The sequence below is a fragment of the Salminus brasiliensis genome, chromosome 16 (assembly GCF_030463535.1).
Source record: "Salminus brasiliensis chromosome 16, fSalBra1.hap2, whole genome shotgun sequence".
NCBI lineage: Eukaryota > Metazoa > Chordata > Actinopteri > Characiformes > Bryconidae > Salminus > Salminus brasiliensis.
This window is the reverse complement of record NC_132893.1, coordinates 6,411,065-6,532,960: the sequence shown is the minus strand read 5'-3', so window position 1 is coordinate 6,532,960 and position 121,896 is coordinate 6,411,065. Positions and strand designations below refer to the sequence as shown.

The window sequence follows — 121,896 nt, the reverse complement described above, 5'->3', positions numbered from 1 at the left end:
CTGTAAGGTTTTTCATTGGACAGTGACTATATATATATATATATAGTTATAATTGTTATAATATTATAATATATTGTTATAAAGTTGTAAATATTCGATAATCATATATTTAGTCATCAACAATCACCAATTGTCATAACACTTGCTGAGGTAAAAACAAATTACACAAGCAGCTTACACCTAAGCTTACAAGCCTTTATGTCAGATCTCACACATTATACATATATGTCGCTGCTGTCCAATGACACATACTGCATCTTTTGCTGCTCTACACTGTGCTCTAAATGCTCTCAATTACTTGAACTAAACTCTTATTTTACATTGACTTCCATTCAGAGTTAAGAACATTTTGGCCTTTTCCTGTAAACTCACCATTTTGGAGATACATGCTTTTCATTGGACAGTGATGATACAATGACTAACACTTGGTGGTGAAAAGTTCTCAAAATTGATAAAAGCAGTGTTTGTGCCTATGTAGGAGTACGTTGGCTCTCATGGAGGCTTACGTAGATGTCACACGGTCTTCACTAGTGCTACCACTGTGTTGCACCTAGATGTAATATACTTTCTATCAGCTTTTCTGCTTTCAGAATTGATCAGCATTTTGGAGCACTTCTGAGGCATTCAAATATTAATGTAATTTTTCAATACATTTCCAGTGCTCTCAAGCTTTCTGAGTCTATTTAGAACAACATTCAACATCTAAACTGATTTGTAACCACTAAAAATCATTTTACACTACATTCATCTGCAAAGAAATAGGATTTACTGTATTAAAAAAAAGCAAGATTCCCAACTTTTGTGATGTAAGCTATAAACTCAAAGAGGAGTGTTATGGTATTTATTGTATTTAGTAGAGGTAATGGTTGCATTACAATGGTTGCATCTTAGAAATAGTTACAGATTTGTGGTATAGAACAGTGTTTTCCAAAACTGGTCCTGGAACTGGTCAATTTTAGTGGTATTCAGCTCCAACATATCACCTTCAACTGAGGAAATTCTTGTGCATTAGCTGCAGGGGGTCCTTCAGGACCAGTGGTTAGCAACCACCTCCACAGAAGAACCTATTTTGCTATTTCGATTCCATAAAGAAGCAGGTTTGTAATGGAGCTGTGTGGGTATGAAGAACATTTCTTCAGCTCTCAAGAACCTTTGCACGATGGAGCGGTTCTTTCCCATTTAAAGGTTCTTCACACCTCTATCACAAAAGTGATTCTTCTATGCCTTGAATTACAACACTAACTTGGATCTCGCACTGCTTAGTAAACCATGTGTGTACGTGAGACAGCAGAACACCGACATATATATAATTATAGTTATGCAACCAGAGTCCCTACTAACCACTGTAAATACTAAACGCCTCATGACTAAACAAGAATAACTTGAATGTCTCCTTACCTGATTTATCCACCAGCTGGTTGACTCCGAAGCAGCACTATTCTGAAGAAAGCTCTGAGAAGCTCAACTACTCCAGTATTCCAGTGCTGAAGCCGGTGTGCTTTGGGTGACAACTCAGATCACAGTGCACCTGCATCACAAGGTAGCCACCACCGGCCCCAGTTTAGACTTCAGTCTGCCACCCACACTGAAAGAACCTGTTCTGCTGCTGCTTGCTCTCTCGCTCTCTCTCTCTCTCTCTCTCTCTCTCTCGCTCTCTCTCAGTAAAAGTGACATCAATATATATGCATGTGATTGTACCCTAAAAGGGGCCGAGCTACTATTCTTAAGCCTGAAAGGATAAAATCACATCACCTTTGCACTTCATTCCTTTGTGAGTGATCACATAGCATTACAAGTTGTGTGCCCTTGTCTGCGTTAAGACGCTATCAACAGAAGCAGCATTGTGTAGCTAAAGGACTGATGAAGTTCGAGATAACCTGTGCCAAACAAAACTCAAACCTTCATACCGAGCATTGACATCTAGCTAGATCTATCTGAGCCAGGGTTTAATGGTTACAGAGGTCTTGGTGGGGTGGGGTGACTATGACTATAAGTTCACCTAGCTATATCAACTATGACATAACCTCAATAGTGCAAACAACAGGTGTAGCAAACAGGTTACCAAAACACAACTGTCATAAATCTACAGTCAGTTAATAAGCTCTTATCTGTTGGACAGTAGGCCTGGCAAGGTGCGGCTGGTAAGTGCTAGATAGCCTGCTAACTAGGTACGTAAGACAAGGCAAGACAAGCATATTTACTATAAGTATTGGACACTTTAACTCATCCGTGCAGGAAACACACACAGTGACAGTGAGCACACATGCTCAGAGCCCAGTGGCAGCTTGCCCGAGCCCAAGTATTGAACCCACAACCCTGTCACCAAACCCCCGATGCTCTAACTGCTAACCCACCGCTGAGCTAGGGCCTTGCTCAAGGGCCCAACAGGTGGCAACTTGAACTTGAACCCGAGCCCGAGTATCGAAACCAGGGTTGGTGTTCTAACCACTGATACACCACTGAACCACCAAAAAAAAAAGGATAGAGCTTACATTAATGAGCTCTTACATGTAGGACAGTAGCATGTTATTAAGCCTACCAAAATGTGGCTAGCCAAAAAATTGTTGCCCAGAGAACACTAGCTGGCTAGCTAATGTAATGTTAAAGTCATACAAAAAATAATTTATTTGTATTAATTAATGTAATGTTCAATGATGTTTTTATCAATATTTATATTTAATAACACATTAACAGTCATCCATAGATTTTTGTCAGTGTAAGCAGTGTAGAACTCATGAAGTCAGTTCATGAAGAACCTGGCTGCAGTTTGAGCAGCATGGGAGAAGCATGTGGGCATGGACGTGAGGTTGTTTTGGGTGACTATTGACTTCTTGTGTTTGCTAGCAACATTAGCCATACAGGTCTAGTTTATGCCCAAATAAGCAAAAACTGGACACCAAACACTTTTTGGCAGATCAACTGCATTCCATTGATTTTTCACGTTTTTCTTTATAACTTAATTGTTAAGGTGTAAACACAATCACTTAGGTTGTGTTGATGTGAAATGCTGCATTGTAAAGACACTTACCAACTCAGATTACTGTACATTCAAAGGTGTCAAAAGTATTCACATTCATTACTGAGGTAGAAGTGGCGATACTGGGGTTTAAAAAGACTTCTTTAGGCCTGTAGTGCACTACCCCACCTCCCACAAAACCCATTTTTCTAAAAGCCATAATGATGATAATGTTCTATTAAAATGTTGATGTTGAAAAATGTTGGGCTGCACTAGGCTGCCTGTTTCAGCTGCACATTGAAAATGAAGCATTTTAGTAATATCAGAGATATTAAAGGAGCATCTCTGTGCACTACTGAGCTTTAACATGTAAAGGTGCACGTATTTGTCACTGTACAGTGTACACTGTACAGCAAAATGTGTCCTCCGCATTTAACCCATCTGGTAGTGAACACACACTCACACACACACACACATGTGTTAGGGGCAGTGAGTACACACACACACCCAGAGCGGTGGGCAGCCAACTCCAGCGCCCGGGGAGCAGAGAGGGTAAAGGGCCTTGCTCAAGAGCCCAACAGTGGCAGCTTGCCGAACCCACAACCCTGTTATCGATATCCCGGCGCTCTAACCGCTGAGCCACCCCATGTGTTTCATGGAGTGGAAAATATGAGGAGTGGTTGCCTGTAAGTATTGTAATTGTGCAAAAAGTCAAACTTCGCGGGTGATCAATAAGCTTTATTGGAATGTAAATGTACTCTCTGTCACGGACGTCTTCATACTAGACTACAGACGTCTGCTGTGTGCTGGAGTGTGACGTGACGTGTGCAGGTGCGATAGATCGCTTTCAAACCAATAGGGTGTCAGAATGGTGTATGCTTATACTTCTCATCCAACCACAATCAAATTCACACTTTCCAGATGGCGCAATTTATCTGGATAGGGTTTTTTGTTGTTGTTGTTGTTGTTGTTGTTGTTGTTGTTGGGTTTTTTTGTACATATGTAATGATGTAAAACAGTTGTAAACCAGATATGCTTTGTTTTCTTTGGGGGCTATTTTGCCTTATAGCCTCCTGCATGTCTAACCATGGATAGATTTTATATCGTAGGCCAAAGGCTGTCCTTAACTATCGTAAAACAATGTCTCAGGGGGTATATTCGTAGCCATCTGATGCTATAACTTTCTGTGATGCAGATTTTGAAGACCTTTTTAGACATTTCAGACTTCTGGTTTCATTCGCTACCACTGGCAACAGTTCTGGGTTGGTAAGTTTTACACCAAATCATTCGGAATGACTGTTGCAGGAAGGCTGCAGAGAAGTGGCTAAAAAGAAGGACTCGAGCCAAGATGTTGCAGGACTGTGGTAGCTCAATGTATGTCACATGAGCTGTGCACATTTGCCATAAAAACACATAAATAACTTGAGTAAAAATTGACTAAAGAAAATGTGCTAAAAAAAATCTAATTAAATTTGGGGAAAACTAAACAGACTGAATCTCAAGCCATCCAATGCAAAAGAGGGTCCACACACAGGCCAATACATATACCTCAATAAATGAACATTCCCACCGTCTACACCAAACATTTCTTGGCTGATCAACTGCATTCCATTGATTTTTCACATTTTTCTTCATAACTAAATTGTTGAGGTGTAAACACAGTCACTTTGTGATTGTCAGGTTGTGTTGATGTGAAATGCTGCATTGTAAAGACACTTACCAACTCAGATTGCTGTACATCCAAAGGTGTCAAAAGTATTCACATTCATTAATCAGGTAGAAGTGGAGATACTAGGGTTTAAAAAGACTTCTATAGAAGTTAAAGTATCAACTTAATCTCAACCTACTATTTGCACTTCAAGCCATCCAACGCAAAAGGGGGTCCACACACAGGCCAATACATATACCTCAATAAATTAACATTCCCACCATCTACACTAGGTATGCAACGGATATTAGATGAAAAAAAAAAGCATAACCTGATCCATTACCCTAAACTGTCACGTAAATGTATGGTTCAAGCCTACATGCTGGAATTCTAGGCTTTATAACTCAGTGTAACGTACAGACAGATACACAGATTATAACAAGCTGCAGTACTTCACATATCTAACCATGTTTTTATAGTCTTTACAATCAGATTTGCACAAATATCTAATTTCTGTTAAGATTTACATCTGAAATTCAGACATATTTAAGTAGAGTCTCCTGGAAATTGCACAGCATGTGTGACCACCTCTTATAGATTTTTAGGTGAATTATGTTACCTCAAACTAAACTACTTGGTTAAACCATGTAGCTACATTGTCCTTCTTGTTAATGTCCCTGTTTATCATTTGTAATGAATTCTACCTCTCAGCATTGTCTTAAAATAAAAACCTGTAGGTGGACAACATATGTAACTTTTATGGTGAAAACACTGAATGTTTTGAACACATGTTCTTCCAGCTGGATCCATTCTAGGAATTTTGGGAATGAAGCAATGAAGGCTATTGGATAGAGAAATTAACAGTGCTTTAATGATAAACACTTTGGATATTTTGTTTTTTATCACAAACACTACAATAATGAATTCTGAATCTTGAATAAGGAAGCTGGTCATACTCACAGGCCAGCATGGTCAGGCCAGTCAACCAGCTTTTTCATGCTGGTTATGCTGATCAGCCACCACAGTCATGATGGTTATCTAGCATATTCAGGCTGGCCATGCTGCTTGGTTAGCTTTTCTTACAATGCTTTGTCCACATATGAAGCATTTACTTATGCATTTTTTAAAAATAAACTGTATAATTTACTTGATCATACAATAAATAAGAGAAAGCTGCTGTTTACTTCCAGCTCGAATCAGGAGGCGTGTCGTCGTGGGCGGAGCGTGCTGCCGTGGGCGTGGCCTGCGAGTACCACACGTTTCCTGGTCCAGAGGAAGCGGAGGGGAGGTCGATTAGCTTCGGGCAGCTAACGGCAGCTTCTTTTTACAGGCAGGTATGTCTCAGCCTCATGCTGTACGGCTTTTGCACATTTTACACACAAGAGTGCACAGTCGGGACACTCACACCCCCGCTGCGTTATGCATTGGCCTCCTCTGCACGAACAGACGGAGTATGAACGTCAGCTAACGGTAGACTAGGCTAGGCTAGGCTAGGCTATGCTAGGCTAGGCTAGCAGCATTGTCCCAACAAAGGGAAGGATACCGTTGAAGCTAGTTAGCTACCTAGCTACCTAGCTAGCGAGCGCAGCTTCTGAGCTAAGCGGTGCAGCTCTGGTAGCTGTTTATTGGAGTTAAATGTTAGGCTGAGTTCTGAATATTATGGAAATGACTTGTGTGTGTTAAGTAGAGATTTACTGAGTGCCGTTATTTATTATCAGGGTCAATGTTGGCTAAATTGGCGCTAACTGACGCAGCTATCTACTTTAGCAATCAAGGAAGAGGAGTGATGGGGCTGTTGATAAGTAATCCAGCTGTATAACCCACCATGTAAAAAGCCAGTTAAAAGCTCTAGCTATCTCTCTCTCTCTCTCTCGCTTGCTATCTCTCTCTCTCTCTCATACTCAAACACACACTCGCACACACACTGACCGCAGGTCTAGGTAAACAGAGGTCTGATTCATTTAGCTAGGTAGCTCCAGGTACAGTGTCTCTACAGACCAGGGCCTGATTTATGACTGTCATCATACCTGGGAACCCCAGTTTGTGAGCTTGAAAGTGTCATTTACCTTCACCACCTACATAAAAGTGCAGAAAGTAGTGTCCCATTGATTGGCCAAGAAGCCAGCACTGACTTTCCATTGTCACTAGTGGTGGACATGATGTCCCTAACTGACTGAATCAATTTAGATTTGTGATTAAAAAAAAAAAAAAAATCAAATCTGTTTTGTATGTATAATATTTTTACGTTTATTTAAGTCTGAATGTGTAACCTGATCCCTGCTAAATTTCCTTAAAATCCCAGGAGAAGGTGATAAAACTGCTTAATATTAGAAGCAGCAAGATTTTGTTGGCCTAAAACTGGCCCCTCGGTTGTCCAGACTGACTTATGTTTGAATTATGTTACACAGGTAGGAGAATGTAGAGTTAGGAATCTTCTGCAAGGCTATCTTACGTTAAAAAAGGTGACGAAATGTATATGTTTGGCTTTTGAAAAAAGTATATCTTATAAAAACCATCTGCAAATACAAAGGGAATGTACAGACTTCTGCTGCAGTGTTTAAACAGAAATGTGTGGATTTTGTTTTATGGATAAAAAAATATAATGACTCACTGGTTATCCTGTTTGTTTAAGTTTTTCAGAGTCTGATGAGGTCTTGGAGAGGCCCTATGATGTGTTACTAGAGCTCAACATGTACTACAACTACTGCCGCTCTACCCAGACTTTAGTTTAATTAAGACGCTTTTAAGAGGACGGACTTCTAGAGAATTGGGATTGCTGCTCAACACCCTTTTGTGGAACCCTGTATCTCCTCGAAGGCAACAGGTCTGTTTGGTTTGCGTGAGGCCTGTTTAAGCTATGGCGGACGGGAGGATCTATGTGGGGAACCTTCCCATGGATGTGCAGGAGAGGGACATTGAGGATCTCTTCTTCAAATATGGAAAAATTCGGGATATCGAGCTGAAGAACAACAGAGGCACCATCCCCTTTGCCTTTGTTCGTTTTGAGGACCCACGGTGAGTTCCAGGGCTGATGTTTCATTTTCACCCTCACTGACTGACTGACGTCAGGAAACACATGGAGGAGACATTTCTCAAGTGTCCCTCAGTAGAAAGAAAGTTAGGAGCACTTTACTCTCTTCCCATAGGGATGCGGAGGATGCAGTCTATGGAAGGAATGGATATGGATTTGGAGACAGTAAGCTGCGTGTGGAATATCCTCGTTCCTCAGGATCCAAATTTAGTGGATCTGTTGGAGGAGGACCAAGGGGAAGATTTGGACCTCCGTCACGCCGCTCTGAGTTCCGGGTTATAGTGACTGGTAGGTCAAATTTGATGTGTAAAGCGAAACTGTATAGAAGATTTGAAGTGGGGGTGTTGCTGTTTGTCAGGGGTTTGTATTGATCAGGTGAATCTGGTCCTTGTCTTTGTAGGTCTTCCTCCTACGGGCAGCTGGCAGGATCTCAAAGATCACATGCGGGAGGCAGGAGACGTTTGCTTTGCTGATGTCCAAAGGGACGGCGAGGGAGTGGTGGAATTCCTTCGACGGGAAGATATGGAATATGCTCTACGTCGGCTGGATGGGACAGAGTTCAGATCCCATCAGGTAAAAAAACATTTGCATATTTGGGCAAAAATCTCTCTTTAACAAGATTGTAAAGAGGAATTGTACTGATTTCTGAAGGTTCTAGTCAAAGGTATTCAAGGAGAAACTGATGTTAAATGGTTCATTGGACAGAAATAAAAATATTCCTCCTTTTTAGTATCAGAACCAGTTTCACAATGTCTAAAACACAAATATACATGCCTTGTTAGGCAAAATAGTATAAAGTATACTATATGATAAAATAGAAGTATATATGTATGTATTTTTTTAATAAATAATATAGGGCTAAACCTCCACAAAACAAAGTACCTGGCAACGTATTCATAACATAACATAGCTTCTTACACTTCAGACCTCTGGCTCCAGTCACCACCACTGTGAATCCTTATGACTTGTCTCTAGTCTCTAGAACTGCAGATTTCACCATAAACACTATGTAACTTTGTTCAAATCTTAAGAATTGTGTTGAAATTTTGAGAAGATTTCCCTTCAGGATTTCAGACACTTGTTTTGGTTTTTTTGCTATTTGGTGTGTATATTTTTTTGAAATCCTTTCTTTGTTTGCTGTACAGGGGGAGACTGCCTACATCAGAGTTCTGGAGGAAAGGGGTACAAGCTGGGGTCGTTCACGTTCCAGATCCAGGTCTCGTGGGCGTTATTCACCTCCCTATCAGAGCAGGGGGTCCCCACCGCCTCGCTACCGCTCCCCTCCACGTCATATGTCTCGTCATAGCCCTCCCCCTCGACGAGCCCCAACCCAACACCACAGCCCGCCCCCACGCCACTATCGGTAAAGAGCCAAGAGATGCCAGAGCTGGTCAAGTCAACCCCTCCCCCCCTCAATCATTTTCCACCTTTTTAATTTTTTTGCTTTGTTTCTTAACTTTGTAATTTACATTCCGTCAAGAATTCCGACACCCCAAAGGCCTTCAAAGTGCAAAAATGGTCTCAACGAAATTTTTCCTCTTGCTGGATAACTGGCATTTGGTGGGAAGAGTGAACGATTGTGACGGAGCAGGTGTTCTGAGGCGTGACTCCGGATTCCTCTGTGAAAGTGTGAAAACTTCTACTTCGTGGCATTTAGAATAGTCCTCACGCTTTTGGCTTTTGTCCATCTTCAGTGGCTCTAGTGAAACACACCTGTTGGGACCGGGTTCACAGTAATTTGATCAGCCTTCAAAAATCTTTACACTTTTTTCTTTTTCTTTTAAATGAAAGGATGAACTTTTTAAAGTTACTTTGGTTTTGGTTTTTTTTGTGTGTGCGCCCCCCTCTCCTTTTGTATCATGTAATGGAAGTATGCATTTCTTTTCTCCTTTTTTTTTCATTTTTATTTTATTTTTTCAATTAAAGCATTGAATCATGAAGATGTTCTCCCAAAATTGGGTAATGTCATTATTGAACACCAGAACATCAACTGGAATTTCCTGGATTTTGTTCTGTTTATTTCTGTTTGTTTATTTTTCTTTTTACTTTGCTGACTGAGTTTTGTGAGAAAAAGGAAAACACTCCCCCAAAGTAAAACCTAGTACTATACAAAAACACATTTTGTAGCCAGATCGGTAGGCATGTTAATAGCTGCGTGTCATTCCAGTTATCCAATAATTACGACAAACACTCACTGCTAGAATGCATAACATCCTCCACAAGGTACCTAAAACCTGCATGCTCAAGTTACTAATTAGTTGAGTAATCCCGCCATCACTTTTTTTTTTTTTTCTTCTTCTTTTTTTTTTTCAAAGCATTTTTGTTGACCCAAGTTTAAAAATGTCAAAGTAGTACCAGGTTTCTACAATACACACATTACCCAGCCTCTACCCCCCCCCAGTCCCACAAGCAGGTCCTCATATCTAGTGCTTCCTGATGATGCCAGCGTCACCAGTGCAGCTCAGGAAGCTGGACAATCAGGTGGTAGAGAAAATCTAGGCAAGCGACAGGTGTCCTTTTTTTTCTTTGGGTTTGATTTTTTTTCTCAACTGCCAGGCTTCTCTTTGTTTGGCCCCATGAACTCCACACCATCAATAGGGATGTCCTTTTCTTTGATGGCTTTCTAGAAGAAGGATAATATGATTACTGGTCAGACAAGTGTGAATGTAAGAGGGAGTTACATTACTACATTAGGCCTTATCCAGAGGGTTATAGGACATGAAACATGATGGTAATTGTGGCATAGTAAATACTACACTGTATACTGATGTGGAGAGAAGCATTCACTATACAGAATATTCAGTACAGTATGGCGGATCGTCATGGGCACACAAAAACCTTGACCTTGTTTACACCTGGTCACTTCATGTGAATAGTGATAAGATTTTAGACACATGCATTTACACTTGGTAGTCTCCTGTTAGTCAGACACAAATCTAATAGCTGTAGGGGACAGAATATGCAAATTCGCTCATTTCATGAAAATCATGTTTGATGTTTCGGTTGTACTGGGAGCGGCTTTAGTTGTTGTTAATGTGTTTATACTGCTGTAATGTGGCTCAAGTGCATCTCGGACCATCTCCTGAAGTGGTTCGAGTGATCGGATTGGTATCTGGTGTAAATGAGCATTGGTTGTGTTCAAACTTGCATTTTTTTTGTGGCTTGGCCTTATCCAGACACAATCCTGACGCAAACCCAAGACGCATGAAGTGACCAGGTGTAAACGGAGTCCTGAGTCCAACAGAAGGGGAAAAAAAACCCAAACTTTCAATAGAGGTCAATGTAAACAGATTTTCTTCCAGGTCATTTTGAAGCATTTCTATTTGTTTGAACTGCAAGATTCAATTTATGTCACAAAATGAAACACATGAGAGATACCAAACAGAGATGCAAGACTTTTGTGTGACAGCAATGGTATACCAGTATCTTAAGCATTAACAGCAATCAAAATTGTTTAACTCTCATTGACTAAATGTCAATCTAACAAGAACAATTTAAATATCTCCAAATTCAACACAAAATACCACTTTGACTAATGACAACTGCAGTCTCAGAATTATTTAACCCCTTCAGGATAAGTGTCTTCAGTACTAAGTAGAGCTCTCTTTAGCTGTTATGACCTGCTGCAAACATGATGCATAGCCACACACCAGCTTCTGGCAGCGTTCCTAAAGGGAATCTTGGCCCATTCCTCATGGGCAGTGGCCTACACTTTACTAATATTCTTGGTTTTACATGCTGCAACTACCTTCTTCAAATCCCACCAACGATTTTCTATGGGGGTCAGGCGACTGTGGCGGCTATTCCAGAATCTTCAGAGACTTCTTCTGAAACCAAGCTTTGATGGACTTTGAATTATGCTTGGGGTCATTGTCCTGTTGCAAGGTCCAATGATGACCAAGCTTCAGTTTTCTCACAGAAGGCATTGTGTCTTCACCCCAGATTTCCTGATACTTGATTGAATCCCTCTTGCCCTGCACACACTGCAGGTTTCCAGTGCCAGAGGAAGCAAAGCAGCACCACAGCATCACCTTCATTGTTCCTCCTCCAGACATACGTCTGATCCATAGGCCCGAAAAGTTCCAGTTTGGTTTAATAGCTCCACAGAACAGAAATGAAGAATGAAGCATACGCTGGAAAGAACACCCTGCCTACTGTGGAGTATGACATTGGTTCAGTGATGCTCTGGGGCTGACTTGAAACGTATAACATATGAAGGGGAAGATGGATTTAATCAGGTATCAGGAAATCCTAGGATAAGCTAAAGCTTAGGCCTCTAAAAACTGCAGTGGTCATTAAAAGTGGCCTTTTTTTGTTGAAAACCTAATTTGCAATAGAGGTTGCATCTGTTTATTTATACCTTGTGCACTATATACTGGTACAGTACATAGTGGTCCCTTATGCAGTATGCATTATATACTGGTACAGTATATAGTGGTACCTTTTACCGTACAAGCTGGTACAGTATATAGCAGTAGCTTATGCAGTATATACTGGTACAGTATATAGCAGTGCCTTATGCAGTATGCACTATTAACAGGTACAGTATATAACAGAACCTTATGTAGTATATAGTGGTACAGTATATAGTAGTACCTTATGCAGTATGCAGCATATACTGGTACAGTTTATAGCAGTACCTTATGCAGTATAAACTGGTACAGTATATAGCAGTACCTTATGCAGTTTAAACTGGTACAGTATATAGTGACAACCTATGCAGTATATACTGGCACAGTACAGTGGTAATATGCAATATAAACTGGTAAGGTATATAGCAGTATACTGCAGTTGTCATTAAAAGTGGCCTTTTTTGTTGGAAACCTAATTTGAAATAGAGGTTGCATCTGTATATCTGTATGCATTATATACTGGTACAGTATATAGTGGTACCTTATGCAGTAGAAACGGCTATAGTATACATTGGTACCTTATGCAGTTTGCAGTATATACTGGTACAGAATATAGCAGTACCTTATTCAGTATGCAGTATACCTTATATATAGCGGTACCTTGTGCCATACAAGCTGGTAGAGTATATAGCAGTACCTTATGCAATATATACTGGTACGGTATATAGCGGTACCTTATGCAGTATATACTGGTACGGTATATAGCAGTGCCTTATCCAGTATGCACTATTAACAGGTACAATATATAGCAGAACCTTATTCAGTATATAGTGGTACAGTAGATAGTAGTACCTTATGCAGTATGCAGCATATACTGGTACAGCTTATAGTGGTACCTTATGCCATATATACTGGTACGGTATATAGCGGTGCCTTATGCAGTATATACTGGTACGGTATATAGCGGTGCCTTATGCAGTATATACTGGTACGGTATATAGCGGTACCTTATGCAGTATATACTGGTACGGTATATAGCGGTGCCTTATGCAGTATATACTGGTACAGTATAGTGGTACATTATATAGCGGTACCTTATGCAATATATACTGGTACGGTATATAGCAGTACCTTATGCAGTATATACTGGTACAGTATACAGTGGTATCTTATGCAGTATATACTGGTACAGTATAGTGGTACATTATATAGCGGAACCTTATGCAATATAAACAGGTACAGTATACAGTGATAACCTATGCAGTACATACTAGCACAGTATTGTGGTACAGTATAAAGCAGTACCATATGCAGTATATACTGGTACAATACAGTGGTACAGAATATAGTATAGTATAGTAGAGTATACACTTTCCATCACACCCATGCAAACACCTTGTATCTATGAGGGAAAGGAAATTCCTTTTACTTTCAGTGGAAGTTATTTTTTTTTATTCCAGGTCACTTTGGAGCATTTCTATTGGCCCATTCATCATGACATTTGACACAATGTAAAAAATACAACGGCCAGATGCACAATATGCATCTGTATGTCAACAACTGAGAGACAGCACAAATTGAGGTTGCGATATACTGGTACAATGTATACAGGTACCTTATACAGTATGCAGCGTATACTAGTACAGTATATACTGTCACTTTATGCAGTGTATACAGTATAAACAGTACATACTGCTACTACAGCACATATCTGCACCTAATGCAGTATGCAGCATATGCTGCTTCCGTATATACCGGTACCATAGGCACTAAAAGCAGATGGTTCAGCTGTCAGGAACATCTCATCAAATGGAAACGGTTTGGATCTCAGGGCAGAGACAGCGCGGGGCCTTCAAAACAACCAACTAAGGTGACGAACAGCCAAGATCTCCTCTCTGAGACGATGAACAGCCAGGGGGCTATGATCTGCCGGGCTGTGGAGACTCCAGCGCTCCACAAAAACACACGACATTCAGGTAAAACAGCTGTTAGTGTTCAGAGAGATGGGGGGGGGGGGGGTGTTACCTGAACACAGGACTGGTACTTCTTGAACATCTCGGTGCAGGGATCACCGCTCCTGTCTCCTTTCAGGAATTTCTCGGCGAACCAGCGGTTGAAGCACTGGTCGTACTCCCGCTTCAGCTCCGTGCAGCCTTCGCCCACGCTGTTCATACTTTCGGGAAGGGCTTCAGATAGCAGAGTCTACGGGGATCGTGTGCTGCGGCTGCGGCTCTGCCTGTGTTTATCAATCATCCCCGCTCGCTCAGATCTCCAGGATGTTCGCTTGACTTTGCTGAACCACGTGGTCAGAAACCAGCCCGGGCGCGTAAAAATGACGTAGTCGTTGCGGCTGCTGAAACGTCGCGCAGTATAAAAGGCTTATTTTTCTTTATTTATTTATTTATGTTGAATTTATGCAGGGGGATCTTTATGAGTAAAGAAAATAAAGATTTTTTTTTGGAGAGTTATAATATTTAAGCGTTTGCATTAATCTACAGCTTTAATGGCTGCATATCATTGTCAGTGCATTTATATAATAATTTTTATTTTTAATTATTTTTATGTTTCATCAAATTATGGTTAGTTTCTGCAGAGACGTATTGCTGGCAAACAATTTTTAAAAATAGATTTTTTATTACATTATGTTATTATTCTGAAATAAACATCTCATTACGAGAAAATCTCATTTTTGTGAGATATTATGTCATAAAAAGACATTATAATTACCTTGTATATATCTTTGACATATATCTTGTAATTCTAAAAATACACTATATGGACAAAAGTATTGGGACACACCTCTTGATCATTGAATTCAGGTGTTTCACTCAGTCCCATTGCCTCAGGTGTATAAAATCAAGCACCTAGCCATGCAGTCTGTCTTTCCACACATTAGGGAAGAAATGGGCGGTTCTTAAGAGCTCACTGAACTCCGACATGGTACTGAAATACGATGGCACCATTGGAACAAGGGTTTAGCGAATGCCAGGAGAATATTACCTGCTTGCTGCTTGCCATCAGCAGCCAGAGTCTGAGAGAGCACAATTGGCCTTGCTCTCTTTGTCTGGGTAGATGTCACCTCAGTATGATGCTGGTCAGCACAGGTGATTGCTAGCCTGGTATCCAGCTCTTTCCTCCATGCGTGCATCGGCGGCAGTTCGGAAGGAGGCGTTGGCTGGTTGCACATGTGTTGGAGGAGGCATATGTCAGTCCTCACCCTCCCAGTGTTGGGAGCATCACGTGATGGGGAAGAGTGATAACAAGTGGATTGGCTGTCTGAAATTGTGGAGGAAGATTGTGTAAAATTAAAAAATAAATAAATTAATTAATTAATTAATTAACTATTAAATAAATTCCATAATGCCCAGAGTGTATATCAAATAATATAATTATATATTCTACTGTAGGTATTGAAAATTTGTTTCAATTTCTCACAGCAATTGTTGTGACTGTATAAGCAACTGATTTTCAAACCAATAAAAGTAAAAGGCAAATAAAAGAAGCACGAAGCATTCACCACAGTTCACATTTATTCCATATTACAATACAGATTATCATTAGTGGCACGACGTTCTGACAATATACTATGTAGTTACACAGATTACAATAAAAATATAGAAGCATAGAATATAATCTTTTCACATAGGCTAGGTTATCTTTCTGTCATGTTTCGGTTTCTCATAAATAAATCGTCACTTCCAAATACAACACTTTTAACATTTCACAAATAATTTCAGTTTTCCATTTCATTTTTTTTCATACTGTGATCTATTTGTTTATGAAGTCTAATGTACACAGAGCAATTAAGAAATGGTAATACGCACAGATATCCATGGGTGAAGGTTAGTGTTGATAACACTGGCACTTGAAACACTTGGTTTGAGTTACAAGATTTTAGCAGATTCCTACAATCACATTGAATCCAGTGCTAAAAGTATGAGACAACCATACAAAATTTTGGTTGCTGGTAGTTCAGAGCATACACACACACACTCGTATTCACACCCACACACACACTCACACTCCTTGCGCAAATGTTATACAATCGTATGTAAAAGTCTGAGCGCCCCGATTACATGTGCAGATTACATGTGGTGCTGATTTCTGAAGTGAAAAGAAGTGAACACAGCAGAGGACATTAAAAATACAATTTTCTGCAGATGTTAATGCCCAGTTACCCATTTGATTAACCTAAACAATAGAGCAAAAATACATAGAAATTGTGGCAAGTGGAATTTGGACATCCTTCTGGATTAACTCTCTAGGCCTTAATTGACTCATTAGGACTTGTACGGAAGGACAAGGACTGTTATACACCAATTGATGATAATTCCAGAGCTCAACACATTCTCCTGCTCTTCGAACATTCAAACCTTTCCTTTTCTCTGACAATGAAGCTACCAGATTCTTACAAGGTAAGGGAACGCTACAAAAAAGCTATCTCCACCGTCCAAAATGTCATTAGGAAATGGCAGTTAAGGGGAGCTGTGGAAGTCAAGGCAAGATCTGGAAGACAAAGAAAACTCTTAGCTAGAGCTTCACATACGCTGGCAAAAAAGGCAAAGCAAATCCTCCTTATATGACAGTTAAAGACTGCAGCAAGGTTAACTGACAGTAGTGGTGGGGCACTGTTCTACTGTGCAGCGTTGCTCGCAACCTTTACCTACAACCTCCTCACAAAAGTAAACAGTAAAGGTGCGCAAAACCACGTCTAGATAAGCCAGAGCCATTTTGGAACCTGGTGCTATAGAGTGATAAAGTTGGTATGGTAATGGTACTCTCTGGCCACACTAAAGGCAGTGTGTGATGAAAATAACCCCTTGGCAGCTAGTGGATGGGTTTCCTACACTATGAAATATCAGCAAAGAAACTGAGGCTTAAAAGAAGATGGCTTCCCAGCTCTGAGGGACCACTACGACCGGGGAGTCACAAGTTCAAATCTGAAATCATGTTGCCATCAGCAGCCGGAGTCCAAGTGAGCACAATTGTGAGCACGAAACCTGTACTCTCTCTGGTTGGGTAGATGGCTCTCTCGCCCCTTATCACTCTTAAAGCGGTGTTGGCCGTCTGTTAGCTGGTGCACTGAAGCCGGGGCCTCGGCATGTAAGTCCTTACCCTTCTAGTGTCAGGAGCATTGCTAGTGCTTGGGGGGATTATGGATAATTACGCAAACGATTCTTACGGTCCTCTGATTTCAACATCTTAAAAAAGCTGGTACATCTTTATCATGCTGTGCAGTAACACTGCTCAAGAATAGGAGGAGTGAGTGAAAATTCCTAAAATGAGAAGAAAAGGACGGCAGCAATGGCTCAGCGTTTAGAGCACCTGGCTATTGGCTATTGATGACAGGGTTGTGGGTTCAATGTCCGAGATCGACAAGCTGCCACTGTTGTTCCCTTGAGCAAGGTCCTTCACCCTCCCTGCTCCCTGGGCGCCACAGCGACAATGTCACTGTGTGTATGTTTGATCACTGCACTGATGGGTTAAATGCCAAATTCCATCTGTGTTCATCACTAATGGTGAATATGGTTGTCTTAGCTGGTCATAAAAAGTGCTTGCCATCTACCAGAAAGGGGTTTCCTAAGAAATTACTTTGTTAACATTTGCAGAACATTGTTTTTTTTAACACCACTTTCTTTCTTTTCACATCATGAATGAATTGGAGGGACGCCGAAACATTTGCACACAACCGTGAATGCTATATGTATACGTCAGCTACATGAACGTATGAACAAGTCTCACATATAATGGCTTCAGTCGACCCACATTCTGATTCTGAGACCTTGTGGTGTTCATCACTCACTGAGCAGAAACAAACTCACGGCACTTGTCCCTAAACAAAGGAACTTAAGGCAAAAAAGACCGATAAAAAATAAACACATCTCCGAGATATATTATAGTTATATTATAGATATATTATAGATTGTTTTGTCTTGTTTTTTTTTGTTTTGTTTTTTTGAGTAAGGTCGTTTCGCTGAGTGAGGTACATAATTGTGTAGCAGCTAAACATGTCACTGAGTGACAAAAGTCACTGGGGGCAGAAAGCTTAAGTAATAAATTACAAAAAAAAATCTCTTCCTATCTCTTTCTATAATACAAGCTCGAGAATACCTGAAAAATAGAAGGATGTGCTAACACAGACTAAGATTTTCCGTGCAAATATCTTGATGCCATGACAGACAAGTAATACTCAACGAATCTGGGTGATGTCTGTTACCAGTGAGCACCCCTCTCAATGTTGTGGTCCATTTCTAATTCGCACAAATGGGAAAGAAAAAAAAATGACCATGACTTTAATATTTTGTGCTTTTCAAAGAATCTGTGTTGGTGGAGACACACCATTTGGTTATTTAGTGTTTCAGTCTACGGCCTTTCCAGTACAAAACTGGACTTTTGTTTCGCCTACCATATCAAACGTTACTACGAATTGTCATTTTACTGGGTGTTATTGCTCTCCAGCATTACATTAGAACTGTTTTGGGCCAACCCTCGCTTTTTTCCTGGCACAGAACTTGTTTCCAGCAAGAGGTCATAAGGAAAATGTACTTCAACAGCTGGGTTTAAATGTATGATATGCAGAAAAAGGGCACAAGCAGTCTTTTTTCATTAGACGGTGGAGAGCAGATGGAGAAAGATGCCAAATCACTTGTTCTCTATGAGGATCTGGACCTTGTGGACCAAGTCTCGGGCCATCACCAGCAGTTTTGGGACGTCGTGTCGCTCAGCCATTTCTGAAATAAAACATTCAAAACATGCTTTTCAAATCTGCCTTCAAAATGAGCAGAATGTGGTTCTAGTATAAATGTAAGACTACAGGTCATAGAACGTACATCAGAGACACCTTACCGTTGAAGAACTTGATAATGTCAGTGAAGTCCATGTTGTTCTCCAGGATGATGTCTCTGTACAGCTCAACCAGGGCAAGGGCAATGAAGAGCACAAAGTGCCCAGAGGAGATGGTGCGGGCAGCCCAGATGGTCTCCCACACGGAGAACACGTCATCATACACCATTTCTTTGGACAGGCACATAAACAACGTAATAGTAAGTACACCCTCAGTGCGAATATTGGAGGCCATTTACAGCTTTAGAAACAGGTAGATACAGGTAGGCAGTTCTCTAATTTCTGGTAACAATAAGCAATGTGTGGCATCAGCATAGCTGTAAAAATCAATTGATGTTGACAATTACATGGCTGAAACTTGTAAAAAAAAATGCAGAAAGAAAGAAAAACAGAGGCTCTTAAATTGAACCCTGTGGAACTCCACAAGAAATACTAAACATTTTTGATGAATTGTGATAAAACAAAAAACTGTCCATTTATTAAATATGATTTGAAGATTAGGATCTTGCAATCAGCTGTCCGCCAGTACGAATGTGGAATATGGCATTCACGTGTATTGTGACTAATAGTTTTGTACCGAAGAAGAGTTTTAAGTTTGCGACGGGGGTGGAAGAATCCCTTCTCTGTGTCCCTTCTCGGGGATGGTGTAGTGGTCCTTCTCTGTGGCAGACCTCACACTAGACTGGTTCATACCATGTGCCCTGCAGCGCCAGATCATCCGCACTGTTTGATGTTCATACCTCTTCATTTACTACTTAGTTTTAATTTTAATATATTTTTTTCACAAAACTAACCAAAAATTCTACAAAGGGATAAAACAAACATCTGGGAAGTATTTTTTTACAGTACCACCTTGCTTACAAGGACATTTTACAAGCAACAAGAAATGATACAGTATTACATAGTGCTTCACACACACCCCATGCATAGTTATTTAATGGGCTAGTTTCATTAATAGGGTAATTAGGATCTATATTTCTTAATATTTTGTAAAAGAATCCATCATTAAAGTCTTTCCATTGCATAAAGTTCACAGACAATTTTATCCATTGTTGATTTTTATTGTTGGAGGATCCTACTGCATCAATTTTCCAGTTATAATAGCTTTTTGACTTGTTGCCAAACATATCCTAAACAAGCATTTATCAGTCGTCCCTACTAACTGAAGACTGGCTTTATTTATAATAGATGGTGGGTATCAAAAGGAGAGTTTTGAACATGACTTTTAATAATTTGCATAGTTGTTGAACTCAACAAAATAATTCCACAGCAACTACTGCTGTAGTTTAATATCAGAATGCGTCACAAATTTCATGTTTTCTCCCCCCAAAAAAACGATGCCACCAGACTCTGCTACAGTGGTTTGAACGTCTTTCACCGCCCATGAAAACTCATGTGTGAAGACCGAAACAGAAGGATTTTGTGCACTAGCACTAAGCCTGAAGTGATTCACTACACCAGAGATGTCTCATCCAATCTCATTCACAAAGGGTCGGTATGGCTGCCGGGTTTCAGTCTAAACAAGCTGGAGCTCACAGAAGACTGAGACCAACTGATTAAACAAGTGGAAACAGGTGTGCTCTCGCCTGGTTGGAATGAAGACCTGCAGCCACACTGGCCATTTGCAGATAAGACTGGACACCCCTCAACTATATGGAACAATGCTGCCTTAGGCATTTTCTGATTTACAGAAAAAAAAGGCTGTTCCAAAGTCAACTCAAGCAGCTACTTGCATAAACAGACCACTGAACATTTCTTATCACTTACCTCTCTTAAAGTCTAGAAGGAACCACCGGTAACAGAAGTAAAAGTGGGTGTAGTCGCCATTCTGCTGCATCAGCTCAAAGAGTTCAGAATCAAGAATCTACAAAATATTAAAAAACATACAATTTTAGTAGCACACATAGGCAGTGGTGGCTCAGTGGTTAGAGCTCTAGCCTATTGATGACAGGGTTGTGGGTTTGATACCCACCTTGAACAAGGCCCTTCACCCTCTCTGCTCCCCGGGAACTGGAGTTGGCTGCCCACTGCTCTGGGTGTGTGTGTGCTCACTGCCTTTAGTTCACTAGTGTGTGTGTGTGTGTGTCACTACCACAGATGGGTCAAATGTGGAGGACAAATACGTGCACTTTTCCCTCTTTTTTTTACCTTTAATAATAAGCTTGCTGACGACATTTGTTTCGTGAAGTCGTACCTGAATGAGGGAACGCATGTTGGCAAAGTGGGTGTCCATTGCTCCTCCGTGTGGAAAATTCTGGTTCATTCTTTTCATGAGTTCTGTAAAGCAGCTAAACGCCATGGCCTCTAACAAAAAGAACAGGAATTGATTAGCAACATTGTGGGCCATAGCAGTTGTCCTTTTCAATAGTGTTTTAGCAAGCCCTAATCAACATGACCTCACTACTTTCTCTCATAGGAATCCCTGATGCTCTCTTATGGGACTTTTCAGTAATACTACAGTATCACTATTAATATATAATATTGCATAATTGGGGTGACCATATTTTGGTTTTCATAATGGCACATACAGGCATCCAATGTGGTTTGGCTTCAAGTAGGCCTAAGTTGTAGGACCATGGCAGTGTGTTTGTATAAGAGTAGGAGGGAGTTAAATATCTCTAAAATCATACAGCCATAATAGTAAACATTAATACATACACATTTACTTAATTTACCAAGACTAATAAATAGCCTAAATAGTCCATATAGTTAAATCATCTTTCATTTCAATGTACGTCTTCAAATCAAATAAGTAAAAAGGCAAAAACTGTTTTAGTGTCACCACCCTGTTACGTTACAAACATACATACAAGCATTAAATAAAAAGGAAAACTTATTTGTGTTTATTTACATCCGGACATGGTGGGAAGCAGTTTGACCAATGGTTGCATGTGTATGCAGGTACATGTAGAGCAATAGTGGCGGTGAGGAGGCGGGGCTTAAATATGCACGCTTAACGCTGTAAAAATCTGCACGCTGAATAGGCAAGCCTGCCACCGGGCAGTTATTTCCAGTCACACTAGACCAGGCTTCTATCTCTATGAATGTGGAGAGACCAAAATACTGGAAACTGAAGGTCAGATAACCGTTTCAAAAATACCCTTAAATTACTGATAAAATCTGACATAAACCTCATGAACAGTTTGTAGCGTTCGGCTCAAAATGGCACAAAAAGATTTTTCGGCTTGCTTTTGTTAGTGTGCTTGCACAGATCTTCACACTGACGCTCACGGCATAACCAATAAGCTGATGATCTCATTTTGTTGAAAAGCAGGACTTTATTTGTTAACAGACGCCATGTTGAGCCTTACAAGAACCTATTCATATTTCGCTGACGTCAAATCAATGCGAAATTCGGATGTTACACAATTTAGACCATTTTTTCACATCATAAAATAACAATACGGCTGAGAAAAGAGGACGTATGGTCACCCTAATTATACTATATGTAAAGAACATGATCTCTCAGAGGTCAAAACTTCCTCAGATATCATGTTATTGTCAGACTTGACATTTTTCCTAAAAAAAAAAAAAAGCAGACTAAGCTGTTTAAGAGCCAAAACCATAACATTTGATTTGCTATCTTCATACTAGGTTACGTTATGTTGACAACTACTTCGTCTTTTATACATGACTGCTGCTACAACATCATTCCTCTGGTAGCTTGCTAGTTAGCAAGCTAAAAACTACACATGCTAGCAACAACAACAAATAAGAAAAGGTAAAGCTTATAGCCAGATAAAGCAAATTCACCATTTATCTACTTACAATATGTTTTGACTTTACAAAAAGGCTTGCATGGCTAGCAAATTAGTTTATTGTGGTTAACTTAAAGAGCTAATGCATATTACTTGTGCTGCTAGTAGCCCCTTAAGTAATACAAGTTTGACAGAATTCATTTCTGTGGTAAGTTAAAGTTAGTGAGGGCACACATTACTCAAACACTGCCCAAGTACTTGGGTTTAAGAGTATACCTAGGTAGACAATGATGATTCCCTTGCTATTACTATGCAATTGAGGAGCTCAGTGTGAACTTACCATCGTCAAGAATAACAAGTAGGGGTGCGAGTAAGTCACACATTCCCTGCACATAGCCGATATCTAGATGCTGCCAAACATAGCTATGAGGAGAAACAAGGCAAAAAGGCAAACGAAACCTTTAGGGACCTTTGTGTTCAATGATATGATAGAAACACACAGCGGCTGTAAAACGCAGGGGTTTTCACATTCACCTGCACATGATGTTGCGCAGTTTCTCCAGATTTGAAGTGGTGAAATACCAGAAGTTTCTGTCACAGCGCTGGACGTCTTTGTCTATACGGTGCAGGTTGAGGGTGTACAGGTCTAACAGCTCTTGCTGTAGAGGAAAAGATACAACTGGGAATTAAGGAAAGACACATAAAGGTCCATGCTGAAAAACACAGCCTGGCCAGTTAGTTGACCAGCATAGGGTATGTTTGAGTTTGATGGTTTGGTTGGTCTTCAAGCATGATCAACCTGACTAAGTTAGACCAATAGTATGATCAAGTGGAAGAGCATGACCAAGCTGGTCCACCAGCATGACCAAGCATGACCAAAATGCAACCATAGTGCAATACAGCTGGTTAACCAGCTAGCTTACCAGCATAGGGTATGGTTTTGTCTGAATGACCAGCTTTTCAACCATCTTGACCATCAAAGATCACCTTAGACTGTCTGAAACCAGCTACCAATTTTCCAGTAGGGGTAGCATTAAGAGTGCTCCCTCAATGGTTGTTACCAGCTCAAAATGGTCACGGTTAAGTTAGATATGCCGTAGGCAATATTATACCCTGTGTGAGAAACACTGCTAACTTGCCGCTAACAAAATACTGAAAAATGTATAACGCTACATTAGCATTATCATCATGACATTCCCTGTTGACCTTTTTGATAGGGGCTGGAACTGCTCTGGACACTGAGTATGTCTGTAATCATATTCCAATTCTGCCCTCGAGTCCATTTACTCACCGAGTAAGTGGTTCCAATGGAAGAAACTGGAGACGCAACATCGTTTTTATGCTCTCCTCCCACTGCTAAAGAATCTGGTTTGGGGAACAAACTCTCCATCTCCGGCTCTTCCTCAGACAGGGCTGATTCGGTGCCCTCTGGGCTAGTGTTTAGTCCTGTCTCCATGCAGAGCTCCAGAGCGGGCATACCCACTGCAACCTTTTCTGGTGGGATTGACAGAGCCAAGGGAGGGCCCATCGCAACAGGAGCCTTGGTCAGGATGTCCTCTGCGGGCATATAAACCAAAGCGGCCGTTATTTCCTCCATTTCCAGAGCAGACGGAGAGTCATCAGACATATCTGGTGAGTGCTTTGATAAAGACATAATGGAAACACAGCTGTCAGGTGCAGCTTCGGTCATTTGTTTGATCAATGCCTTGCACCGGCTCTGATCAGAGTCCCATTTCATAACACTTTGTGGAGCTGGCTTCTCAGCGTCAGACAGATTGTTCATTAGCAACTCCATGTGTGGCATTTTAGAGCAAGGTTGAGCAGGCTGTGTTTCATTTTCAGAAAGCTCCACGCAACGTCTACTTGTCAACTCAGACGTCGTGAGGTTTTCAACCTCATCAAGGCTTTTTGTGTCTGTGGTCTTTCCATCATCCACAGAATACTGTTTAGTCAGTGGCCTATGGTGATCACATTTAGCAGGTGCCTGATTGTCACCCTCCGTTTCTAAATCTACGACAGTCTCAGCGTTTTCCTGTGCCCCAGTCATCACTTGCGAGTCCCTGATTCCCTCTAAGGCTTTTGCCATCTCTTCAGCAGAAGCCCCCGATGATTGAATTCCTTGCTCGTGTTTCTCGCTGTCGTCTGAAGGTTTTGTGTTCTCTGTTTCAAGGCTCTCAAGACACTCATTCTGCTGTCCTTCAGCTAATGTGCTTTCTACACTTTCAGAAACATTCCTCTCAGATGTTTCACTTAAATCCATCTTCTCTGTCTGAGACTTCAAGGACCCGTCTGTCCTGCTAAGTTCTTTGGCATCGGCATTCTCTACATTCTGATTTCCCTGAGCTTCGATCGTCTTGTCTTCTAAACTGAGGTCCCCTGTAATTGTCTTCACAGGATCTTCCTTTCCTGCTCCCAGAACCAATGAGCCTGGTTCCGTTGGCTCTTCTTTCATCTTGTTTTCGTGGCTAGAGCTGGTTGGAGGTTCTACTGTGATTTTAGAAGTAACCGCTGATGGCTCTGGTGCCAGGATTTTGGTTCCAGACTCTTGCGTGGAAGCATCCTCTGTGCTTGGAGAGCAGTCTGAGAGTCCAGATGTGACAGAGAAATTGCGAGAGGATGGATGTCCCGAGTCTGGAGAACTGGTGCAGTTTGGAAGGGTACCATTTGGGATTTTGGGCTGTGGCTTCTCATCTTTTGGCTTAGGTTCAGATTCAATTGGGTCAACCTCGTCGACAGACCCAAACACCTGCAGAAAGTCAAAGTGAGAAGTGAGAAATAGGCCAATGCCAGCTATCCTAGTGAGAACCTTGCAGTTTGTTTGTTGGTGCTCACCTGAGTGCTACTGTTTGAGTCACTTTGAGAACAGGCATGGCTTTGTTTCTCTGAGCTGCTGCTCTGGGAAGACTAGATAGAAAAATATTGACAAGCAGGCTTTATTATTTTATTAATTCAGACATTTATTCTGGTCCTGGGGATCTACCACCCTTAAGAGTTCTGGTCCATCACTCCTGCCTCTAATAATCAGGTGCCCCAGAAGGCCTTCATTACCTGGATAAGATTGGAGCTCAACTCTGCAGGGTGGTAAATCATCATGACCAGATTTGTAACTCCACTAAGCAGCGCTAGACTGAACAATCAACGGGTTTATGTTTAACTAACTAGCCAGCATCAGCCAGATGTCTCTGTCTTGTCCATGGCAGGGTCTCTTACATCAGTGCTGATAGTGGAGTCCTGCCGTAGATCTCGGTCCACACTGGCACCAGAGGCACACTTGGCAAGGGCAGCAGCGTGCTGCTCCTTCTCACGTTGCTTCACAATGGCCTCACAGCCCAGCCACTCGCTCATAGTTTGCTCATAACAGGCTCGGACCTGCTCATCCACCTGTACAGAATGTACCACGGTCAAAACACTGCAAGTTTTATCCCCTAAAAACACATGTCTCGTTCTTTCAGTCAAAACCGCCCCCCCCCATACCTCCTTTCTCTCACTGAGAGTCATAGTGAAGTGATAGTGGCCAAGCAGGAAAGGCCAAACCTCTTTGCGCAGGGTGGGGTCTACACCACCATAGTACACCAACCGGAGAAGGTCTGCTTCTTCATACGCCTTCCAGGGAGAGAGCAAATGAAAGGTTATCTGTTTAGAGGCTAACCCCACAACTATTCTGTCGTTCCAGGTTTGTCTGGCTCCACTTACAGAACTGTCCTTAAGAAACGCCTTCCACACTTCCGCAGAGAGTCCTCCTTTGGCATTATAGGGCATATCAGGCTCGATGATGGTGGGGTTGACAAGAGCCGACAGGTGTGTACGGACTGTGGACAGGTGACGGCAGTAGGCCAGCCCTTAATGGCAGAAACACCAACAAACAGAAGTAAGAAACACAAGCTTTTTGTACGTGACCTAGACTTTTAGGACTAAAAAAAGTTACATACAGCCATAGAAAGCACGAGAAATGATCTGGTACTTCATGGTCTCGCAGAGCAACTTCAGAGGCGCCCTGCAGAAGATGACAGATTTTCAGTATTTTTTTAGGGTATTTATGAGGGTATTTATCCATTTTGTTTGTAAAGTAAGAAAACAACTGATCATAAAAAATGTATCATTTTTAGGGCTGGCATAAATCATTTAAACTCTATTAAGTGTATTTAGTATTTCACAACCACATTAAATTTCCATTAGGCCATTAAAAAAAGATTATAGCAGTCATGCATCGTAAAGTCATGCCAGGCATCTACTACAACTCATCAGGGTGCACTGTAAATAATAATTTGTATACCAAGGAGGCACTGAGATTATTAAACATATCACTTTAGGCTAGGTCTGCTAGCATCACACAGAACACAATGTGATATCTTCACGGCCGATTTCAGTTCTTTTGCACCATCACCGCCATACTCTATTAATTAGGGGAGTAACATACACAAAAGTCATGGTTCGATTTACCACAGTGGTTTGATACAAGTATAGTACAACGGAGGGAAAAAAATAGAAAAAACATAGGGCTAACCCAGGTTTCTTTTCATTTAATTTGAACAGATAGTTGGGCAAGTTAGTTTGTCAGATCTAGTGCCAGACAGCCCCCCCAAGGCAGTTAATACAGCCTGTAGTGAGTTAATTAAGTAGTGAAGTGTAAACATTAGCATGTTTAATGCAATCAAAAATACTGATACATGGTCATTGTCCAATCCAACACAATTTCATGAGTTGAAATAAGATGTTAAAAGTTGGGGTTTCAGTGAAATACTTTTGTTCACTAATTGTTTCAGAAAAATTTAAGTGAAATCCAGCATCTTAGTCCATCTCTCTCTCTCTACACGTGACAGCGACAGAGACGAGAGAGAATGCAGGAGGTTTGTGGGGGAGGGGGCAAACAAGACTACAGTTACCATTGCGATACTCCCAAACCACTACAGTTCCCACAATACCATGTAAATCTAATGACTTACAGCTGAAGGTTTCTAAGTGACATGTGTGCTTGTGAAATTACTCTATGTACCGCAATAGCGCACCATGCGTATCGTGTATTCTCTGTGCGACTGCTTGCACCAAACCGTGACCCCTGTACCATGACAGTTCGATAAAAATGCAAGTGCCATTACATCCTAACTATTAATACACGTTTGGCGGCTACTGTACTTATTTTGAACTGCTGCAAAGTAAAAGTAACTTTCAGGTATTCGGGTACTTGTTTGGAAACACCAACCTGTGCCATGCTGCCTGGGCTAGCCCTGATCATTTGTTTATGTGCCGTACTTGCCTGTCATGATTGCACCCATTGGGAAGTCCGCCGTCAGATGAACCATTCTGAGAGCAGGAGGAACAGGAAGACTTTCTTGGAGTGGGCTGCCACATGCTCATGCTCTGGTCCATCAGCTCTGGGCCAACTGCATCATGACGAGAGCATCCTAAATATTACCACCTGGTTCATTGCCGTCAGCACCACCACCACCACCACCACCCCCATCATCACCATCACTACCACCATCATTCTAACCCAGATAGCAGACGATTCTGAGACGATTCTAAATATGGCCCAGTTAGGGTTATTTATGCCAACTATTGTGGGCCAAAACTGGCCTAGCTGTAGCAGCCACATTTAACCTTCGTCATGCCATTTGAACTCTGGCAACCTGCCCTGTGCAACGCTTAAACAGCACTTCTATTTTGGTCTAAAACTTGCCCACGTTTAGCCAGCTGTGGCAGAGTTCCAGCTTCCAGATTCAGAGAATGCTATTGCGGTCATTTCAATGCAGTATGTGGGGCTCAATGAAAGTGTCCATGTGGGTCATTGCTCGTGTGCTATCTGGGAAGTGTCGGCTCTAAAGAATGAAAAGGTCACTAAGGTGAAAATTCAACAGGGACAGACCAAAATCAGAGACTAGGTTCTCTCTCTCTCTCCCCCCAAAACAGAGCGAACCATGGATGGTGCACAAATGGAGATGCAGAGGTATGAGGGGATGATGCTGTGGCACCATCATAACCTAAAGAAACAGAAAGGATGTTCACATGACAGGGTAGAAGGTACAGACTAGATGGGGAAGAGGAGCATAGGTCACGGTGACAGACCACATGCGACACTAGTACAGGACCCAGTACAGCTTCACAGTACAGGACCCAACATACCAAACTCCTGACTGCCTGGATATATTATCCGAAACACATAATCCGTTGCCTCGTCGTCATCCTTGTCGGAAAAGGACTCACAGGAGCCGTGAGGGCTCCTTTTCCGTAATTTGGGGAAAACCTTTCCCTGTTCAAAACAAGAAAAATCATCATTTAACAAGTGGTTATGTCTCATGCTTATAAGCAGCACTCTGCTCTCCTAGACGGTGCACAACACAAAGCCAAGAGACGCACCTTTCCCCTTTGAGACCACAGGGGAGGATCAAGCTGGCCGTGTGGAAGGAGCCCTGTCTCTAGACAGGTGAGGAACTGCAGCAGGTGACCTCCTTTTGGAAAGCGGAACGGTGGCCTCTGGATCCCATCCTGGCTCACCAAGACCACAGTGCCACCACTGTCCACTGCAAATACAAGACATTCTGCGATGCATGAACAGTGACAGAAGCAGTGTCAGAATGCTGATGGATTCCATTAAATCAAATAAGGACCTGAAACAGCGGAAAGTAAATGGAATTTCCCAGGGATTTCTGGAACTTCTACCTTGTTGATGACAGTGCAAGTAGACAATTTCCTCTAGACGAATGGTCATCGCATAATCCCAGTACACACTAAGGAAAGAGTGGGTAAGTAATAGGCATACTTTGAACTAACAGCAGTCAACAATGATGCAATAATGGCATATCCTCTCATATCTGTTTTTTTGAACAAAAGTCAGAGCCCACTTTTTCTTTATTAAAATTTTAATTCTCAAGTTAAAAAGGAAAGATTGGGTATAATTAATTGAAAATGACTAAATATAATAACAAAGACTTCTGTATTTAGTGTGTCCAACCTTTACATTTATTACAGTCTCTATACTCTTTTGTACAAGAATATATATCTATAAAAATAATAATAATGTATATGTTATAAAATATATAAAAATACATGCTTAAAGACATGCTTATATACAAACACAAATAAAATAAAGAAATAAATAATAAATTTGTGGGGGTTATAACAATATATTCTGTTAATTGACACTAACATGTGTAAAGAGTGCAGCAATAAGACATATCAAGGTTTTTCCAGGAATTCGTTACTATCACTCGTTATACACCAGTTACACACCCAGTAGCTAGCATTAAACACAGTACATAGTACACACCCATAAACCAACAATTCTAAAACTAGCAGAGCTCAAAGCCCCACTGTGACTAAGGGAAGATTGCGATATTGATGTAAATCTTTCTGCTAACCCCCTAACTATATATATAATCTACTGAAGTTTAATAAATTACAGCATATCCCTAAATAATCCATTGTGTAAATGTTTGGGGGGCTGCAGTTTTTCTATCTACCCAGAATTCATGGTCTAGCTACAATTGTAGCAAAAGATAAAGGACATCATTTGTTGTTGTTGTAAAATTTTGTGTTACCACTCCTAATGAAGCAAAGGAGAACAGTTCTAAGTGTTCATCAGCAACGTTGGAACGCATCGCCAGATATTAAAAAGTTTAGGACAATCCCAGAACATGTGAATTAGAGTGGCTTGATTTTGCTCACGGAAGTTACATGTTGTATTCCATTGTTTTTTTTAGAAAACCTTCATTACACACCTTCAAAGTTCACACGTAAAAGCTGCAGAGTGCTCTGCTTCACAAACACATTCAATGATGTTGAGGTCTGGACACCCACTCGAGTGGCCAGTCCATTGTCCTGAGAACACCAACAGCTTTTTTGATTTATTTAAATTAAAGGCTTTCTTGCTTAGCTCCACATCCTTCTTGATCAGATCCACAGCATTAAGTTTTCTCACAGTGGAGGGATGGAAACAGCACCTGCAGATGTTCTAAGATCTGAAGCAAGAGCAGAGCTTCATTGCCTCCTCTGTCTCAAAGAAGAAAGCTTCTTAGGGACGGTTTTAGTGGTCTACTAGGTCTTGCATGGCTGTTAGGGGTCTCATTTGTATACTGTTTTCACTTATTGATCTTCCACTTTTACATTCCTTAGTGAAGGGACTTATTTTATATGAAATCTTTTCAAAAATACCCCCTGAAAAATATATAATAAGTTGTATTTACTGTCTGTTTGGAGTGTAAACGATAAGTAAAAGGGACTTTATTACAATATGTATTGGAATTTTAGTTGAGATGTTGGCCATCCTACCTCTTCTCATAGTCCAATTCCCCCATGTTGCCGTTCATCAACTGGTTTGGTGTCCATTTCAATGTCATAAGGTCAGCAGTCTGATGGAGAGAGAGGTACCCTGGGATAGCCTCCATGTCATCTGTCTACAGGAACAGAGAAGAACTACAGTAAGATTCACTTTTGTGAGTTCAGGCCTCCTAATCAAGGTTCAACAAGGTCATATAATAGCAGTCCTGCAGTCATATCAAAAGATCACATACTGGCTGGACCAGGACGTTGTTCTTGCCAAACAGCAACGTGGCTCTGGAGTTCTGATGGAGAGACTCCACATAGTCCCTGGCCCACAGAGAGGGCCTGTCGTCCATACTGCCGCTCGACTGTCTCTTCTGGATCTACAGAAACAAGCGGGCACGGATTGCAGTGAGCTGCTTATCTCAATTGAACACTTTCTGCACTTTGAATCCACATGCTAAAGCAGAGACCCGGTGATACTAACAAGAGCAGGGCGCTTGGTGGGGGAATCCTGCCGACAATGGCCACTGTGGATGCGGTGCCTCTGCACCAGCTCATCAGCTGAGGGATCCGTCCAAAAGTGGTTGGCTGTCTTTGCCTTAGTGTACTCCAGAGCGCAGGGGCCAACTGGAAAAGTCAAGGTGTGACAAATACGTGGTTAAAGGTGAAAGAAAAATAAATTGGGATTGAGTGGGGTACACTCACTAGGCTAAAAGCTAACCCTAGCCAACTGGCTTTGCCATCTCTTCAGTTAGCTAATTGCACAGTGCAGGATGGGATATCAACACTACCTGGTAAAACTTATCATTACATGTAACAGTGCTAAAAGCTAAGCTTTGCTATGCTGTGCTATGCTATGTGATGCTAAATTACGCTATGTGGCCTCACTGTAAACCAGCCAATCAAAGCAGAGCTCATTACATAATTAATTCTGTTTTAAATAAGGATAGCCAATCAGAACTCCCAATGTGGTACTGCCAGTCGACCCACCCATTCATAATTCCCCCTAGCCATAGCTATGCTCCTGCCACTAGGAGGGTAAGGCCTTAACACACATCTCCTTCAATAAATGCGAAGCCAACCACAGCCTCTTTTTTTTTTAAACTGCCGCCGATGCAGCACTGCTGGGCAGCCGACACATATTGTGCTCTCTCAGACTCTGGACGCAGATGGCAAAGCTGCAAAGGTCCCTTGCTTTTAACACATCTGTTAAATTTTAGTAAGCATACTAGTAATATGCAAATTACATATCTATTATTAGAATTTACTACACTATGTAATTACATGTGCTTAATGGATCATAATAGGCTTACCCAATAGAGATGCAAGGATTGGACCATCAACGGGATCCCTCAGCAAAGCTTCCCTCTCATAGAATTTACTGCAACAAAATATAAAAGTAATCAATGCAGCAGCAGTGCATTGATAATGTATCATTGTTGATAAGTATATAGGCTATAACAAAAACATCTCAACTCTAATGGACATATATCTGACTAATATCTGTCAATTTTAAGATTTGTCAGCTTTTTTTATAGATGTCTTATTGTATTTGAAGATAATCAGACTTTTTCAAAGGAACAATGCTTGAAACAAGCAATATTTGCCAACAGATTAAGAAAATTACAGTAGAAAAAAATAACTGTGATTTAGAAAAACAGAAAAATCAAATCTCAAAATCAAACCTTCCACATCTCCACTAGATTTAACTTGACTTTCACTTGCCAAGGTATCCTTGCAGAAGTAATTGTAGATGCTCTACCTGCTGTTCTCCACCAAATACAGAACTATCTTGTCCAGAACTTTCTCTGTCAGCGCTGTGCGGATCCACAGGTGCTTGATGGCCTGGGGCGAGAGGTTGGAAACCCGCGACTGCTTTCGGATACTCTCCTGGCTCGTCTGAGACTGCCTGGAGCTGTGTAATTGGACACCATGTAAACATCCTCAAAAGCCACGATGCAGAGTACAGAGCAACTGAACAGCCTAGATCTCATTTCACATGCATTGAGTGGTGCCTTAAGCCTACACTCGTCAGATGTACAGTTGTGTGCACAGGTTTTTTTAGGTGACTAAGGACATTATTTAGTTTTTTTACTGTCAAAAAACTCCAGATCTAATTAGAACAGATGCAGGTAAATACAAATACAATAAAAACTGACAAGTATTTCTCATTCTGAAGAAAGTAGGTAAGATCTTGTGAGCTAGTCTGAAGAACAAAGCTTGGTTCCAGGTTTCTCCTGGACACTTCCGGCCAGCACAGCGTGGATGTGTTCAATTACATCAGCAGCAGCAGCAGCTCACCTGATTTAACCTCATTAAGCTCTGATTTACCAAACCAGGTGTTGGATGAGAACTCTAAATAATACTAAACTCCATGAGGAGAACTTTGGAGATGTTCTAATGAACACAGTGAGGGAGAACCACGACTTTCTGTAGGAATGTTATTAGTAAATAAAGTACTGCATTTCAGCCAGTGTGTGGACCTCACTTGTTTTCGATGATCTGTTCCAGCTCCTGCACCTTCTTACACAGGTCGTCAGCAGGAGTAAAGACTTTTCCCACCTTCGCGAAGAGCGCTGCCAGCTTGTTACTGCGCAGAAAGCCCGCCGCCCGCCTCTTCAGGCCGTGCAACACACAGGCCTCCACCACAGCTGAGACAACAACAGACAACATCAAATAAGAATCAGGTCTCCAGGACCAGGGCTGGTAGCCACTGTGCCATGGCACTGTATGTCTGACGTAACACTTTTGTGCAGTTTTCTGTACCATAACAACCTCTCTTAATCCCTTAAAGCAGCATTATGTAGCAACTGTACCTTAACATAGCTTATATATATAGTTGTAATAGGGAGAATACCCTCTCTTTCTTTGGGACGCTGGACTTGGTGAAGCGGGTAGGACAATGCTCTCAAGAACTGCATAACGCGGCGTAACCTGAGTCATATTTGTGTAAAATGCTGTAGTACTACTCTACCTCCTCGGCCCACATGCTTCCTTCATCTCCTGTTTCTCACAGCTTGTCCAGAAATGCATGTGTAAAGTGTGTTTGAGGTGGCTTAAGGCACAAATTCCACTTCCTAACTGGAGGGGGAGCCCAAAATTTAATATTTAACAATTCTATATTATACAAATACATTTTTTTTACCCCACCCACTTCTCACTAATGAGCACTCGAACGTAGCATAACATGCATTTTTAAAATGAGAGGGCACTGTTACTGTACCTTTAAAGCAGCAGTATGCAAGAACTGGTGTTTCTTGCTCCTCAGCTCCCTTTACAGTGGGGAAGTGTAATTCACACTTTGAGCCACTCCTAAAGGGCTTGCTTTATACACACACATTTCTGGTCAAGCTAAGAGATACAGAGCCAGCACTGAAAGTGAAAGAATGGGTTAAATGCGGAGGACACATTTCGCTGTACAGTGTACAGTGACAAATACGTGCACCTTTTTTTCATGAGTGTTGTCCTGCCAGTTCACCAAAGTTACATAGTGCAGTTAGCAGCGTGTCGCGCCCGTGGCAGCAACAATTGAGACACAGTCAGTGGAGCATCAGCATGATTTTAAAGCTGTTATTTTAATGTACACATGCTACATAATGTTGCTTAAAGACTCAACTACTTGTAAATCTCTACTGGGCCTCATTCACAATGTGGCGTATGGCTTCGATATGAATACACAGAGCTAAAGAGGGCTTGAGAGGAAATGGTAGGTTTTGAAACTTGAACATTTACCATGTTTATACAGCTTGTTTTTTTCCAGGATATGGGGTATGATAAAGGTTGCACAGCATGTTCAAATATACCCTATAAAAATACACAAGCACCTAACTAGCACACTGCTGACCTTACTGAACAACACAGTTTAGACTGTTGCTTCTCTCTCTCTCTCTCTCTCTCTCTCTCTCTCTCTCTTCATCTCTCTCCCTCTGATCTTGTCAGGAGCAGATTGGTAGGTGGAGGTGGCAGAGCTTGACATTTCATATTGTTGACACACACAGATATGATCTCAGCCTTCGGTCAAAGCAGTGAATGTCAATGGTCATTAACCGCCATTACAGTGTTGTCGGCATACCTTCACCACCCACTGACCATATCGGCACAGAATCCACTCCACGTCTGCCAGCGTATGAGTTTCATTTATCCTAAACGCTTCCCACCACAGTGCGGTATTATATCACTTTCTTAATAAGCAAAAAAAATAAAGATTCAGAATTAGCTCAATGTGGTCGGTTGCGGTGTAAAAATACCCTTTAAGCAAATGTTAAAGAGTGAGTCACGTCCTGCACAACATACTATGTCTCATACAGTAAGTGAATGCCCACTCGCCGACCATTCATTCAAAGCTCATTCAAAATGTAGAGCGATGAGGAGTCAAAGAGGTGACGGACTTACCGCAGAAAGATATGATGTGGCTGCTGTCTTCGTGTACGAATTTACGAGTTACCGCCTCCTCCATAATCTGTTTCACCTAAAAAGCCACACAGGAGGGAATCTTTCAAACGTTTCACAAACCACATAGGACTCTATATTACGGGCTAGATAAAAATTCTAGCGCTTATCAGACTATCTCAATCTGTTACATCTATAGCACGTCACAGCAGGCAATCATTTGAACTCATTCCCCTTGAATTTACAGAAAAAGCTGAAAACCTGTTGTCTCAAAACACACAATAGAAGCAATGGGCAGATGCTGAAGCAACTACCCATTATCTTCTATCACAAATGTGCTTCAAGGTAATGGGTTTTCTGTACACATATTATGCTACAGACAGTCCACATGGGGGTCAGCATAAGAGAAGCTGGAGTACACCTTTAAAGACCTGGTACAGACGACTAGAGCAAGTTAATTTTCCTGCTCAAATGTGGCAAATGTGACAAACGTGGACAAAAAAAGAGGCATGACGGTGGAATCTAGCCTGTGAGGTAGGTGTGTGTATGGATCATCACTTCCACTATGCATTATACGGGTTGAGGTCCTTGCTGGCAGTGAGTCATACATGATGAAGCCCAGGCAGAGGCTGAGGCTTAAATCCCAAGCCCCCACAGCACTGAATGAAGTGTGTGTAGTCTCCCGATTAACTACAGAGGTAGAAATCCATTTGCAGGCTCTCAGCATCGGAAAGTGATGCTGAATTAATCAGTACGATAATGACTGGATGGTAAGTGTGACTGACTGGAGGGGGTGAATGCTGAAAAAAATACCACTTGAGAAAATCCTCAAGAAGGAAAATCACTGCCAATAGTGCTTCTTTTTGAGCCTACTTCCAGTTACTTACACTGGGAGACTCTGTTTAGCGTTACAGAGCTATCATATAGACTCACCAAGCACTTTATTAGGGGGCTGTCCACTTATTCATGCATGTAGGTATCTAATTAGCTAACCATGTGGCTTCAGGTAATGTTCACATCAACCATCTGAACCAGATGTCCAAGGAGTTTCTTTCTTTCTTTTTTAAATAATTTTTATTTGTCTAATTCTTCCCTTTTCCCCACCCAATTTGTTACTGCTAATTAACCCACCCGTTCTCAGCTCCCTGTAGCACTAGCAATAAGGATCCTACATACTACTCTGCTCCGGCACATGCAAAGCCAGCCACCGCCTCTTTTATAACTGCCACTGAGGCAGCATTACCAGGCAGCCGCCACACTCGGAGGGCCGTGTCCCTTAGCTCCACCACAGCAGCTAACAGAGGCCTGTGCCAGCCAACGTCGCTGTAAGAGTGATGAGAGGAGCCAAAAGCACGGCCAACTGTGCTCTCTCCGCCTCCGGACACTGATGGCAAAGGAGCGTGGCTCAGGCTGAGAACTCGCGACCCTGTTCCATTGTGGTCTGAAGAGTTTGTAAAGCTACCTCACAGAAAGCCATCTCATGAAATGTTAGAAATATGGTGTCTGATGCCTGAAACCAAAGTACCCACACCCTTTATTTTAGCTGGAGATACAAAATACACAACTTTTGAGGGGAGAAAACCTACTTGTAGAACTAAAGTCAGAATCTGTCATTAACGTTCCTAATTCCATGCCTGCTTGTAAGTGATTAGGGTGAGCCGTTGGTGTTGTTCTTACGCTTGTTACTGATACCCTTTTCTACATAGTCTAAGTGGCCCACTCTTGAGGCCAGTGCTGGGACGTTATAGGCCTCAGCTTTTGCTCTACTGCTAGGTGTCATCACATCGTAAAGGCAGCGTTTTCCATTGCAAGTCTCAGGATTCCAGCACAGTCAGTGAGAGTGCATGCGATGTAGCTCAAAATATGAAGCTCCAGTCAAACTTCAAATGGACTCATGAAGGATATGAAGGTTATCTAACTACATAAACAGCAGGCAATTACAGAGGGTTCACTCAGAGACTTTTAGTCATCAGAAAACCAACAAAAATGACAGACACTGAAACTGTCCCCAATGATTAGAGCGTATTAAAATGCTGACCGCTGGCCGATACAGATCTGATCTTATCTTGGTGTTCATACAAAGAATACAGCCCCACAGCTTAGGTCAGATGTGCTGTTATTAAACACTAGTAAACACCAGTAAAATCACAGTTGCTATAATTGATATCAACTTTTTTTTAATTACTGCTTCAAACTTAATAGTGCATTTATTATCTTAAGCCCATTTCACACCAGATGCGGTAACCATGCCACATTACATGCCACACCGCACCACGTGCAATATGCTCCTATATTATTCAACATAGCCCTTCACACCCACTGCATTACTAATGCTCACGAGAAGTGCAAAACTACGCTCCGGGCCTATTTCTGGCACGTTCTGCCCCCTGGCATTCTAACAGTTTATAGGCAGAAAGAGTACAAATTGCAGTGTTTTGCAGTGTTATATGTGCAGTATTATTGCTAAATGTGCAATGTAGACCAGTAAACACCTCAGTAAACAGCTAGCTAGCTACTTTGGACTCGGATTTGGATATTAAGCTATTTTGTCATGTTCCACAACAAAAACCTGTTGGCCACTTCAGATTTTAACCAAAGAGCTACGAAACGCAACACATGCTACGCTCAAATTTAGCTCAAATTTCGTCGACATAAAGTTTATTTCAGCAATCAACGGACAATAAAGCCATACGGCTGCTTTCTGATCATGGGAAAATACAAACCGCAGCCTCTAGCTTTATAACCCAGTCTAAAAGGACCAATCTGACCACTCAGCTCGCAGTTCCTTTTAAACCCTGCATTCAAACCATACTCTGATCCAATGGCTGTTGCTGTTTGTCGATTGCTTATGTGTAATAACTGTTTTGTCGTGTAGTGATTTATTTAACTGGGGTCATACTGAGGTTTAAAAATCACTTCTACAAGTGAGCCCTGGCCAAGACTGAGCCAGCTGTCATTTGCTTTATTTTAGCATTTGTGCATTAAATGGTAAAAAATTGCTAACTAACTTGTTAGCTAAATAACAAATTTAACGGCTGTTCTGTGTACTGCTGGTTGTTGCAGTGTTACATCAGAGCTCTGCATCTGAAGTAAGCTGAAGTTTCATCCAAACTTTCTGTTCCACCTTGCTGCCTGCCTCAGTGGGGAACTTCCTTTTCAAAAACTACCTTAAATATTCATTAGTGATCTTTATGGTGAATAAAACAATAAAAGAGCTTTACTTGAACTGATTATTGAGGTGACATTACCAGTTAGCAGCCAAAACAAAGCGGAAATTGGCTTTTTATTATAACTCTCCATTCCACCTTAAATAGTGCAGCAGTTAAAGCTTACATTCTTTGGTACGCTGTAACAGCAGAACATAACTGCTGCATCATTTAAGGTGGAGCAGAAAATTTGAATAAGATCACAACATCAGCCTTGTTTTGGCTGCTAACTGGTAACCTCACTGCCCTACTGTTTGCTATATTTTCTTTGATTCACCGAAGTAAGGTCACAAATGATTGAAAATTAGGATAGTTTTCAAGTTCCTCCTGCAGCTGGGGCTACTGTCTGTTAGCTAATGGTGCCTAGGGGACACCACAGGGCCCTCTGCTACAACAAAAGCAAGGGCCAGAAGCTAATTGGGCCTTAAAAACCAATAAACTGTTGGTTGGATCACTCTTGGGACATTACTAGTTCTCAGGTAGTTGTACTGAATAGTCCAGTTCATCAATTTGCTCTCTACTGTGCTCTGTGATCTGTACAAAAATGCTTGGATCAGGCCAGCTGACCAGATTTTGGAAACAATATGATAATATGGAAAGACCTAACTCACTCAGAATGAGCGGTCATTACTGGGCCACAAATGCCAGGAGCTTCAGTCACTGCTAAACTTGCCAGCGTTTCAATAGGAGCTGTGACAAAAATGCCCTCTGCACTTAAAACTATGGGACAGATGTTGGTGAAAACACATTCAGTGAGTGTGATGCTTGTTCATCAGTGTGAAACACAGAAATGTTCCTCAGGTGACTGAGGACATCAGTGCGGGATGTGATCTGCTGACTGTCAGCAGGCACAGCCTGTTCGCAACTACATGGAGAGGGATATTACTGTGGGACTGCAGTGCAGAAACCTCTGATTGCAAAGATGTACAACCAGTCGAGAGTGTAGTGGTGTCAAAACGCCAGAGGAACTGCTCTACAGAGAAGTGGAATGTGGTCAGAAGTGCCACCATGTTCTCCACTGTGAGGACAGTATAGGCCTAAATGCTTGACCCCTACAGTAAGTGGGTCTGTGGGTGTCTAAATGTGCCTAAATGCTGAAAGTTCCAAGATGTCCCTTAACTTGCCAAGGCCAAAGCCCCTTAACATCCTGTTAGTGATCATGATTGGCTACAGCTGCTGGCTTCTCTGTGCCCACACATAAAAAAGCACTCATTGGTCTGACCAATACACAAAGTGCAATAGGACAGCCCAACGACTTTAGTGCAGACATGATAAGGATGACCATGGATTTATGCCAGGAATGTCTCTTGGCCATCTGTTATTGATGGGTGTAGTCCACCAACCACCAAGGCACAAGCCTGCCATGAACTGGAAGCTGCAGTCAAGCAAATGTTAAATGGTAATGGACTTAGAGTAGTAGCATCATGCTCTGGGCTTGAATTGCTGCATGTGGAACTGGTTCATTGCACAAAGTGGATGGAAAAATGAAGAAGGAGGACTACCTCAGAATTCTTCAGCATCTTCAGCCTCAGACCATCAGCTCGAATACGGATGAACACAATTCTACCTGGAGTTCCAACAAGACAATGACCTCAAACATTCATCCAAAGTGGTTGTCAGCTGGATAAATCAGGCTAACATTAAGTTTTTGGAATGGCCTTTCCAAAGTCCAGACTTCAGCACTATTGAAAATGTTGAGAGTGCCATAAAGTAATTGAACTCCAACCACCAATTCTGTCAAACGGTGTGGTCAAATTTCCAACCAGAATTCCGCCAGAAGCTTACTCATGGATACCAAAAGCATCCATAACATCCATGTCCATGATTAGTACATCTAAACTTCACTGGCTTCCTGTAGCTGCTTCCTCTATCAGATTCAAAACCCTGACTCTGGCCTACAAAGCCAAGAACGGACCAGCCCCTCCATACTAGAGGTAAACGGTCAAAAGCTGATCTGCACCAAAAGCCCTTCCAGCTTCAAATACGGCTCGGCTCGACCCGCCATCCCTTAAGATCCACGGAGGACAAGCGTCCAGGCTTTTTTCTGTTCTGACACTGAAGTGGTGGAACGAACTTCCCCTGGGTGTCCGAACAGCTTGCTGTCTTCAAACCCAGACTAAAGACCCTCCTCCTCTGAGAGTACTTGGGTGAAGAATACTATGGTCTCTTTATCGACCTTTATTGATTGTACTCTATTCAAACTAGCTGAGGTTATTCTTGTGTAAATAGCGAAGCACTTTTGTAAGTCGCTCTGGATAAGAGCGTCTGCTAAATACCGTAAATGTAAACTTCTGTCCACTACTGTAGTAGGATACAGAGGGTGGGGGTTAGGCTGATTCTAAGTGCCTGTGATTGACAGGGGTCCTAAAATATATATTAACTGAGTTGTGGGGCCTAGTGTGATATATTTGAATAGGGCCCAAAATCTCTAGCAGCACCCCTGGTGAGATATACTAGCTTACATATTTACTACTTTCATCATTTACTTGTCAAACAATCCAGCGTGACAAGCTACCCCATATGGCCCTGATGGGGCAAGTTGTCATCACAAGTGTCATCACAGCCTCGACTGGACCGTCGGTATAACTCCACACTAAAACGAGATGTGAAGATGCACTGAATGCAAAGTGTGTGTCTGAGACTTCATTATCCGCCCCCTGATCAACCTCCCACCCCACTGTAAACAAGCAGCACTATACTGCTGCCCACCGCTTGCTGTAAGTACACAGGTACAGTGTTTAAAGACGAATCTGCTCAAGCCCATTTGGGACTGGGCATCAGAAGCTGAATCATGAATGATGAGCACTGATCAAAAGCATGCACTCCAGCCACCAACTGCAGGTCCAAACACTGATGCGCATCTGATGTCAGGATGCAAATGAACCCCATGGAGGCATGTTGACTCGCTCGTTCTCGCCTGGCTGAGCCCATGCAGCATTTGCCCACCTCCTTCTTTACGCTGCGCAGCAACCTCTGCCTCGTCTCTGCCTCTACAAGGTAAACACAAGCACATCTTCGTCATGAAGGCCCTCCACAGCGTCCCCATAATGACCGCTGGACACGCTAGCCCCTGAAGCCCACCGCGTCTTACCTCCCATTTTGTCGATCCCAGTCGTCGTCGTCGTGCGCAACGTGACGGTCAGTGCTCCTTGTCGTTCCTGCTCTTCTTCCTCACCACCTCCTTCTCCTCCTCCTCCTCCTCCTTCTCCTCGGATTTCCGCGCTGGAAATGGACGCAGGATCGGTCACACACACACACACACACACACAGGCAGGCAGGAGCCTTGGAATTGTCACCGTGAGTCAGTGCTGCGCATTTCCCAGGGTGGGGCAACAACGCGCGCTCTAGGTGACGGGTTTTTTCTTTACAAAGGGCACATCAGTCGCCTACCGAGCCCACCCCTTGCACGACCACCACCAACACCTGCAGAGACCTCAGTCTGCTTCAGATGGTGATGATTTCTATGAGAGCTCTCGTTCGTCACGAGGCTGAACTTGACTTCCTATTCGCCAGCGTCTTGATCGAACGGCCTCGTTCCACCTTAAATGGTTCACGGACGGACCAGAGCAGCTGCACTTGTTAAGGTGGAACGGGATCATTCGAATAATGAAAAGCTGGCGAATCGGAGGCCAACTTGTGCGCGTTGCCCGCTCCATTGGTTGCACGGAAAGCCAGTCCCAACGCACACGCAGCTGCGCACGTTTTGGCCACGCCCCTCTTTTTTTTTTCACGAGCCTTACGGTGGGGGACATTGATCTGGACCCAGCCCACGTGATGCACACTTTCACGTTATGAACGTTGTGACAGAAGGGCTGGAGTTGTGTGATGTGGTTCCTCAGCACCCTGGACAGCAACCCCTTCCAAACGCACATGGGTTTAACCCTCTCCTGTTCCTACAACCTCCACCAATGTCATCAGTAGGTTACTAGCCTAGATATCCAGTGATTTTTCATTTTTGACATTTCTGTACAGTGCAATGGTTGAGATGTCAGAACTGCTCATGGTGGTGGTGGATGGTACCAGGTGTCTGAAACCAGGCATCTGAAGAAACTGGGACTGGAACCAGGCATCTAAACCATTGAAACCACCACTGGGGTGGTGAATGGGGTCTGAAGAATTCACACTGTCTGATGTAATGGTATTTTTAAGACAAACATTTAACCTAAAACAGTGGCAGTGGTGGCTTAGCGGTTAGAGCGCCGGGCTATCGATAACAGGGTTGTGGGTTTGATTCCTGGGCTTGGCAAGCTGCCACTGTTGGGCCCTTAAGCAAGGCCCTTTACCCTCTCTGCTCCCTGGGCACTGGAGGTGGCTGCCCACAGCTCTGGGTGGGTGTGTGCTCATTGCCCCTAGTTCACTAGTGTGTGTGTGTATTTACTACCACTGATGGGTTAAATGCGGAGTTCACATTTCAGTGTACAGTAACAAATACGTGCACCTTTATATATTTTTTGTGATTCATTCATGGTGGGAAGACACATGCAGGGCATTTGCAGCAAAATAGTCCCCGAAGAAAACCTATATAAATACAAATACAACAAGATCATACACATCAAATCATTTCTCTTTTATATAGTAATGTAATCATGATATCAAGACCCCTGGTTTCTATCACCATGACCAATTTCCCAACCTCTCCTACTGCGTTAGAAGTAGTCAGGCCATTTTTGCTGTTGTGATATGCATGTAAATGAGCTCTGTAAATGTGCCACCTTCAAAAAGCAGCCCAGGCTGAAACACTCCTGAGAACTTGCGGGATGGGCAGGTCAGGGAGTCAGAACATTTTCTTCACATTTCTGTCCAGGATCCAGGATCTCTGGCTGATAATATCTCTGTAAACAGGAGAATAAACAGATGACCGTTTAAGATTCAACCAGTCAGGTTTAAGCAAGCATCTCTACTCATCTGTCGGTCATTCTGTGTGTCCACCGCACACAATAAGGATCCATATTCTAGTCTGTTGAGCTACAAACTCATCGGTATTGAGCTTTTGAGGGATTCCATTTAATATACATACCCAGGGGTGCTGTAGGGGGGGTGAGTGGGTGCTGGGAGTTGGTGGGTGGAGTTAGAACGATCCCTGTTAATTGAAAAAACTGTTAATTGAGTATTTTGACAGAAATCTTAGGGTTGTGGGACAGAGGGTAATATCTTTATAACTTTTATGAATATCTTTATAATCTTTATGGTATCCAAAACCCCTGCCAGCGCCCCTGTCACCCTCTCCAAACTGTATACATTCACTGAGTATAAATAAAATCACCAAACTTTAAAACCAGGATCCCATTTACAATTAACACCGTTCAAACTGAGCCAAAGACACAGTGTCACTAAAGTGAAGCACCACTTTTACTGAAGAAACAAAAGCTACTTGAGAGCTAACAGCACCCCCTTGTGGGAAATCTTTCGCCTGCTACACCTCCACTGCTACATGTTCACCATTTCACGTCAAGTCGAGATTTGGTTTATGCCCACAACCAACAGCATCCCTGCTCTTACTGCACTGATTCTGAAGGGGTCCAGCTCTGAAGACCCAAAAAAGGAGGTCTAAAGAGCTTTTGAGTCGCCTCATAAAATGTGCTAATGTTAGCTGCCTCTAAGCCTGCATCTAACAGCTTGTTCCCCACTGGCTCAAAATAAACTCACATAAGAGAACAGCAGGTACAGCAGGTACACCTGGGAGAGGGAGAGAAAGAGAGAGAATGCGAGGGTATGTGGCATGGAAGAGTGAGCGGATGAGGGAGAGAGAAAGTGAGAGACAAAGTGTGTGTGTGTGTGTGGCATGACAGCAAGCAAGTGAGTGTGAGAGAGAGAGAGAGAGAGAGAGAGAGGGAGAGAGAGAGGGAGAGAGAGAGAGAGGGAGAGAGAGAGGGAGAGAGAGAGGGAGAGATGTGAACTCAAGGTGAAGTAAACGTTAGCTAGCTAGTGCAAACAGGGGCAAATTAGATTAAACTTAGAAGTTAAGTGTTAGTAAACTGTACTGGTCGGGGGGGCAGGCACTCAAACTAGACGTTCTGACCAGGGACGTTCTGATTTCAGAGAGAGTAAGACATATCTGTGATGCTGGATCCTTGAGGTGTTGTATGTCGTTTGTATATAATAGTAATATGAGTGTAATTAGCCACCTTTAGGATTGATACCTAATATAAATGATCTTTCTTCCCTGTACTGTGCCTCATTCACAAAGAAATTAGGCCTTAAATTAGGCCTGTCACAATCATTTTTTTGTGGACGATATATTGTCCCAGAAATAATTGTGATAAACAATATTATTGTAAATTTAGGACTATTTAATTCCTCTGATAATGCAATTACACAATTTTAAAGAGCAATGAACATGTGGGGTTTTGGCAATTCATACTTTTTTTTAAATTTTACAAACACAAATGTAACACAACTGGCAACATGGAGGTCAGCATACAAAATTGAGGCCACAATTATATATATATATATATATATATATATATATATATATATATATATATATATATATATATATATATATATATATATATATATATATTATGATAATGCAATTATCGTGACAGGCCTAGCTTGAAACATACACCAGGACTTTAATGTGTGTGGGATGAAACTGCTGTGGACTGAATAGTCACTGAGACAATTAATTAAAAACAGACTGTTTTGGTGTTTCCATACATGGCCGTATGTAGTATGGATGCACCGATCCGATACTTGGTATCTAATACCAACAAAATTAGTCTGATCCAAAGGACCAATCCATTCACAGAAGCGGATCCTCGCACCGCCGGACTTTTAGGCCTCATAACCCAGGAGTAACCCACAGAAATGATACACATATCCTTGCAAACAGCAAGACTTCCCCTATCTAACCAGGGAACTGTCAGCAAGTAATCCAGCTGGTCCTCCATATAAAGCTCCTCTTTAGGCTCACAGACTTTAAATTTCGAGGTCCAGACGTTGTTAATTTTAGTGACCAATAAACAGAAATTGGGTTCATTTAATATCTGCCTTTCTTTATTACAGTTTGTTTTACAAAGTTAATAAAGTAATGATTACATCAATCCTGAAGACTCTCCCAGATGGTCAGATACATGGTGCATCCCTAGTCTGTGGTAGTGAACACTTCATCTTTACATAAGATGTTGTTCTTCTATTACTATAAAACAAAGTAACGTTTGATTTCCATGATTCAGGCCCTTTAAATCTACAAAAATGAGTACACAGTATTATAACCTTGGTCTTCTTAACATATTTCAACATGTGGACATTTGATCATCAAATAACCAATCTGTCTTTTTAAAATCATTTGTAAAATGTTATTAATATTAATGCAATTTCTATTAATAAATTGAATTATGGACTTGAATTCGATGAATTATGGATATTCCAAAGATTTTTTACAGTAAAGGATGTCAATGAGGCCTCATAACATGGAGATACCGTCTATTTGCTGGCTTGTTTTCTCAGTGGCTGCTGAAGCGAGCACAGTGTTAGCTGGCTAGAGCGCTAGCTCGCTGTCTGCGAATGCCCATAAGTAGCATAAATAGTCTTTACGAAATGTATTATAGCTAAGGCTTCGTATAACATTCTCAGGTGCATTATTTTTAATTTGAACTTTTCCAGTATACCATCAACATTTGCACGCTGTGTATTACGGTGCATTGTGGGATTGCTACAGTGCCCTAAGCTACTACAAAATAGCAGAACCCCAAAGTAGTGCACTATATAGTGAATAGGACACAGGTTTAGTTTGGTTTGGTTGGAGTGAGTGGGATCACTGTGCTCAGAACCAAGGGCTCTCTGAGGCCTTCAGAAAGAAGGTTGAAGGTGCAGATGAGTCTGGAAAGGGATTCAAAAAGATCTGTTCCACTGTCCGCTAAATCGTTTACATTTTAAACAACTGCCATCATGGCCAGGTCATGCTGTCCTAGCCATGGACCTGTTCATCGCAGGACCAATGGTAGCTCTTGCCTCAGCTGATGTCAAAGTACAGCATGGGAGGTGTGCAAGGAAGAAACCCTTGCTGGAAAAAAAAAACAAAAAAAAAACGTTTTTATTAGTAGTAGCAATACATGTGCTTCACAAGAAAATTGCATTTGTATTAATTACATAATTTATAAATTATTTTCAAGACATTTATTTTCTTTTATTTTATGTGTTTAGTTAAATTATCTTCACAACGTGCATGTGTTTAAATACGTTAGAAAAAAAGACAAAGGTTTTCAAGGGGTGTCCTGTTTTTTTCACATGACTGTATGTAAGCATTCAGAAAAAAATGACTTGGCAGTCCCTCCGCCCACAGTATTAATATTTCCCCTACCCGTATTCGGACAAGCCCCGCCTCCTGCGCTGGAGTCAAGCGAGTCTGCGATTTGAATAGCCACGTTATGATTGGCAATCCCGGTAAAGGAGGCGGGGCTTGTTCGAAAACGGGTGGGAAAGAAAATAACGCAGCTCGGTCCCCTCCCCATTCAGGAAGTTGGGGGGAAAAAGGCTCAACAAGGTCGAGATTGTTCTCAGTTAAGTCACTTCTCACATCCTCCCAGTGATTGTCAGGCTGTTTCACATGTATTCCGTCTCATGAATGTGAAAGAAAAGACCATTTCCAAGGACTTTTTACAGTAAAGGATGTCAATGAGGCCTCGCAACAGGGAGATCTGCGCTGACTGCAGCGCCCCCGGTAAGAGACCGTCTACACTAGCTTATCCGTTAGCTCCGTTAGCCTCTCTCAGATTGAAGCAGAGCAGCCAGTGTCACCTCGGCTGATATAAACACACACACACACTCTTCACTTTCTTTCTTTTTACTGAGGAGGGTTTTAACATTGCTTGCTGCTTCGTTTTATTTGCTGGCTTGCTTCCTCAGTGGCTGCTGAAGCGTGCACAGTGTTAGCTGGCTAAAGCTCTGGCTAGCTCGGTGTCTGCGGATGCCCACAAGTGGGAGCAAAAGGGAAGGTTTAATAAAAAAAATTATTTTAACGAAATATAATATTTGTTTTTATAGCTACGCTTCGTGTAACGTCCCATGTGCATTATTTTTTATCTTTTTATCGGGGTTTGCGTCTAATCACAGCTCTGTACCGAACACATTAAAGGGCCCGTGCTCCAGATCTTTGTTTATTTTATATTTCTGCTTCAGATCCACTTACAAACCGACTGTTTCCCCACCTCCCTGTGTCTCTCAGCGTTAGACAGGCTGCTGCTGCTGCACCCTGAAAGAGGGGCTTCACGTTGTTTCACATTTGACCCTGTTTTAGTAGGTACTGTGAAACCTCAGGGCACCTCAGACAGATTGTCTATCAGTTGCTCAGTTCATTCAGTACAGTGAACTGATGGGATATTCTAATATCCCTCCACACACTCCCTAAGAAGGCTGTTGCACACTGAACACACGTATGTATGTATTTGTGTTGTGTTGTGTTGTGTGTGTGTGTGTGTGTGTATATATGTATATATATATATATATATATATATATATATATATATGTTTGTCTGTCCATCTATCTGTCTGTCCATCTGTTTGTCTCTCTATTTATCTATCTGTCTGTATGTAGCTACATCTATCTGTCTGTCTGTCTGTCTTTATAACCATCTATTTGTTTGTCTGTCTGTCTGTTTATCTATCTGTAGGTATGTCTATATATTTGTCTGTATCTGTTTATCTATTACTGTCTATCCATCTGTTTGTCTGTTTGTCTGTCTCTCTGTTTGTCTGTCTGTCTGTTTATCTATCTGTATGTATGTAGCTACATCTATCTGTCTGTCTGTCTTTATAACCATCTATTTGTTTGTCTGCCTGTCTGTTTATCTATCTGTATGTATGTCTATATATTTGTCTGTATCTGTTTATCTATTACTGTCTATCCATCTGTTTGTCTGTCTGTCTGTCTCTCTGTTTGTCTGTCTGTCTGTCTCTCTCTGTTTGTCTGTCTGTCTGTTAATCTATCTGTAGGTATGTCTATATATTTGTCTGTCTATCTGTTTATCTATTACTGTCTATCCATCTGTTTGTCTGTCTGTCTGTCTGTCTCTCTGTTTGTCTGTCTGTCTGTTTATCTATCTGTATGTATGTCTATCTGTTTATCTATTACTGTCTATCCATCTGTCTGTCTGTCTCTCTGTTTGTCTGTCTGTCTGTATACATCTGTCTTTATATCCATCTATTTGTTTATCTTTCTGTCTGTCTGTTTCTGTCTGTATGTATGTCTATATATTTGTCTATCTGTTTATCTATTACTATCTGTCTATCTATGTATTTGTCTATCTGCTTGTCTCTCTGTTTGTATTTTTATCTTTCTGTCTGTCTCTCTATCTATCTGTCTATCTATCTATCTCTCTATCTATCTGTCTATCTATCTATCTATCTGTCTAAGCAAGCACAGTAAACACATTCTAAGCACAATCAATATTCAGAATAGTAGTAGACTATGATACGGTCATTTCTTCGATGTAAATGTATTGTCATTCTTAATCTGGAGACTTTTTCATCAGCTATAGGATGTAAGTTTGCCTGCTCTACAGTTTTCTAATGAGACCCGAGTTTCATCTCTAAATGAGAGAGACAAAGACGCCATTCTTCCTATTACAATCAGTGTACCATCAACCTGATTCTGAAGCTGCTATTTTAAAGTAAATATGCTGTGTAATGTTGCTTTAAGTTTGGCTGCCCTGGATTGTGCGTCATTCAAAAAGTACTCAGAGCTGAAACCCTCCTGAAAACTGCAGTATGACTGGGCAGTGCTAATCTGTGGTAGGCTGAATGGGCGAAGACATAAACAGTCAGTCAGTGAAACAGGGACTTTGGTGGGGCTCCGACTGGCTGCCACTGTGATCCAGGGATCATGGCATGTTTGCCTTCAGCAGCCGGAGTCCTGAAGAGCTCACTTGGCCAATTGCTCTCTCAGGGGTGGGTTGATGGCTATTCTCCATAGGCATCTGTTAGCTTTTGTATCTAAGCTGGGGAGGGGTGCTTTCCCCTGAACGTTTTGGGTAGAAAAAGGGGTAAAATTGATAAATTATAAAAAAATAAAAAAATCTGTGATTTTGGAATGTTTGGTAGGAATAATAATTCTAAGATATAAGATTTCTTTTTAAGGGTCAAAGTGAACTTTTTATTCATATTTACTGGAAATGACCAAGCTAATAAGGCTTTCTGAGTTTCTGTGACTTGATGCACCTTGATGGTAGAGGTAGAACGTTGCATTTAATCTGTGTATAAAATATCATGTGTGTATATGGTGAAAATGTCCTGTATTATTGTAATGCAATATTTTTCCTTCTACATCACTCCCACCTCCCCAGCTTTTATATACGATCAGAGACGGCCTGTGTTGGGAAGTCAGCAAACAAACAAACCTCTTTTATTTTTGTGCTGTGTTCCACAGAGCCTCGTTGGGCCTCAATCAACAGGGGAGTTCTAATCTGTGATGAATGCTGCAGCATCCACAGGGGCCTGGGCCGCCACAGTTCTCAAGTCCGCCATCTGACCCACACGGCGTGGCCCCCATCCCAGTTACAGGTAAAGAGCGCATGTCTTTGGCCGTAGCTCTTCTTAGGTTCAGCTTTAGTGCCTCGCTCTTCAGCTTCAGCTATGAGGAAATGAGGTATTGTACTAGAGTTCCTCAGATTAAAATAGAGTACAGACATGGGGGGTGGCTGCTGTGGGTTCTGTTTTGTCACTCTCCGTACGGTTCTTCATAATGTGGCTTGTTTAAATGTACAGGTGTTGTTTTAGAGGTTCTACTTGCTAAAACCGGGGTGGTTGTAGTTTTTGCTGAGGCTACACCGAACTGTGCTTTTGGTGTAGCACTTTTTCTGCACTGAGTAATGGAATCAATCAGATCTGGTGTTTATACTGTAAAAACTATCCGAAAAGCAGTTTACAGTTGAAGCCCCTCTGTGCACAATAGTGGGACATATTTATTGTATTATTGACATATTTATTGAAAATTTGATAGCATTTAGCAACAAGAGCATTCATGATGTTGGATGATCACCACCCCACCTCATCCTAAAAATATTGAATGAAGCACCAACCATCATTCATTCCAGAGAACACAGTTCTTCCACTGCTCCACAGCTTAATGCTGGGGAGCTTTATACACCTCTAGCCCCCCCATGGTGCCAATAGGTTCATGTCTGTCTGCTCCAGAGAGTCTGGAGCAGACAGTACCTCTCTACAGAGACTAGACAAGCTGTGTGTGTGTGCACTAATGTGCACAGCTGTGTCAACAATGGGTGCAACTTCAAGTAGCTGAATGCATTCATTAGAAGAGGTGTCCACAAATGGTTGGACAATATTGGTGGTCCAATCCAATATTTTCTACTGATATTGGTCTGATACTAATACTGATACTGAAGCCATCTAAAACCTATATGCCATCTTCACCAGGGAGGTAAGACTCCTGGTAATGATACTGCAGATGTTAGGGCTGATGATGACGATACACATCATGATGCAGGGGTTACGATTCAGTATAATGTAATATATTGCAATGCTGTAAGCAAGATGATATGGCATTTTTTTATAAAATTTTAGGAAAACTGTCATAATATAAAAAGCATCATCATATGCATTAAATTTGAGTTTTACTTTTTATGCGCAACACAAACTGAACCACTGTCTGCCACTGATCTTGCATGTAAACTATTAAAGAAAATCAACATTTTGGATAATCCATACCATCCAGTAATCTTGATTCTTCAGTATATCAATACTCTTTATATATTTTGCACCTCTGATAGATATATTATGCTAAAATCCACTGTTCTGTGTCCACAGATGGTTCAGACGTTATACAGTAATGGAGCAAATTCAATCTGGGAACATAGTCTTCTTGACCCCTCGTCCATCATGAGTGGAAAACGCAAAGCAAACCCCCAAGACAGAGTGCAGTAAGTAATTACTCCTATTGTATATAAGTGTAATAGAGCAGTGGTTCCCAGCCTCTGCCCTGGAAACCCTCCCCTGCCTTGTGCATTTTGGTGTTAACTCTGCTCCCAGCACACCTGATCCAGCCAAGCAGCCAATTAACAAGCCCTTCCTGATGTGAAGGATGGTGTGTTGGAGCAGAAAACCACTAAAACATGCAGGGCAGGGGGTCCTCCAGAAACAGGGTTGGTAACCACTGTAATGTGTAATCACTGTAATTTGTGAGATCTTACATTGATTTTTAATTCAGCCTGAATCTCTGAACTTAGAATCTCTTTGTGTTGTGTAGTCCCAACAAAACAGAGTTCATAAAGGCCAAATATCAAATGCTGGCCTTTGTTCATCGAATGCCATGCCGTGAGGATGACAGTGTGACTGCAAAGGACTTGAGTAAGGTATGGAGCGTAGCAAATAGACTGTAATCTGTCTTGACTTGAATTGGTGGTCTAAATTTTTTTGCAGATATAACATCTTTATTTGGAAAAAAAAAATTATTGTTCTGCTTTCAGCAACTACATTCAAGTGTGCGGACCGGTAATCTGGAGACATGTCTGAGGCTGCTGTCCTTGGGAGCGCAGGCTAACTTTTTCCATCCAGTAAGTTTCAGAAACATAGGATGTTGTTGTTTAGTTGTTGACCCAGATTTGCCATATATCTATATATCTATCTTTGTTCATATATCTATATATTACACACACACACACATTGTTCACACCATTTTTATTGTTGACATAATGTGAATCTGTACAATCTCTACATAGTGTCAACATTTGATGATGAATGGACCAATAGAAATGCTCCAGAATAACTTGAAAAGTAATCTTTTTACATTGACCTCCATTAAAAGTTAAGGTAGCAGAAACAAGGTTTTTGCTTGACGGCGACAATGTGTTTAAGCTATAGAACCGTAGATGCCATGGTGTTATTTGCGGAAACACACAACCTCAAGTGTTTTATAGCTTTTAAACAACAGTTAAAGAGACAAAACATAAATTAAAGAAGCCCTGAATTTCATACTGAATACGCTTGAAGACCAAGCGTCAGATCCTTCTGCCAAAAAGTAGTTCTGCTGTGCATCGGTTAGTGGAGAATTGGAGGTTCATGTGAGCTCTGCACACAGTCCAAGACAATTGCTGGTACTATTACGCTCACCTTTTGTGGTACACATAGAGCCGTAGAAGCATCAAGTTCAGCCAAAGACGTTATAAATAAGGAGACCGGCCACTGCTCACTGGAAATGTAAATAGGTGTTTTTGTAACATACACTCACAGTGATGCATTTTTTTTCTTTATTCGGAATTCTATTCAAATTACTTCTTTATTTGACTTAATGGCCTGCACCGTGTTCACCGTTCAGTCACTTCTTTTTGTTTGAGTGCTGCAACAAATGGTTTGGAACATTTCTTCTGTGTAGGAGAAAGGGAACACCCCATTACATGTAGCAGCTAAAGCTGGTCAGCTGCTTCAGGCGGAGCTCCTGACCGTGTACGGCGCAGACCCTGGTGCGCCAGACAGCAGTGGAAATACACCTATTGATTATGCAAGGTAATGCTGACTTACTTCACTAATATATGTACTGAAATTATGTGTTTACTATGTGTTGGGTTTTTTTTTTTTGGATCACCGTTAAGGAAATGTCCGAACCATCTATTGTGAAACCAGCTTGTGGTCAATCACCCCTCCAAGAAGTGCCTTTGTGTTCAGTATAATTATTGGTTGTATTTTCCATTATTTGTATGTTTTCCCATATATGTATAATAGCTAATAATATTGTGAGTGGGAGCTCTAAAAAAAAAAACAAAAAAAAAACAAGCCCACCATAATTGCGAAGAGATTGGCTAAATTTGATTAAAAGGGAGAGCAAGCAAAACCTGGATAAGTCAGTCAACTAAATGTGCCTGAAAATGGTGGAAACCACTGCTAATACCATTCACTTGAATGTGTGATCTCAGATATGAGGTTTTATCCTCTAAACAGGTGTAATTTGTGCCTCAGTTCCCTTGGTTCTTTGGTACTCCGTCCCACTACCCTCTATAAATGCATACCCTTTATTGTGAACCACTAAAGAGAGGACTTATGAACTGAATATTATTATTAATATTATAATATCATTGTCTTTCTCTCTCTTTAGACAAGCAGGGCACCAGGATCTGGCTGACAGGCTGGTGGAGATCCAGTATGAACTGACAGACAGACTAGCGTTCTACCTGTGTGGAAGAAGGCCAGGTATCGAGAAACACATGCTGTGACTTAACTGTTTTCACACAGTCTTAGCAGCTGATTTTCTTTTTATTTTCTTTTACTTATTTATTTAAATTAGATTTAGATTTAGAAATAAGATAAGATTATTTTTGGTCGGTCGAGCTGCCTGCTGGTAACTCAGGCCAATGGTCTCATTTCCTGTGTAAGATGCGGCCTCACAGTCATCACTGCTTCAGACACACTGAATCATACTGCACCATCTGAAAATCACAGTTTCACAGTGTGTTAAGGGGGTGTGGGAGGGCAAGCAGTGCGTATGATGGGTATAATGAACGGTGCAGTCCTCCACTGCTCTGGAGAGTAGAGTGAAAACATGGTGTTTCTGCTTTTGAAGGCTGGTGGGTTAAAGAGACGCATTGCTGTGTGCATTGATGAAATTAAATGTAATTAAATTGAAATATAATTAAATGGACAGAAAAGAGTGTGTGTGTGTGTGTGTGTTTCAGATCACAAGAACGGACAGCACTTTATAATTCCTCAGATAGCAGACAGGTAAGATTCAGAATGCTTTTATAACATTGTTCATATTAGGAAAAACATGTACGGGATATAACTCAGATTTGTTTTTCTTCTTGCTCACATTTAATGGATAAGAAATGTGTAAGTATAAATAGGACACTGCGTTTCTTGCATGGTTTTATGTTGTCCCAATTTTGACTTCATATTTAGGGTGATGTATAATGCATGGCTGTTGTTTGACGTATGAAAAGTAAGTTTGTGACTTTGGTTGGGGTGAAAAATGCCCTGATGTGTTTTACACACCTATTTACCACCCTGTTATTTTGCCTCATAATGAAACACGCTGATTTTCCAACCAGTTCATTTGGTTTTTGAGGAAGCAAACAAGGCTAGTGTTAGCTTTAAGCCTAGCACAGTTTCCCGTTTGCTTCAGCGGCTTTCACTTTATTGAGTACCATGCCTGAGCTTCCCATCTGTGGACACTGGCACAGAAAAAGCCGCGGCCACAAGAACTGTTTACATGACTGGCAGGGTCTGGAGGAGATAAGCTGTTCTCCGATGTCAACAAAACCACATTCTCTTGAAGTCGGTGTTGTGTTTTAATGTTTCACAAGCTTAGACTATGGCTTTTATCTAGTGGGCGGAGATTATAGGCATTTGGGGGCGAAAATGTAACGAGTCCGGACTGTTATGTAACAGTTTGGGGTTTTGAAATTGGCCTGTTTGCCAACTCTGTTTTGGTTAAGCTGGATTTTCTTTTGAAGGGGGAACAGCAGTGTTTGAGGTTCACGGTTTGTCACTTCCATGTACCGAACTCTCATTATTCAGCTATGCCAAGAAACACACAGTTTAATTCTAGGTCCCCTTTAAAGTATGCCTTTATCTTTTTGTTTTAATACAGCAGCCTGGATTTGTCAGAGCTGGCTAAAGCTGCGAAGAAGAAGCTCCAATCAGTAAGATGCATTTTTTTTGTGTGTGTATGTTTTTCTTCTGAGGTTGTTTCTCAGAAGTTCTGACACATTCTAGGCTTCAACCTGACGTTCATTCCGGTGATTATCTTTGATTGTGTTAATGAGGCTCATTGTGCCTTAGCGCTTTGTTGTTGATGTCAAACACAACAGCATGCTCTTGATTCCAGCTCAGCAATCATCAGTTTGAAGAGCTGGCCATGGATGTTTACGATGAAGTCGACCGCAGAGAGACAGATGCAGGTTTGTTTAAACCGAATCTTTCCAGTTACTGTCGTGACTAGACTGTTGTAGACGTACACTGTTAGGAAGGTCATAAACAGATCAAGCTCACGTCTTTGGACACATACTCATCTGAAATGTTGTGATGCTTGTTTCGCCATCAAATTTGTGGTTGCAGTCTGGCTCGCTACTCAAAACCACAGCACTCTGGTGACTGAAACCACTGTGGTTCCCTTCCTCCCTGTTAACCCTGAGTACTCCTCCACCAGAAACCAGGTATGTCAGCAGCATTTCCCTTACAGACTCTTTTACAGCCTCCTTCTAGGTTACTTGATGCTGCCAGTTAGGTTTATTTGTCATTTGCACAGCATGTCAGGACAGTTGCTTTGCACATGCTTTGAAATGCTTGGGGTGAGGCTTAGGTAACGCCTCTACAACAGAGTAGCACTAATACACAAAGTAAATATACTAAGTAAATATACTTTTTACTGTACATTTAAAATTATATTTTCCATAGTAGTGATATGAAATTGTTGTTGTTGTTGTTGTTGTTATTATTATTATTATTATTATTATTATTATTATTATTATTATTATAAGGATCTTAGAGTAGCTCACACTGACACTATGGGCCGAGGATGGCAAGTTCATGCTGCTATCTGCTGCCGGAACCCGAAAGAGCACAATTAGCGTTGCTCTATCTGGGTGGGTGGATGGCACTCTCTCCCCATGTTACTGCCATTGTAATGCTGACCGGCTCAGCCATCTGTTGGCTGATGTATCAAAGCTGGGGATACTTTCAGTACTTTCCTCCCAAAGGCGTTGGCTACTTGAAAAGAGGCAGTGGCTGACTTCACATATATAAATCGGAGGTAGCATGTGCCTGGCCAGTGTCAGGAGCATTGCAAGTGATTGGGTAGTCTTAGTAAGTGGGTGGGTTAATTGGCTACAAAATAAAAGCATAATAAAGTTACAGTTAAAGGATATCAGGGGATGAATCACAGATTTACGACATATGAAGAAGACACAGAACAGTTTTCAAACCCTCTCTCATTTGGGGTTATCTGTAATGCAGGGAAGACAGAAGCTGGCAAGGTTCAATGCACATGAGTTTGCTACGCTTGTTATCGATATTTTGACTGACGCAAAGCGACGTCAGCAAGGGAGTTCTCCAGACAATGTCAAAGGTAGGGAGCTCATTCCCACGCTTTATGTAGTAACTTTATTATTTTATTTATAACCTCCTCTTTGTGCCCCGTTTGACACCTTATTGATTTTTCCTCTGTCCCAGATAATGTGGAGCTGATTCTTAAAGACATTGGCAGCCGCCATGGGAGCGAGAGTCAGGAGCTGGATCAGCCTGACTATGACAGCGTCGCATCTGACGAAGATACTGAACGGGAGCCAGCCTCTGGGAAAGATGAGCGGACAAAGGTACCACCCCAGTTTTGTGGGGTTTTTTTTTCTGATAATGCCTGATGCACATAAAAAAAAGAAATACTAATTTTGATAATAATACATTACAGCGGTTTACAATTACAGTGTCAAGCTAAAGTTTGGACACGCTAAGAGATTTAAGCACTCTGATAACTTTGGGCTATGGGTTGTTTCCGAGGCAAATTTCAAAGCTTCATGAATACCTAAACATTGTACCAACCATTAGCAGCCATGGGCTTCTCCAAGCAGCTACCTAGCACAGAATCATAAAATTACTTGATTCCCATAAAGCAGGAGAAGACCATAAGTAGATAGCAAAGGATTTTAAGGTAGCCGTTCCCTCAGTTTATAATCTAATTAAAAATAGCATTTAACGGGAAGGTGGAGGTCAAGTTGAGGTCTAGAAGACCTAAAGGATTAATAGAAAGACAAGGGACTGGTCATGTTTTTGTTTTGAGACTCTTTCCTGTTTTGTTATTTTGAAAATAAATGATGGACATAAAAGTAATCTTGCTCTTTTGCATGCTATTGTAATTGTGTATCAGTATTGCATAGGTTATTTTCTAGCCTTGATAACTGCGTCATGCTACTTTGCCATATTTTCAGAAGGTTCCCTAAAATGATCTAAAACAATTGCTTTCCACACATTCTTCACTGCAGTCCACAGACTACTGAAGATGGTTGAATTTCTCCTCCATGCACCTTTCCCAACCCAGTCCCATAAGCTTTGAGCTGAACTTTTACTTCCATGCGGACGACACACAGATCTACCATAGCCTTAAATCTATTAAATCCCCACCCCACTCACCTGGAAAACTGCTTAACACTGGTTCAAAATTCTTCTCTCCTCCCTCTACTTACTCCCTGGATTACTCACTATCCCACCATCCAAGCTACATGGATATGGCGATTACGCCTTCTCTATACTGGCTCCACAACTCTAGAGCCATGTCCAACAGGCCAAATCTGTCGCCACATTCAAAACTAAACTTAAAGCCTGTCTCTTCTCTGTGGCTTAGAACTGTCCTCAACCTCAAACCAGCCTTCTACCAAGTTCTCAGTGGGGTTTAAATCTGGGGATTGTGTTGGTTGACCCACTAAATCATTGGGCGTGCATTTTTTGGCCATGTTGGCAGTTCAAGTCATTTTTTTGTGGTTCTCGAGAAATGATCGATTCCTCAGACATCCAAAGCAGGTGCTAAACACCTGTGTATGAGACAAGATCGGTTCTATTTAACTGCTAGTGTAAGATTAAGCACCACTCTGAGTGGGCTTTCATAGAGGTCATCGTGTCAGGATTGTCCTTCAGTACTGTTTACACAAAAGCATGTTACATTTCTCAGGTTGTGGTGGCTGTGTATGACCTCAACAGACAACCCCCCCCCCTCTCTCTTTTTCATCATCTCTCACCCTCCCAGAGCTCAGAGTCGTCCGACCTGTCCGACGGACCAATTACGGTGCAGGAGTTCATGGAGGTGAAGAGTGCACTGAATGCATCAGAAGCCAAGATCCAGCAGCTGCTGAAGGTCAACTGCCATCTGAGTGAAGAGCTGAGGATCATGCAGAGCAAGGTGGTGACCTCACGCATATACCATTCTCCAGCCATACTCTAGCTATCATCTTTACTCTGTTCAAGCGCTATCATGCAGGATACATGGCATACCGCTCACTGGAACCTGTGCCACAGTGGTTATCTGATCTGCATTGTGGAGCAGCTACTCTCTGACACAGATCCTGTTCCCATAGCTGCTCAGGTGCTTCTGTCAGGACCTGTTTCTGATGAGGCTCCAGATAGTGTATCTTGATGCAAGCTCTCGTTACCAGGCCATTCTGTTGCCTCTCGGATGTTTACTGTGAGCTCGAAACAATGTTTTAGATTAAGATAATCCAGAACATTGCAAAGCAAGACATGAACTTTTTAGGAAAGAATTTGTCAGGTCTTCTAAGCAGTAGAATGGGTGTCCACTAATTTATTTTAAATGTTTTATAGTCAATGATAAACCAGAGTAAGGACCACTTAAAGCACCCTCTCTCTAATGAGTAAGATGATCTTTAAACCACAATGCTTTTAGTAAATTGTGGATAGGTCTACTTGACATGTGTAAAACCATGCACTTGTATGTGTGTTTGCTTGCTTTGTCTCCAGCTTAATTCCCTGCAAAATGAGAACTCCAGTCTGAAATGGCAGGGGGCCAACAGCCTGGGTCACCCACAAGACCCCCAGCGCCGAGTGGCCCCCCGTGGAGGCCGGGCCATGTCTATGTATGAAACCGGCTCTGGCTTGAAGCATTACCATCCCAGAGGAGACGGTTCGCACCCTGACCCAGGCGGTCTCACCCTTCAGCCACTTCCCCCCAACGTGAGTGTGGCCCTGTAGAGAACATGCTTGATTTATGGGATTCTCCCTGGGCATTGGATGTGTTTTCAGTCTGTAAGCTGCACTATATATATACACAGTGCAGCTTAGAGTATTTACTGTATATATACAGTATTTCATTATGCATTTGCGGTTTGGTTAATCATCGGTCATCATCATATCCCTGCTGTTGTGTGGAGTTAATTGTTTAAAGGAAAAGCCTGGCAAAATACGGTTAGATGGAGAGCCTAAATAGGAAAGTGATGTAAAAGTATAGTAATTTTACTTTTATCTATAGAGCAAAATTATTTTACATTACATTTCTTTGTCGGACAAAGTATGCAGTCGCATGCTTTCAGTAACTGGTGTCACCTCCTTGAGCACAATTATTTGAAGGAGGTTTGGCTCATTACACCTTATAAAACTACCATAACTGTCATTCCATAACATTTCTATTGAGTCAAGATATTTTGTCATTTTTTAAAGTGGCTATTCCAACATCCTGGATTCAACTAATGAGAAACATCTCAAAATATTGTGAAATCATCTCAAAATATTGTGAAGTCATCCCAAAGTATTGAACAAATTTCTCAAAATATTGCAATAAATAGCAACATATGCAAAAAAGCCTACCAGCATCACAGAGTTATAGTAATTTTGTAAGGTGTAAGAAGATCTGGTCTCATTTTAGGTCAAAATTATTCAGGAATACTAGGGAGAACTCCTGTTTGGTTTTTTCAGCATTTGCATTTAGGCATTTACCAACCTAACTTGGGTGCTAATAGCTTCCATTATTTGTTAGCTACGTTACATCAAGACACATCTTGAATAATTTACTACATTTGGTTTAAAGGGAAAACATCTGTTTTTGCCAAGCTGTTCCTTTAAGATTCTCCCTGCCTTTTTACATAAACTGGATTTGAACCCTTTCTAGATTGGGAAGGGTCCTTCCGTGGCCGCCGCCTCCTCCCTCCCCACCTTCCCCTCCTCCCTGTCCTGGTCGTGGGATGAGCGAACCCAAAGGGTGAAGTACTCGCTCAGTGAACAGGCCGTCCTCCTCACGGAGGGCTCCTCTACAGCCTGGCTTCCCCTCTCCCTCTACCCTAGCCAACCTCCTCTCACTGCTTCACCACTCCCATTCCCCCTGCCCTTGCAAATCTGCATGCACCCCACCACCATTTCAGTTCATAACAGTCTTGTAATAGGAGATACAGGGCTCCTTCTTTGTCTTACTACTAATCTCACTCAAGTGCTGCATTTATGACCACAGCGTTGTGACCCAAGCTGTTCTCACCATTACGGCTTGGCTTGATGTCTACCGTCAGCATTAGCTCGTGCACGTGTTTCCAGTATGGCTCGTATTTTCCTAGGGTTAATTTTTATACCCATCTGTCTGTTTCACACCTAAAGCATGAGGAATGCCCCTCTGCTGCAGCCTGGGCTGCTCTTAACACAGCCGTGTCTCTCTTGAGCAAGCCCTGTTAAATTTCTCTGTAATAGGATAGTCTCTGTGATGGAAGCAGGCCTAGGATAGGGTTTAGGAGTAGAGCTCTCACCACTCCTTCTTTCTCACTGCAGGGCTCAAGGGTGGAGGGCCAAAGCGGCGTGTCTGAAAGCGACTATGATAACACACCCAACCACGCAGAACTGGATGACTCTGGGTATGGCTTTTTTTTTAGTTCTGCTTTAAAACCGAAAGCCCTGTTTACTTGGGAAGGTACTTAAGTTCTGTAGTAATCAAGGTCACTGCCCCAAACACACCTGATCCTGCTCATGGAGGGCTTGGGTGCAGGGAATAGTTGACGTTATGACTACCGGTTGAGCCTGAAACTCTTAGTAATAGCAGTCCTGTTTGAACTGGTAATCTGCTAATAGACACAGTAATGCACTGTATTACTATTAAGTGAGGCACCTGTGTTGTAACATGAGCATAGAGGTTATCTCCAGAAATTTGCATGCTTTTCTCAGATATTTTATTCCATTTATTAGAGAACCTCCTCTGGAAAGTTGAATCCAGCTCAAATAGTGCCTAAAACTTAGTGCCTCTACTATAGAGTTATGGTCTAATACAAGGGTGCCTAATACTGGTCTTGAAGATCTACCACCCCGGAGAGTTCAGATTGAACGCTCCAATATTCAGATGTCCCTGAAGGCCTTTGTTACCTGAATCGGGGAATGTTAGATTAGGCTTAGAGCCAAGATGGTGGTCTGGTCTGGTCTGGTCTACAACACTTTAATGACAGGAACAGGTCTTAGATGAGCACTGCTCTGAGAAACCAGAATATTATGAGCCCTCATTCAGCTCATTACAATCTATGAGCATTTGAATGTCAGATGTTTTGGAATCACTTTGGTAGTCTGTGGAGTATTACATCTCCAGGAACAAAGTTGAGTTCGCACAATTGATTATTTCCTAGGCAGAAAGCACTGGCCCTGAAGTATCTGCGATGTGCAACGGTGGTCGTCCTTGGCATCTAATGTGCTGTTGTTCTCCTGCCTTGCCTTATGTACCAGGCCAGGGCACAGGACTGCAGGCTGGTCAGGAGAGGGGGTTATCCCCGAGTTGGGTGACCCTGACGAGTGTGAGGCTGATCCAACACTGCCCTCCACCGAGGACGTCATCAGCAAGACGGAGCAAATCACCAAGAACATCCAGGAACTGCTGAGGGCCGCGCAAGAAAACAAACATGAGAGGTGAGGGCACACCCAGATCAAAACCTATTCAAATATGAAAAATTGGATGAAGCTTTATCACCCCAGAGAACACAGTTACACTGCTCCACAGCCAATTCTGGAGAGGCTTTTTACCCCTCTAGGCAACACTTGGCTTAGGCTCATGTGTGGGTGTTTCAGAGCGTCCCATTCAATTGGCAGTGCTTAAGAGATTATACAGACTGTGTTTGTACAGTTAAACACCTGTGTCAGCAATGGGTGCACCTTAAGCCCTTGAATCCCAGCATTATTTTAGTGTCTACAAATTATGCAATAAGTTTTCACTGTTAAATACACACTAATTATTTAATAAGGACCCCTTTCAGTATGCACTAATTATTCAGTATGTTTTCATTTTTCAATATCTACTATTATTTATTAACTACTAAATATTCAGTATCTACTAGTTAGTTAATAAGGACAAATTAGTCAGTACACACTAATTATTCAGTATGTGTAATCATTCAATAGCTACTAATTATTTAATAAATACCAAATATTCAGTATCAAAAAAAAAATTAATAACTGTTAAATATTCAATATCTACTAGTTATTCAATAAGTACTAATTATTCAGTACCTACTAATTGTTTGGTATGTACTTATAACTTGGTATTTAATCATTTTAGTTACCCAGTGTATACTAACTATTTCCTGTATACAAATTCTTCAGTACACACTAAATATTCAGACATCTACTCTGACACTAAGATGTGACTTGTAACTTATGTAACTTGTCAATTGATGTATGCGCCCACAAACAGGCCTTTAGGGTTAAAATGGTTTAAGCAGCTGAAGGGGTTCGTACAAACCCTGGACTTCCTTTAACTGAACTCCATTTCACATTAGACTGGCACCATTTTGTAGAGTCTCCATTATTTATAGAGGAAGAAAAGGGGAAATGAAATCATACGGTTACACACAGACAGAAATTCTCTCGAATTACTTGTCCTCTTGTCCTCCTTTGTTTTCACTTCCTCTCCACTGGTGTGTTCCTGTGTGTGTGTGTGTGTGTGTGTGTTTGTTTTTGTGCATTTTCAGGACAAACCTTATGCACATCTAAGTGTAGACTACAGTGTCAGGACCAGCAGAATGAGCTTGGTTTTGTGCTGTGTTGGTTTAAGTTTTACAAATCTGAAAGGGGATTTTTTTTACTGTAAGTAAGTAAGTATTTTTACAAATAAATGTATTTAAAGAGGAACTGCCCCACTTTTTTAAACTTTTAAACAAAGTCATTTCGAGTGATTTTTCTAAAATGCTTTGTTCCAGATAAGAAGGTCAGAATTGTTCAGAGTGGTGGCGATGGTGACCAGATTCTTCTCATTATTACTTGAAATTATGCCTGCTAAATACACCGCCTGATATCTTGGGTGTTGTTTCACCTAAACCTGAACTTCATTCATTGATATAGCACACTGTATGAACAGCCCCTTCTGATCTCTGCTTTATGATTATCTTGGAAGCATGTCAGGAGTATAGGTTGGTGTGTGGCCATTTAGTGATTGCAAAACAAGTGAGGGGATCTTCAAATCGGTCCTAAATTTGACAGATAACCAGCATACAATTTCCTAACTGGAGTGATTGAAACTGCAAACAAAAGGGGACAGTTACAGTAATCAAGCCTAGAGTGGATAAAGCATGTGTTAAGCTTTCCAAGTCATTATGGGATAGAAAAGGCTAAACCTTGACAATATTTCATAGATGTAACTTATAAGAAACTATAGTAATTTTAAGAAACATTTGTCCTAAAACATTTGATTTACCACTATTTTAACATCATCATTACATATATAATAAACTCCGGAGTAGGTTTACTGATCATTTTGGATGGTACAGAAAATGGCTATATTACCACCCCTGGTTCCTATCAGCATCACTGTATAGAAATCGGTCAGTCAGTTTCTCTACCACCCTGAACAGACCTGAAGAACTGTTGTTTACATCTCTGCTATTGAATTATGCAGACCCTAAGACCCTAGGTCCCGACATTGTATAAAAACAAACCTGCACACGTGTGTGTGTGTGTGTGTGTGTGTGTGTGTGTGTGTGTGTGTGTGTGTGTGTGTGTGTGTGTATATATGTGAGACTCCTTTAAGGCAGCACCCTCCTTGGTCTGGGCTGTTCAGTAGCCTTCTGCCCTGTGCTGAAAGACCTCTGCCTCCTGGTACTCTGTACTCAGTCTCTGTATCGGGATAGTGACTCCTTTGTCCAAGTGCTGAGTGGTGGGAGTGTGTCGAACACAGCTGGCATTCACAGCAGCACCCCCCATGAGCACCACCCTTTGATAAGCAGCATTGTGGAGCGTAGACCGTCCCCTGCATGTCTTGACAAATTACACACATTTTCATTCACAGAAACCTTTTTTCTTTAAGAAAGATGAATCATAATCACTGATCACATTGTGTGTATTTGTCATCAGACTGTAACATACAGTTCTCATTGAAGGAGGTGGGGTTATAAAATGATGCATGCAGGGTTAACAGTATACATACACCCACTTAGATTAGTTCTACGATGGTGGTAAAAGTTCCATGTCTTTTAACTGGCCAGGTCCAGAGCCTCTTGACTTCCTGTTAGTGATCATGATTGACTACAGCTGGTAGCTTCTCTGGTGGTCAGATGAGACAAAGATTGAGTTTGTCTTACCTTTACATCTCCAAACATACCTCTGGTCAATGTGGCCAATCAACCCCAAGAACTCTGTACCAGCTGCCAAGCATGGTGGTGGTAGCAGCATTATGCTCTGATGGTGTTTTCCTGATAATGGAACATTGGCCAAAGTACCCTTAGATATAATTCTTGGTGTCCTAGATAAAACCTCAAGTACAAAAGGACAGCACTGCAACCTTCTACCAAGAGCTATGGCGACCAGTAATATTAAAACAAGCATCAAATAAAGCATAATGACAATTTGGCGGGAGCTTGTGAAACCAGAGCTGCTGTGCATATCTTAATAAAAAAACAAGCATGCCTTTTTTTTGTCCACTGAAAGCTAAATCATAATCACTGATTGTCTTCTTTCATAAAAGACTGATCATATCAGTCTTTTTTATGCAAACAACTGTGGTATATAGAGTTTCCATTGTATTGCATTGTATTGTATTGCTTATTTGACTGCTGTATATTCCGCCGTTCAGCCTAAGCTTTTGACACCGCTTTGCTAAAAGCTTCCCGCTCGTGTAGTTCTGCATCTGTGTGTGCTTTTCTTTGTGTGCTCATATCTTGTTTGCATCTGTTAATCGTTTGCTTTTGCCTTTTCTCCATTGTCATGCCACACCCATGAACATTAAGCTCGGCTGGGGAGTTGTAATTCACCAGGTACAAAAAGCCTGTAGTGAAGTAGTTTGCCTTAAGCTGGGATTTCTTTTGGAGCAGGTTGTGTCAGACAGTCACTGTTTCATGGGGAACTGATTCTGAAGAAAAGCAGTTTGGTGGCTAATCACAAGAACAGGGTGAAAAGGGAAAAGCCGTCGACAGTACAGTCAGAGAGTGGTGGGATATAATGAGCGTTTATTTCGGTATTAATGCTGGATACTTTCTTATGTGCTTGGTTCTGTGATTTTGACTTTAATCACATTTCTGAAGGATTGACTTTGAATGTCATGGTTGGGGGTGGGTGGATAATGCATAATATTGCTGTCCTTTTTTTACAGTACACCATGTGGCATTTGGTGGACGTTGGAATTAACAAATTAGGCTGGCTGTGGCACATTTAATAAATTAATAAATAAATAAATAGAATTACTTTCCATTAACCGGGACTAATTCTGCTCTCTTTTTAATGCAAAATGTAGTTGGTCAGGTCCTACAAATATCCACGGTATCCATAAGCCACCCAGAAAAGCATATTGAGATTGAATGTGATGTAAGATTGCAGCACATTTTAGATTATTCCTTTTGGCTTTTTATACACCCATCAGCCATAAAATTAGCATCACTGACAGCTGAAGTGAATAGCGTTGATCATAATCATCTACAGTGGCATCTGTTCAGGGGTTGAAGTATTTGGCAGCAAGTGAACAAGACAAATTCTGACGGCTAGACGACTAAGTCAGAGCATCTCCAAAACAGCAGGCAGGTCGTTTTGATCTATTATGTTATGCAGTAACCAGTGAACTAGGGACAGGGTCATGGGCACCTAAGGCTCATTGATTTGCTCCATGGAGGCCCCACCTCACAACCTATTGGACTTAAAGGATCTGCTGCTAACTTAGTCTGGTGCCAGATACTATGGGAATACCTTCAGAGGTCTTGCAGAGTCCATGCCTCGTGTTTTAAGCATATTGGCAAGATGTTATTCAGGATTACATAATTTGCTCATTTGAATAAATGAATAATATTAAAAACATTAATTCCAAAACTTTTAAATAGTAGCATATGTTCGAATCATACCCTGGTTTTTGTTTATTTTAACAGTATGCAAATTTCCAAGTACAACAAAAAAATCTGAACTGTAAAATTATTTAGAGAATAAACAGTAGCAGGTAGATGGCGCATGGCTGCGTTTGTGCTTTGTGAACCTGTTGCTTTCAGACATCACATTTTATGCTCAAGAATGCTGTTTTTCTTGCATCATGTGTTCTTGAGCCTTGTGTAGCTGCTGACTTTTTGGTTTGACAGCTGGGTGACTTTTATTGTCTGTTTTTTTTTGTTTTTGTTGTTGTTGTTCCGCCAGCTTTGTTCCATGTTCAGAAAGAATTCACCAAGCTGTGACTGAAATGGCTACCCTCTTTCCAAAGGTAAGGCTGCATCTACCAACAAATGTGTTCCATTTTTGATCTCTCCTCTTATTAATATAATAATATGTGCTGACAAATATTACAATGCTCACTTATATTGCCATATAAAAAGCATTAATGCATAATATAATACATGTACATACGTTCATACATGCATATAGTTATCAGTAGTGTACAAGTACATGGTCGAAATTATATAAATAGGGTTGGAACACATACCCACTTGGATTATTAATTCAGTGGTGCTGAAAGTTTCAAAATGTATTTTAACAAGACCAAGGCCTCTTATCTTCCTGTAATGTACTTTGTACCTCTCCAACCTTACCTTTGGTCATCTTGGCCAATCAACTCCAAGAACACTGTGCTAGCTGTTAAGCATGGTGGTGGTAGCCTCTTGCTCTGGTGGTGTTTTGGTGCTACATTGCACATAGTACTCCCGTATATTTTTTTTGACTTGGTGGTAGAACCTTTGGTGTTCTGAATAGCACCTTAAATGTTGATAAACATCATGGTATGCTTTATTATATTGAATACTGGCACATTATTCACATTATGGCACATCTATTTGTTCATCATCAAGGCACTACATCAGCAAGGGAAGTCTTAGTAATATCAGTTTGTAGTATAAATACTATAGACGACTTAGTATGAAACCTACACTGTTATATATCCTTGAGAAATCTCTTCATCTTAAGGTGCTTGGAGGTACCTGGAGGTTTTTAGAAGGAAAAAAAAAGTTCCTTGAAGGTTCCTCGAAGCAGCTTAAAATGTTCCTCCACGGTTTTAAACTGAAGAACCTCCAAACATTCCTCAAGGATCTTATACTTTTAACAGTGTACTTGTTAGTTATGAGTGTGTGGAATTTAAGTGTAATAATAAATAAAAAACAGATGATTCCGTATTGCTGTGATAAGTTGTGATGGATTTCTTCATTCTCTTTTTCAGAGGCCAAGTTCAGAGTTGGTGCGTGGGTCACTGCGCCTTCTGACCTCCAGTGCTAGCCGGCTGCAGGGCGAGTGCCACCGGGCCACGCCAGCTGACTCCTGCCACGCCGACGCCCAGCTGGTCACCCAGCAACTCATCCAGTGCGCCTACGACATCGCCAAGGCCGCCAAACAGCTCGTCACAGTCACTACCAAAGAGAGCAACTGACCTGCCTGAGGCCTGCTCTTCATTTCACTCCTGTGGTTCCCAACTCCGGTCTTGCAGTACAACTGGCCTGCGTATTTTAGCAGTTTCCCTGCTATGATCCTCCTCGGCTAATTTACAAGCCTTTCCTGAGTTGGAAAAGGTGTCAGAGCAGGAAAAACACTGAAATGTCCAGAGGAGAAGTCATTGAGGACATCACCCTTAAAAAAATAATACATTAATTAATTAAGGTGCTACAAAAGGTTCTTTGAGCGATGCCATAGAAGTGCCATTTGAATTTGGGATGTGTGACTGTGAAGAACTGTTAAAAGGCTTAAAGAACCTTCTCTTGATGATACAGGTTCTTCACACTCACATCTCTACTACAAGAATGATTCTTTATAGAACCAAAAGGGCATCTTCAGTGGCTTCCCTCAAGAATTTTTTTGTAGCGCCTTCATTTTTAGGAGTGAAGGATTAGGAACCACTGTCCTACTCATTTCTAATAGGCTTCGGCTATCGTTACAATTTTTACGGTATCAGTATTAAGTATTTTAAGTATTTTATGTAATTGTTTTTTTATTTAAAAGGACTTTTACAGTCTGTTTTTTATTTTGTTAACCAAATTTGAACTCATAACCTTCAATGTATAACCTAATGTTACAAGGGTTTGACACACAATGGCAAGTTCCCAGGCTGTAGGTTTTCACTGTCGACCAACATTTAGCTCTGTCTGTACTGCCATTATTGTCGGTTTGCAGTGGTGCAGCTGCCATGTGACAACGCAGTCTCTTGTTGTAATAAAACTCGGCCGCGCTATGTTCAGCCAGCACCTAGTCCTCTGGGCCTTTCTGCATGAAACACCACTTTATCCCTCGTCCTGTAACTTTTAACAGATGTGTAGAGCGTCTTTTCATGTATGCTTTAGTCTATAAGCTATTATACCTCACATTTTTCTATATATATGTATACTAAATATATACTATATACTCTATATACTGCTCTAACCTCCTGTTCCCATGTTCAAGAGACCCAGTACACAATCTTTGATTTGGACACACATTTTGGTTTAAAGCAAACATAAAACCACATTTTCTTTGCTTTTTAATTATTTTTTTTTTCTTACACATCTTCCTTCAAGTACTGACTTTGTGTTGATAACGGTGGACAGAAGCATCACACACTATTGTCTCCCCCACCTCTCCCTTTGTGTTTTTTGTAACTGTGTTTTGTGCAATTGTGAATAGAGATTCATCCAAAGGATGTGTTTAATCGTCTAATGTCTCTAACATCCACCAGCAGTTGCGCTTGTGATTTTTATATGTGGTGCTATTAGTTTGTCCTCGTATTCTTCAGTACCTTGTATAAAAAAAAATATATATATATATATATAAATGCTGCTAGCTGTCTACTACATTATGCAACTAATAAGGTGGTGTTGGCTAAATCCCATCCCTTTACTGTTACACCTAGATATCTGTTCCAAGGCGCAGCAATTGGGCCACGTGGGCCTCGTACAGGAATAAGAGAAACCGCGGTTTCGCCTCTGTGAAAACCTTTCCATTTGAATATAATAAACCAGAATTTATAACACGCGTGCCATGCACAAGTTATGACGCAGTTATTTCAATGTGTGCTTGAGTGAATGCATTTCAATGTGTGCTTGCTGTTTTCTCTTATAAAATTGCCACTTAATAATTGCCTTTTTCTAGGTTCAGGTTTCTATCTTTTAATGCTTAATTTCACCAGTATATATAATATACACATCAACACTGACTGTAACTGAGAGACTAGCCTCTCTATCATTGCTACTCTAACTGCTAACTCCACTATGTAACTGGTGAAGCGAGCAGCACAATGCTCGAGAGAACGGTAATGCTGCGTAACCCAAATCATATTTGTGTAAAATCCTATAACAATGCTCTACCTCCTCAGTCCACATGCTTCTTTCACTTTCAGTGCCAGTTCTGTACCTCTCAGCTTGTCCAGAAATGCATGTGTAAAGTGTGTCCTTTAGGGGTGTCTCAAAGCGTGAATTACACTTGGTATTGTAGTAGTATGTTAGCGATAAGCTAATGGCAGTGCGTTCTAGCCTGATCCAGATTAAAAATCTGTTACTTTTCATGTATGATTTAAAGCTTGTATTGTTTACCTTACCTTGTATGTAAGTAAGTAGTTTTCTGCATGAGTCCTGGCACAGGGCTGTTGCTGCTGTTTTTCTATAACTGCCTATACTGTTCCTACTAACCTCCCTGCAATGATGGTGCTGGGGATGAGGTGGGGTGGTGATCCTCTTAAAATCAAAAACTCAAAAATATTAAATTTTGAATAAAATTATTTTTTTAATTAATTTTTTATTGAGTTTTATATAAAATAACGTTAATATGACGTTTTAATTTTCGAAACTATTCATGTAAATAAATAATAATCAACACTAATCAATACGAAAGCTCTCCGTCCTCGACTAAACACGCCCCTCTCATTTGTATAAGTCGCGTCTATTGGATATCTTTAAACGCGCACCCCTAACTCGTCCCTCCCATTGGCTCAATAAATAAACACTTGTTGAATATTCCACTCGGGGCTCCGCCCACCTTCTCTCGCTCCTCTCCGGGCAACAGTGCCCGCTGTTCCGGGTTGTACCGTGTTGCTGTTGACGCTCTTCACAGTTTCTCCTCAGGCTTCATCTCCTGCTTTTAGGATGGCTCTTCTGCTGGACCACCAGTTCGTGCAGCTGCCGAACACCAACGAAGTTGCCACGAAAGCGTTTCTGGACTCGGTGTCCCATCTACCGCCTTTCTTCGGTGAGTAACGTTACGCGTTAGCCGGAGACAGAGACAGCGCCTCTTCATCTAGCTAGGACTGTAGGTCTAAGGCTTGTCCCCCATGGACCACCCCAGCCTCATTAAAGTGATCTACAGCTGAGCTAGGTTCTCCATGGAGGAACACCTACTGGGGTCCTGTTTTTATGAAGCTCCCATTAAGCTTTCTTATCACGATCAGGTCCTTCTAATGTTGCTTATTTGCATACATAATGGGGGCCAAGGACCTCCCAGAGTTCCCAGTGGTGGTGGTGGTGGTGGTGGTGTCCTAATATTAAACTAGGGGTTATTAAATATTCAGTAGAGAACACTGGGCTCACTGCCCTAATTAGACCAACTTTGTTGGATGTTCTTGACCCCTGTGACCTAGAAGGCGGAGTGGCCAAGAAGGCCACTCCGCCTTCTAGGTCACAGGGGTCAAGAACATCCAACAAAGTTGGTTGGATTTACCCTGGCCAGCTGCTGAGATCTTTGTCTGTGTGTAAAAAAGGCTTGGACAAATGATACCAGCACTTTTCATTCAGTTTAATACAGTTCCAAGTAGTTTTGGTGTGGGTTGGTGTAGTGGGTTGGCATAGTGGATAACACCACCAATTTTCTGATGGTAGATTGGGGTTCAATTCTCTGGCTGGGCAAGTATACCATGCTATACCAATAGGAGTGCTTGGGCAAGGTCTCCTAACATCTACATTCGCCTACCTGTGTAACTTCATTCAAATGTAAGTTAAATGCCATAAATGTAAATATAGTCTGAATCAGACAGCATTTCCAAAAATCTACTGACTACAATGATGGAGAGGAAATAGCACTGTAACTAGGGATGCACCGATACCACTTTCTTTCTTTCCGATTCCGACATTGATACCGATATCAACTCTGACTTAAATACTTGATTGATGGCTATAAATCCTGATTGACAAAAGTATTCACTCACCCATCGAAATTATTGATTGATTGTTCCAATCAATTCCATGGCCACAGGTGTATAAAACCAAGCACCTAGGCATGCAGACTGCTTCTTCAAACATTTGTGAATGAATGGGTCGCTCTCAGGAGCTCAGTGGATTCCAGCATGGTACCGTGATGGGATGCCACCTGTGCAACAAGTCCAGACGTAAAATTGCTTTGCTACTAAATATGAGGCACATTGTGTGCAGAGGTCGCCAACTTTCTGCTGAGTCTTTCGCCACAGATCTCCAAACTTCATGTGGCCTTCAGGTTAGCTGAAGAACAGTGTGTAGAGAGCTTTATAGAATGAGTTTCTATGGCCGAGCAGCCGCATCCAAACCTTACATCACCAAGCGCAATGCAAAGCATCGGATGCAGCGGTGTAAAGCATGCCGCCACTGGACAGTGTAAAGTTTGGTGGAGGGGGGATTATGGTGTGCGGTTGTTTTTCAGTAGTTGGGTTCGGCCCTTTAGGTTCAATGAAAGGAATTCTTAATGCTTCAGAATACCAAGAGATTTTGCTTAATTTCATGCTCCCAACTTTGTGGGAACAGTTTGGGGATGGTCCCTTCCTGTTCCAACATGACTGAGCACCAATGCACAAAGCAAGGTCCATAAAGACATGGATAAGCGAGTTTGGTGTAGAAGAACCTGACTGGCCTGAACCTTAACCCGGTAGAATACCTTTGGGATGAATTAAAGCGGAGACTGCGAGCCAGGCCTTCTCGTTCAACATCAGTGTCTGACCTCACAAATTTTGGAAGAATGGTCAAAATTTCCCATAAAGACACTCCTAGACCCTGTGGAAAGCCTTCCCAGAAGAGTTGAAGCTGGTATAGCTGCAACGGGTGGCCCGACATCATATTAAACCCTATGAATTAAGAATGGGATGTTACTCAAGTTCATATGCGTGCTAAGGCAGGCGAGCGAATACTTTTGGCAATATAGTGTGTTTATAGTGTTACACTTTTTATAGGTTGTACTTGTTTATATCTTATCCCAAATACGATGTAGTAAGCTTGAAAAAACAGCATTTACTGGTTGAGTAACTGCACATTTGAAAAGTTTCAGAGCTATTAAAAATAAAAACAATTGCCACAATGCATAAACACATGCAAAGAGGGAAACATGATCTTGCTAAGCTCGACCAAACAGTTTTTAACTGTTGTTTAAAATTCATTCCAGTTTAGAAACTAAAAGTGCAGAAATGTATGCAGCAATTTCACATTCAGGTATGCGTCTCTGTGTAAAAAGGTAGCTTAGGGCAGCTTTTAGACCTGCTTTGCAGTCTAGCCAGTCCCCTGGAACAGCGTTAGAGTTAAATCCACTGACTTTGATGGATGACGTCGACAGATTTAATTATTTCATAGTGTCCATCCGTGAAATAAATAAATAAAAATAAATTGTTAAATCAATGTTTCAATTATGTAAATTAAACAAATAGTCAAATAATAACAATGCATGTACGATGAGATGGATTGCATGCAATAATTGAATCTTCTATTTCAACATTTTAAACATGTAAACAATGAATACATTATCTTGTTAATGTTTTAGTTATTCATTATTTATATATTATTTTAATAAAAATCCCTTCATTCTTATAAACCATCAAGCAGTTTTTTTATATTAAAATGTTTTTTTATTTTATATATAAAATATATTTATATATGAATGAGTATCCGTTTTTAAATTAAAAACATATACAAAAAGAAAAAAAAGAATTAATTAGAGGTTCTGAATGTCGTTTTGATTTGTTTTTAGGTTAATGTCCCAGCTCTACTTTAACATCATTGTCTTTTTGACAGACTGCCTCGGTTCCAAGGTTTTCGCTCCTATCAAAGCTGACATCAATGGAAACATCACAGTAAGTCTGAACTCCAAATGTAACCCTGCCTCATTTTTTTTATTTGTGAAACCCCCCAACACATATGGACTCATGTGCACGCTCTCTGGACTGCTTCTTATTCTTTCAAGAAAATCAGAGCTGTTTATGATTCCGACCCCGCCAAGTACGAGACCCTCCAGAAGATTCTGGAGGCCGAGAAGGTCATCTACGGGTCAGAGTGGCCGAAAGCAGGGGCCACGCTGGCTCTCATGTGGTTAAAAAGGTGAGACAGTACAAGGTAGTGCCGCACAAATACAGTACTGTGTAAAGTTCTTCTCAGTGAGTAGTTTCAGAGGTTGTCATGTAGAGCTGGACGAGATACCTGCCCTTATTCATCAAAGTTGAGGAATTTAGGTAACGGTAAGTAAGGATATTAGGAGTTTATCCTGCTTTTGGGGCAGTAACTATCTCTCGTTTCATTTTGGAGGAGCATTGCTGTGAGGATTTGTTAGGATACGTTAGTGAGGTCAGGATGCTGGATGCTGGAAATTCCACTGCTCCACAGGTCAATGCTGGGCGGTTTTATACCCCTCTAGCCCACGCCTGGCACTAGATGCCAACAGGTTCATGTTTATCTGCTTTGCAGAGCAGAAAACGGGTGACGTTGGCTTAACATGGTTCAGTTAAAGCAATCCCAGTTAAGCTGAATGACGCTGAAATAGAGCAAAGATAGGCTGTTCATAAAAAAAAACCTTATTACTGATTTTGCCTGTCATCTTCTTCAGAGGTCTACGCTTCATTCAGATCCTGCTGCAAAGCCTGGCAGATGGAGAGCGGGACGAAAACAGTCCCAACCTCATCCGCGTCAACATCACCAAGGCCTACGATCAAGCCCTCAAGAAGTATCATGGCTGGATAGTTCAGAAGGTTTTCAAGGTGGGTGCTAAGAAGTAAGGGAGAGATTATGCTGCTGTACCCATTTATTTCTCCAGTGTTGATCCTCTCCAACCCAATGTCCACTGTCTGAATCTGTCTACTCTTTTTAAAATGCCCTCATTGAATTGTCGTCACCGTTTTTTTTTCTTGGAGGAGTCCCTGATGAAATTCCTCAGATGACCCTTTGAAGGGCAGAGAGATTGAGTTAGCTTAACTTTACCTTTTCCCACAGTTAACTTGTGAAACAGTGAAAAACTGTAGAGATAACAAGTATACATTGGGGCCCCGGGTGGCGCAACAGTCTAAATGTTGCCTTAATGGAGTCCCAGAGAGCATAACTGGCCTAAGTTTCTTTAGGTGAGGTTCCCTCTCCCCTCTATTACTCTGTGCAACACTAGCCAGCACAGCACTGGCTTCTGTTAGCTGAAATAACAGAACTGGCACTTAACACTTTCCTTTAAGCTAATGTTGCATTAGTTGAAATATGTGGTTATCTGGCTTCATGTGACATGGAGCAAGCAAATGCTGGCCTTCGCCCTCCTCAAGTGGTGGCATAAAAAGTGTACAGATGTACTAAAGCAATAAAATTAAATTCTATGTTGAGTTTTATGTTGCCGATTGCTCCATCTGTATATATCAAAAACCACATGAATTTAGTAGACCAAGCTGGAAAACCTACCAAGGAGTGCTACCCTGGTAAATATATCAGAATTATATTCAGAAATATATACATTTTTCTGATGCTTATAAATGGTCATAGCATTAAAGGGGAACTGTACACAGTGGTAGTGAAAGTTGCACACTTGCGACTTAACCCGGCCCACACACAACAACCATTCAAATCTGGGAATCTTATTAGAAAAGTGAAATCAATTCTGCATAACCTATGATTTCCCCTAGGTGTCAGTATTTCCCCATTATCTCCCAAAGTATATGTACACCATCTCCAGAGTCTGGAGTCCTGAGTATACAGAGAGTACCATGACCCACCATAAGCCACCCAGTGAAGACCAGAACCAGCTGTGGTCTGAGCCATGGGCATCTGTGGCGTTTCTGGGATTTGAACTCAAGTTCCTGGCACAGGCCGCAACCTTCATAGGCCACTGCGCCGCTCGGGTTATGTTATTAAATAAGCATAATGGAGAGGAGCCGGAGGTGGTGGGATGCACAGGCTGAGTAATTGTATTAGGCCTATTCCAGGAAATATAGTCAGGACAGGCAGTCAGGGTTAAACACCAATAAACCCATAAACATAGCTCAAATCTCAGGCAGTGAACAGCAGACGGCTGAAAAACACAACAAAGAAAACAAGTTCTGGGTCCAGTTACAATCCCAAATGCAGCTTTAATTCATTAATGTCTCAATGTGTGTATCGTCGCTGTCACACAAAAACCTTGTATGTCCTTTTCACTTTTTGAGATAATGTAAATCTAACAGTCGTTTTACATGCTGTGTCAGAATTTCAAAATAAATGAATCAATAGAAATGCTCCCAAATGACCTGGAATAAAATCTTTTCACATTGACTTCTATTGGAAGTTAGAAAGGGTTATTTTTCTTCTCCTGTAAAGTTGCCTTTTGGAGATACAATGTTTTAGTCCTAAGGTGGGTGGCATTACGGTTATACTGTATACTGTGGTATTTAAAAATGCTGACTAAGCCTATTCCCCCATGTGCCTTTAAGGAAGCCACAGCGTGGGGAGGCTGTGGGAGCTCACTGATTGGTGAAAAAAAAAGATGGAGGGGGGGGCAGTATACTAAATGTGCCCGAAAATAGTGGAAAACACTCCCAAGGCCATTCACTCGACTCAGATATGAGGCTTAATCATCTAAACTTGTGAGATTCGATGCCAGTTAGCTGGAACACAGTCTGTGCTGTGGTGTTTGATAGCCAGCTACGAGTCCAAACACAATTTAATCTGTCTGTTTTTGCTTAGCTCTGTTACTCTCAACACCGCTCCCTCAACTTTGCCCTCTCAGACTCGTGTTTAATGGTCAACACAGATGGTGTCGGTAGCTTAACAGCAGCTGCTCTAGGCTGTCTGATACCCGGTGGAGCTGAAGTCGGGCTAGCTAAACAAACACTAGCTTAGCAAGTGGGCTACAGATCCAACACCACGGGGGAAAATGTCAATCTCGGCCATTCATTAGTGTCGAATTAATGAGATTTCAGTCAGTCAGCGAGATTCTTATCCTGCTAACTAAACTAAGGCTAACCAGCTTCTCTCGCTTGCTTCAGAGCAGTTGAACCTTTTCAACTGTCTGCAGACTGCTGGTTTAACATGTATTGAATGATTCATTTAAAAGTGAATCATTGTTCATAGTGCATAGTGTTCACCTGCAGATTACTGAACTATATTTGATAATTTATCAGTTTAAAAATAACGCAGGATGAGAGTGTACAGAAGCCACATAAACGTAGAATCTGTGCTGCTTGTAAAAGTCATGCTAATCTACCTCCTGTATACCTTGCTGATATTTAGAGATGGTATGATCATATAAAAATGGCTATCGCCCAACCCTAATATACACTCCAAGGGGATAGGTTGTATAAAGAACCCAGCATGTCCCTAATAGTGTACAGTATTACCTAGGGCACAGCTGTTCTATAATATTCTGGTGTGCAGCTTTGCCTCCCTCAGCCTCGTAGGTTTAACAGGATTCACAATTGTTTTATTGCTTTCACATTTCCATTAATCAATTTCCTCTCACTACACTGCTCAGCATGCATTGCACAATCCCTGCATTGCTCATTCAATTCCAACTGTTAGCGTAGCTACTTTTCTGTGCATTGATAAGACCAACCAAGCTTTAGTGGAACTCTCACTCTCTTAACTCTGATAATCCATTTGAAGTAAACACAAAATCATGCAGGGTCAGGACACCTCCAGGGCCAGGGTTGGGAATCACTGTTCTAAAGGCCATTTAAACCCATTCTTTCTCTCCTTCAGGCGGCGCTTCTCGCTGCGCCATACAGGTCAGACTTCCTGAAGGCCCTATCCAAAGGTCAGGAGGTTGCAGAGGAGGACTGCCTGGCAAACGTTCAACAGTTCTTGGTGAACTTTACCGCCACTGTGGACACCATCTATGAGATGTACACAGTCATGAATGCTGAGTTGGACTACACAGTGTGAACTGGTGTGCCTGGTGTGTGTGTGTGTGTGTGTGTGTGTGTGTGTGTGTGTGTGTGTGTGTGTGTGTGTGTGTGTGTGTGTGTGTGTGTGGATTGGGGTTGAGCTCCAGTGTGCCTTTCTCAGGTCAGACAGCATTCCCTTCCTCCTCCATGAAACAAATTTCAGGTGTCATTTCATTATTTAGTTGGTGTTATTTTCAGTGGACTAATCTTCGTCTTAGCAGGAACTATTCACAGACCTAAAGCGGATTACTGTCACTTATGCCTTGCAGACTGAGAAGTCCTATGAGCCATCAGTGGTGTGAAGGTAGGGGTGGGTAATATGACTGCATTCAGTACTGTGCAAAAGTCAAAGAACCACCCGTCATTTACCTAACTTTCAGTTGAAACGGTCATTGAGTAATTGAGTAATTCATTTATCAGGAGATTTTATTTCTGAAGACGAGGAAGAGGATAATCCTCGTAAGCAAAGTCAAAGAAAAATATACAGAACCTTGTAGACCACCATAACTGCTCCCGTCAACGTGTACAGCTGTCAATGAGGGACGCTCAAAGTAACATTTGTAGTCATGCCAGTGGTGTAAAAGTGAATTGCTCTCCAGAACTGTAGGGGAAGCCCAGGATAGCCCAAAAAATACTAATTCTCACATAATGCTGCTTTAAGTACTGACTAACCCGCCAGCACTGCAGTGGGCTTTCTCAGTATGTCCCGCATCAGTGGCCTTGGCCTAAAATAACATGATAAACTTCCAAAGTGGCGCAGATGCTGTAATCCACATCAAATTAAAAGTAGAATTTTCCATCCATTACTTGCTTCCATGAAACCGAATGGAACTACTACCTGTAACTAGTGAATGCCCACCTCTGCATATGTTCTACAAGATGTTCATAAGGTGTTGTGAAATTTTACTTTTGTTGTATCGCCCACCCCTAAGTAATATTTTGCCTCAATGACTGTATCATACATTGTGTTCATTTATTAGAATTTGCCTTAAAAAAATTTTAGTCATATGCGAAATATACAAAACACTTAGGAGCCCAGTCCTTTTTTGTGTAATCTGCTGCTCAGCAGCAGTTTGGTTTTAGCCCATATTTAACACATCTGATGCACTTCAAATGACACATGGCATACTAACTAATCTATTTTTGATCTACCTGATCTATATTACTCAGAATATGCAACTTTTCATAAAAGAAATGTAGTTAAACAGCAAATACTAGCTAATTGCTAGCGAATTTTAAAGGGCTCATATCCAGGAAAACCATATTTTCAAGTTTTATGTGGTATGTAAGTGCTGTTAAAAATTCAGAATGTACCACTGGCCCTATACGCAAACTAATCTAACAAAACGACCCATTTCATTTTTTGTAATAATGTCATAAAACCATTGCATTATGATATTTATCCACTTTAGTTTAGCCTGCAGCAGCTTAACTCTGCTCATTGATGCTACAGTTGCTCAAGGCTGATGAAGTTGATCAAGACTGCTTTTTGAATGAGGCACAATACTGAGCCAGTCAGAACAGAATTTGCTATATATATATTTTTTTTATTAAAATATTGTTATATTTACCTAGATTTATATATATATATATATATATATATATATATATATATATATATATATATATATATAGCAACATTAAAGCCTTAATAACAGAAAGAGCTGGTTTAATTCGGAAGGATAAAGAGAGTTCGATGAGGCACTGATTGTTTTTGGTACATAAACTCACATAAGTTTTATCAGTGAACTTCAGAACTGATCTGAATTGGTATAAAACAGTGAGTTTTATAGTATAATAAACATTTTCAGTCTACAGTGTGACTCTCACAGAGGTGCTTCTGAAGACCAGTTCAATTAGATTAGGCCTAAAACTACAGTTCCTAGAGTCAATAATGCACAGGCGTTTCATTTCAAGCCTTCATGAAGAGCTTCTCTACATATAGTGGACACTGTCCTGCAGGAGAACTTACAAGTGAACAGAGTTGCCGGTTTATTAGAGACTCCTACCTTTATCCATTTAATCAGAAACGCCTACACTCTTAAAAAATAAAGGTGCTGCAAAGGGTTCTTCTAAGGGTTTTACAAAAACTGAACATGATGAAGAGCTAGATGATCTTGTGTCCGTGTTTCTAATAAAGTGGACAGTCTGTGCACACATAGTGTGTAAAAATTTTATCAGTGCTGTGCTCAGAATGGTCCACCACCTAAATACGGATGCACAAATTCTGACAATATGACATCTATATTTTTGATATCATTTCAAACTGATATTTAATGATGTATTTATTGAACTCCAGATGAAGAAATTGACCAGGGGTGCCCAAATTTTAAACACCACTGTATGTAATAGATGTACACTGTATCACTGTATCTAATAAACATCTCTAGTGTAAATGTGTATAAAATAAACAAACAAACAAACAAACAAATAAATAAATAAAGTGCCTGCTCACAGCAATCCGCCACTTCCCGCATCTATCGTACTGTTACTGAACATATCCTTCATGGCCCAGAACTTGCTGCTCAGGCCTGCTGGTGACTGTTTTCATATAAATCTAATCTTAGTAACATGAAAACTACGTTTTCAGTCTATAGTGTGAGTCTCACAGAGGTGCTTCTGAAGACCAGTTCAGTTAGACTAGGCCTAACTACGTTTTCATGACATGACTGGGTGGCCGAGCGTGAGATTATGTGTGAGGGCATATTTATTCAGCTCCCGGGGTGCACAGCCTACTGTTTATTGTGTATATTATGCAACAGTGAACGTGATAAGAACATTAGGCTGAAGATGCTAGGTACCATTAGGTGGAAGAGGGACCTGTCAGCTAATGTAGAGCTTTATGAGTATGAAATAATGTTACATTTCTAAGACTGACCGTGTGTCTGATCTGCAGTTCAGTCTTCAACATGGCATTGGTGAACCGTGCCTGTTAGAGCCAGGCCTAATGTCAAAATTCAATACAATAATGCTCATTTCTGCTAGCCCCTATGGCATTATAGTAGTTTATCAGCGCTAAGCTAACGGCAATGCACTGGAACGTTCTTTTGGCTGTTCTAGATTAAACACGGACATTTGATTATAAAAGTCATTTCCTGTTTGATTTGAAGCCTGAAGCATATAATTGACCTTGTGTTTAGCAGTGCTATGATAACTGTTTTTGTGTCTCTGCTGTGAACTGACTGAATAGCCTGGTTTTTCTAATAGATACATATGTAGGACATCATCTTTGCTCCCTCTGGAAATCAGAATGTGATTGGTTAGTTTTCTCTGTCAGTTAAAAATTATGCTGGTGGCTAATTCTGACCATTCTGACATATGGTCTTCAGTTCTGCTCTTGAAGTCCTGACCATTTGGAGAGCTCACATGGCTTTTTATCTACTTACACCACTGGAAAAAAATACTTACATTGGACAATTTTCCATTGTACACATGTAACCCTTTTGCTTCCAAGCTAAACTGAATAGTTATATAAAATATTCACTGTTTTATACAAGCATCTTGAATAAATATGAACCGCAATTACAGATGTGTCTTTCAGTTTCCAGAAATCATCTCTGAAGGCCTGAAAATACATGTCCTTTGCTCTAGCATTCTCTAAAACTGAATTTTATTTATTATGTCATATATATGAGCTATATTGACCTGTTCTCATATTTGTTGTATTGATATACAGATTTATACATTTTTGCCATTAAAACAAAGAGGTCTAAGAGACTGACATAAAATGTGTGGGCTACATTTCTTGTTCCATTAGAGCTTTCCCGTAGCTGCTGGTGCAGAGCGGTTATCAATACTGTCAGTAATGCTTTATGTTACTGCTTAGGGTTTCATTGCTCAGTATTGATATTTACATTGATCTGCAAATGTGAAGCCAGCTGCAGTCTGCAGTTCGGACACTGGAGGGAGCCAGTTAGCTGTTCTCTGTAGATATCTGCGTCAATAACTGACTGGATGCAATAGGCTGTCACCTAGTGGAAATACTATTATTTATTTATTTATTTATTTATTTATTATATATGACCATATAATTGCAAGACTAGGAAAGTCTGATTAGACTGATTAGACCTGATTATAACACTTAAGCACCTGTAATTAACTGACATTTCACATGAACATGCTTTATTCCAATTTAAGCACAATGAAACAGTTTAATTAACTTTTATCAACATTTCACAGCACTTTCCCTTTACCTAAATAAGCCAATAAAAACACAGGTTTGACCTACGTCACATGCTACACAAACACAAGTCTTCGGTGTTGGATGGATGTGAGTTTCTTTGCTCTGGAAACCTCACTGAGATCAGGGAACTTGTAGGCGAGAAGAAAACACTTGATACCAAACCCCTGGTTTGTTCAGACACTAGGGGGCGCTCCTGAGAGAGTCCAGAACTGATTGGTTTATGAGGAGTTGTAGAAGTTTTAGTAGTAAAGACTAGGAACAATTCAATCTCTGAAGATTCATTTTTGTCTAGTAGAAATTTTAATTTAAGATATTAACTGTGACTGTTAAGATTTACTAGAAATAAAATCATATACAGATGTACAAAGTCATTCTGAGTATACTATACTATAATATTATTAGTTTAAAATGAAAGTGTGGATTTCTGCAATTCTATTTTAGATATCTAAAACCTCATATATATATATATATATATATATATATATATATATATATATATATATACATTTTTCTGCTTACAACCTAAGTGATCTGCCGTGAATTTGTGTGGTATGTGTTTAATGTAGTATTAATATTAGTAAAATGTAACTAGCTATGCTAAGTGATACGATTTTGGACCCTGTGTTTCATCCACAGTCAATGTGCATTTAAAAAATATGTATTTATCTATTTCATTTTCGAAGCAAATATTAAAACTGACTGAAATGCCCTTAATATGGATTTTGCTGTCATGCTGTCAAAAAATACCTTTTATCTCTATATTGGCATTTTTCCTTTTTTTCCTTCTCCTGTGAAGTTGGAATAAACAGTTTTTTGTTTATTTGTATTATATAAATAAAATATACATACACTCATATATACATATGTATATACACACATATACATATACATTTATTTATTGATTGATTGATTGATTTACAATTTGTTTGTCTTTATAACTACTTGTTTTGGCAGCAGTGGTTAATTATAATTCATGCCATTAAAGCTATTGGAATTAACATTAACATTAAACTAAGCCGGGAGAGCGAGAGCGAGAGCGAGAGCGAGAGCGAGAGCGTCATTAGCAAACAGCGGGTTGAGCGCATTGTTACTGAGCACCTTTTGAACCGGAAGGTCGCTCTGTTTATTCAGGCTAAACGAGGCCTTCAGTGGCCCCGCTCTCCCTCAGCAACAGGGCGTGTGTGTGTGTGTGTGTCTCCCCAGGCTCTTGCTGCCTGAGGACAATGTGGATCTTGTGGCACCTCCCTGAGGAGCCTAATCCTCTTTCGGACTCCGAGCAGGAGTATCGGTAATCCGGCGGTTTTATCGCCACAGCTGCTTCTGAGCGAAGCCATACGGCAGCTCGGAGAGGCCTCGCCAGCTAGAGCTGGCCTCACTTCTCTGAGCAGCACTCAGGCCACAGGCTTTAGCATTGCTCGGAAAGAATGGTGAACATTTAGGGGTTAAATGAGCAAAGACTACAATAGCCCAGAGACAGAAACAGAGGTGAGCAGAGTGCCTTAAAAAACACCCCCTCGAAACAGTGAATAAGTGAAGTTTCTGGCTAGAAGCAGATTGAGAGGAGTTCAACGTATAAGGTCTTGGGGAACTGCTGTAGATCTTAGTCCTGGTTGTTTGGAGGCATATTAACCATCACAGAGGCCTTTCTACCTCCTAAGTTTCATTTACCCCCACTGGATTATTTAAGCAACATCTATGCCAGTGTCTCTAGTTTAGAGAATTTCACACCACGCCACTTTGTTTACATCTTCACCATCAGATTATGCACAGATTACCAGTGTGATTTTGCTCAGACCCAGAAATATAGCACATACAGATCTACAGCCCAGCTGTGAGAGACTAAAAGTCTAAGAGTCTTTATAGTCTAAGAGTGCTAAATATTATAACACCACTGTAATTTCCCACTTCTTTATTTTTCATATCCGTGTAATATTTCTGCTGTGTTTATGGAGGTGTTGCAGGTACTGAGTGTGCCACACAGCTCCAGGGGTGTGTGGGTTCGATTCTCAGGAGCGAGGAGTTTGGTGTTGGTGTTCTCCCTATGTCTGTGTGGGTGTCCTCTGCTTGCTCTGGTTTCCTCTCACCTCCCAGAAACTCAGGGTAAGTGAATTGTGTGGTGTAAATTGACCCCTAGGTGTTTGTAATGGGTGTGTGTGAGAAGGACTGGTGCCTTGTCCGGCATTGTTTGTGCCTAATAATTCAGGGTGGGCCCCAGACCCACTGCAGCCCTAACCAGGAGGAAGCAGATTAGACAGTTGGTGGGTGGATGGATGTTTTATAGTAATTGATGACAATCCTTGTATTGTATACTGTGGGAAACTTTAGTAATTGTCTAAATTATTTGTCCAACTCTTCACCCTACAGCGCTTTATTACCTGCCTGTTCCCGCTGACGTCGTAGGGAGTGTTTCAGCTCTGGACTGCTTCTGGAGTGAGGTACAATACAGTACATCCAGTCAGAACACAGTTCATTCACATAGGTACAATAGGTCTAAAAGGCATGTATTGATAGTGTGGATTCTCCATCCAGTCCTTTGCTCTTCTTGTCAAGATTAAGAAGATTATTCATTTTCCATTTATAGTCATTTCTAATCTTTTACATAGTTTTTTGGGGGCTGTTGTCCTTTTAAGAAGCTTCTGTGGAGATGCGGCTAGTGCACACCGTACCAAAGCAATTGTGAACGCTGTGTGCTGACCGCAGAGAACACGTTTTTACGGTCTCAGGTCTTTAACGAAAACAAATCCTGCCTTAAATCACTCGCTCTGCCATCGGCCTGCCGAGCTGAATCATCACAGCGTTTTTATCCGTGTTGCGTTTAGATTGCCTCCTTTACTACAAGAGAATCCCTTGGAATTGCATAAACGCTTTCTGGGCCTAAAATAAGGAAGAAGGAAAAGAAAAAACCCTGAAGCTGTTTTGCATATCCAGGAAATCTGAAGATAAGAAGCCTGTCGCATTGTGTAGGGCCGTCTATTCCACAATAACTGCATAATATGCTTTATTAAAAGTAATATATTCCGAGACATTTAACCTGAGAGGGCTGCACATTTTTCACACACAAATGCAACACTGCAGGGGGAGGGAAAAAAGGAAGAGGGCGTCCTTATGGATCCCCCATTTCCATATATATGACTTTTTCAAGACTGTGGTGACTAAAGCTCTGCGCTTCTTCAGCACTTAATAGAGTGTGGAGGGGAAACACACACAAGATAAGATGCTTCTGTTGCCAATAATGAAATCTATACAATACACACGTACGTACCTACACACATATATCTGCATATACAAAGCATAGTCTCTGTCTTGCAAAAGAATATCTCCATTTTTGCTGGGTTTCACTTTGACGACAATGTGAATCTGGTACTTTACAGTGTGTCAAAAATGATGAGTGATTATTGAACCAATAAAAATGCCCCAAAATGACTTGTTTTTACATGAACTTCCATTAAAAGTAAAAGACAAAATGGTCCCAAGTCCTGGACAATGTTTTATGATAGAGTTTAGGTAAATTTTTGATATGGATTTTCTTTAAAACACTCAATGCCTTAATTAAAACCACCTGCCTAATATTGTGTACTTTTCCCTCGTGCTACCCGAACAGCTCTGACCAGTCAAGGCATGGACTCCACAAGACCTTCTGTAGGATCAGACCAGACGGGCTAGCCTTCGCTCCCCACATCCATCAGTGAACCTTGGGTGCTCACAACCCTGTAGCACTTTTGGTAGGTACTGACCACTGCAGACTGGGGAAACACCCCACAAGACCTGCCTGATGTTTTGGATATGTCCTGACCGAGTTGTCTAGCCCCCACAGTTTGCCATGAACTGCCTGTTCACTTGCTGCTTAATATACCTACCCCATGATGGGTGTTATTGGAACCAGATTGGGGTAGATGGGTTTTTTAGGCAAAATAGCATTATCAGTATCGCCTGTAGAAACTCTAAGGGTGCAGTGGTTGTTATGTATAGTAAATAAAATGACTAAGAGCTGTAGACTTCGCAATGGTTTGCATCACCACCACTATAAAGACGTCCAAGATGGTAAATGTCTCTGCGGTACAGCATTTCACAAACACTCTGAATGACTTTGTTTATATGTCAACAGAATTATGCAGACATTAAGAAAAAGTAAATTCCCCCTTAACAATGGCTAAGCAGGCTTTCTAGACTATAGCTGTAAGATAAGTATTAAAATATCAGTATAGTGGCAGCAATTATACCTGGCAATAAGATATGCATGCTGTGCATGCAACTTGAATGCCATGTAGGCCCTGCCAGTACTCAGTCTACCACTCGGTGGCAGGGACTAATGGCAGCCTCGCGGCCTGGTTTCCGTCAGCACCTTTCTCCCTCCCCCCCCCCTCTCTCTCTCTGTGTTTGCTCTCTATGCCCTTGAAAAGCTGATAAAAGAGGCTGAGGAGATGTGTGTGAGCTCAGGTCACACTGAAAGCTGATTAGCCCCTGTCCCCAGGGTGGATAAAGCCAGAGCAACCTCAATGCCCTGCCCTCGGAGGGTATCGCTGCTCTGCCTCTCCTCAGCCACTAGGCCCCAACTGCCACTCGGATGACAGACCCGTGAGCCAACAATGTTACAGCCTCTGCCACCATCTGACACAAACGCATATTAGAGCTAATGTTTGAAAGCAAGGAGGTAAAACTGTCCAAACGCTCTCATCTTCTCATTATGCTCCATTCATGCTAATATGCAAACGCCTTAAGATAAGCATTATGCCTGCCTGACTTCATAACTAGTTCAGAGGTTGCGGATTGTTGATTTATGTCTCCACAGGGGACAGCAGCTGCACCATCGTTCACTCTCTCCAAAAACAACAAAGAAGCAGATTTAGAAAAACGTCCCTAAATTAGATTTATTGACAATCTTAATCGTGGAGGAAGTTTCAGACAGTCATACATACAGTAGTAAATAGTCAATGAAGCATAACGTGGGAAAAGGGCTTATCTGCCAACATTATAATTGCACTTTTTAAACATCTAGAGCCCATTGTGTGCCATTTGACTCAAACGCTGCTTCAAAATATACCACTTTTGATAAAAGAAAAAAAAAAAAAAAATCAAAAACAAAACCAGTCGCGTATCTGAACATCAGACACCCAGTAGTACCTTCTAACATTTTACGGAGATTCAAACGTCAATAAATAATAATGAATAAAATATGCAAAACACTGATGGAATAATCCAGTTGAAACACTCTTAAGACTTAATCACAGTAACTTGCGTGGCTAATCATCAGGTCACTGACGGAGCCAACTCAGTAGTGGATGCTTAATTATTTTCCCAGTCCATCTCTCAGATTCATAAGGCCTGTTAAAAAGCAAATCCAACAAAAAAAAAGGGAAAAAAGAAAGAGCCTGGCTATCAATATGTATATATTGATATGTCGATCAATATGTAATCATTAACATCCCGGAACCAGGTAACAAACCACATTCTGACTGAAGGTGTGAAAATATGGATAAAGACAATTTGACATAATGAACATCGGGCACAAACAGAGGAGACAACTAGAATAAAGAATTGTATAAATATGTCTACTGATAGACACAAACATAATACAGAAAAAAAATTCAAGTTTCCTTTTAAGATGAAATGTTCCTTGAACCAACCCATGCCAGAGAAATCTATATATTTTTTTATTACAGTGCAATTGGGGGGGGGGGGGGGGGGAAATCATAACTATTATGATTGAGTACTATTAACAGGGCTTTTCAAACAACTGCCACCAAGGTTTTTTTTTTTTTTTTTTTTTTTATCCGGTATGGTTTTTGAGTAAACAGCACAGACCTGAAGGTGTAATGTCCTGTAACTAGTGGGCAGTTAAAAGACTTCCTTCTTGTCATTTGGCAGCTAATCAGAAAAGGTTTTACTTAGCTTGATTCAGTTTGAATTAAATGGTACAATAACAAAAAAAAAATCCCTGTTGATGCTAAAGAGTATCTGAGTACTTCTTAAATTCAGTCCAGTTAACACAGGCGAAACTGCAACTCTGTGACCTTTTATGGCAAGTCAGGATTGCCGTTACCCTTTTAGGCTTTGTAAAGACCCACTGAGCCCTTTACCAATGGCACGCATTCACTAAAAGGCATGTCTGATACAAATCTACCTCTCGTTGCCTAATCCGCAAACAGTCCGCTTTTTTTGCTGCTTCCCCCAGTCCCGGTGGCCGGACACCCCCTATCTGAACACGGGCAGCTGGATATGCGTGGGTTGGTGCTCGAGGAGGTGCGGTACGGCCACAGCTTCGTAGCCGCGACCCAGCATGCGTTCCTTGATGCAGGGCGGGTGGATTTCGCTGATCAGGCACTCCAGAGACTGCAGGCTGCTGCTGAGGAGCGAGGCCTGACACAGGCCACGGCCAGGCAGCCCACAGCACAGACCTGGGCCAGATGTGCGATCACCTTGGTAGTGCTGCAGGTGGCGCTGGGTGTGAGCGTGAGCGTGCCCAAGTCCCACAGAACCCGGTGGCAGCTCCTGCGGATTGTAACAGTCGCTGTTGGGTGTGGCTAGAACGCTGTTCCAAGGCGGAGCAAAGATTTGGCCAACTGAAAACTCGCCATGCATGGCTGCACAGTTTAGAGGAGAGGAGCCAACCTTGTCCAGCACACCGCTCGCTATGCTTGTCCCAGTGCTGAGTGCATGGGCCCTGTAGGGGAGCTGGGTTGTTCCTGCCGGCAGGCAGACGTCCGGAGATCTGCTAATGGCAGCTCTGCTGCTGCTGTTGGCACTGTACATGCGCAAGGGGCCCTGCTGATAGTGCTGCTTCTGCTGCTGTTGATGATGATGATGATGATGATGATGATGATGTCTCTGCTGCTTGGTCTGCCATAAAGCGTAATCCATGCTGTCCATGTAGCCTGAAGCCTTGGCCATGTCAGCGGTTTGGGTAGGCAGCACGGCTCCTGAGTAGGCCAGGCTGCTCTGAGGAGGCCCTGCCATGCCAAAGGTGGAGTCCGCCACAGCCGTGGCCGCCTGGTGGGAAGGGCTGGAATGAACTTCTCCAGGTGCCTGTAGGCTTTGGGCGTGAGAGGTCCTGGCCATCTGCCTCACCATGCTGTGGGCCATGTGGTCGGAGTGGGGAGCCAGCGCTAAGCTCTGCCCACCGGAAAGAGTCACAGCAGAAGCTGCCACCACAACGTTGGGAGGTGCGGGGATGTTCGGTACCTCGGGAGGTTTGCAAAGCTCCACGTTGTATGGCCTTTGCCTATATCTGTTGGCTACACTGCTGTTGCTGGGCGGCGCGTAGGGTGCCACTGCCATTTGGATGGGTGACAGTTTAGTCCTCTTGCCGTCTGAGCTCTTCACTACGCCTTTGGTCACGGTGGGAGCTTTGACTATGGCCAGCAAGCCCTGGTAGCCACCAGAGTAGGGGTGTGCGTAAGGGCTAAAGCGCTGGCCCGTGGTGTCCAAGCCATTCACAGTCCGGCTGATTTGTTTGTGCTGAGGGACCCTGATGTTGGAGGGGAAAATCTTGATGGATAACGGGCTATCTGCTATCTTCTGTGCATAAGCGTCCAGCTCGGCAGCGGAGGGGTACCGTGGACCATGCATGGAGCTTAGATCACCTACAGAGAGAGACAGATTTGGTTAGTGAGGCAGGTCAGTAAGCAGAATGAATCCTTCAGATACAGTTAAGGAAGCACTTGAAAAAAAAAATTTCCAAAGCAAAAAGTGGCACAATTCTCAGACCTATTTGCTCAGATACAGCCATGCATCGAGATCATTTGACAAACATTCAGTGGAAATTAGGTTGAGAATTTCCTCCCGTTACAGCCTTGTTGATGATATACAAACTCGCACAAGGAACATGAACAAAAACAAATATCTCCAATTGAGAGTTTCGCTGTTTGACAAAGCTGATCGTGCTAGGGTGCTCAGCAATAAACACAAGAAAGTGATGAATACTGGATGAGTAAAAATGATCAAGGAGCAGACACAAGACAAGAAAAATTGTCCAATAAAAATGGAGATATTGGAGTGTCTGCTCTATCCCATTCCCCCCCACACACACACCCGCTCTTCCTCTGCCTCATTTCCTCTTGTGGATGTTCATCCTTAGACATCTGCATCTTTCTAAAAACTCATTTTGTGGAGGGAGACACCCCGGGCAATGTTTGATCAGTGCATTATGAAATTAATTTGGTCTTTCTTCAGGACAAAATTGGATTACCCTGGGAAATCAAGAAAGAGATGAGGAGGGGGGAGGGGGGGGGAAGCTAATTTTGTTTCAGTGGCTTGAGTGGAATTCATTTCATGGCGTTTGGCTATGCAACCCACTCGAAAGGAGCTCAAACAGAAGTGCAAGTAAGTGCTACAGATCAGAAAAGGAAAGAAACTGCTTGGCTCAGTCAGTCACACTAGGATGGAACAATGCTTGATCATTTCCCAAAACAGCGGTGTTGTAACTACCTCTCATAAGGAACCATCGAAATGAAACAGGCAGGGAAATACAAAGAGTAGATGCGAATGATCATCACTCAAAAAAAAAAAAAAAAAAAAAAAGGAAGGCAGACACTGGCAAATCTAATGAATAACAGAAGGTCTACATCATGTGTGCATTTTCGATAACGACACTCTCCACAGTCGAACACTCGTACAATACATCGCTCTGGGGCAATCTCTACAGTGGTACCAGTGCTCAAGCCTAACCTGTGTGCTAAAGTTTAATAATGGAAAATGGCAATCTCCAGGGGGACCTTCATTCAGTGGTGTACGGGAAAGCTGAAGGGACAAACCAAGATTGGATTTAAACGCCATTATTCAGGCAATTTCATGGCTGTTTAGCTTGCTGCAACAGAGGGAAGGCAGAAAAGGCATTCCTTTTTCTAAGCAATAAATCTGCAGAAATTATGGCCACTCCTCAAAATGACACCTCCATGGAATTTCTGACATGAAAAGAAAAGTGCTGAAATTAAGCTAGATTACTCAATAGTCAGTAAAATGCACTGCAAACCCACAGAAGGCAAGCAGAAAGGTCCAGGGAGGGGAAAAAAAGAAAAAGAGAAAAGGCTGCTAAATAAAACAATTCACTTCGTACTCCAATAACAGAAGCCATTTTAGGCGGCTGCTCAACCATGCGATGGCGAGCTCACTTGTTGTTCCTGTTCAGGATTGATTTGGGAGTTCATTTCATTTTCAAGCTCACAATGAGCCTCCGACTGTGAAAATGATTCAATCTACAAGATCCATCTCATAAAGGAAATAAATTGGGTGTTTAAAATGGAGGAAAGAGGAGAAGGAGAGAGTGCTATCAATGCGTCTCCCAGCACCGCACACTGCCTGCAGTCACACGGTGCTCACCAGGGGTCATTCATCACAATGAAGCACCAGAACTAGACAGACAGATGGGCAGGAATTTATATGTCATTGTTAAGAATCTGTGAAAGACCTCTGGTGGTAACAGATCACGAGAGTAGGGCCTACTTGACACTGCCGCTTAAGACAGTAACAAAAGCTCACAGCCCTGTCTCACTGCTTTGTCCTGGCCTGGTTTCAAATTGGCTTGCTATTTAGGAAACGCCTCACATGTAGCTTAAAATGTTGATGTGGCTTCAAAGGGCTTTGTGCCTCATAAATGAAGGGATTAGAAATTTCCCCCAAATGGAAGAAGAATTTAATACACACACCCCCCCTTCAGCCTCTTAAAAGGCTTTGCATTAAAAGTCATGGGCATCTTTATTTAACGCCCTTCTTGCTCTCCAAGAGTCCAGTTCTCTTAGAACTGGTACCATTTTGAGGGAATATATTTCTACTACTATCTAATTACTGGAGTGGTTTGGGAACACACAACTACTTGATGAAGTTGTGGCTGAGCTTTGGGTTGTGAGGTATCTAACAGAAGGAAAGAATTTGCATTCTGACCCCAAGCACTTAATCACACAGAGCAGCCTAATTGCTAACCTCACCGAATGCAGAATTGCCAAGGTCTACTCCAAGACTACAGCAGAAGTCAGCTAGCTGCATCTCCACTCAAAACCTCGCAAGCACACATCGCCACTAAATCCAAGACGTTATTTGTTGCGTCTGTCTTACCCAGGGGCATTTCAGAGTGCTTACTAATTTACACTGTGTAAGCCTTTTAAGTGGCTTTTTTCCCCCCTTGCGTTAGGATTGCCTGAGGTGGGACACTTGGGATTCAAACGTGAGTGGTCTTGTGCATGCAAGGCCATTACCTGGAACTCCCAGCACTGCAGCAGAAAGAACGCTAGGCGAACACATGCTGCTTGACTGCTCAGCTCAGGGAGGCAAGGTCAACCCTTCGATCAAACAAAGCTCTCAAAAGTGACTTCTATTACATTAGGTCAGCCCTGGAGGGAGAAGAGGATGGTGGGAGGGGGTGGCGTCTCTGAAATCTCAATTAACACTCAGCTAATTAACTGCATACGCGGTGCGATACAGAATGAACTCTTTAAAGTAGGGCGATAACGAGAACAAACGGGTACGAGGCACGGTGAGGGGATAGGAGGGATGAGAAAGATGATGTAGGATGGGGAAGGATTGTTTTGACAGAGTACTTATTACCGTTCTGTTCGCACCGAGAGTAGCCAAAAACAGCGTAGAGCAATCTCACAAAGAAAAGGGACAAGCACACTAACGCTAACAAACAGGCTGGAAAAAAAAGGCTGTTAAGCGTTATCGCCGCTAACCCCTGGACTGCATCCATCTCCCTATGAACACACACGAAGCTTTCAGCCCCAGTAAGCTGCCTAATCTTTTTTTCCCATGGTTACACTTGAAGCAGTTCCCCTTGGATCACAGAGGAGACCTCATTGTTTTGGAGCTGTTTGAGTTAATCAGTGATTAACTGGGAAAACAGCCGAGGCTAAAAAAAGAGCAGCACTCCCTCACTAAATTTCCACCAGGCCCTGGTTCTCAACACAAGCCTAACAATCAAAACACAGGTACACAATCAGAAGCTTTAGTTCCCTCTAAGACACCAGTTGCAAAGCCTTGGTTAAAGCTATTAGCCTGAGCTACTGAGGTAAAGAACTATTTGGGAGCGTGCCCATCTGAAGTTTACCGCATGTGCTTCTGGTACTTGCATCCAAAGCAACGTGTTCCTAGATTTAAATTTATTGAAATCACACAATTGGTCCGTCACTCATGAGGCCCTAACTAGAGCAGTACCACTTGATCCATAGCACTGGGACGTTACCAGCTGAGATCCAGCACACGTTGCACTAAAAGAAGGCAGACAGCAACCAAGGCTCTTAGTTACCTTACTTTGAGAGTTATGAAGGGCAGCACTGAAATACTTGACAGAGGCTAATCGTTTAGGACCGAGAGTGCTTGAGATATGACTGACAACTTTATAGAGCTAGTAGTTTGAGCTTCCAGTTACTAGGAAATTATAAATAATATGCCAATGCAAGCTGTAAAAGTTAATGATGAGAGACACTTTGCATTAAAATACAGCAAGCCAAAGCCAAACAAACAAACAAAGGTGTCCGCTACCTTATTGGCCTCACTCTCTCTCAGCTCGTTTGTTGAGTGATTCAGCAGTGTTCCATTAGTACTGGAGAGGCTTGTTGAGTGGATAAAATGCTGCAGTTAAGTCAAACGTGTAGGAGGTAGCCATCCTCTTCAACACAATCACATCAGTTAAAACACAGCAGCCCAAAACGCAGGATGTCGATTTGCAACGTGCTGCGGATCAAAGGGTATATAAAGAATCTCACCACCATTACACTTACCACCATAATGCCAAACACAGTTCTGGGAAATCTGCAAGGCCACGAACCAACTCCCCCAGGAGAGTCATGCCCTTGTGACGTGTTCCCAAGCTTTCACCCCAGGCCCTCCCATTATTAATATTAACAGACATTAATGCTAACTGACATGATTCCCAAAGCGGACATCTGTGTGTGGAGGTGTCATGTTACAGTAGGCGTGCGCTGGGGACAGGGACGTGGACAAAAAACCCTCAAGGACAATATTCTGAGGCAACACCCAGGCTACATCTGAAGATACTGACTGGTCCCTAAAGTTCTTAAACGCCACGGTTCACTAGCAAATGCAAGCACCACCTGCCAAAGCTCATTTGATTGGACGTCTGTGTATCAGACAAATGCGCCCCGCTCACTTCATCAGTCTCTCTTCCTTCCTTCTTTTTAGCTCGTTTCTGTGCCTCGGAGTTGCGCACAGGACAATCCAAGAACAGAATAACCTCGGGGGTTAGCGCTTATTTATCTGTGCTCGAAGAGTCAAGCACGGATACCACTTTACACGAGTGTCACTTTCCATTTGGCTCAGGCCTGCCGGGCCGCACTGGGGGACGTGCACGCCTCGCAGGGGCTCCATACAGGCCAGCAGCGTGGGAAAAATAGGCCTGCCTAAACAGCCTAACCAGAGGCACAGCGCTTCCCACAGCGGTGCTCCCATTACTACTCATCCGTATGATAAGAAGGGCCACATAGCACTCTCGCAGTTTCACTCATCTCCACATTCTTTTAATGGCCGACTGTGTGAAGCGTTCCTCTAATGTTGTCTCCGTGCTCTTCTCGCGTGTGATACTACAGGGGAGTGTCTGACAATGGAAGATCAAACCGAATGTGAATGGCTGCTTTTAAATGAATTCGCATCCAGACTAGCTTTACCCTTCAAGATAAACAGCTCAAATCTAAACCAGAGGACGTGCCCTTGTCAAGCAATCTACATTGATTAGCCTGCCTCTCACTCTTTGCAATTTTCTCTCATTTGAAGGCAAATGTCATTTCGATTTGTCCTCAAAGACAGCCACGTTGAAGGCTCTGGTTTTAAAAGCTGGTTTCCTGTTCTTCAGACAGGGGAAACGAGCAGGAGTATGAGACAGTGCTCAAAAGGCTACGTGAGCAAAGTCCCAAGTTCTGCCTGGCATGTGTGGTGCCAACAGTCACAACATGTTGCCAGGAATATGGCTGATTGATAAATCCTCAGGGCAATACATGGTCCAGGAGTTGCTGAGGCAGACATATGCACTGTATATTCCTTGCAGGGCTACAGTGGGTTCCCTTCCAAATAACAGATATGACACATGCCTCTAGGCAATTGCAGCTCCAGCGATTCATCAACTGCATCTTACTCCAAGCATAAACCCTCCAGAGATTGAATAAAGAAAGGGGAGGGGGGTGTAGTGCATAGTAGAGCAGGCAAACCACCTTGGAAAAGGAAACTCCAGTTTCACTGCTGGAAGGAACCTAATCACCTAAGTCCAAAAAAAGCCCAGCCCTGAACGTCTTCAGAATGTATGTCTTGGGTGTGTGCTATGTGGCACGGGGAGGGGCTGTCAGAGCACATCAGGCTCTGAGTGGTGCTGGGCCTGCAGGTAAACAGGAGGAGTGTGAGGGGAAGTGAGCGAGAGAGAGAGAGAGAGAGGCGCCCAAGGCTCAGCCTGAGGCAAAACAGGGCCCTTCTGTTCCAGCATTTAGCAGACAAGTGCTCCACTGATTTCAAATTAATATTTAATAACACAACAGACAATGAGGTTTTACCCCAGTTAGAGATGTGGGGGTGTTGAGATTTGCCTCACATTTCCTGCTGTAATGCACTAAAAAAGGGCATGGTTTTAGAACTGTGCACGTGTACGAAAATAAGAAAAGCTTAATGATGATAGGCTGACTTGCTAATTCTCAACAGGCACGCTCACTTCTTGTTTTTAGAGTAGCTGAGAATTCAATATTCCACTCATTATTGGGTAGGAGTTAGTTTGTGCATGTTATCCAGTCCCCAACTAAACCTCAAACCTAGACTCATCATCCTTCTGCTTCATAATGAGAGCAGATGTAAAGAACACAGATCAACTAGGGGGCACACGGGCAAATCCCAGGCAGGTTCTCCATGAGCAAATAATCAGCGAATAATGATCAATGTCCACTGGATTCCACAGCGCTCAACTTACTAGGACGACAAAATGTGCTCTCATTAATTGTGAGTGTAATGCATGCTGACAGTAATGATAATTAACAGACTCTGAAATCCATGTTTATGAAAATCACTCTGAACTGCTTTTAAAAACCAAGACAATGTGTAATTAATTGTATATAGGGGTATGAGGGAGTCTTGAGGGGCTGCTCACCCACTTTGGCCCTATGAAGTGGGGAAATTAGATCAATAGTGTATGATGTGTGGACCCGTGAAAGTCCAAGTTGCCCTTAGCGACCGTGCAAAACTCTCAATTAGAGAAAGGTCAGAGCAGATTCTACAAGGTTTAGAAATATGTCTGTCTCCAATGCTGCCTTTTCCTTACATGCACTTATCTCCTCGTACACAACCCGCTACGATAAAGCAAATCAGCACAGCCTCGTATTTATATAGCCTGATAAACGCGAGGCATACTGATCTGCGATGCATATACAGCACATCCAAATCATCCTTCAGTCATCAGAAACGCAGTTTTTAAGACTTTATGCGTCACTTCAAAGTGACTAGTGCTGTTCTTCCGACATCTCTCCCTAGGGGAACGAGACCTCATCTCTATGATGACAGCTGGGCTGGAGAGGAGGCTGTGGCAGGTTGGAGTCCGCCCTTGGAGAGAGAGAGAAGGCACGTCAGCCTGTGCTCTGCAGCAGCACTGATCAATGCCCTCATGAATTAAATTAAAGATGGTGCGATGGGTGTCACTGATAAGGGGCACACGGGCAGGATTTGAACTGATCTGTGCTGGCGATAAACCTGGAACTCTCTGGAAGCTGGGAGAGGCCAAGGTGAACTTCCCCTCTGCCTCGCCTCTTATCTAATCTTCCAACAGGGTCACCACTTTAGTCTGCTATTCTTCCCCCAGAACTGGAGAGGCCTAATTAAGGCAAATTAATTCCAGCAAGTAGCCTAATTCATTAAGCTATGTTTTGCATCAGAGAGCCCTCGTTTTTAAAAGGGCTTGTGTTCAAGTACCCCCCCCCCCCCCCCATTAGCATGAGAGGCGTCGCTTGAATAAGCCAGGCAGGCATATGGATTGTATATGGGCATGGTCTAGTTATCTATATAGGTTAGTCCAAGTAGTATTTTCTAAGAGTCCTGCTTCAGAGCACCAGAATGAAAACGTATCCACTGTTCTCAGGCCTAATGGATGAAAATCCATCGTCTGGATGGAGGATCCATCATCCACTCAATACGCTTAAACCATGAAAATCAAAGGTTAGGTTACCTTTGAAAATTGAATTTACTCTGGTATTTTTTTCCCAGTACCTCGCTCCACTAAACCTTTTTTTCTCCTGCCCTTCCCCTCTCCTTCTCTCTCGCCTTCTCCCCCACTCATAAAAGCACCCCCTGTCACAGAGCCTTTCCATGCCGAGGCTGGGTCTGCTGAGATTGTTCCAACACCTCTGGATAAAGGGCTAAGCTCCACTTCAAATCATGCGTTATTGCGGCCAGAGGGGCCTTCTGGTCCTCCCGTTGGGGAGGTGACAGACAGGGCTTTCAACTTCCCACATCAGACACCTTTCTTCCAACTGCAGGTGATCAAGCAAAGAACAAAGACCTCACACTAAGATACTGCACCACATCTGCTTGAGACTGGTAATGTAGCAGAGTATAAACTTCCAACAGTTTGTTCGTCTGAATTTCACTATTTGGAGAGTCCATCGTTCATGCAGTTTCTCACATGCAGAGCCTAATGACCCGCAAAAGCCTCACGTCCCTTATTGCTTACTTTTCTGATTGATGGGGGTGTCCAGGATCTTGCTGGCGCACACTGGGTGCTGGGCCAGTTGGTTCTGTCTTCTCTGCAGGCACGCCAGCATGGTGCAGCTTTGGGCTCTAGGGCTGGGAGAAGCCTCGAGGAATCTGTGGGGGGGAGCATAGGACAGTCACTTCTCTGAACATCTGATCTGTAGCACATCAAAGTCAAGCAACCTCATGCCATCTGTCACAAACATACACAGCATAGTCTATATAACTAGAATCAGTCCATTCATAAGCTCCCAGAAATGAGATTCTGGGTAGGCTGGGAAAGTTATGGAATGCACATAACTAGACAATTTTAATAATTATTTGTATGTATTAAGGGATGTGTATAATGTCTAGTACCTTCCAGAAATAAAAACCATAGCAGAAACCTCTATGCCCTTGTCAAGCATATGAACAATTAATCAGCAGTTAAAAATGAAGGGTCTGTCTTATCATTTTTTCATTTTTTTTTTACCAGAACTATACTGAACATTTAGCTGCACGGGAACAAAGAAGATACTAGTGACTCAGCAAGCGTTTGTCTTTTGGTGGAATTTGGTGGGAGTGAGGGGCATGCCGGGCTGATGACGGCACTAATCAATCTCCCAGCATGCCATAAATCTCACCTCCCTGCGTTTTCCACTACTAAGCTATATAAAGAGATACAACCAGGAGCAAAAACAACACAGTGCCACAACGGGCTTAACAATCTAAGCTCCCAACTTATCTCAATCAGAGGGTCCCCAAATGGAGGCATTTATCTAGATGTCCTTTCAAATCAACTTTCCACCTTTTTATTTTTGGATAATCTTTCAGTGGCTGATGCAACTGCACTTTGCACTGCGAGACAACTGCAATATACTTAATTCAATTATTGTCTTGTAACAAATCAGTCCTTATAAGTGACCACAGCAGTCCTTGTAGCTGGCCTAGTTCTTAGACTTTAGCTTAATGACTGTTGACTCCTCATATCCATCTGTTTATTTAGTTTTCTCCCTACTCTTTTTTTCCTCCTCCTCTCAGAATCCCGCTTTGATTTATTTCCAGTCCAACTTATTACTCTCATTTTTCCCTGCAGGTTCCACAGGGCAGCGGTCTAAGTAAGTTCCTAACTGGAGGGGAGTGCTCAAAAGCCATCTGTATAAACTTGATTACCTACACCTCAAAGGATAAAAGAAACAGGCTGGCTTTCATTCTCGTCAGGAGCCTGGAGAAATCCCCCCCACCCACCCACACACCCCAGCCCTTCCACCCCCCCCAGCACGCACAGAGAGCCTCTCTTCAAACCACACAGCCGGTCTGTGATCACAGACAGCTGAACAGCTAAAAGCCTTTCTCCCGACTATTTTGTGAGAGGACCAATTTCACAACAAGGCTTCCATTACTGCACATTTGTCAAAAGAAGATACAGGTTTTGGAAGGGGGTGGGTGGATAGAGAAGAGAGACAAATACGGGATCTCCCGGGAAATGCCTGCACAGCTTTATCAACAGGAAATGAGAGACAATTGGGAAACTGCCATCCATTACTCTTGCGAGTGGCTCAGGGATAAAAATGCATTAAGACGCTTTTCCCCCCCTTTTTTCGGGGGGGAAGAGCAAAGTGCTTTGTTTATGGGGACAAAAAAAAATATCTATTCAAAGGAGACAGAGTGAATAAGAGTAGGGCAGAGGAAGAGCCGCACAAAACAAGGCCAAACAAAGGCTGCGCCGATCCCTCTGGCATATCCCATAATATGCGTATTGCCTAAAAGGCAGAGTGCTTCAGTCCCATCCCTACGCCTCGTTATTAGCGAAGCTTACTTTTCACAAGCGCTCACAAAACCTTACGAATTGCAAACGGCCTAGAGAAAAGTGCTCCCCATTGGCAACGTAATGTCTCTTTGAATGACAGCCAGTCTGTCTCCTTAATTCTATTACGCCAAATGGCCTCGAAAGCTTCTTTCTCCAGAGGACACCGTTCCGCCGAAGTGCTCTTCTCATGCCTACATCATGCGTCACAGTTTGAACCGCGAGTTAGGGTGACAAACTTTGAGCGGCAAGGACAGTAAATCCTTGCCACTTTTCCGTGGCATCAGTCCCGGCGATAAGCGCGCTTATCGGCTGCGATGCGGCCTAGCGAGGGGCCTGCCAGGGAGATAAGGGTCCTGCACACCACTGCTGATCTTTTGTCTCCCAAGGATTTCTGATAAGATCGCATTGGCAGACAAATTGTCCCCTCCATTCTGGTATTCCTACCCCCCCCGCTCTTTTTCATCTCTCTCTCAGGCCTGGAGGGGAGCTAGATGGAAGGTGTCTAATTGTACACGCTACAGTGCGTAGCTGGGAACAGAGGAGTGTGTGCAAAGATAAGGTCAAGTTGCAGAGGGAAAATTGGGGGCTGCTTGGAGAAGGGGGGTGAGGGGGGGGGGGGGGGTGTGACAGTAGCTTTATTCACTTATGCCCACAAAGGACAGAAATGTTGAGATCCTTTTAAATCAAATCTTATCCGTGTAGAATCCCTTTGAGAGCAAAGGAGTAAAACCAATGGATTAGGCACGGTAAGCTAATTGCACGACAAGCGAAAACAAAGTCGCAGCATATATTAGAGTAAAGTGGGGCGGTGAGGGAGCTGCAGAAGCCAAACTTAGCCACTGTAACAGGCCCAAGCACCTACTTTGAAGTAGTTTAAACTGGATTAAATGGCAGAAAAGGACCGAAAAACGTCTTGTTTTACACAAAAGTCATGCATTTCTTTTAATATGTCCCTAAAATGAAAACACATTAATCCCTTCATCTTGTTTACCTCCTTAAAACACCTCCTGCATCCGAAGCAATCTTATGTTGCTGAGTAAAATCAGACTAAAGTGTCTAAAAACCCTTCACTCCTACTCAAGCATACATATGCAAGCACACACACACACACACACACACACACACACACACACACACACACACACAACCACTTCCCACTCTCAGCTTTACAGCTCTCAAAATCCTGAGTTAATAATTAGATGATAATGAAAAAAGGTTTAAGCCAGGCACTCTTTCACTCACTGGGTTAGATAGGATTAGCATGAGAGTGCTATGGTAATTTCTGCTCCTTCCCCTCAGTGTCATCCTGGCTACACCCCAGGGGAACAAGCCAACAGTCAGTCAGTGCGCTCAACATGATAACAGACTGACAGTGACAATATATTAGGGGGTTAACTGGTCGTGAAAATATATTACAGCTGTATTTCGGCGACAGTGCTGGTGTGCAGCGTCTCACATTAGATTTCTTGTAGAGTTCCACTAGAGAGACTTAGTGCCATTAAGTCCACTTTCCAACACGGGGCATTGTGCAGTTAATGTGTCCCTCATATTGATTCAGAGGCCGAAAAATTGTGCTTAGTAGGACGGTAGATTCAAATAATGCGTCCCAAACTGCCTTTATTCTGCGAGGAAGAAAAACAACTGCATTTTCATAGGCTGATCAAATGAACGTCATAATATGGATGTAGCCATGTACGAATCAGGTTTGCATCGACTTCCTTTTATGCGTCTTGCAGGTCTGAGCTATGAGAAGTCCTCACAGCCACAGCCGCCCCCGCCCCCCGAAATCCAATGGCTCGGTCTGCAGACTCTTCCAAATCAGTAACTCTATTATGAGTGACAGCGATGGAGGAGAGGGGTGGCTGCTCTGCCACCTCCTCCAGCATGAGCCCCCAGTGTGACGCTGGCAATCCGGCAGCAGGAGCAGGGGGCTGAATGCCACATCAAAAGCCTGCGTTTAGCCTCGCTGAATGCGCCGCTGTGAAGAGGCTATGGCTGGCCACCGATCAGCGCTGAATAGCCTCCCCTCTCTGTGGAAATGGGATCCTCTCCGAAACAGTGAAAAGATAGCAGAGCCATTTCCCCCCGGCCTGGGGGCTGCCAGGGGAGGCAGTTTGACAGACAACGGCGGAGGATTCATCTGTAAAGCTCCTCATGCATTTTTAATGGAATCTATTACTTCAGGATTAGGAGATAAGAGACCGGGCCCTGGTTAAATTTTCTGATAGTTAGCATAATTGGGATCAGAGGCGCAGAAGAGAGACAAAGATTTTTCTCCTTTTCAAACACGGCTGGGCTGTAGAACCTCTTAACCAAGTGCACAGGTGCCTCCCACAAAGAACGCAGAGGCTGAGGAAAAAGCAATGCACTTGTTCACATTAGCATCAGACGCTGTTTAAAAAAAAAAAAAAAAAAAAAAAAAAAAGGTGGCGGGGGGGCGGTGGTGTTGAACCCCCCGTTCAACAGGGTTCTTGTTTCTGCTCGACTTGCACCTCTAATGTAAATATACACCCTATACGCTAGTTTAGAGTATATCATTGCATATTTTGGCAGTTGTGCATGCTGACATACATCAGGAATAATGCTTGTAATGTTAATAAAACCAAAAAAAAAAAAAGTATGTGTATGCACCATGGCCTGTGGATACACAGAGCACGACTGGCTTGTCTGCTCTGCTCCGCCCAGGCCCCCACCCACCGTGCAGGCAGGGCAATTCATTATGCTGTTAAGGGTCACTGGCTCCTTCAAGTCATTAAAAATGGTAATAAAACAGAACTCATGAAAAAGATTGGCCAAATGTTTCCCGCAGGGTATTCACACGGGAAGATTTTTTTTTACCTCCCCGCTTAGCCCTAATGAACGGCTTGGCACAGAAGGACTCAGAGGAACTGAAGAGTTCCAGGAGAAAATGGACTTTACTCAGCACGCTAATCCAAAGTGACCTCCACCTGCTGCCTGTTCAATGAGAGCAGGTTGGAGCACTTCAGCTTTCCCCCCCTTCCCCCAAAAGCAGGATAAATTATTACCAAAGGCTTACATAATAGTACATTGCTGGAAATTAGTTGTAGGTTTTTTTTTTTTGCTTTAGTGGCAGGAAAACAAGAAAGCAGCCTGAAATGCTTCTGTAATCTTAAGTAAACACTGTATACTCCCTCCCCCACCTCCCTTAGCCCCCTTGCCCCTTAGCACCCTTTCACCTCGGCTCCTCATCCCATAAAAATAAAAAGACCAATTAGGCAGATTTCAAAGGATGGCAGCCAGCCTATAATTACACACGACATCCTTAGGAGATAAAAGGTGATTACTGTGGATGCAGAGGGAAAATTGCTTAGCAACCAAGAGATTGACGTTATCCCTGTAAGTGGAGCTGGGTGACCATCCGTCCACTCTCTGAGGTCACTTAACCTTCCCGGAGCACCCTCGTCTCAGGCCTGCATTGAACATATAGCCTCATCATATCAACACAGACGCTTGTTGCTAGCTTTGAGATGATAGCTCTGAGTCTATGGATACTTGAAGAATGCTGAGGCGTACTTTAAAGGGGGAAGGGGGATATTTTGCTGCAGAAACAACAGGGGAAATAAATATACAGGGGTGGAGTCAGCCCCTGTTCTCGTGGCATCTTGACTGAGGTAATGAGGAAGTGCAGTAGTGTTTTGACTGCAAGCCCAAGGCCATTAACTGGCAAATATGGACAGGAATACACACTGTAGCAGGAAGAGAGGGCAGTCAGGCAGTCAAGGGATGACAAATCATGTCTTCATGAAAAAAAGGTAGAGGAAATGCTGATTGGACATAAAATCATAAGCCAACCCGATGAAAAATGCACTGTTTGGAATATACCTTCCCCCCTCCATCATAGCTTTTTTTCCTCTTATGCCTAAAACGCAAAAATATAGCAGCTGTGGAACCACTACACTGATAGCAGACCCTCTTTCCGAACCATATGCCATGGAAGTCGGTGCTAATCTTCGAATGACTGTTAAAAATGCAGTCTTGACCTTTCTCTTAAAACACTGTGTCAGGTACCAAGCGACAGAGGCAGCGTACAGTAACTGCAATCTAAAAGTAATTACTTTGGCTTTAAATGTCATCACGTTCCTTACAACGCTCATCTGAGCGACATATAAAATTAAGATTTTCTGCTGCTGCTGCTTTTCAAACCACAGACCCTGTCAAATATGCGAAGCCGGCATGGTAAAACTGACTGGACATCAGCTCATGATATATGAATGAAGCAATTTCCTTAAGGCTTGGCAGAAAGAAGTGAGGTGGGCTGTGGAAGGGAAGGGAAGGGGGGGGGGGTGATTTTGCTCTCTTGCTCTCTTTTTTCCCCATTTAATTACGTTCCCCCAACTCAAAAGGCCACAATGTTTATTTCATGCCTTGGATTTGCCTAGACGAACCAAAATGTCACATGAAATCAGGAGTGGGCTTCAGAAAGAGCAGGGCTTGGAGGGGAGATTCATAAATCGACTTTATGCGGCTGGGGGTGAATTACGACCCATGTTTTTTTTTTGTGTGTGTGTGTGTCGTGGTGAAATCAGTGTCATGGTGGGGGAGTTGGGAGTCATCCAACTCTCAGGCCAGGAAGGACTCATGGGATGGTGTGAGGACACTTTCACATGGAGGCGTCCTGTCTGCACGGCCTACCTTTTTGCACCTTTTCACACCTCCTCAAAGCAGGTAGGAACTGGCTGGACCATAAAACTTCTTCACTCTCAAAGGCGGTGTTTATAGGCCTCTCCTTTTTCCTCCAGCCCTGACAATAGAATTGCCGTCTTCACCAAGGCTTTGAAAGGCCAATAATCCACTTCAAAGCGTTTCCTGCAGCCACAGGGACTCTGGCACAAGGCCCCCTTTATTACAGTGGCAGTCAGCTGACATGAAAGGCAATATGGGTCTAGATAGACACCGTTCAAGACAAAAAAAGGACAATTCACCATAAAAACAATACAAGCCCAAATGTCCCATTGCTCCTGGATCACTGAGCCACTACTTTACCAGTTCCCCAACACATAATGTCTTGTTTCTGACCTAATCTAAGTACTAGAGCTTGTATTAGCCATTCAAATGAAAAGAAAATAGACATATGAGACATATTTACCATAAATTGAAGAGTGGATGGGTCTCCTATATCCACATAGGGTCCCGTTGTGCTTTAAAATCGTCTTATTCCGACAGAAACCATGCCTTTCGCCCACAGTTCCGCAATAACACGTTTATTCTCTCGGTTTATTCGCGTTTTTCTTCTCTCTCTCTCTCACACACATAAAAACGAGGTGTGTGAAAGAATGAATCCAGTCTTACAGTGTTCAGCTCCTTCAAAATAGGTTATCCAGACCGAGCTGGCCGACCGAGGCTATCCCAAAGGCGTAGTTTACAGCAGAAACATCCATGAATTTTCTCCCCGGCGAGCACAGCCCTCAGTCGAGTGTCGTCGCTCAGCTCTCCGTGGGCTTCGTGCTCCAGCGACGGTGAAGCGGCGCCTGTACAAGCCGATAACCGCGCTGCATTATCGGACACACGGTCGGCTCGGGTCGCGTCGCGTCGCCTTCACTACGGTCCTCCGAGTCAGGTGCGACACACTATGCGAATAAAAAAGGGAGGCTTTAACGTTATTTCTGCCCCCTCACACACACACACACACACACCTGCTAATAGAGCTCTAGCTATATCCACATAAACACACAGCGAGAACGACACAATTACAGGCGAGGAACTTAACGGACCGCCGACGCGACGCGACGCGACACAGCGAGCGAAGGAGCCGGAGCTAACGGTTAGCTACCCTAACCTAGCCGAGGTTAAACAGCGAACAACAGCGAATTTCCGCCGTGTTTTTGGTTTATTATCGCCCTGCCTACTCCGCAGATACCCTACCCGCGACAAGGGACGCGGCAAAGTTCACTCCGGCCGGAGCAGCCGTCTGTTTCTGTCAAAAAAGACCGAAAAGCTTAAGAGGCAGCCGCGCTGATTCAGGTATCGGCTCCCAAGCCGAGGCTGCTCTGTTCTCCATGCCCGACGATCAATACGCCTGTGTACACAACAACGGCTCGTTCTAACGATTCCACTAACCGGACGCCGAGCCAATCAATTTGCAGCGTCCGTTTGAATAAATCACCGCTGCGGCCAATCGGAGGTGAAGGTGGGCGGGGAGTGGGGCTGTGACGCGGGCGGCGTCCAGGCAACAGCTTCTTCCCGAGCACGCTGAAAATTCGCGGAATTATTTAAAGGGAAAGCAGCCTGGACAAAGAACCGGACATAGAGGGGTGTTCAGGCTACACACACGCTGTACTTGGGTAAAAGTAGTACTGTACAAGCCAATTTGACTAAAGTAAAGTGTTTATAGTTATACTTGACTGCAGTGTAGTACAGTGGCATGCAAAAGTTTGGGTACCCCTGGTCAAAATATGTTACAATGAATGAAAAGCTAGCAGGTGGCAGATGGTCAGGTCTTCAAAAGGCATGCAGTTAAAGATGAAATATTTTTAGAATATTTTAAACTACTTTTTAAAAAATCCCATCTTCCATTTTACAGTTTGAAAATAACAAAAAAGGAAACGGCCCCCCCCCCAAAAAAAGCAGTGGTCAGTACTCCCATTGGCTAGTATTTCAGCTTGTAAATGCTTTTTATAACAGCTAAGAGTTTTTAATTTCTTGTTTGGTGGATTTTTACTCATTATTCCTGGCAAAAGTCTTCATTTTGTCTATTTACTAAGCAGTGTGTGTTATAGCTACACCAATGAGCCGTAACATTAAAATGAGTTCCTTTATATTGCGTAGGTGAGTAGGTCCCAAACAGCTCTGAACTGTCGAGGCATGGACTCCACACAAGATGTTAGCAGCAGATCCTTTAGGTCCTGTTGTGAGTTGTGAGGTGGGGCCTCCATGGATCTCATCAAATAGCCTTAGGTGCTAAAAACCTTGTCGTCAGTTTATCAGTTGTCCTTTTTTGGACCACTTTTGGTAGGTACTGACCACTGTGTACAGGGAACCCCCACAAGAACTGCCTGATATTTTGGAGATGTTCTGACCCAGTTGTCTAGCCCTTACAATTTGACTCTTGTCAAAGTGTCTCAGGTTTCTTATGCTTGCGTACAGCACGTTAAGTTTAATGGAAGTACTTCAATAAAGCACACATACTATTACTACATTTGTAGTATTTGTTACTGTGGACCACTGCAAACATGGTACATGCACTCTAACATAGACATATTTGCAGAAATCGGTGCAGTTTTATTCTTAATTCCTTCATGGGGTGTAATTTAATCATGTTCTTTGGGTGACAGCACCTGGTCAGCTTTTGCTAACGTGTCAGCTTCAGCTTTAGTTTTATTGGAGACCAAAAGGGAAACTTGAGATCTACCTTCCAATCCTCAGCTCCGATTCAAATAATTGTGGCAGAGGCCCTGAAATTCTGAGAGGGGGGATCCCCTGATGAAGTGTCTGACAGTGATGAGACATATGGCAAATGTAGTACAAATGTAGTACCTGTTACACAATGCAAACAACAAAGTTATTGTGCCTGTCTGTTCCCCCCACCCACAGTGTGAACCCAGTTTCTATGCTGATAGTTCCTGGGCAAAAGGTGGATGTTCTAGGAACTTGTAGTTCTTTAGGGAATCCAATATTTGAGGAGTTTACTCAGTCTCAGGTCGCTTTTTGGCAGCTACTTTTCCTTCCACTTAAGTCGTTTTTGTCATTGAATTATAATCATTGCTAATAGGCTAGCTCACCATTTCCCAGCTGCAGTGCTGCAGGCCCGTAATGCACCTGCAATGGACCAGCTTGTGTTATTCCTGCACAAGCACACTTGATTCAGCTCCAGAAGGACTTATTCATTAGTTAATGTGCACCAGGTTCACACTGCAATGTAAAAATATGCAGTGCTGGTAGACTATTGCGAGTGCTATTGTGAGTGTGACGGTTATAGTGGAGTATTGCCCTTGCTTCCTTATCCTTGTATTAGATGTGTACCTTGTACCTGCTGAGATGAACAGCATCAGTTCAGAGTCATTCCGAGTGGTTTGGTATGAGATGGTTTAGAATAGAGAAACTAACTGAATTTGTTCATTACTTCACAGTGGTGGCGGTACAACCCAGGGGTGACAAAGCATATTACAGACATTTATATTTGGACAGTATAGTCATTTTTATTGCCCCTCCAAATTGATTAGTGAACCTACATGTCTTCTAGGAGTGTAGGAATGTAATGTTAAGGATGGTACAATACAGTAAATATGAAAAAGTCAGTGTTTGAAGGCCGCATGTACCCTTCCATCATGAATCAAGTTAAAAAAATAAACACTCTAACTAAACGCTCATCTCATGAATATCATTGATTCAGGTATTAGACACAGTGTATGAGTAGCTATTTTGTATAACAATGTTCTGATGGTTTCATTTCCTTTGTAAGTTTCTTTAGAACGGTGCATTTCACACCAAACCTGAATGATCTTTGTTTGCATATTGATAGTTTAATTATGCAGAGAGAGGGAGAAAATAGCATCAGTAATGTTTTCGGGTATCTCATTTCAGAAAACATGATAGGCCTAAATATTCTCTTTATCTTTATATAACATGTGCCGAGTGTTGTGGTCTCCATACTGACTTTTGTGTTTAGTAGCATCTAAGCTTGGAGGTATCTTTTGGCTCCTAGACGACACAAAGTAGCTAAGAGTGAAGCACTTTTGTAAGTCACTCTGGAGAAGAGCTGCCAAATGCCTTCAATGTAAATGTAAATATCCAAATAATAAAGATGAAGGCTTCCTGAACAGCAGAAGGCCTCATGTTGTTCCAATTGGTAACTAAAAGCAGCCCAGCTTGTGTTTCCATGCCCCTACAACACCGCTCCATTTCTGAAACTCGACCCCGACTGTCAAAAACAAACCAAATCTAATCCACAATTTTTGACAGAATTTGGTGATTACCCCTGTATATGTTCCTGCTGAGTTGAGCACTGGCACAAGGACAAACAATCTGGTTCACAAAGACCCATATTAGCTTGCAAATCTAACAAACGGGAACAAACAACACATTTTACTCTACAGTAATTGTATTCTATTTAAGTGTAATTACTTGATAATAAAATCATGTGACTAAATTCCAGCCTGTGAAGAAGACGCGATGGCCAACCCTACAGCAGTAATTGATTAAAACCTTTCATGTCTGATCTCATACGTGTGCCGTTCCCCCAGACTGGAAGACCCACCTCTTCCGAGAGTACTTGGCGAGGTGTAGTGTCAAGTATTGTGGTCTCCATACTGACTTTTGTGTTTAGTATCATCTAAGCTCAGAGGGAGCTTTAGGATCCTGGCCTGGCAAGTATGCTAGATAGCACAATCGCACAAACTCCTTTACACTCCTTCAAAAGCTATTAAACCTGCAGATGGATTAGCAGTTATGCTCACAAGCATACTTTCTATACAAACTACAACTGTTTAAGTGGTCATGTTGTTCTGCCCTCATACTGAAGTGTTTTTTATTATAAAAGTCTCACTATTTGAAGCCATGTCGAACCTGACAGGTTTTAAGTTGTCTTTATTTTTGCAATGCAACTTCTGACAGTAATAACGTGACCGAACCAAAATTCTCTATTTAGGACTTGAGACTTCACCCAGACCCGCAGCCCAGAAGCTCTGGACTTGTGTTGGACTCGCATAAACTGATTCTGCAATATAATTATATTGCATATAGCTTTTATGTACCTTTTGTGTTCACTTTTTGTCATAATGTGAATAATGGGACAGTTGTTTATTTGGTTTTGGGATGAATGGACCAATAGAAATGCTCAAATGTACATTGACTTCCATTATATGTCCTGTAAAGTTGCTGGTTTGGAGATGACTGCAATGATATGCTGTTTTAAGGCTGTGGAGTGGATTGAAGCCTGTTTAATTGCTGAAAGGGTCTCTGGTTTCTGGTTTCTACACACATTCCACTTCTCCTCAGGCCACTGACTATAATAACAGTTTTCTATTTGCTGATCTGGGGTTTCCCAGGACATAATTCAATTATGGACCTTCAATTTTATCAAATGTTAAAGGATACCATGTTTTTGGAAATGTGTGTTTAATAAAAACAATAGGAAAAATGCTCAGCATAGACATACACTAACAAAAGGCCCTTTTCATTCACAATTAAAGGCATACCTTTCCCAAACTCCCCTTTTCAGTGAACACTCCCATGAAGGGAGAGGTTCATCTTGGCTTTATCATGCGCATTTAAAGGGTGAAGGACTTTGAGAAGATTGAATCCACAGAGAAATATTTAAAACCCAGCTTTAATTAAATGTGATGAGGATGAGTGGGGGTGGGGGTGGGGGTTATATTCTGTGTGCCCAAAACTGTAGCGTGCTGAAGACACGCAGGGAAGAGGATTCCTCTTATTAGCATTATTGGATCATTTGAATTTCTTATCCAAGGCTAATTACGAGCGAGTGATGCAGTCTTTATATTCATATGAAAATCTTTCAATTTATTCAATCCATCTGAACAGAACACAATGAGGATCGTGTGTGTAGAAATTCATTTAATTTCGCCACTTTCCCCCCTGTTCGCTCCGTTTGATGTTGCTTTGGAAAATAATGACTTTCTCTACAACGAAGGCCTTTGATATTGCAATTAACCAGAAGCAGCAGGGGGAAGAATCAGCGCTTTAACTTCAAACTCAAGAGCAGTCACTCATCTGACTACATTCGTCTGTGTTTTAAATTAGGCAGAATTAACCTTTTTTCATACGGCTCCCTAGTTCCTCAATGCAAATAACACCTGAAATAGTACCATAGTCCTCATCATCATCTTCAGCATCAGCATCAGCAATGTGTTTTTTTATTGTAATACCAGCAGAATACTGTTTTTATTAAAGCTTTGGTTTAAGACAAGGAGAAAGTTGATGCAGTCAGTGGTTAAAGACAAATGTTCGCGAATGCTGCGGTTTGGTGTGATGTGGTCAACTGCCACAGCCCTACCAAGGTCAAAAGAGGGCCCTACCAACCTGAATCCCCTGTATGTGGAGAGTCTTTGAACCTCTCCTTCACATCCACCTGCACAGTATGGCCTACTGCTGTCTGTTGTCCACTGATCAGCTGATGATGACGATGATGAGCAAATATTTAGGTGTTGGCCTAGACAATGAACAAAGTAGGTTCAGATCTGATTCAGTTCAGTTCAGATAAATGTATGAATAAAAAGACACAAACATTACCATCACCAGCTGTCAAAAAACTCTAGGTCTAGAAAAGGATTTATTTTTTTATTTCATAAATTATTATGATAGCATTAAAAATGGCAATGACGCTGAATAAATCTACTTCATGATCAAAAGCAATACATGATTTAATTACTCACTTTTACACTCAACAATCTTACAGTTTTCTCATGGCTGACATGTGCCGCCTCCCTGTCAGACTTGGTTTTCATGGCTACGACATAAACAAGTGTTATCTTTAAATAATTCCGTAAAGAAATCACAGGATGCTGACGTAATAACGGTAATGTTGACGACAGTAAAATACTTTTAGCCTAAATATGAACGTAAGTAATAAATTCGGTGTCTTTTTAATTATTATAAAAACACTCATTGTGATTTTTAAAAATAAATGTACCAATTTATTTTATTCAAATTGGTGCAAATTAAGGCATCAGGTGCTGCAGAAAAATGAATTTTAGCTATTAAATTTTTTATTTTAATAAATTAATTATATATAATATATGATATATTAAATTAATAAATGTAATATATAAAATATATATTTAGTACCTAATGTATTTTTCTGTGTGTACTTTTAACATGACTATAAGAATCCGAGCGTACCTCAACATTGTGATGTAATCAATGACGTCACAGTAGTTCGTTTAAAAAGGCGCGGTTCTCCGTTCATTGGCTCATTTAGGATTCAGCAGCTGGCGATATCGTTTCGCGTGCTTACGACGGTGTCATTTGGCTTACGCTCTTATCTAGAGCCATTTATTTTACACTGCAGATACAGGTTCTACAAGAACCCCTTACAGTAGAACCTAATGGCACAATATCTACACAGGACAAGGTAGGCAGCAGTTTTTGATTACTGATCACTAAACCGCTCAAAGAACGCTCGCAACGCGCGACCTGACGTCACATATGCTCGCATCACATATGGGTTTCTATCTATATATGAAGGAGAACCCATTCTGTATTAGAACATTATTAGAACTCACCCATATGGTCTGAATTAAGGCCCATATAGAAGAAGTGTGAGCTCAAAGTTCTCCACAACACTTTAAACAGCAGGTTGAAACGTTCTAGATATTTTTGTAGATTTAATAATGTGTTTATTTACCTAGCAGACATTTGATGAGCTTAATAATGTCCAGTCACTAAGAAACCTGAATGATAAATACCATTCAGAGACTCCATGAGCCTATAAAGGTTCAAGAGATTTGTCCTCTGAGGGGCCTCAAACTGCAGTAAATCAAAGGCAGTTCTAATCATTTCAACATTTGAAGGATTGTTCAGCATTTATCTTCTGGTGAGGTGTGTACATTTTGACACACCTTGGCCTTTAGGAGGCAGAACAGAGCTGACAGACACTTCAATTCCTTAAAAAATTCTATTAAGATCGTTTAATGTAGTCTTCAGAAAAAACACCACAATATCATCGATCTTCTAACTCTCTGGTTCTCCGTCTTTCTACAGGGAAAACATGGAACCTAAAAGAGTCCTGAGAAGCTTGGGCTACAAGGTGGTTGGAGACATCGGCGAAGGGTCTTTCGGCAAAGTTAAGCTGGCCACATCTGAAAGGCATGCTAAAAAGGTGGCCATTAAAATAATGGATCGCTGGAGCAGTACCTTTCACTTTGCTCATACACTTCTGCCCCGGGAACTCGCCATTCTCAGAACTGTAAGGCACCCACACATTGTTCAGGTGCATGAGATTTTTGAGATGCCCAGCGGGCAGGTGTATATTGTGATGGAGCATGCCAAAATGGATCTCTCCAAAAAGATCAAGATGCATGGCCGCATCCCCATCGGCAGGGCCAAAAGGTGGTTCTGCCAGCTCCTCGGTGCCATGGTCTATCTGCACCAGCACAACATAGTCCATCGAGATCTGAAGTGTGAAAATGTGCTGGTGACCGCTGGTGACCAGGTCAAATTGTCAGACTTTGGTGTAGGGTGCTTTTCGAAAGGCTTCACTGAGCTAACTTGGACGTTTTGTGGCACTCTACCCTACATTGCACCCGAGGTCATTTTGGATTTTCCATATGACCCAAAGAAGAGCGACGTGTGGAGTCTGGGTGTGATTCTTTACACCATGGTCACCGGGCACCTTCCCTTTAGAAGCAATCACGTGAAGAAGCTTCTGCATCTCCAGAGCCAGCCTTTGAAGTATCCACCCGTGATCAGAGTGGGGCATCCCTGCCGGTCCTTGCTGTCCTACATGCTGAAGTGCAATCCTCGCACTCGGCCTTCCATGGCCAAGGTGGCACAGCACCCTTGGCTGCAGCCGTGGCAAGAAAGGTAAGGAAACCGTTTTTAAGAGTCAGGTCCAAATATAAAAGAAGAATTTGTGTGGGTGTTTATTTTAAATGTAATTTATTTATTTTTATTTATTTTAGGTTGCTGCACAGCTGCAGAGGCGTCAAACTGCAAGTTCAGTCCTTAGTCCGGCCTCCCCCTGTGAAGAGTTTTCCGAGTATTCGTGAGGGTTATCTCCAGGGGAAAGACAAAAGGAAGAACGTAAGTCTTAGAACAAACCTGACAACATAAACATTTATTTTGGCTGATAAACCGCCGTTGGGGTTAGGAATTAGATTAGATTTTCTTAATCAGTAAATGTCAGCTTTGTATGTATATCCTATAATGATCCTCTCCTCTACACTTCAGGGTCAGGAAGAAGCTGGGCCAAGCAGAGCGACGCAGTTCTCCGGCATTGGAGACATACCCACACCTGCAGCACGGTAAGATTCAACTTCACCCTGAAGTTCTGTAGTTCTTTCCAGTCTAATATGTAGTTTGTAAAATTAGTAGCAGAGTGATTGATCATTTCTTTAAATATGAAATGTTTCCAGAGGAACAAAATCCTCTTCAATATCAGGCCTGTGTTTCAGCATTTAAGTATTTAAGTGCTTTATCTGTCCCATGTGTTTCTCTCACCATTAAAACAGTCAGTCTGGCAACAGTGGTATTGAGGATGCACACTTAGTGTTTTGTACATTTTAAGCTCTGAGAAAGCTGATTCACAGTGAAGAGCTTTTCTGTAAATATGTTCAGTATTAGTTTACTAACAATAAGAACATTTCCACATCCCTTCTGTACTTGTAGGCTTGTAGCCGTTGGAGATCAGGATAGGGAAAGAAGCAGCCCAAGTTTTCATCGAGACTCCAGACCGCTCCAGCCGACAGAGGAGAAGTCTCCATCTTCTCCATTGATCAATGAGGTAGACAGGATGCCATCAGCTACCTCTGAAGATGGGCTGGTGTTTTTCACCACAGTTGAGGTGATCAAGGGAGCCTCTCCGTCTTCGTCCCTTTTGGGCAGTGAGGTAGACAGCAAGTTCCCTTCTACCTCTCAAGATGAGCTGGTGTTCTTCAGCGCTCACCAGGTGATCGAGGAAGAGTGTCAACCTTCTTCCTCACTGGACAAGGAGGTCGACGCATCATCTCAAGGTCACAGATGCGAGTCTCTGATGCCTGAGATTGAAGTCGACAGCAGTAGAGCTGGTGCAAGTGTGACTTGCCGAAACGTAGAGATTGTGGTGGAGGAGCATGGCTGCTTCAGCTGTAGTCCACTTTGTGCTGCAGTTGAGAGAGCAGCTAATACTTATGTTGTAGCACCGATACTGAGAGCCACTCGCTCACTTCGAGAGAAGATGAGGAAGGCTTTCAGAAGAACATCTGTGGTGCACGACTCCTCCTCTTCATCCAAGCAAGGTGCTTGTCATTCTGTCACAGAAGCTCCTGCTTGTTCGTCCTCTGATCAGAGACGTGTGGATGTGACCCCAGACATCCCGCTCTGTGGGCCAGTGGTAGAGGCAGAAGTTATTCTCCCTCAGCCCACAGTGAGGCAGAGCACCAGGAAGCTGAGATTCCCCCTGCTGAAGGTTTGTCGAGTCGAGTGTTTAGTTATTGTGACAGCCCCAGATTTTATACCATACATTTTTTTAAATATTTATCAGAAATGTTTCATTTCTTCTTTGCCATTTTGTCTCTCTAACAGATCCTGAAGAAGACGAAAAGAGTACACCCCTTGTAGTCTTCTAGCACGGCTCCAGGAAGAGTCTCAATCTTGTTCCTGTTTGAGCAACGAGGAAGATAGCTAGTCATCTTCTGTCGTTGAGGATGAGCTGTCTTTCTTCAGCGCTCATCAGCTGATTGAGGAAGAGCTTCAGTCTTCTTCCTCTTTGAGCAATAAGGTAGACAGAATATCATCTTCTGCTGTTGAAGATGAGCTGGCATTCTTCAGAGCTCAACAGCTGATCAAGGAATAGACTCTACCTCCTTCTTCTTTGAACAAAGAGGAAGACGTGCTTTAGTCTCAGTGTCACAGATGCTAGTGTCTGATGCCTAAGCCTGAAGTGGACAGCAGTAGAGCAGGTGCAAGTCTAACTTGGTGAAGTGTACAGGCTCTGTGGGAGGAGTATGGTATGAGTATGAGTATGGCTGCTTCAGCTGTAGTCCACTTTGTGCTGCAGTTGAAAGAGCAGCTGATACTTATGTTGTAGCACCTGTTTTCTGAATGAACTCGGTTGTGCTCAACTCATCCTCTTCATCCCAGCAGGATGCGCGCCATTCTGTCGCCTCTACAGAAGCTCTTGCTTGTTCGTCTTCTGATCAGAGACGTGCAGATGTGACCTGAGACATCCCGCTCTGATGGCTGGTGGTGGAGGCAGAAGTTCTCCCACAGTCCACAGCGGGGCAGGGAATCAAGATTCTGCCTGTTTAAGGTATGGAAGTCAACAGTGACAGCCTCAGATTTTCACTCATAAAAACACTTTAAATATTTGTCAGAAATGTGTCAGTTGTTCAATATTTCTCATTTTGCCCCTCCAACAGATCCTGAAGAAGGACGGAGATGGGTACACCCCTTGTAGCCCTCTAGGACAGCTCCACCTAACCCAACATACCACCGTGGATTCCATTCTAAAAGAAAAGTCCAACTCCTTGGGCCAGTGGTCGAGGCACAGCCTGTTCTCTCACAGCCTGGAGTGATGCAGGACACCAGACTCAGGCTTTTGCTCTCCACTGGATTATTCAAATTAGGATTCAAGAAAAAGGTATGTAAATGTTTTCCTCTTATTTACCATTAATGTGTTAGTTTAAAAAGCAGTCATTGAGAAAGCACTTTCCCTCTGCTGATTATCTACCAATTGTACTATTTAATTTCAACTATAATGTAAAAAAGATGTCTAATGCACATCTTTACCTTTTTAGCTTCTACAGCAACGTTCATCAGCCTTTGAAGCAGGAGATTCCCAGTCAGCAGTCCAGGTTACCTCCGGTCTTCTCAAGAACCCATCCATCTACCAGCATTCATCTAGAAACAGTCATCAGAAAAAAATACTAAAATTACAGTGTTAAAAAAAAAATTAAATTCAATTAAAATACTTCTATCATCGTGAGATTTTCAATTTGATTTCTTGAGCATTTTGGACCCGTTTCTCTACAACCCCTGCTTCCAGTTTAGGAGCTGTGTTCTGTGAGGTGATGGAGCTCCATCCAATACTTATGGGATGAGTTGGAGTAGCTAAACTTATCATCCAACATCATTAGTACCTGACCTTACCGATGCTCTCGCTTTTGGGGCTGGATGCAATCAAATCCTCCCAATAGCAGTGTTCCAACACCTACAGTAAAGCCTTCCTAGAAGAGTAGATGCTGTTACTGCAGCAAAGGGGGACAGATTCCCAGCTAATGTCCTTCCGGAGAAACACTGCATTAGCAGGTACATTAAAACATGTTTATGAAATATATATTTGGTGGTGCAGTAAGTAATATATGTAATACCTGAGATATTTAGATTGTAATACATTATTTCTAACATGAATTTATAACCTGGGGACAGAAAAGCTAGTTGAAGACTCACCTATATAAAGGTTGTTCTATGGCTTTATACTAGAACTAAATGCACTGCAGTGAACTGCAGCGAGTCTGTATCTGATATAAAGTACTACCTTTAGTACTTCTTACTTTTTTAATTCATCCCCTACCCTATTTATTGTTTAGTGTCATTTTCCTTTAGTTTAAGACTGTGTTCTGTGTTTTTTGTTACTTGTCATACGTGTTGCTCTCACCAAGACAAATTCCTTGTATGTGCAACATACTTGGTGAAATAAAGAGATTCTGATTCTGATTCTGATATTACTCTTCTCACTCCTGTATTTTATTGATTATGCTAACTGCATTAGCTGCTGAGATAAAATAATGATTAGAACTGCTAAAATACAGATAATATTAGCACTGCTGAGGTAAATTTATGATTAGCACTGCTAAAATAATTGTGATATTAGTACCGCTGAGGTAAATTTATGATTAGCTCTGCTAAAATAAATATAATATTGGCACTGCTGAGGTAGAATTATGATTAGCACTGCTAAAATAATTGTGATATTAGCACTGCTGAGGTAAATTTATGATTAGCACTGCTAAAATAAATATAATATTAGCACTGCTGAGGTAAATTTATGATTAGCACTGCTAAAATAAATATAATATTAGCACTGCTGAGGTAAATTTATGATTAGCACTGCTAAAATAAATATAATATTAGCACTGCTGAGGTAAAATTACGATTAGAACTGCTAAAATAAATATAATATTAGCACTGCTGAGGTAAATTTATGATTAGCACTGCTAAAATAAATGTAATATTAGCACTGCTGAGGTAAATTTATGATTAGCACTGCTAAAATAAATGTAATATTAGCACTGCTGAGGTGAATTCATGATTAGCACTGCTAAGGTAAATTTATTATCAGAATAGCACTGCTAAATTTTAATTAGCGTAATTTGTAATTACACTTTTAATCATTTTATTGAAGCGTAGAACTTTTAAAGTCTGCTTTGGGGACAAGACGAAAAAAGCAAAGTATTATATATATATATAAAAGCCAAAAAGAATAAGAATAAAAAGAAAATCATCATGATTTTGGTGCATCATTATTTTAGGTTTAATATGAATAGATAATTTATTTAATTTCTAAGATATTTGTTTTCTTTTCTAATACATTTTTTATCATGAATTTATAAGTTAGAGATATAAAAGTTTCCCTCTTTGAAGAATCACCATAAAACAGACCTCAGCGATCCCAACGTACTGCGCCATTGTGACGTAACCGATGACGTCACAGTAGTTCGTTTAAAAAGGCGCGGTTCTCCGTCCATTGGCTCATTTACGATTCAGCAGCTGGCGATACCGTTTCGCGTGCTTACGACGGTGTCATTTGGCTTACGCTCTTATCTAGAGCCATTTATTTTACACTGCAGATACAGGTTCTACAAGAACCCCTTACAGTAGAACCTAATGGCACAATATCTACACAGGACAAGGTAGGCAGCAGTTATTGATTACTGATCACTAAACCGCTCAAAGAACGCTCGCAACGCGCGACCTGACGTCACATATGCTCGCATCACATATGGGTTTCTATCTATATATGAAGGAGAACCCATTCTGTATTAGAACATTATTAGAACTCACCCATATGGTCTGAATTAAGGCCCATATAGAAGAAGTGTGAGCTCAAAGTTCTCCACAACACTTTAAACAGCAGGTTGAAACGTTCTAGATATTTTTGTAGATTTAATAATGTGTTTATTTACCTAGCAGACATTTGATGAGCTTAATAATGTCCAGTCACTAAGAAACCTGAATGATAAATACCATTCAGAGACTCCATGAGCCTATAAAGGTTCAAGAGATTTGGCCTCTGGGGGGCCTCAAATTGCAGTAAATCAAAGGCAGTTCTAATCATTTCAACATTTGAAGGATTGTTCAGCATTTATCTTCTGGTGAGGTGTGTACATTTTGACACACCTTGGCCTTTAGGAGGCGGAACAGAGCTGACAGACACTTCAATTCCTTAAAAAATTCTATTAAGATCGTTTAATGTAGTCTTCAGAAAAAACACCACAATATCATCGATCTTCTAACTCTCTGGTTCTCCGTCTTTCTACAGGGAAAACATGGAACCTAAAAGAGTCCTGAGAAGCTTGGGCTACAAGGTGGTTGGAGACATCGGCGAAGGGTCTTTCGGCAAAGTTAAGCTGGCCACATCTGAAAGGCATGCTAAAAAGGTGGCCATTAAAATAATGGATCGCTGGAGCAGTACCTTTCACTTTGCTCATACACTTCTGCCCCGGGAACTCGCCATTCTCAGAACTGTAAGGCACCCACACATTGTTCAGGTGCATGAGATTTTTGAGATGCCCAGCGGGCAGGTGTATATTGTGATGGAGCATGCCAAAATGGATCTCTCCAAAAAGATCAAGATGCATGGCCGCATCCCCATCGGCAGGGCCAAAAGGTGGTTCTGCCAGCTCCTCGGTGCCATGGTCTATCTGCACCAGCACAACATAGTCCATCGAGATCTGAAGTGTGAAAATGTGCTGGTGACCGCTGGTGACCAGGTCAAATTGTCAGACTTTGGTGTAGGGTGCTTTTCGAAAGGCTTCACTGAGCTAACTTGGACGTTTTGTGGCACTCTACCCTACATTGCACCCGAGGTCATTTTGGATTTTCCATATGACCCAAAGAAGAGCGACGTGTGGAGTCTGGGTGTGATTCTTTACACCATGGTCACCGGGCACCTTCCCTTTAGAAGCCATCATGTGAAGAAGCTTCTGCAACTCCAGAGCCAGCCTTTGAAGTATCCACCTGTGATCAGAGTGGGGCATCCCTGCCGGTCCTTGCTGTCCTACATGCTGAAGTGCAATCCTCGCACTCGGCCTTCCATGGCCAAGGTGGCACAGCACCCTTGGCTGCAGCCGTGGCAAGAAAGGTAAGGAAACCGTTTTTAAGTTCCAGGTCCAAATATAAAAGAAGAATTTGTGTGGGTGTTTATTTTAAATGGAATTTATTTATTTTTATTTATTTTAGGTTGCTGCACAGCTGCAGAGGCGTCAAACTGCAAGTTCAGTCTTTAGTCCGGCCTCCCCCTGTGAAGAGTTTTCCGAGTATTCGTGAGGGTTATCTCCAGGGGAAAGACAAAAGGAAGAACGTAAGTCTTAGAACAAACCTGACAACATAAACATTTATTTAAACATTAGAGGAAAAATCCAACAACTACCTTAGACGTCTGCATAATCAAACAGTTAAGATGAAATAAAGGCTGATAAACCGCTGTTGGGGTTAGGAATTAGATTAGATTTTCTTCATCAGTAAATGTCAGCTTTGTATGTATATTTCATAATGATCCTCTCCTCTACACTTCAGGCTCAGGAAGAGGCTGGGCCAAGCAGAGCGACGCAGTCCTTCGGCATTGGAGACATACCCACACCTGCAGCACGGTAAGATTCAACTTCACCCTGAAATTCTGTAGTTCTTTCCAGTCTAATATGTAGTTTGTGAAATTAGTAGCAGAGTGATTGATCATTTCTTTAAATATGAAATGTTTCCAGAAGAACAAAATCCTCTTCAGTATCAGGCCTGTGTTTCAGCATTTAAGTATTTAAGTGCTTTATCTGTCCCATGTGTTTCTCTCACCATTAAAACAGTCAGTCTGGCAACAGTGGTATTGAGGATGCACACTTAGTGTTTTGTACATTTTAAGCTCTGAGAAAGCTGATTCACAGTGAAGAGCTTTTCTGTAAATATGTTCAGTATTAGTTTACTAACAATAAGAACATTTCCACATCCCTTCTGTACTTGTAGGCTTGTAGCCGTTGGATATCAGGATAGGGAAAGAAGCAGCCCAAGTGTTCATAGAGGCTCCAGGCCGCTCCAGCCGACAGAGGAGAAGTCTCCATCTTCTCCATTGATCAATGAGGTAGACAGGATGCCATCAGCTACCTCTGAAGATGGGCTGGTGTTTTTCACCACAGTTGAGGTGATCAAGGGAGCCTCTCCGTCTTCGTCCCTTTTGGGCAGTGAGGTAGACAGCAAGTTCCCTTCTACCTCTCAAGATGAGCTGGTGTTCTTCAGCGCTCACCAGGTGATCGAGGAAGAGTGTCAACCTTCTTCCTCACTGGACAAGGAGGTCGACGCATCATCTCAAGGTCACAGATGCGAGTCTCTGATGCCTGAGATTGAAGTCGACAGCAGTAGAGCTGGTGCAAGTGTGACTTGCCGAAACGTAGAGATTGTGGTGGAGGAGCATGGCTGCTTCAGCTGTAGTCCACTTTGTGCTGCAGTTGAGAGAGCAGCTAATACTTATGTTGTAGCACCGATACTGAGAGCCACTCGCTCACTTCGAGAGAAGATGAGGAAGGCTTTCAGAAGAACATCTGTGGTGCACGACTCCTCCTCTTCATCCAAGCAAGGTGCTTGTCATTCTGTCACAGAAGCTCCTGCTTGTTCGTCCTCTGATCAGAGACATGTGGATGTGACCCCAGACATCCCGCTCTGTGGGCCAGTGGTAGAGGCAGAAGTTATTCTCCCTCAGCCCACAGTGAGGCAGAGCACCAGGAAGCTGAGATTCCCCCTGCTGAAGGTTTGTCGAGTCGAGTGTTTAGTTATTGTGACAGCCCCAGATTTTATACCATAAATTTTTTTAAATATTTATCAGAAATGTTTCATTTCTTCTTTGCCATTTTGTCTCTCTAACAGATCCTGAAGAAGACGAAAAGAGTACACCCCTTGTAGTCTTCTAGCACGGCTCCAGGAAGAGTCTCAATCTTGTTCTTGTTTGAGCAACGAGGAAAATAGCTAGTCATCTTCTGTCGTTGAGGATGAGCTGTCTTTCTTCAGCGCTCATCAGCTGATTGAGGAAGAGCTTCAGTCTTCTTCCTCTTTGAGCAATGAGGTAGACAGAATATCATCTTTAGCCCTTTAAAGGTGAGCTGTCTTTCTTAAGTGCTCAACAGCTGATTGAGGAAGAGCTTCAGTCTTCTTCCTCTTTGAGCAATAAGGTAGACAGAATATCATCTTCTGCTGTTGAAGATGAGCTGGCAATCTTCAAAGCTCAACAGCTGATCAAGGAATAGACTCTACCTCCTTCTTCTTTGAACAAAGAGGAAGACGTGCTTTAGTCTCAGTGTCACAGATGCTAGTGTCTGATGCCTAAGCCTGAAGTGGACAGCAGTAGAGCAGGTGCAAGTCTAACTTGGTGAAGTGTACAGGCTCTGTGGGAGGAGTATGGTATGAGTATGGCTGCTTCAGCTGTAGTCCAGTTTGTGCTGCAGTTGAAAGAGCAGCTGATACTTATGTTGTAGCACCTGTTTTCTGAATGAACTTGGTTGTGCTCAACTCATCCTCTTCATCCCAGCAGGATGCGCGCCATTCTGTCGCCTCTACAGAAGCTCTTGCTTGTTCGTCTTCTGATCAGAGACGTGCAGATGTGACCTGAGACATCCCGCTCTGATGGCTGGTGGTGGAGGCAGAAGTTCTCCCATAGTCCACAGCGGGGCAGGGAATCAGGAGGCCAAGATTCTGCCTGTTTAAGGTATGGAAGTCAACAGTGACAGCCTCGGATTTTCACTCAGAAAAACACTTTAAATATTTGTCAGAAATGTGTCAGTTGTTCAATATTTGTCATTTTGCCCCTCCAACAGATCCTGAAGAAGACAGAGATGGGTACACCCCTTGTAGCCCTCTAGGACAGCTCCACCTAACCCAACGTACCACCGTGGATTCCAATCTAAAAGAAAAGTCCAGCTCCTTGGGCCAGTGGTCGAGGCAGAGCCTGTTCTCCTACAGCCCGGAGTGATGCAGGACACCAGACTCAGGCTTTTGCTCTCCACTGGATTATTCAAATTAGGATTCAAGAAAAAGGTATGTAAATGTTTTCCTCTTATTTACCATTAATGTGTTAGTTTAAAAAGCAGTCACTGAGAAAGCACTTTCCCTCTGCTGATTGTCTACCAATTGTACTATTTAATT

General features: G+C 42.1%; 6 protein-coding genes across 7 annotated transcripts; 3 read left to right on the top strand and 3 right to left on the bottom strand.

Moving 5' to 3' along the window:
* The first annotated feature begins 5,846 nt into the window (after positions 1-5,846).
* Positions 5,847-9,590, top strand: srsf9 (serine and arginine rich splicing factor 9). The gene is made up of 5 exons (XM_072659266.1): positions 5,847-5,938; positions 7,237-7,619; positions 7,751-7,923; positions 8,036-8,208; positions 8,781-9,590. Exons 2-5 carry the CDS (start codon positions 7,462-7,464, stop codon positions 9,000-9,002), a joined length of 726 nt encoding a protein of 241 aa, XP_072515367.1. The 5' UTR covers positions 5,847-5,938; positions 7,237-7,461; the 3' UTR covers positions 9,003-9,590.
* triap1 (TP53 regulated inhibitor of apoptosis 1) lies at positions 9,517-14,287 on the bottom strand. Its single transcript, XM_072659267.1, has 2 exons — positions 14,013-14,287; positions 9,517-10,258 (listed from the first exon to the last, which is right to left on the bottom strand). Exons 1-2 carry the CDS (start codon positions 14,157-14,159, stop codon positions 10,181-10,183), a joined length of 225 nt encoding a protein of 74 aa, XP_072515368.1. The 5' UTR covers positions 14,160-14,287; the 3' UTR covers positions 9,517-10,180.
* Positions 14,288-15,499: 1,212 nt separating this feature from the next.
* Positions 15,500-41,916, bottom strand: sgsm1b (small G protein signaling modulator 1b). Its single transcript, XM_072658065.1, has 25 exons — positions 41,474-41,916; positions 41,329-41,372; positions 35,180-35,255; positions 33,276-33,438; positions 32,550-32,702; positions 32,101-32,168; positions 31,272-31,414; positions 31,036-31,167; positions 30,794-30,918; positions 29,186-29,253; positions 28,883-29,046; positions 28,649-28,775; positions 27,783-27,909; positions 26,458-26,522; positions 26,222-26,367; positions 26,003-26,131; positions 25,739-25,909; positions 25,361-25,432; positions 23,820-25,274; positions 23,063-23,187; positions 22,869-22,951; positions 21,025-21,134; positions 20,598-20,694; positions 18,834-19,001; positions 15,500-18,718 (listed from the first exon to the last, which is right to left on the bottom strand). The coding sequence occupies exons 1-25, from the start codon at positions 41,478-41,480 to the stop codon at positions 18,630-18,632; spliced, it is 4,107 nt and encodes a 1,368-aa protein (XP_072514166.1). The 5' UTR covers positions 41,481-41,916; the 3' UTR covers positions 15,500-18,629.
* Positions 41,917-46,817: 4,901 nt separating this feature from the next.
* On the top strand, positions 46,818-69,172 carry git2b (G protein-coupled receptor kinase interacting ArfGAP 2b). 2 transcript variants are annotated; one of them, XM_072658431.1, is made up of 20 exons: positions 46,818-47,047; positions 49,751-49,884; positions 51,148-51,260; positions 51,587-51,692; positions 51,807-51,893; positions 52,712-52,842; positions 53,429-53,523; positions 54,006-54,051; positions 54,920-54,971; positions 55,157-55,229; positions 55,387-55,484; positions 56,284-56,395; positions 56,500-56,642; positions 58,064-58,216; positions 58,792-59,004; positions 59,936-60,025; positions 60,580-60,662; positions 61,516-61,695; positions 66,388-66,451; positions 67,397-69,172. In XM_072658431.1, exons 1-20 carry the CDS (start codon positions 46,996-46,998, stop codon positions 67,601-67,603), a joined length of 2,232 nt encoding a protein of 743 aa, XP_072514532.1. In that variant the 5' UTR covers positions 46,818-46,995; the 3' UTR covers positions 67,604-69,172. The 2 variants fall into 2 exon arrangements, with proteins under 2 accessions (XP_072514532.1, XP_072514533.1); XM_072658432.1 differs by lacking the exon at positions 59,936-60,025 and having other exon boundaries at positions 46,819-47,047.
* Positions 69,173-70,204: 1,032 nt separating this feature from the next.
* LOC140536587 (glycolipid transfer protein-like) lies at positions 70,205-80,976 on the top strand. Its single transcript, XM_072658477.1, has 5 exons — positions 70,205-70,383; positions 73,158-73,216; positions 73,327-73,460; positions 73,963-74,113; positions 77,064-80,976. Exons 1-5 carry the CDS (start codon positions 70,281-70,283, stop codon positions 77,244-77,246), a joined length of 630 nt encoding a protein of 209 aa, XP_072514578.1. The 5' UTR covers positions 70,205-70,280; the 3' UTR covers positions 77,247-80,976.
* Positions 80,977-86,273: 5,297 nt separating this feature from the next.
* Positions 86,274-104,899, bottom strand: LOC140536662 (protein FAM222A). The gene is made up of 3 exons (XM_072658601.1): positions 103,988-104,899; positions 97,072-97,205; positions 86,274-89,011 (listed from the first exon to the last, which is right to left on the bottom strand). The coding sequence occupies exons 2-3, from the start codon at positions 97,160-97,162 to the stop codon at positions 87,624-87,626; spliced, it is 1,479 nt and encodes a 492-aa protein (XP_072514702.1). The 5' UTR covers positions 97,163-97,205; positions 103,988-104,899; the 3' UTR covers positions 86,274-87,623.
* Positions 104,900-121,896: the final 16,997 nt, after the last annotated feature.

Excerpts from the sequence above, each read along its gene's own strand:
- LOC140536587 (XM_072658477.1), top strand. The coding sequence starts at position 70,281 with ATGGCTCTTCTGCTGGACCACCAGTTCGTGCAGCTGCCGAACACCAAC. Across the intron at positions 70,384-73,157 it reads CCATCTACCGCCTTTCTTCG|ACTGCCTCGGTTCCAAGGTT; the intron begins GTGAGTAACGTT and ends TCTTTTTGACAG. Across the intron at positions 73,461-73,962 it reads GCTCTCATGTGGTTAAAAAG|AGGTCTACGCTTCATTCAGA; the intron begins GTGAGACAGTAC and ends CATCTTCTTCAG.
- sgsm1b (XM_072658065.1), bottom strand. Across the intron at positions 27,910-28,648 it reads TCCAGGCAGTCAGGAGTTTG|TTGGCCCAGAGCTGATGGAC; the intron begins GTATGTTGGGTC and ends GTCATGATGCAG. Across the intron at positions 25,275-25,360 it reads ACTCAAACAGTAGCACTCAG|GTGTTTGGGTCTGTCGACGA; the intron begins GTGAGCACCAAC and ends GACTTTCTGCAG.
- triap1 (XM_072659267.1), bottom strand. The coding sequence starts at position 14,159 with ATGAACAGCGTGGGCGAAGGCTGCACGGAGCTGAAGCGGGAGTACGAC. Across the intron at positions 10,259-14,012 it reads AGTACCAGTCCTGTGTTCAG|AAAGCCATCAAAGAAAAGGA; the intron begins GTAACACCCCCC and ends TCCTTCTTCTAG.
- git2b (XM_072658431.1), top strand. The coding sequence starts at position 46,996 with ATGTCAATGAGGCCTCGCAACAGGGAGATCTGCGCTGACTGCAGCGCC. Across the intron at positions 51,693-51,806 it reads CTGCAAAGGACTTGAGTAAG|CAACTACATTCAAGTGTGCG; the intron begins GTATGGAGCGTA and ends TTCTGCTTTCAG. Across the intron at positions 59,005-59,935 it reads TTCAGCCACTTCCCCCCAAC|ATTGGGAAGGGTCCTTCCGT; the intron begins GTGAGTGTGGCC and ends AACCCTTTCTAG.
- LOC140536662 (XM_072658601.1), bottom strand. The coding sequence starts at position 97,162 with ATGCTGGCGTGCCTGCAGAGAAGACAGAACCAACTGGCCCAGCACCCA. Across the intron at positions 89,012-97,071 it reads CACCCCCATCAATCAGAAAA|GTGATCTAAGCTCCATGCAT; the intron begins GTAAGCAATAAG and ends CTCTCTCTGTAG.
- srsf9 (XM_072659266.1), top strand. The coding sequence starts at position 7,462 with ATGGCGGACGGGAGGATCTATGTGGGGAACCTTCCCATGGATGTGCAG. Across the intron at positions 7,924-8,035 it reads GTTCCGGGTTATAGTGACTG|GTCTTCCTCCTACGGGCAGC; the intron begins GTAGGTCAAATT and ends TTGTCTTTGTAG. Across the intron at positions 8,209-8,780 it reads CAGAGTTCAGATCCCATCAG|GGGGAGACTGCCTACATCAG; the intron begins GTAAAAAAACAT and ends TTTGCTGTACAG.